Genomic DNA, 144,179 nt, shown 5'->3' with positions numbered 1-144,179 from the left:
CATGTGAGGTTAAAGTCACATCTACCTCTGCAACATCATCTGGAGAAGACAGGAGCTTCATGGTAACTGTATCTCAGCAGCTGCAGAGGACTGATGCAGTCTGTCTAGGCTGTGGTTTTGCCCATTTATATTTCATCACACACCATGACTTTGTACCTGTCCATCTTTTTCATTTTAGTCCACCTGAGCTCCCATCTTCTGAAGGAGATTCTTACAGTCATAGAATCATAGAATCATAGAATAGTTAAGGTTGGAAAGGACCTTAAGATCATTAAGTTCCAACCCCCCTGCCATGGGCAGGGACACCTTGCTCTAAACCAGTCCCTTACTCTCCGAAGGGAGATGAAAGATGTGAAGGACCAAGCAGAGAACAACCCCCTGGTGCCTGCAGAGACTCTTCCCTTCTTCTACTTGATGGCCAATTTTCAGAAAGTTGCTAAACCTCTTTCCTGAGAAGGAAAACAGAGTGAATTTGTATCTACAGCAGAGGTGGGACGGTGGACTAATGTGTGCTGGTGTAATGGTTCTCAAGGCAGTGATAGGAGCAGTAATAACGTGTCCTACTGTTTTGGAAAATTACTATAAACCACAAGCTGTTCTAAGAGATGTAAAGGCATGCAATGCTTTTATGAGGAAAGAAGGAACCTATTAGCTTCAGTAGTAAGAGACTATGATTTTGCAGGTGATGTCATACTTGGAGACTTGAAGCTGGTTTTTAACCCAGGATAACACTTTTGAAGACAACTGATTTATTTATAACGAGGAGATCAAAACTGAAATTTCAGATTCATCTCAGCATCCTGTTTTAAATTATTGATGTGAAAAATCACAAGTATTATATTTTCAAATTGCTACATTTATACAGTTAGTCCTCAATGTCCAAAGGGCACATAACAACACCCACAAGCCTGAAGTCATCTGAATTTTACAATTTAATTGTGGATTTGTTTTCCTATAGCTCAATAGAACAACAAATAATGCTCTCTTGTGGTGTAATGCCTGCTAATATCCCTGACAGCAGCCAGATATATGTCTGCGTCCAGGAGCAGAACCTGAAGGTGCTGGGGCATGCAAACCATGGAAAATTCCCTTCATCTGAAAACAGCAGTATTTTTGAGCAAGTTGGATAGAGAAACAGCCTCCACAACAGTCACCTCTGATTAAGAAGAGAAATCTTTTACCTGTTCAATCTGGCTGCTAATAAACCCCCCAACATGTGGTTTCCAACAGGTTAGAACCATGATGCTCAATGATAGTTTTGCATGATTGGGTGGTATTTCCAAGAGAGCCAACTGAGTGGTGACTGGAGCTTTACACCCTGCAGAAGGCAGACACTGAGGAACAAAACTGTGGCATACAATTGTTACAACCCTTGTGACTGAAAAACAGGCTGGAGACAACATCAAGCAAGCATGTACTCCTTATCTGATTTCATAGCAGGATAAATTCCGGTTATGTAGTTATAGATGATTGCCCAGCCTGTTCTTTACAATGGAAATTTCACAGCCTCCCTAGGTAATTTTTTCCTGAGGTTAATTAGAATTCTCAGAAGGAGAAACTTGAGACCACTCAATTTTATACTAACTCACATCATTATATCAGAGAGACTCATTTTCCCCCAAAATGCTTCATATCTAACATAGGTAGATGCTTTGGGGGACGAAAAACATTTAGGGTAAATGTCAGTGTTTTAGGAGTGTAATAACTGCAGATTCCATAATCTGCTGAGTTCACCCTTGATAAAATCTTGTTAACACAAAGTGGACTATGAGCAGGGTTGTGCACAAAGGACAATTCAAGTGCCTTTAACAGGTAACACATATATGGAGAAGTGCAATTGTATCTCGAGTACTGTCCCTGCTTTGGCAAGGCTTGGACATCAACAGTGCTTCTTAGGGACTCAAAAAATATGAAAGTTAACATGAAATTATACCACAAAATATAAAGGAAATGCAGAAGATCTAGGTGTAGAAAGGTGAGAGGAAAGCAATGAGAGAAAGTTAGCAGAACCTGAATTCAAACTTAAGCCTTATCTGGAGAATAAAGGGTGTTTAAGAAGCACTGAGAAACTCAACTTGGGAATAAAAATTAAAATGAAGAACCATGTAAATGTTTTCTAAACAGCAATACAGATTTCCTTCCGTTTGGATTTTAGTTCATAAAATCAACCTATCTGCAAATTCCTGTACACACCACCGCCGCAAGAACACGTTATGCAGCACCTTGCCCTTGAGCCAGTGTCTACAGCAGAGGACATTTCACATGCCCTTGACAAAGGGCATGGGTATGCAGCAGCCAAAACACATTCACAGCTTGCCCAAGAAGAAGAACACATATTAAAATATTCATTTCCAGTTCTGAGCCCTCAAAGATCATCAACCTCGAGAGCTAACATATTAGAAGGAAAAGATCTGTGTTCCCACCACTTCCCCCAGGAGCCCTCTGGTTTATCAGAATTTCCTCACATCCATGTTTGAGCTCACACTTGCCAGGCCACACCTGAAATACTGTGTTCAGTTTTGGTCCCGCTGCACAAAAAAGATGTGGACAGGCTTGAGAGAGTCCACAGAAGGGCCATGAGGATAATTCAAGTACTTGGCAGCCATGTGGGGAAAGGCTGAGAGAGCTGGGCTTGTTCAACTTTGAGAAAAGAAGGCTCAGGGGAGACCTTGTCACTATGTTCAAGTATTTATAGGGTGGCTACAAAGAAGATGAAGACTGCCATTTAACAAGGAGTCCCATGGAGAAGACAAGTGGTGATGGGAACAAGTTACTACTTTGGAAATTCTGGTTGAACACAAGAGGAAAATTTTTCATACGAGAACAATCAGCCATTGGAATAATCTCCCCAGAGAAGTGGTGGATTCCCCAGCGCTGGACAGGGTGATGGGACATCTAGTTTAGGTCATGCTTTGCCTAGAAATGTTGGACCAGATGATACTTCATGTCCCTTCAACCTGATATTCTGTGATCCTATGATACACACTACTTATGAATTCATACTACTTATGAATTGCAGGGCACACACCTCTGCTCTCCCCTCGGGCAGACAGGACTATATTTTCTTGCAATAGCTTTCGTGGAAATCCTGGTGGCAAGCAGGTCTTCAGCTGTGTGAACCTGCTGCGGCAAAGTAATGCTGAACTTAAGCCAAAGATCTGGCTCTATCCGTCTCCTAATCTTGCAGAAAGAATTTGGGTGTCTCTATAGATGTGAGCCAAAGCAAACCAAAATAAAACAGAGCAGGCATTTCACAGGATCTGAAAAGGCGGCAATGGTTTTATTGAGTATTTCTATAGTTCCTATAGCACAGCAGCAATAAAGCAGGTTTCACACTCCTACTTTCTTGCGATTGACTTGTGAAAACAGCATGTGCCACTCAAACATAGGAGCTACATAATCAGCAGAGACTGTCTAGAAGAAAAGCAAAAAGTAGTTACAGTCAAGGCAGGGTTTAGAGAAGATAAAAGTGGGGCTGGGTAACTCAGCAAGTACAATTTTAACCAAAAAAATTACCCCGTTAGCAGCACCTCAGGAGAACAAGCAACAAGGAAAAGCTACCAAAAGATTATGAGCCAAAGAAGAACAGAAAGGTAACGCCAGTTGACAAGAACGGGCAACTTTGGCTTAGGTGGGAGGTTTTCTATTGCAGAGCAAACTCTTTTCCTTTGCTTCTTCACCACTGTCCATTAAGTAAGTGTCCTGGAGATCTGTCCATTAAGTAAGTGTCCTGGAGACACGCAAACACCTGATCTTGTCCGAAGGAGAATCAAGTGTCTTATTAACAGACCAGCATGTGAAATCTCACCTGTTCCTTTCTCATGTCAAACAATAACTCCTGGAATAAATACATGCTTAATTATTTTTTAACTCATAAACTCTAATAGAGTGGCTTAGTGATTTACATGCAGGCCATTAGCAAGTCAGAGGCTGAGAATGTAACCTGGAAATTCTGACTCCTTTCCCTTTACTCTCTTTGCTGGATCCTGTTACACGCTGAGACTACTACTAGAATTGTCCTTTTGCTGCCTCTTTACTACCAAAACAGTAGTTTAGCTTCGCAGACTTCAGTGCAGCCAGATACATGGAGAGGGTGCCTGCACCCAGATCAGCGAAGAACACATCCAGCTGCACGCAAGCACTCCGATTTGCTGCTGCCAAACTTTCAGATGAGTACTTCGGAGCTAATTTGCAATTAAATGGAGTTTCAAGTTCTGCTAAATACAAAGAGCTGGTTTTCCTGTGGTGTAAAGTGCCATCACAACACCGTGCTAACAGTTTTACAACTCCAGGCAATTGCCTTTTCTCTACGAACAAGCAAGGTTGCGATATGAAGAGAGTTTCTACAAATGCTTTCTCTCTTGTTGTTAGGGAGTGTTTAAGGAAATTCACTTTAGTTTTTTACTTGCTATCATCAAATCAATCAGATAAACTATATAAAAAATCAATCACTATTTCAGTGATTGCCCAAAGACACAAATAATCAGTTCTCTTCTGAATTAATTCTGCAAGAAAGGCAATTCTAGATATGTACAGACCTCGAAAAAGACTAAAGAAAATACCAGTCCAAAAAGGACAATATTTATCAAAATGCCATTACACTGCCCAGCCGTGGTACATCGTGAAATGCAATGAAATTATTGCTGGTTATATCACACAGGCTTAGAGATCCTAATGCTATCAGAAGGGGTGGAGGAGAGAAAGAAAAAGGACACTGTGCAAACATTAAATATCAAAACTTCCAGGAAGTTAGGAATACATTTCAGAAGGCTACACCCTAAAATCTTTACTACTATATTGAAACATTTTATTCCATAGGAAGGAGTGAAAAAGTGGAATGGCAATCAAGAGAATTCTATGCGAAAATAAGCATTAGTGAAGCTAACATGAAGATGTACCTAATGAAGAATACAGTGAAAATACATACTGTAAACACCTAGATGTGCTTGGGATTCTTCACATGCAGCTTTTACATATACACACACCTATATTTTCAGTATGTTACAAAAACAGAAGGAGAAACAGGACGTACCTTAATCGTGAACTCTGCATAAAGCATCCCCCTTGGAGCTCTACAGCTGCTTTATTTCAGTGTCTGGACCAGAGCAATCTCTAGAAGCTTAAATCAACAGAGCTTTTGGTGTTTCAAGTTTTTGAATTTAAAAGGGAGAGGGGAAAAGCATGCTGTTCATCAGTAAAAGGCGATCTCTCTCCTTCCTGACTCAGGCTCCCAGCCCCTGGATGCTGTGCTGTTCCTCCCTCTCTCTCTCTTCCCAGTGGTGTTGCTGTCGATCATCCACTTTACCTCATGAAAATCACTCTCCGAAGCATCCTATCCCTATGTCTGTGCTCATTGGCTTTCCAAAGAAGCAGTGATACCTCAGAGAGAGACCCTGGGAGCATACCACTGGCAGAGGAAAAGGCTAAAGCTAGACCCAGCCAAATTCTGTCAAACCACGTCACATGCTGCTCAATCCCCCCTGCCAGCACAGCTGTAATTTTGTTTATCACCCGCACCACAAAACAGAGAATGCTTTTAAACTTTAACGTTTATGTGCTTTTTTTCTCATCAAGTGATTCTTATTTGCTAGTAAGACAGAAAAATATCTGCATCCTAAAAGGTGCTTTCACAGAATTAATGAAAGCATCTTTTAACATTGTGCTTCACTCTTCTTCACCAGCACCACCGGTCACTTATTAACCTGGTCTGGCTAGTAAGAAGACCTGCATGCTAACCATCGTCACTACCCTGAACTCAGTAAATTTTTACACTGCCTGCCCAGACCTGAATTTCAATCCACACTACATTAAAATAAAATTAAGAAAAATAAAATTTAAAGCCTGCAAAAGAAGTTTACAAAGATGAAATACAGGAATCAACCCATGATTTTTCTCATTTCTGAGTCTGTACAGCTCTGCCCGACAGAATCAGTTTTCTTTCATTAACTGCCTCGTCAAGAGGCACTTACCTGGGTAACACAGCAAAATTAACCCAATCCTGGACATGGAAAGAATATTGCAGGGGACATTTTTAGTTGCTCTGTAATGAGAAGCTAACTCTGCCACCTTTCTGCTAAGGGCTAGGAATTAAGAAGCTGCAGAATTCACTGAAAGATTGTTAGTAAATAACAACTTCACAGGCATTTTTATACCAAAGAGCAGTTCAGACTATGACACCTTGCTTCATTCGAAATAAAATCATCATGAATTTCATCAGTCTTTGTGTGCTTGCCAAGAGGTGAAAGGATTGTATTTTACAAATAAAAGAGAAAAATGTGTTCTATCCTATGGGGGCAAAAGAAGATTAGAGAAAGTACATGATTTCCAGAAATACAGAGATTCTTCTGAGCCAGGGCAGTCTTACAGTGAGGCTGGATATCACTTCTGATGGTTACATAAAGGAAGCAGCATGTTTTCTCCTTTCCTAATGAAGGGATTGGGAGTAGCCCAGGTTTTGGTTACAGACTGACCTCAGCCAGATCACTGAGATTCAGCCTTCTTTGGCACACACACACATCCTGATGAAGCCCGTAAGTACATCACATAAAGGGAGGACTCATGAAACTCCAGAGAGCAACTGTGTAACTGACCCAAAATCCAAGCTACAACACCAAAAACCTTGTGTGGCAAGCGACCTCAGAACAGTTTGCTACAGAATTAACAGAACACAGTTCTTTATGCTCAATTGATTTGAAGCAGCTTTGCAGAAAATGCTCATCGTTAATGCCATGTTTTATTTACAGGGTGAAGAACCACGGCAGAGAAAGGTGAAAAGTGCACAACTTTCCCAACAGAAAACTCACTCTAGGTAAGATTTTCAGCCTTCCAAACTGTTAGTGTGTGCCAAAATTCATGTGGACATCAGGAAAGCTCTTGGGATGTGAAGTGCCAAAGCCTCCAAAACCAGTCTTGTGCTGCTACCCTGCAAACATTGGGAGGAGACCAAGGTAATCGACTGCTTTGTAGATGGTAAGTCCCTAAGAGAGATGCTACATTGTGTCACATCAATATGGAGCAGGGTGGCAAACAGCAGCCCTTAGTGAGGGTTGAAGAGTGCGGTACAGCACCCATAACACCCTTTGGAAAGGACAAATAATGGGTGAAAAAGAGCAAAAGAGAAAAATAGGTGTCATTTATAGCACCAGTCAGAGCCTTTGGCACTAGGAGACAACAGGAGCATGGCTCTCCTCTAAAGCAGTAACCAAACTACCTGACTTTCAGGGTTCCCACTGATGCCTCTGACCTATAACATCATTTCTTTAAGGAAGATTTTTGTATTTGCTATGGACTCGGACACCAGTAGATGTAAAGTAGAAACTGAAGTCCTTCTAGAGCATGTAATTAGTTTCTAGGAAAGTGTTTGTTTTCCCTAGTTGCAGATATCATGGCGAAAAAACCTCATGAAAGGAGGCAGTGGAAGACAGTTGAGTTTATTCCTCAGTTTATTGCAGGTGGTGTTGGTGATATGATATTGTCACTGTTAGTAACAGACCATTGACTTCAAATCCTCATCTTAGACCCAATCTTAACTAGTCTTGCCTTGCTTTGCTTGCTTGAGCAGCAAAATAGTCAGGTGACTAAACTCTTAATAAACAAAAAGTGGTCAGATAGTGACTGTTTTTAACCACAGTCCTTGTTTGGTATTTTTAAACCTTGGACTTGTTCATATTTAGTAAGGTTTAGTCATAAAATATAGGGCAAAAGTCCAGCGAAGAACCACGCGTGAGTGAAAATCCTAGCATAGCATGGGATCACAGATCACTGGGAAAGAAGCTCACTAGCAACAACATAAAAACATCCCTAAGCAAACAGCAAAACTGAAGAGTATCCAAAGGAGAAACTATTGCCATCAACAGCCACGCCAGTAACCCAGAGCGGTGACATCCTGCCGTGATAGTGCTTGGCCAGCCCCCATAATCACAGGCAACCACACTGATTGGAAAGTAGCTTGGAGAAAGGGGAAAGCAAGAGGACAATATAGCCAGGATATTGCTGTTAATTACATTAGTAATATCACAGCCTTCATTTTGACTAAACTATTTCGATTATTGATGCATGGGTGTCATTTTAATTGGACTAGTAGCAGCTTTTACCTTATTTTAATTAGACTAGCAATCAATGCTGCAAACTGTTTTATGAACTATTTCAGGCTTAGTGAACATGTCAGACTTAAGGATTCAAGATGTGGAACATCATTTCAGGAACCTTAGGGGTTCTTTTGGTCTTCTTAAGCCTGGATGAATCCAGGTGGCATGAACCATCAGAAACAGAGAAATAAAAGTCAACAGTGAACATGCTTACAAGAACACAAAACTGGATATTTGATTGAGAGGAGCTTTTTAGAAACAAAAGTACAGAATAAATAAAAAGTATAAGGGGGGAAGAAAAAAATCCTTCAGTCTATCAGTTAATTCATATTTTTTTTTATATACTTTTACAGCATACTTTTAACAAATGATTTAATGAAAAACAAGATCGGAATGGCATTATTTTAATTACTGCCACACCACAGCACTGTAGCATGTCTTTCCAACAAACAACATGAAGCACAACAAAGCCCCATGTTAACTGCATACCACTATCAATAATGTTACTGCAACAGCTAGAGCGTTGGTCCAAAGTAAATGTGGTCTTGTGCCAGCTCAGGTTGTCTTAAACGTCCAGCATGTTCATTCACATAGTTATGAAAAAAAAAGTGTAACTGGATGTCTAATGGCACACTGATCAACTGAGATGACTTAACTAACTCTGTGCTCTGCTTATGCAACTCAGCTTGGCTATACACAGTCGCTTGAAAGAGGGGAATTTAAGTGCAAGACTTTAATCCATCAGGATGTGTCCACCCAAATTAATCCTATGACACTCGCACTCTCTCATTAAGACTGAGATGCCAGGACTCATTAGAGGGCAAGGCTGTGCAAACCTCCAAGTTATACATCTTGACATGTGACAGAGTGAATTAATAAAAAGACAGTGCAAAGCTTAAGGCACAAAAGAGCCCAGTGGTCGTAGATACCATCCTCTCCTGGGACCTTATCTTCTACCTGCCAAAACATGTTAACTGAGTCAATGATTATGCTAAAAAGCTCAGACTAGCACCATTTTGAATGACATTTTAAATATTAATGCTGGGATTTAACAACTGGAGAAATTACTCTTATGCCCAAGTCTGCCCTGTTGGCATAACACTGGATGAGGTCTAGTACTCTTGCCATTGAGATGTTCTCCACAGTTATCAGCCCAGTGAAAAATACCTTGCACAGCAAATGATGGGGATGCAAGTGCATCAGTCCACTGATATAAAAATGAAAGTTCCTGAGAAGTTAGAGCTTTACGGGTTGGAAGAGCTGTAGAATTTTAAAACAATGAACAGTAGTTTAGTGGGAGAAAGATTTCTGTATCTTGGGAAGACACAGAATTGTAGAACGGTTTGGGTTAGAAAGGACCTTAAGATCATCAAGTTCCAACCCCCCTGCCATGGACACGGACACCTCACACTAAACCATGTCACCCAAGGCTCTGTCCAACCTGGCCTTGAACACTGCCAGGGATGGAGCATTCACAACTTCCTTGGGCAATGCATTCCAGTGCCTCACCACCCTAACGGTAAAGAACTTCTTCCTTATATCTAAGCTGAACTTCCCCTGTTTAAGTTTGAACCCATCACCCTTTGTCCCACCACTACAGTCCCTAATGAATAGTCCCTCCCCAGCATCCTTTCAAACCCCCTACAGATACTGGAAGAAGCTGGCACCCGCATGGTTAGAAGCTCAGACCTGCATGCTGTTCTTTCATTGCACAGCATGGTGCATTGACCCTGGCTGGGTGCCAGGTGCACACTAAAGCTGCTCTTTTACTTCCTTCCTCAGAAGGACAGGGGAGAGAAAAATATAACGAAAAGCTCATGGGTTAAATAATGATGGTGAGGGATCGATCGATGGTGAGGGACCGATCACTCGCCAGTTACCATCATGGGCAGAACAGACTAGAGTTGTGGAAATTAATTTATTACCAATCAAATCAGAGCAGGCTAATGAAGACTAAAATCAGATCTTATAACACCTTCCCCTGATCCCTCCCTTCTTACTGGGTTTAACTTCACTCCTGAATTCTCTGCCTCCTCCCCTCAAGCAGCACAGGGGTATGGGGAATGGGGGTTGTGGTCAGTTTCTCACACGTTGTCTCTGCCACCACTTCATCCTCAGGGAAGGTCTCTTCACATTCTTCATGTGCACCAGTGTGAGTTCCCCACATGGTCACAAGTCCTGCAGCAAACCTGTTCCAGCGTGAGCTCCTCTTTCCATAGGACCACAGATTCTGCCAGGAGCCTGCTCCAGCACAGGCTGCCCACAGGGTCACAGCCTCCTTCAGTCATCTTCCTCCTCTGGCATGGGATCTTCCATGGGCTGCAGGTAGAGATCTGCTCCACCGTGGACCTCCATGGGCTGCAGGAGCACAGCCTGCAGAATGGTATTAGAAGAACCAATGTTTGGTTATGATGGTCAGAGACTTTCTAAGGAAAACAATATAGATTAACAGCTAATAAATATAAGGGTGCCCTGACTTATGCAGGGCTACTGATCAGTTAGGCATTTGAGGAAAAGGAATAGAATCTCTTCCATGGACAGCTAAGATTAGGACTAAAGAATAAAACCAATTTTCACCATAAAGAATTTTTATGTTTTGCTACCATTTTATTTTGGATGTATTGTCTGGATATATTGTGCATGGCATTTTTTATATGGTTTAGAATAGCTCAGCTGATCCAACACTGATCAGCTCACAGTCACATTAAGCATGAAAGAATTCTTCTACTGGCCTGTTTGTTTGCGCATGTGCACATACAGGCAAACACCTCCCATTTCTGAGGTCCTTCATGAATGTGTGACTTAGCATGATACATAATGGGGCACAGAGCTGCTAATTACTGCGCCTTAAAAGTTACACAGCTCAATTACTTCACTGCTGAATGATCACCAGCAACTGTTTGACCTCCTTTCCCAACATCAGTGCTCTGTTGCAAAGAAGGTGATAGGCATGTCTTGAACACAGTTTTTAGCATAAAGAATATCAATCTTAGTTCCTACAGTCATGGAATAAAACAGGATAAGAAAACAAGTTCCTTATTCTCAGCTCCCAAGCTTTATACCAGTTTCCATCACAAAAAATCCAGTCCCTGTCTTCTCTCCAATACACTCAGTGTCTCCCCAGCAAGGGGAACCTCCAAATTTCCAGTTCGGAGCAACTCCCACCTGTGACAGCAAATCACTTTCCTATGCATCTTTAGCTGGAGATATGTACTTGGGTTTGTACCTGCCATTATTTCAGATACAAATTTCCCTGTTATCTGTGTGCTTTTTTAAACTAATCTTAGGTCAGTGATTTTAGCAAGCGATTTTGATGAGATTCCACACAACACATTTCATTCATTTAAATTGCATCTTCTATGTCTTAATGATGTCCAACATCCCCTTTAATGCTTCAGGGTGGTGACATCCTTCCTTTTCATCTCCCTGTGCAATTCCCTCAATCAGCCTGCTGGGGAGCCTTGCTTATCCCTTGCCTTCTTTTTTTCCCTCTCTTCCCACTCCCTTCTCAAGCACAGCTGCTTCCCTGTGCATGTTACACCTTTTAATCCCTGGACCACAGTCTCCTCATCTCCCCAGCCCCACAAGTGTCAGGCTGAAGGCTATTTACTATGCTCTATTTACTTCCAGAGAAAGAAAAACAAGTAGCCATGAGGTGTTTTGGGGAACGGTACTCCTGTTCTGGATTATATCCATCAAACCTTGCCGATGTGGACTGTACCAGCTGCGTAAGAGCAAGCATGGTAGCAGGAAAGCCTCCGCACACAGCAGAGAGGTAAGCAGACTCTACTATCAAATCAACACCTTCATACTATGAGAAAACCACCCCTAAACAGCGTTACCTTCAATGCAACAAGAGGTGGCAGCAAAGAAAAATTATGTTTCTAAGTAATCCAGAAGGTGATGAAATAACAGAATTAGTGCTTGGAGATGTGAAATATCAGCCTGTTGAGCTATTGCCATTGCTTCATTTCTGGTGGGTTAATTAAAAAATGAAAGGTGCATTAAAAAAAAAAAAAAGAGAATCCCAGCAGAAGAGTTTGCTTGAATAAAATCATTTCTCTGTGTGTGTGTGTGGAATGTAGCACAAATGGAATGTTTTGTTTTGTCTGCTTGAATGGGCTTATGATAGATGCAGGTTCAACATCAAATCTTTCATGGTATCTTTGCAGACTTCAAATACAGATGGACAAGTCATACTTTATATTACAAGGAGAAATCCAAAACCTTAACCACTGTTGATTTTCATAGAATCATAGAATCATAGAATAGTTAGGGTTGGAAAGAACCTTAAGATCATCAAGTTCCAACCCCCCTGACATGGGCAGGGACACCTCACTCTAAACCATATTACTCAAGGCCTCATCCAACCTGGCCTTGAACACTGCCAGGGATGGAGCATTCACAACCTCCCTGGGCAACCCATTCCAGTGCCTCACCACCCTAACAGGAAAGAATTTCCTCCTTATATCCAATCTAATCTTCCCCTGTTTAAGTTTTAACCCATTACCCCTTGTCCTGTCACTACAGTCCCTAACGAAGAGTCCATCCCCAGCACCCCTATAGGCCCCCTTCAGATACTGGAAGGCTGCTATGAGGTCTCCACACAGCCTTCTCTTCTCCAGGCTGAACAGTCCCAACTTTCTCAGCCTATCTTCATATGGGAGGTGCTCCAGTCCCCTGATCATCCTTGTGGTCCTCCTCCGGACTTGTTCCAACAGATCCATGTTCTTTTTATGTTGAGGACACCAGAACTGCACACAATACTCCAAGTGAGGTCTCATAAGAGTAGTGTATTTCGTACCAATACACCAGTACTTAGCCATTTTTCATCACTTGAAACAAACTACAAACAGAAAAAGAGGGAAACCTTCCCACTGGGAGGAGAAACCAAGGAGATACCCTGAGGATCAGGCAGTTATACAGAGAACTGGACTTTATAATTACTAAACTGAAAACCACAGGAAAGGAGAAAAGGGCAAAGGACAAACCAATAACACCTGCAAACTGTTGAGTGTAAGAGGCAATAAAATTACAGTTTGACGTAACTAAATTTTTACAATCTTCAGTTTCTGAGACTTAAAGGCTGCTCTCTCTGCACCTATGTAACATGCATTTGGAAGACAAGCGCAAAGCTTCAGTTAATGAGGCTGTAATATCTACTTCTGTTTCCTTGTATGTTCACAACTTTTGTGACCTTCTTGGAGATTACTAAATGTAAATCCAAGGCACTGTGTGTTTATGAGTAAGGATTGACATTAGAGGTTTCTCTGTGTACATGGTACAGCACAACAGCAGGCTGGAAACACCTTCCTCAAAAATAAACCCGCTTTTGCTCTTACTGCTTTACACCTTTGCAAAATGTGTGACATGCAACAGCAATAGTTGGTCACTGAGGTGATCCCACTTCACTGACATCTCTGTCATGGTGACTGTCCCCAGGGTGCCAGGTCTTTCTGACCACTTCTACAAAAGTGGAGCCATGTGGTGATATTGAAACTCTGAAGTCACTCTGAGAGCTCCCTGTTACAGCATTTATTTCCCCTGTGTATTACAGGAACCAATATAATTTCAATCTTTATTTTGCCACCCAAATTAATGAAGTACCTTCAGTTTCTTCATGAAGAGGGATACTCAATTTCTCAGATCACAGTTACTCACTCTCAGAATTGTGTTGGTTTATCCACCTATTCAATGTGTGACACTACACCCTAGGTGAGTTTTTAGATATATACCCCATACCTAGAGGATTCAGTCTCCATGTGTTTTTGAAAGACTACTGTGATACAATTTAGGAGACAATTCAGCTTTCTGACTGCAGTGGAATGAGGGTCTATGCTGGCCCCATGAGGGAATAACCTCTGACATTATGATAAGCTGAGCTCTGGATATAATATATAAACAGCTCCTGTTGCTACTTCGTAAGGGCATACCTCGTACCTGGTGCATATCTGCTTCACCCTATTTCCACTTATTTCAGACTTCAGCATGACTTCTCATTGGCCAAGTTACCAGGAAATTGTTCCTTGCTGCTGAATGTTTGGCCCCATTTTTGCCCAAGACACACCAGCACCATACCAGCAAATCCCAACCACAGGCCAGGAACCATTTGCAAACGGTAACTTGAATGTGGCCACACCATTCTGGAGACCAGAGGACTTCATAGTATTGAAATACCAGCTGGTATCGGGGCCAAAGAGCTAGCTGTGAACCTTCCAATGTTCCTAGTGCCAATGCACCCAGCGCATGCTCTTTTAATGTACTCCTGATTAAGCACGATCACTGAGAATGGGCACAGACCTGGCTTATTGCTGATGGTTTAAATCAGAGAAAAGCAGTAGATTTGCCTTTGGACTAGAAAAAGATAAGTAGTGATTTTTATTTGTATTGAGAGGCTTCTTAAAAATGACTACTCATCATATCTAAGTTACAGACTATAGCAGTGAAATCATAGGACTGTCGCAGAATTCCAAAAACAAGACCTTTGAAAGAGCACAACTTGCACAATGGAAACCATATAGCATTAGCAAAAATGAGCATTTTGTCTCTTTAAATACAAAAACAAATAGGAGATCTATTTTCTTTTTTTCCCTTTTTTTCTAATTCTTTAAGAAAGCAATTAAAATAATAATGTTCACACATAATCATGAGTGGCATTTTTGTGTCGCCTCAAAGCAATATCACACAAGACACTATGGGTAGTAAAAGGAATTAGTTTCCACCAAAAAAAATCTCATTCTTTGACTAGTCATCATGCTATCGATGCATTTGTATTAGGAGTTACTCCACTTCTTGCTAAGGGAAGCAACCCCAAGAACTTTTGAAGTCTGAAAGAAAAGCTGTCTATGTGTTCTGAAGAAGCACAAAGTGGATAGTAAGGACTTTTTAATCATAAACTTAATAGGAAAAAAATGGCCATCTGCTCTTAAAGAAGTTATGTCCTAACAACAACAAAAAAACCTGTTGCCTAGTTCTTAAACCAGCCATTGTATTAATTATACCTTTTCTCCACAAAGAATTACCTTCTAGTGACTAATTCTTATTAATACTCCGTACATATTTCAAAGACAGTGCTGTTATTGTCCTCAGACTGTGAGCTATCATTAAATCCAAAATGCTTTTATATGAATCAAACTATGGCTTGTGGTGGGGATTTAATTTCTTCAGCATGCATAGAAGCAAAGAATTTACTTCCCGATTTTATATCTAAGATACTGAGCATATGTTAAGCATAAGAATGTTCAATGTGCTTTTAAATGATCTTACTATAATAAATACATTTTTAAGAAGATATTTGAAGTTCTGACTCCAAAGTAGATTAATTGGGAGATAATAAAATAAAGAGATTAAGAATTACATGGTAAATAAAATCAAATGAGCCATTAGAAATATTTAAGATACTCAGATTATATTCACTAAGAGACATAGGCCAAAAAAGAGGCAGAGCACTGAGTGACCACAGGGTGGAGAGGTGAAGATGTAACCAGAACTCGCAGCCATGGTATGCATCTAAGCCTGGCTTAAGTCTTGTAAAAGTCAATGAGAAAAAATCCAATGCTTTTTTTTTTCTAAACTATTTTTTTGTGATGTTTTAACTGGAGTTTAAACCATCCTAATATAGGGATGAAGAAAACTCTTGTGTGAATAGAAGAGCCCTCTTCACTCAGTGGACTATTTTTACAGTCTTCACACTATGAGATCCTAATGCCCCACATGGCAAGAGAATAAAGTTCCAGTAAAAATGTGTAAACTGAAGTGTTATCCTCTAAAATATTTTCTTCCTAAAGGAATAAAAGATTTGAAAAGCATGCAAACCCATAATGGTGGATAAGCCTTTACCTCAACCATTCCAAGGGTTCAGAAGAGCTCTATTTATTTATTTTAAATCCCTTGTTGTTCACAGTCTCTTTCTCTAAATAGCTCCCAGTTAGAGGGCTGGAACTTATAACATGATCTGGATCTTGAAAATAAAGTCTATCCAAAAGGAAGAAAATGCTTTAACAAACAGCTTCGTAATTCCAAACACATCATTTCAACATAATGTTTTCTGGAATGCATAGAAGGAAAAAAAGTTAATTACTGGAACTCTAGCTGGAATTTTGCCAACTTTGGGAGCAGTATCTTGAGGAATTCCTATTGAAGTAAAGAGATTTTTAGGAAAGACTGAAACATATGATGACAGGGAATAAGACGCTAACCAGCCACTGCTGAATTTGCTTAGACTGTTTCAAGGGCATCAACATAAATTATATATACCCTGCACATCTGCACATAAATATGCTGGTAGGAGTTGTTGCATTGCATATTTCCAAGGTCACCAAGCTCTTCTCTGGGAAAAAATGTATTGCCGTTCATGTTTGGAGTGAAAAAAAATATATGACTAGTAAATTCCCTCATTGTTTCAAAGTGGGATCCGTTTCCGTTTCATGTAATGCATCCAGTCCACAGTAGTCCCTAAATTTCACAGACAAGAATGACACATGGATACCTCCAGGCTGAAGTTCCATCTCAACTTGACATGGAATTACACAGAGATATCCCATGGAGAGGGCTTCTCCCAAGAACATTAAAGTTCATAAATAACGTACTATTACAGAGAAGATCTTTGGACAATCTTGCAAGGAATTCACCCATTCAAAATAAAGGAATTTGTTGGTTTTGTACAGAAGCGCATTTCTTGCTTCACAAACTCATTATCTAGGAGGCAGGCACTCATACAACAATGAATATGCATAGATATTTCACTGAAGTATTCTTATCCATGCTTTGATAAGGTCCCTAATCCTTCTGTGCCGTGAAAAGAAAATGGATTTACTTTTGCACTGTCACAAACACTGTTCAGCCATTAAACCATCCCTACCAGGGCAGTCCATTTAACTCATTACCTGCCGCTTACGTATACCAACACTGAAAGCTGTAGCCTGTAATGCATCACTGGAAACATGTCCATCTGCCTTCACATGCACAATGCAAAAGGTATTATAATTTTATTTTGATCCATTATTGCTCTATGGTCCTCTAAACTACCAGTAAAATGAATGAAGGTCTATTTAAGCTTGGAAAGGCTTTCTGGCTACAGTCTATGGCAACATGAGGTTGAGATGTGTAATATTACTTGTTTCTAAATCATTTATTATGAGATTATAAAGCTTATTTCTTACTTCAGATTGTAAATCTAAAGAAACTACTCTTAAACTCTTTGAAGCAGAAAGATAAAGGTAAGTTTCTCTTTCTTGTTCTCACACAACTGTAGTACTCAAAGGCTCCCAGATATTGTACAGAAATGTTTTCTCCTTACACCCTAAAATAATTTAAAAATTATTTAAGTAATAAATTACTATCTCTGTGTTACCACACATGGAATTAGAGATTCTTCCTTCCCATTCAATCTCCTTGAGACTTTTGGAGTCATGAAACAGAACTAAAATATTTCTAAGTTTCCAAGATTACTGTTCCCGAGTCATCACAGAGAAAACTAAAGAGACATTTGTCTATATCATTGTGATTGGCTTTTCAGTTTTGCTAAACATAATCAGGGTTTGTTTAATTAACAATTTACCAACAATATTAGTGCATGCAGAATTTATGCTGAAGTTCGAGACCATCAGTACATATGGGTGATTCTTCTGTGAAAAGTTCACAGTCAGAAATTGCCTCAAGATCGTTAATTTAATCGTCATACTGACATATTTCCCTAAAGAGAAACCAGATAATAATAGGAAAAGTCACATCACCTTATGTTTCCAACAAAAACAAATAAAGCATTTCTAACGTATCTCAGTGCAAGAGACATGGAAATACTGAAAGCATAAAATGTTTAGCTGATACAGGCATTTTCCACATGCAAAAAGGAAACGTGCATCAACTTACTATGAAAAAAAAAGATGTTTCCATTATTTTCCCTAAAGAATTTCTTTAACCACTTTTCCCTAATACACAATTACATCTTATGCCCCCAGAGACAGACCTGATTTCAGAGGATTTCATAAAATCCCAAACAGAACAGAAAATCTAGGAAAGTAACTGAGAGAAGATGGTATCCTGAGAGCATCCAGAGGCAAGTCTGCAAAGTCATATCTTGATAGTAAGAAAAACAAGAAGAATGTGTGAAGCATGGAGGGGAGGAAGATTGTATATTAATTAGAAAGTGTTAGTTGGGCACTTTTTTAGATCAGAACACACTTGGACTGAATTTGAGCTAAACCTTCATTCACACAGGTACCAAATTGGTATTGGTTATTCCATGTGAGAAGGGACTTGAACAAATACGGGTGGCAATGAAAAAAAACTGAGTAAGAGAGGAGTAACCAGCTTTCTAAAACACCTGCCTGTAACTGCTCATAATACAGGAAGCAGAACTGGAGATGACATTTGTTATTTTTGTTACATCTACAATCTGTGGTGAAACTGGGATGCTAACTTCACCAAATTGTCTCTGGGCATTTATCAAAAGCAGCCCAATTTACACCAGTGAGGAGTTCAGCAGAACATATGCAACTTAAGTTCTGGTAGCAAATAAATCAGAAAATGAGTGCTTTCACAGGGACACTGTAGGCTTTCATAAAGTGTTACAAATTGAAGAGAACCCCAACGTTTTCCACAAAAGGTTGGTGAAATTCAGAATAAAATTCCAGTTTTATTCAAACTCTCTGTTCTGCCATTTAAATTTTAATAATCAGCCAGAATATAGAAATAAGACTCATGGCTCACACTAGACAACATCCACACCAAAAAATAACATTATGCACTGACCGTGTAACTTCTTGTGCAGAAGATTCAGGACTTCCTCCTTCTTTCTTCTCCCTGTCCATCATCAGGCCCATACCTGTGGTACCAGCAGACATGCATAGTGCACACAACTGCCCATGGAAGAAAAATGTAGCTATGCCCTGGAGCATTACCAGACTCATCCTGCAGGAGGACAATATGGAGATGTATTTTTTCCAGGGCAATTACATTTTGATCCTATAATGCTCCACAGTCAGCCATATAGCTGAGGAAAGGCCAAAAGTCTGTAAACCCTGCAATCTCCCCAGCTCAGCTGGGCTTTGGTGCTTTTTTGTACAATGCAAGTTTTTTGCATAACATTGAGAAATAAATACACTGTTTTAAGGTAAGTGGCTTCATGTCATCAGGTTGCACCTTTTGTCTCAGAAAGAGAAGGTTTCTTTCTGTCCAATGTAAAGGCAAGAAGGGTTGCTGTAGGTGCCACTGCATCTCTACAAGGGGATGGTACTTGTTAGTGTTATTCCTACTATATTCAAGTAGTGTAGGAAATGGTTAGCAGTGAGCATGGATTGTTACCCTGCATACAGACAGATAAGATGATGACAATAAGTTATTGAAGATGGGCTGTATTTAATAATCTCATGCATGTTTTCCACTGCACCATCTCTGTGAAGAGTTAGGCTTAGCAAGATCGAGAATTGCTTTACTGGGGAGAATACACATTCCCTGTGTTTTTCTTGCAGACTTCCATGGTTATATGGCTGACATGAATAACCTGAACAAGATCTGAAACTAAGATGATCTCTAATATTTCTCCAGAACTGTTAGTATCTGGATAGAATATTTAAGGTTATAACATGGTCCCAGGGATGAAAAACCTGTTATTTTTGTTTAGGATCTGGTAAATAAAGAGGACAAGTTTGGATGTTTGTGTGCATTATATCCCATAAAATATGTATCTTCTTAATATTTAATATACAAATATGCATTTTCTTCAAAAAAACCCTTTCGGACTTCCTTTGTGCAGATGACTTTGGTTGATAAAGGAGGTGCTTTATGGGATGCAGAGCTCAGAGCTCACACTGCAAATTCCCCACAGGCCTGTGCTAACACCGATGAAAAAAGAAGAAAATCTATGACATTAAAATGACAGATTCCATTATATTTGCACCTTCAGTGGCTGTCTGGTCAGGAAAAAGGAAGTGTGAATGTGCTGAGCAAGATGACTTTGACTTTTAAAATAGCTTTTATCAAGGTCACACAAAAGCCCAAACATTTAATTGGGAGCTGCTCCCTTACCACAGGGATGCTCACCCTGCCCCTGGCTCATCTTGGGCTTTGCATGGGAGTAAGTGCACAGCTTCAGCAAGGTGCTTTCAATGCGATGGAGAGCCAGACCAGTCATTTCCAAAAGTGCTTAGATCACAACCCAGTAGGAAAAAGGGGTTTGGAGACATTTGTTAGTGCTGTATCGAGCACACACGTAAATAAGCTGAGAAATGTGAGAAAAACTATAAACACAAATCATCTGAAAGTGTATCAGGAAGTTCCTGCAGTGGCAAAAGCAGCAAGTAAAAAAGGGCAAGAAAAACCATTATTGGGTTCACACTACAGACAGGAAACATTGAATGAAGGTTCAAAGTCAGAAGTTCATCTCAAGTTCAACAGTGCCAAAGAACACACAGGAATTGTTTTCAAGTTTTCTCATAATGAAGTCCCTTTCAATTCTTTTGGTAGACCATTTCCAAGGGGGTAGAAGTTCCTTCTGATCCCCCCAGAAATATTGCCTTTTTTGTTCTTAATAACAAACCTCAAACATTCAGGTTTTTAATAAAACGTTATGATTTTTTCATAAGCAAAATTTTTGGGGTTTTCTTCATTATCTTTTACTTTCTCCATGTCGTTGCCATATTTTAATTCTTCTAAATGGTTTCCATTTTCAAAATCCTTCAGTCAACCTTTAGAGAAAAATTCTTCCTTTCCCTGTAGCCTCTCTGAGAAGCTACTGTCTGTATCTTTGATGATAAAACCTTAGAACAAGGAAATTAATTCATGTTTTCTCTCATCTTTGTGTTAGACTACTGCAGGCAACAAACAATACATTATTCTGCAGCCCCAGCCATGCATGCTCTAAGAGCTGTCACATCTTTGCTGCTGGCCACAGATTGGCAAATTTTAATCCTATCAGAGATATTTCACTTCATAAGTTTTTAATAGTTTAATAGAATTTTTAATAGTTCTACATATCCAAAGGCCTATAAATACTTTAACAAATGAAAGAATTTATTACATGACAGCTGTTATTGGTATTGCATAGACAGCTTTATTTTTTCCTGCATGTAGAAAGGCTATGTAATGAGTTTTGGTACACGCATATACATACACACACCTTTAAGTCTGGTGATAAAGCCATAGAAATATCTTTCATCCACAAATAAATCTATCACTTCCTATCTTTACAGCTTCTTAGTAAAAACATTGAAGTTGACAGACTGAAAGTGTGTTTTTTGAGAAAATAAAAAGATTAACTTAATTCAAAATATACTACAGAGGTATGAAACCTGAGACACCATTGACAGTTTTGCATTTAGGGTTACTTTCTGGGGGAAAAAGCCTCAAAGTAGGACTCGGCGAGGCTGTTGATAGCAAAGTTGCTCATCAATCTTCCTAACACATTGGCTCGGAGGTGAACATCCAGTGTGCATAAGGACTGACCCTGCCCAGGATACTTCATGGGCAAGGCCTTCCTCAAAACTAGAAGTTACCTTTCAACAGAGAAGCCACACAACCAGAGCAATGCAGAGTTATTACACTAATACACTGTGTGCGCTTGCAGCTCAGAAAGCCAACTGTATCCTGGGCTGCATCAAAAGGAGCGTGACCAGCAGGTCGAAGGAGGTGATCCTGCCCCTTTATTCTGCTCTCATGAGACCTCACTTGGAGTATTGTGTACAGTTCTGGTGTCCTCAACATAAAAAGGACATGGATCTGTTGGAACAAGTCCAGAGGAGGACCACAACGATGAACAGGGGACTGGAGCACCTCCCATATGAAGATCGGCTGAGAAAGTTGGGGCTGTTCAGCCTGGAGAAGAGAAGGCTATGTGGAGACCTCATAGCAGCCTTCCAGTACCTGAAGGGGGCATATAGGGATGCTGGGGATGAACTCTTCATTAGGGACTGTAGTGACAGGACAAGGGGTAATGGGTTAAAACTTAAACAGGGGAAGATTAGATTGGATATAAGGAGGAAATTCTTTCCTGTTAGGGTGGTGAGGCACTGGAATGGGTTGCCCAGGGAGGTTGTGAATGCTTCATCCCTGGCAGTGTTCAAGGCCAGGTTGGATGAGGCCTTGGGTAATATGGTTTAGAGCGAGGTGTCCCTGCCCATGGCAGGGGGATTGGAACTCGACGACCTTAAGGTCCTTTCCAACCCTAACTAGTCTATGATTCTATGATTCTAATAATAACTGCTCAAGAAAGACTTCAGGCTCACTGAACATTCCAGTAAAAGATCGGAAGAAAGCTCAATTTCAGTTGGTATTTGTCTCAAATGCTATTTTCCAAATAGGTATTTTCTTGTACTGGTGCTGTCTTCATTCCTAACTTGTCCAGAAACTAGGTTGAATGGATGTCAAGATGATGTCGATGTAAAAACAAGACAATTGAAGTTTCAGACTTCTTTACATTAGAGCAAAGGAAACGTTCAACAAGTGCCACAGCTGCTCCTTCAAACTTTCAGCTTTTATTTACTTAGGACAGTTGCACTATTGTATACAGAAACTCAGCAAAGCCCATTACATTTTTTTCTATTTTTGTTTGCATGGTTTATCTTTACTGCACCAATGAAATCACTTTGGTCTGAGAACAGCAGTGAAGCATTGTGGAAGTCACGGGTTTACCCTCAAGAAATAACCGATCATTTATTTCATACTACTTGGTTTTATTTGTGGTGTTACAAGACCCGTCTCTGAGTCACATGACTTGTTTGTGTTTCCTGGAAACAATCGATGATTATGTGAAATCATATCCAGCTAACAGGAGTTCAAGCCCAGAGTACGCCAGTTGAATACAATATACTTTTTAACATGGTTTCTTTCATAGACACACGACTCCATATGTAATGTCGGTAGGATACCCTTTCCCCCTTGTATCAGCAAAATTAACAATTAAGACTTTGGGGAATTAATTGTTAATCACCCACTTTTTTGCCCTCAGTAGAAGATTATCGTATGCTACTAAGAAGTGCTACAGCACTTCTACCTAGAACTGCACAGAGCAATGCCTGCTGTTCAGCAGGGGTATGTTTGCAAATATTTCTCTTACCTGTCAGCAACATATTTCAGAGTGTATTTTCAGAAACACAAATCATTCCCATAGCAAGGCATTGGTGCTTTCAAATGTGGATCTACATAAATGTTTTTTACATATGATTGTATTTTTCAACTCTACATGTATTTTTAAAGAGTTGAAAAATGCAATCACATATATTTTCATATGGAATGATTAGATTAAGTAAAGCATTAAGATTCTGTGTGTGTTTAGTACAAGGATTGTCCCAGCCCGGATTACACTCAGCCTGATGTGACCAGCACAGAATCAGTAAAACATTTGCTTTCTCTCTGAAAAACTGTATCTTGACCAGGGAATTGTACAGCAGGACTGGACCTGCAAACCAGTATTGGACCTTCCTTATGGCAAGCTTCTTTCCCCCCCCCCCTAAAAGAGCTGACAGTTTTCAGTTTTCAGCAGCTCTTTCTGTGACCATTTCTGCTTCAGGGCTGGTGCTCATATCCAATCCATCCAGTGCTGGATTATGCACTCGGACTCCCCACGCATCTCCTCCACAGAGGATACTATTCTTAGGTACAATTATCTATACTGATTTTAGAAAAGAATTCAGGCTTATGTCTCAATCACTTGTTGAGGTTCCCCAAGAGAATTTATACACTGGGAGAAATTAGGACTGACTGACAGCAGTTCAGCTGATCTCTGGAGAGAGTTGATTATTCCATCATCAGAACAATTATAGTTCAGGCACATTTCAGCTGAAAGTCATGCTCATTTGACTTACACAGCTTTCCTTCACATTTTTTTCACCTCTTCAGAAACTAGTATGCATCAAAAAGCTGGAAGCAATGACAGTGTTTCTCACTCAGCCCATCTCCTTTCTCCTCCTTGTCCCTAAATTCCATTTCCATAAAGCATTTCAATTTTAAGAATCTTACAGTAGCTCAAGTGATCAAGAACATATGCCAGCAATTGTACAGCCCTGTAATTCAAGTAACTTAGGATTGTGACCAGCAAAAATGGATGTTTCTTTGGAAAGAGAGAGTCATGCATTCATCAGGATCATCCCATTTTGCATGCTTATTCCTCATAAACCCTGTAAAGTGTCCTATATAGAGGCTGCCTACCCTTGCTGCTAAACAACTGCAGAGCTCCAAATTACTTGGGAAAATGATCTTAGTATGTCTCATCACCTTCTGCCTCACCCATCCTTTGATTTCAGTTTCAGGCATCTGCTATCTCCCACCACACACTGAACCCCCAGACATCCCAAATGCCCTAGGAGAAAGCTCCCCCACGCAAAGGTCTCCATGGCAGTACCAGCTAATGGACTTCCCACCTCTGCCCCACATCATGCTCGCTTTTCTTTGAAGCATTGCGTACGTTATGTGGGCCTCACCACGAAATGGATCTGGTGCAACCTAGAGCTGATGAACTCAGAAAGAGCCCCACAACGCAATGTAAGGCTGCACAACAGTATGCACTCTACTGAAGCAGCCAGGTGGACAAAACCGTGCATACAGCTACAGTCTGGTTATCACAGCAGGTCCCAGACGGGTTTTCAGAAGCTGGTTGCTGAAGCATAAAGCCTCCCATGAGCTAGTAAAAAACCTAAAGATTTTTAGCTCTTTTCTTTGACAATACTGTGATTGAGTTGTCTTACTGTTGCTGGTTTCAGATGTCAACCACTGATTTTTGTGAGTTTTATTCCTCTATTTGCAGCTTAAGTCTCAATAACCAAAAACTTTGTCTCGACTCTCCCTTTTTCTTGTAAGTTTTCACATACATTCATTACAGGAAGAAGACCCAAATTCCTCTTAGTTTAACACACTTGTAACCTGAAGGATGCATTTGTGTACTAAATTAATTCTTCTGTCTGCTAGCAAAAATGGAAATCAATACAAGTTCAACACTACAACTTGTCTTTTGAAAGGAAAAATGACAGGTCAATCTATCTAGCTTGCCCTAGAGAAAGCTGAATGGTGGTTTGATCACATCTGAGAGAAGGCAGCTCTGGTTAATCTCAGCAGTTTCTTCTGGTCTAAAAAATAAAAGCTTAAAAAATAATGTATCAGTGAGTCTTTTCCCAAAAGCAGACTTTCTCATGACAATTTATGGCTTGGCAGCTCCTTTTAAAGTCAGTGGGAATTTTACCACTAATCTGCACACTTGAAAGTCAGCCTTCAAGTCTTGTCTTCAATAGATCTTTTGGCAGGTCCTGACACACGTTATACTCTAGTAGCTTTACAGCTTACTGATATAAAGGTCAAAATCCTCTAGTCTACTAGCCTATTCTTGCTATGCCCAGCAGCATACACTTGCAGAGATAATGAGAAGATTTCTGCTGTACCCCTCCAGCTGGCCAGATGAATACCCTAGGCTCTGCAGCAAGCAAAGATTAAGATAACATTTTGTACTAATGCAGGAGCTAAGCAAGAAAACCAGACTCTCCCAGAGCACCCAAGCCAACCATCTCAGCAGCGTGGGAGATCTTCAGCTGCATCGTGGCAGAAACAAAGATTGCACTAATAATTCTCATTGCCCAGAAAAAGTGAATCCTTTACTGCAGAAATAGCAATCACTCAGATGCACACAGCACTGTGATGGATCTGATGCAATTTAAACATGTGAGAGTTCAATTCTGCTCTCTTGCACCATGAGAAGCCAAGATTAACTACTGATGTCAACGGAGCGTTTCTGGAGGAAAACCACTCTAAGAGCAAGGAGAGGGAAAAGATATCACTCACAACTAGCAGGGGTTATTACAAAGGTTGGCACCGATGTAAGTATACTGATGCCATTTCTCCATCTTCCTTTTCTTTACAGTTGCCACCAAAGAACCAGCCAAAGCAGGGAGCTGTGCCTGGGGATGACTCATAGTACTAGAAATTCACATTTGGCTACTGATAGCAAAATACTACAATAGAAAGAAAGACCTGGGATAGTTATTGACTGTTCAGGCCAGAAGGGACTGTTTCACAGGCAGGAGAACTGCTTTCACACCACTGTACAGATCCCACTAATTAGTGTTTCCTGAAAGCCTTGATTAACAACACCAGAGAAAGGAAAGCACACTGCTTCCCAAAACACCTGCTCTCCTACTAACTTATCCTACTTAAGGAAGGGTATTTAAAGCTGAGCAAATTCAAGCTAAATACAATTCAATCTTCCAAAAGCCCAATAATTGTAACAGTCTGCCTGTTCCGTGACCAGAGATGCTGCAGCATGAAGAAGTGGTAAATTACAAAACTCCCCAAGGGTTGGAATGATCATTATAATCAATCTGTTGTTTAACACTTAATCTTCAAACAGCCCAAACAAGTGATTTATTACTAGTCTCCATCTGAAACAAAAGCACCCAAGGGGTACAGGTACATCTTTCATGTGGACTGAAGAGCTATAATTAAACACTGATGCTTAAGCAAGCAAGAGAGCACTGCTGAGAAAATAGAAGTGAAATTCCATTTACTAGCTGCAGCTAAGTAAATAAATTGACCTAAGATGACTTTTCCTAGTTGTGAAAAAGAATGACTTTTTGACCTCACCACATGGCTGCAGTAATTAGGAGCAGATGAATTCTGTTTATAAAATCAGGAGAGGCATTCCCTTTTTCCCAAAGCATGAAGGAGCCTCAAGGCGTCACTAAATACAGGCTGGGTTTCAGATACAGTGTGAACCTGAGGGGCCTGAAGGCACACAGTGTCCAAATAAATTTGACCTGAAACGTAGATTGTATGTAAACAAGTTTCCAATTTTACACCATTAGAAAGGTTTCTCCATTACAGCCTGACAGAAGCTGTTCAAGAAAACTACCTCCAACTACAGTGTTCAGAGCAAAACCTTGGAAAGATCTGATTACATCAAAAGGTAACAGAAAGGTTCAAATGATATACAATTCAAATAGCATTTGATATCGATTAAGTCTCCCTTGGGAGAATTGAAGCAAAGAAAGAAATCTGATTTATAGTGCAGAATATGTTAGAAATCATAAACTAAGTTATCAGCATCGCAATGGCTACACAAATGGGATATTTGTCCTGAAGGTCAAGGGAGAAGAATACTGTTGGGTTTATAATTTTGACCTGATTACATTTACAGATATGCTAAAAATATATTCACATGGTACTATTAGCCTAGTCAAAAACTTTGAATCTGGAGTAAGAGAAGGAGGTAGAGCTCTCTAGGGGCTTTTCTCTTGGAAGCACATTCACCAGAGACATTAGGTACATCTTCACTGTGGGGTCAGAGGTGAAAGAGTGCTGCATGTCAGAAACTGATCAGATTTAACTTCTGGAGCAACATTATCTTACAAACCCTGCTTGTCTAGCATCATGTACCGTTAACACCTAAAACCAAACAGACTGACCACAGGGCATCAGACACTTCTCAACAGGGCAAAGCAGCAGCCAGACCCAGAGCCACTCAATGCCTTTATGAAGGACCACAGGTCAAGCACCCACTTGCTCTTGGAGCCACAGGCAGCAGGTTGGAAGCAGGCCCAGAGCAGGCAGTGCAGAGCCTTGTGGTATAGGCAAGCATCTACTGTAAGCACCTCTTATGGGGCAGAAAAAAGGGGATAAACTGAGTGGCTCTGGAAAGGCAACATAAAACTTGCAGGATTTGAGGTAAATTAAAGTTCTGCCAAGTAACTTGTTTCAGTGTCAACTTTGACACAAAAAAATTCAATTTTACCTGCCTGGCCAAGGAGCTGACACCTCTGTATGCTTGGCCACATAAGCAATGCTGTAAGCCTGCAGAAAAAACACAGGTCATCCCATTAACTGTGACACCTTGTGAAGAAGAGCACTATGGATTTTCATGTCTGACCACTTTGGCAGGGAGAGCGGAACAAGCTCCTGCACATAAAGAGGTCTGACACATTCAACACTGACATTAAGTTGTTGCTACACTGATAATTTGGGAAACTAGCAGAATTCTAACTCCAGTGATTTTCTTAGGGTTTTTTGCTAGCTGCAATAAGAACTGGGCCATCAGCCCACAGCATTTAAAGAAATACCAGTTCACAACAGCTTTCACCCCTCAAAAACATTTATCCATTAAATGCTCCAGGTCAGTTTAATTTGGGGGTATTAAAAACAATGCTTCAGTGCTCATCCACATCCCATATCATTAACTGGTTCTCTGTAAGCTCTCAGTTATTCTTAAATACCTAAATGATCGTAAAACACAGGGTGAAACATTGTGTTGTGTGCCAGCTTCTGAAAATAAGCACTATCCTTCAAACACTTGATAAATGGCTTGGATGTATTCTCAGCAAACTGCAGATGAAAGATTCCTGGGCAGGATTCCTACTGAATTTCCTGGTATTTTGGAGAGGGTGTGTATAATATCGAAAGCCTCATCCGAGACTGTGGATCTATAGATGCACAGTAAAGTACTGTAGTTCAACACACACGTGTGCACACAGGAGAGAAGATTGTTAGGCTGAGATGCTACAAAAAAAATATCCCAACATTTCATTGTTAAAGTTTCATTGGTAACAGTAAAACTAACAAAGAAGAAGTTAATAACAAGCAGACAAAATGTGGTCCTAAAAGAGGTGGAAAATTGGGTGGTTTTAAACATATATTGCAGCAAATTTAGGTGCAGAGCAGTCGTTTTCTCCATGCTACAAACTGCACAACATGATCCCCTTCCATTAGAAATTACAGAGGTACCTGGATAAAGTTCACAGCTGCAAAAGGCACACGTTAAACACCAACCAATATCTTCACCTCACACCACACATCCTGTGCCAGTCTTTGAACCATTCTTTAAAATGCAGTAGCCAATTCATAAATCGGGTTTGCAATCCTGCAGTGAAACAAACACCACCACCACCACCACCTCCCCAGCACAAGAGATACGTAGCTGTGGTACTACATCGAAAAAGGTCACGCAGGAAGTTGGAGGAGATGCTACTGATGCTAGAAAGGGTTTAACAACTCCAAGATAGATGTATCTTTTTAAAGGGAGGTGGAAAGAAAGGAAAGAAAAAAATGCTGTCAGCACTTCGAGAAGCTCTTCAATGTACAAATGAGCTGTATGAAAGGAGCAGGGATAGTCTCTTGCAACAAGACTACAGTCTATGAGGAAAGAAATGGGGGAGGAAGACGGGAGGAAGGGTGACATTCTTAAGGACAAGAACTGTCTCATGTCCCAGGGCAGAGCTCTGCCCTGCAGATCATCCCACCACAGACCCTGCTTCTCCCAGAACACCTGACTGTGGGTTTTTCCACAGTACATATACACGTGCCCCACATCCCTCAGTTCATTTGCCAGGGTATTTTTCTCCCTCTTTAGTGTGACACTAAACAGTATTATTTTAAGGTCCTTTCCAACCCTAACTATCCTATGATTCTATGATTCTATTTTGATTAAATCTATATTTCAAACTTATGTGAAGCCACAGAGGGGTAAGTGATTTCTGACTTGAGTAATAGCAGCTAATATTAAAGGGCATTTATCTACATTTTTGTTAGAGGAGTTTAAGGACCACTTACTAGAAACAGTGGCAAAATTTCAACTTTATTTCCATTGTAAGCACTGAATTGTCCCGACAAGAGGCAATAGCATTTCTATCACAGCTCTCATTAACAAAGGGTTTCTCAGACCATGGACTGATTTTCTAATGGAACTAGATATACCACCTCACATGGATGAACCATTTCCTTTGTTAGCACACTGCATGGTACAAGGGAGATCTTTAACCTCTTGATTCAACTCTGAAGCACACTCAAAGCTTAGCTTCCCTCTTTAGATGTGGGGAAGCAATTATTTGCAAAGTGCTCTTTCTTGTTTATCTCTGTCACTGTTTGCAGGACTGGAAAGGGAATGAAAATTCTGTCCTATCAAAAAAGGGGCTTTTTACAATTCCTCTGACAGACAAGTACTGAGACGGAGAGAACAAATCCTGAGGTGGAGAGAACAGCTGTAATGCAGAAATAGAATTATATTGTCCATCAGTCTGGGGGACAAATGGAAATTATGACAACAGTGCCACCTAATAGAATCACTTTATATCAAAGACAGCCAAAACCAGCTAGATAACATTTAACATCGGTACATCACATAAACAATTAAATCATTTTAGAACAGCTCCATATGCTGTACAGCTCCTTCCTGCACTGACATGGGAAAAATAGAAACGAAGCACTGAAATTGCAAATGAGAACAAACTCTCCTCATAGCAGTTTTCATGAAGGTAAGAAATATCCTTTATGTATCGGCATGTTTCCTCCAAGGGTTGCAGCAACACTGATGGTTTCCTGCTCCTGACAGCAGGGCCAGGGCCTTTTCTCTTCTGGTTTTCACGATGCTTCCTGTGGTTGTGCTCCAAGACAGTGCTGTCCATGCTCCAAGCTGATCAGCCACTTCGACTCATCGCAAACCAGGATCTTTGTGTAAGAAGTGCTCCTTTTTTTCTCCCACTGGTCAAATCCACTGAAGACAACTGTCCACTGCTAGGACTAGGGGAAAAGAAATCAGCAGGTCATATTAGAGATATCATCCATGAAGATGGAGGCTCCATTTCAAACAGGAGATGCCTCAAGGGCTTGCAAGAAATGCCACTAGAAGATAATCTTAAAATCTGATCCAGAAGAAAGGCTTTTATGTATCTGGAGAAACTAGGAAAACTGAAGCAAGAGTCCGCATAACCCTTCTATATGTTTTACATAATCACCATTAAGCCCTCAGATACACAGTCCCATTCTGAAGCTCTCCAAAATCAGACATTTTCATTTTGTATTTTTAACAGTCATTTCAGGTGTGACAAACTTCCCCAGCTGTCATGAGTCGAATTCCTTATTAACATCCAAGTTTGCAAAACTGGATGACTAACAGTTTCCTCCTCTCTGTTATGCAATGGTAAACACCTACATGTGGCCTCTTCCACCCAGGTGAGTGACAACATTGATTCAACTTCTTAGGCGCATACAGCCATGGTTTCCACATTGAGTTTTGCCCAGTGAGATCAGTACATACTCTAAGCAAATGTTGCTGAGTCATGGGATTAGTGAAATTTCCAACTGCTGTTTCCTGAATATTAGATTGGTGGTGACTTGAGAGAATCTTAACTTTCAAACTGTCAATCCTCACCTAAAGCCTAGTAAGATGTGACACATCTTCACTGCTATTTGGATCCTGGATCTGTAAAAGCAGGACTTGTAATCTCAGTTTATTAAATACGGAGCAGTTGCAAGCACTTCCCTTCTCTTTTTCCTCTGTTAGGAACAAAGCAGTTTATTTTAGCAGAAGTTTGGGGGCTGGTCTTTTTGTTTGTTACTGGGTTTTGGGGTTTGTTTTGTTACTTGGGGGTTTTTAGGTTGGTTGGGTTTTTTTTAAGAGAGGACCTTCTGCACTGCATTTAAACTTAGCTTGCAACAGCAGTGCTGGATGACATTGAAAACTAAATTCAAGAGGAAAATGCAGAGGAGAGGAGTCAGAAGTTGCACAAACAGGAAGCTTCTCTTGAGCCAGAGCCAAAAGCACACTAGTCAATGCTGACAGCAGAAGGGAGGTATAGTTTCCTTAACCCCCCATTTTTACCCTTATAACTCACAAGCAGGGTATACACTGAAACTGAAAGACACTCTGCAGCTTTCAGTACTAAAATCAGAACCAACAGTCTGAAGAAAAGCAAGGAAATAATTTTTCCAAAGTCCAAACTGAACTGACAGGTCTTTTTGGCAGACAGCAGGATCACTACAGGTGATTTTTTACAGCTAAAGGGGATTCCATTGTATAAACATGGCATGAAACTGTTAAAGCCAGTACCAACTGGTACCAAAAGAAATCTAACAGCAGATTAAAGTTTTCCAGCAGAGGCAGGACACATTGAGTGATATATTCAGTGACCGTATCCTGGGCTACATCAAAAGGAGCATGACCAGCAGGTTGAAGGAGGTGATTCTGCCCCTTTACTCTGCTCTTCTGAGACCTCACTTGGAGTATTGTGTGCAGTTCTGGTGTCCTCCACATAAAAAGGGCATAGAACTGTTGGAACAAGTCCAGAGGAGGGCCACGAGGATGGTCAGGGGACTGGAGCACCTCCTGTATGAAAATAGGCTGAGAAAGTTGGGGCTGTTCAGCCTAGAGAAGAGAAGGCTGCATGGAGACCTCATAGCAGCCTTCCAGTATCTGAAGGAGGGCTGTAGGGATGCTGGGGAGGGACTCTTCATTAGGGACTGTAGTGATAGGACAAGGGGTAGCAGGTTCAAACTTAAACAGGGGAAGTTTAGATTGGATATAAGGAGGAAATTCTTTCCTGTTAGGGTGGTGAGGCACTGGAATGGGTTGCCCAGGGAGGTTGTGAATGCTCCATCCCTGCCAGTGTTCAAGGCCAGGCTGGACGGAGTCTCAAGTGACATGGTTTAGTGTGAAGTGTCCCTGCCCATGGCAGGGGGATTGGAACTTGATCTTAAGGTCCTTTCCAACCCTAACTATTCTATGATTCTGTATCAACACATCAATTCTGCCTGTATTTTCCTAGGAGGCTACTGAAACACAGTTTATTTTCTTAAGGTTTAAACATTTGCTTTCAGTGCATTGCACTGATATTTATAAAAACCTCAAGCTCTTACAAGTACATGACGGTGACTAGCACTAAACATACTGGCTGGGTTCTGACTGCTTTCCATCCTAGGCTCATATTCAGCTAGTTAACCTCTATTTCCTTCATCAAGCGCTTGCCTTAGAAAAATGTGAAAGTAGGTAAGATCTAGTGGCTGGTTCCTTTCTTTCTGTGTACAAATCAGAAGGCAACTTGGTAAATTATGATATTAAGGAGAAAGAACAAAAAGAAGTCTTTACCTTCACTAGACTACACTTCCGCCTTGATGAAAGGCAGCTCATCCTCAAAGCTTCTCTCGTCTGTAGATTTTAAAACACACATTAAAGGCAACAGTTTGTCAGAGTGTAGAAAACAATCCAGAATAAGGGCTGAAGTACCCAAGTACCTTTCTGTCCAGAAGTGTCCCAAACAACAGGATGAAGAATCCCTACAAAAATTGCAAAACCGGTTAACAAAAACAGAATGACCATGTGATATTCCTTAAAAGTTTCTAGATCCTACTTTATATTTTATATAGATATTGATCTCACCACTGACTTAGATAACAACAATGTGCAAAATGAATTTATCCACCCAGGTCACACGGGCTCTCTGGGAATGTCAGGAATGGATATCTAACCCATGCTAATTCTCATTAGGAACTGGACTGATGGGTTACATACCAGGACTTCCTCAACCCACTCAGTAGCAGTGTTAGCTATGAAGAGCTAAGGCAGACTGGATATACAACAGCACATTAGGTAACAGTGAATGTTTATACTGATGAGTTAACCAAAACCATCTTCAATTCCAGTGAGAATTTTCTGCATACTTGTTAACTGAGAAGGATGAGACATATTTGCAGTTACTGGACATTAACCAGTGTATTTATGCTTAATGTGAATTCATAGTCTTAATTCCTCATCACATTTACACCAACTAGTTTGTTCCATTACAAATCTGAATTTACTGTCAATGCAGCATGCCTAGTGCATGCACCAAGTAAAATAGTTGAGCCAAAAGAAAAGCTTAGATCTCATTTTACATGCACAATGCATGCTGCCGGCCCCATTTTGATCTGCTATCTTTTCCCAGGCTCAGAGTCTAGGCACACACTTATGGTTTAAGCCCAGCTAGTAACTAAATCCCAACACTATTCCCAGTCTCAGAGAGTTTACCTGGAAGGCATTCAGTAGCGCAAACGTAACGTGGAAAGCCAGAGAGCGACTGTCGACAATCGTTGCTAATCCAAACCCCCAGGTAAGACCCAGAAGAGGTGTCAGAAGGGCAACATTTTTGCTAATTCGGATCATGCTGCTCAAATCTTGTGACTTGCAGCCTTCTCCAACACAGGATCGCCCAGTCTTCACCACAACCACTACCACCACCACCACATTCACAACAATGATACTCAGAGCAGGTACAACAAAGGCCAAAAGGGCTTTTGTCTCATACCAATTGAGCCAGCAGGCTCCACTCCTTAAATACCCATTTTTTGGTTCAGTAATAGCAACAGTGAGGATAGATATGACCAAGGGACATCCGTATCCAATAAAGAATGCTGTAGCTATGAATGCAGATCTTGTTATCTTAAAAAAAATGAGTAATAATCCATACAGAATCAAGAGGCCAAGGGTAAACATCCAAAAAAACAAGGCAAGATAAAAAAAGTGAAGGAAAAAAGTGGCTGCTACACACAACTTGTAGTTTAGAGATGTATTGTGCACAATAGCAGCCAAGATGAACAAAACATCAGCAACGAGAAGCGATGTAGCAATGTTGATCAAACAAAAATGGCGCATGTAAGTTATTTCAGTTTTTGTTACGTGATGCCAGACAACAGCCTCGATGATAAGGCAGAGAACCAAGCTGAAAATAGAAAGGCCTAACCCTACACGTGTAATGTAATCCAGCACTGCATTTCGCAGCATGGTGGGGGACATCAAAATGGAGAAGGATTTGAATGTCCGATGGTGATGCCTGCAGATGCAAACAACACTGCTGATGTTGTCAGACTTCATTTTGCATGCCCTGTTATCCCATCTCCTTTCAGTAGAGTGCCACCCTACACACTGAGCCTTGACATTCTCCAGTTTATTCACCTTTTCAAAGATGAGCAAAACATGCCTGAGCTCTTCTGGCAGAGACACCGATAACACCATTCCATTCACAGAAACAGGATCCAATCGGTTGGTTTCTATGATGGCTCCAAGTGTTGGGAATGCAATGCTGATGGCTTTGGAAGCCTTGGGTAACTTCAAAAGCTCTTCTTCCGGAATGACCACATGCCCAGTGATATTGGCTGTGGTATTAAACTCCATAGAAAAATCAAAGCTCTTTCCTGAAGTATTTTTATGTACACTGTAGCCTTTTGTAGAGATGAAGTGTTCCTGTATGCTTTCTGACCCATTCCTTAGAAGAAGTTTTCCAGCAAATAAATTCACCGAGTCCAGTAATATTGAACTTGCGTTTCTGTCCTTTACGAAAGCCCAGTTGGAAATGATGGAGCTGTTCAGAATATGGTTTGCTATCCTGCTGTAGCTCTGAAACAAACAAGAAAAAAAATAGTTATTTTTGTATTAAAATAAACAAATTACTATTCTACTGACAGAGTCTCCAGAAAGGCTCCTTTAAATCAAAGTTATACAGGGAATAATTTTCTTTGACAATGGTCCATCCTAGTCAAACTGAAACATCTTATTGGCTTAAACACTAGCAAAATTGTCCTATCCTGTTCATATCATAGTTCAAAAGATGGTTGGAGAAGCAAGTATAAAGCAGGTGATCTTCATGTGACTTGCAGCTACCACTTCTTTGGATATTGACTGTAAAGACAAAACACTGCATGAATGCTTTGGCAAGCTTAGAAACACCTCCTGAAAGACCATAAAAGTAAATACCTGCATTTTTCCTCTATCAACATTCACTGATAAGAGCAGGGAAATCTTCTTTAGCAATTCCACTATATCAGCAATATTTCCTGGAATGGCTGGAGAAGACAGGATAACTGGGATGATGCATGAAAAATCAGCTTGGCAGTTACTATTCCCAAGGTCATCAGAACCAAAATATTTTCCTGCATCTCCAGGCTTCCCATGCACTGGCTTTCCTTTCCCTACAAAAGGAAGGTGTCCTCCAGCCACACTAACATGTCCTCCAGAGCTTGGAAGGAGATCACGCACAGAAATCCTCTGGAGGGAGGAAAATAAATTTGAGGAAAATTAATGAACAGAGTGAAAATGAAGCTACATTTATTTTGTAGCTAAACATTAGGTGCATTCTTACTAGCACCTAAACATTTGTACATTTATTTTGCTCATTTCAACAACCAGGCAAGAGTTACAGTGCTGGGGCATGCAATGACTGTGCCAGGTGGCCTGAAACCCACCCAGAGACAAAGCTCACATGAGAAGAATGTACAATACACATGAAGGAAGGTGCAAGAACTAAATGCAGTGCCTCAGTCTTAAAGTGACTTGAATAAAGTTCTTTATTTTGTTGTTGAGGAGAATTTACCATGAATCGTCTGATTATTACAGGTGCTGGCATTGCTCTCTTCTCAGGTTCATCCTAGTGTATCATTCTCTTGGTTCAGATCCCCATGAGAACATTAGCCAAGTGAAGAAGGAAACTTCACTTCTGAATTTCATTTTCACAGAAGAGTTTCCTGAATTTATTTCCTATTTCTTGATTTAAGATGAAGTTAAGGCTTCTTATCAAAGTAATCTGTATTTTAGGATCCTCCCCTTCATCCCTTTGCTTGGGGCTGACAGTGTACAGAGGGAGGGGCTATCTTTGCAAGAAATTATGAGCATAGGCCAAAGTAGACGCGTAACAGTTACCTAACCTGAAAAAGGGACTGAATATCCAGGTTTGCGCAGGCATCTGTGAACATTTGCCACTTTCTGTCTTCACAGACAAAGCTTGTCTCCCCATGGAAGGAAGGAGAACAAGCCTGAACACAAATAGCTCCGTTATCTTTGCAGGGAATAAGATTTATACAGTCTTCTGAAAAACAAATCAAGCAGATGTCATTATAAGGTGTAAGACAGCATATCATGGTCTATGAGGTATCACTGGCATAAAGTATTGATAACTGATAATATCTTACAAAGAGCTAACAAAGACACATAGCTATTCACTGTACCTTGCTGATTATCAGTCTCTGATTCTTTATTGAGAACCTGAAAAATAAGAAGTAGAATGAAGATTGAATGCTAAAATAAATATGTAAAAGATGACTCATTGGCACAGAAAGGTGTTTCCAAGGGCAAAATAGTCCTTTTGGGGTTCAGAAATCTTTTCAAGGTTCAGAACGCAGAGCTCATGGCCCTTTGCTCATACAGACCAACTGACAACTCTCTACTAACAGTTTGTCTCTATATATTAAGCTTTCAGTTGCACTCGTCTACTGTGAAGTGACATACTTGGCTAGTGGACAGGATCACACATGCCTCCAGCAGTTATTCTTCCATCAGAAAGCCTGTATTAGGCTTAAGTTCTCCAGTTATTTCTCATGTTAATAAGAATGTGACTTGTTGGTGAGAATATGCAATCTATATGATTTCTGCCATAACATATACAGTTCTACAAATGCACATACAGGCAGGACCACTTACTGGGACTGTGTGCCATACAGCTAGGCACAATCCAAAACAGGTTCCATCACTGCTTGCTCAAATGGTCTATAGTCTACAACCAGCCAAACCTTGCCAGCCTAGAAACAAAGCTTGGCTATGCAATGCTTGGGAATCACACTGTTATTGCTGGGTAGAGCAGACTGAAAAGCAGGTTTCTAACATTACAAGAGTTGTGCTGGAAGTTGCTTGGCATATTGAATATATTGACTACCTCAAAATATTTTCTTCTGTAGTAACAGGACAAGGGGGAATGGCTTTAAACTGAAAGAGGGGAAATTTAGATTAGATATAAGGAAGGAATTCTTCCCTGTGAGGGTGCAGAGGCACTGGCTCAGGTTGCCTAGAGAAGCTGTGGCTGCCCCATTCCTGGCAGTGTTCAAGACCAGGTTGGATGGGGCTTTGACCAACCAGGTCTAATGAAGCTTACCCTGAGAGCAGTGCGTGATGCAATTGGGAAGAAGTGCACAGCCCAGAGGAGCAGGCAGTGGGCTACCCGCACATCCATCACCTCACATTTATTGCTTTGTCCCTGGAAGTAAGATATGTTAAAGAAGCTTAGATATCTGTTTTCGTTTCTGAACACAGTCTGATTGCTAGTAAGAAAGCACCAAACACCATCACAAAGACTTCCCTTACTCGGCTTGCAAGGCGATTTTCAGACATATATCATTTATTAGTTTTTTTACTGAGAATAATTTGTGAAACTTTTATTGAAAAAAAACCACACCTAACACTGGAAGTTACTGCACTAATAATTTACTTGCATTACTGCAAGATGGAGAGATTATTACAGCCATTCAACCTGCAGGGCCATTTTGAAGTCATTTAGGACAGCCTCGCTCTACTGGGTTCAAAACTGCTACTCTCCTCAGGCAGTTCCTGATGAGACCAGCCATATGAGTTAGGAAGCTGGAGCCCTCGGGGCTCAGATACCAAAATCTGAGAAAGAAGGACTAGGCTGAAATAAAGAGTTATTTGCTCTACAGGAGGATTCAGGCTTCCACTCCCACCATCAATTTTCCCATGGTCCTCATTAAAAGCTTAATATCCTGGGAAGCAACTTTTTGCGGCATATTTGCTTCAGGAAGACAATCCAGTAAACAGAATGAGGGAAAAATAACGTGTCACATCAAATCTGATTATTAGATGTTATACGTGTCCAAGGTAAGTGCAACAGCTTCTGGGATTCAGAAGTAGATTAAGCCATGTATTTAATAAAACAAGTAAAAATAAAAGTAAAAATAAAAAAGTGAGCTAAAACACTAAAGCAAGAAACAAATGCAAAGTGTCAAAGCAGGACAATGGATGGATTTCAGGAAATTCACACATGAAAAGGCTCATCACATCACCATGCCTTGATAAGAGCCACTGAATTTTTCCCCTTGATACATATTGATCAGCATAGATGATGCTGAAATACAGGTGGCCCTGCATTGACAGGGCAAAGATGTTTTTCCTAGCCAGGAAACTCCAAGCTCTCAGTATCTGACAGCATGAAAGGGTCAGGCGCATAGCTGGCTGCCCTTCATCTGTGACATTTGCTCTCCTTGCTGTATTTTTGCATCTGCAGATTTATTACTTACGAAAAGATCATAAAGGGAAGAGGTAGATCAATGCACTGAATTTCTCTGCTAGCTCTAAAGGAGAACCTTGTGCCAACCTCTTGAATTCAACTGGAATCAGTAAAAGCATTTTCTGGGTTTAAGCTAGCAAACATTGGTGCTTCTAAGGAAATGAAGTGGATAAGAAGTGAACTGAAAGACTCAGATCAATATTGCTTAAGAACAGGAGGTGGCTGGGAATCACCTACAGGTTTGAAGCAAAGGGTTGTATCAAATTATTTTCCAGTTTCTGCAGTCATTAAATGTTTACAGTGTGCTGGTAGCCCTAATCCCATTTCACAGATGGGAATCCTTGAGCTCATCATGTTTCATCATTAATACATATTCAATCTGTATTTAATCACTGATACAACTCCACCTAGGGCTGTTACCTTTCCATGAGGTAGAAATCTGGGACAACTCGAGGTATTTAAGGCTCACCGAGTTACTGGCCCATATTACCAGTAAAACACTGATCTAGCCCAGTTACGCTGCCTGACTCATTGTGCAAACCACTTGGCCTCACCACTACAAGAACGTGCCAAGGTAACTACGGCACAGCAACAGAAACTTAGAGCAAAACAAGTATTACAGCAGCAAGTCACTGTCACTTCAGGGAAAAAAAATAATGGATTTACTGACATAAGGCCACGTGGAAGCATATACAGCTATTTCTCTCCCTCAAAAACACCCAATTATAGTACTTTATACATATATATATCATCCTCCCTCTAATCATAAACTACTCCCATCGATGTCTCCCTTTTTAAAAAGCTGTAAACACATTAATCCTCTCTCCCAGAGATTTCTGTTCTATCAGGACACAGGCACATAAGCAGCTGAGTTGTCAAAACCCTCTCACATGGAAGGGACTTCCTAGCAAGATAACACTTCCATACCCTCAGATATCTTCCACTCAATTCAGGAGACTGTCACCAGCTACCCGTCCTCCTTCCGCAGCTCATTTGGTCACAGCCAGCCAGGGGGACAAAGCCCTTAACAAGAGTGAAAGAGTGAGGAGTGAGGCAGTGCAGCTAGGCAGTGTGAGGAGAGAAGAGCCTCATAAATCAGTAAGAAATAGTAAAAAGATCATGTATTTGAAAAGTACTCCTAATGTTGGTTAACATATCACAGCCTTAAATTCGGAGACCTTATTCCATGACTTCTGTCGGTTTAAAATCAAAGTGCTTTGTACCAACAACAAAACCATCCCTCATTTTCCTCTACCTTAAACACTTTAAGTTTTCGGTTTAATTCACAGTTCTGAGAGAAGAGTGACCTTTACAGTAACTTTGGCTATAAGAAATTTTCACATTTTTCTTAAAAGCGACAACACTGTGATTAGAGACCAATTACCAAATGACAAGCAAAAAGATCAGAGGATAATTAGGACAGCTAATTATTTCTCACAGACAAAAAAATATAGAACTGAAAAAATAAATGCAAAGTAAATACAACCTAAGTAATTAAGTTAATTTCACATTATGAATAAATCAGATTCACAGAGCACCGATATATTTCAAGCTGTTCTGGAATAATGTTGTTTTGAGATAGTACTCACTGTTTTGAGAAGTCTCGGTTCTACTGTAAGCAAAATTAACACAGGCAGAGATCCTCAAGATATCCCCTGCAAGCGTCTAACCATTCATCCATTGCCATCATGCTCCAGCCTCACTCTCACGGTCTTACCGAGCGTTGCTTGGGTGCTCTGATTCATTTAATTTTCCCATGAAGAAATAACCTTGGGCATCAGCCTACTTCTTTTCTTGCCTGACTGGATTAACACTGAGGAACCTTCATATGACAATATAGGTATTGCACTACAAAATGACAAAACAAGTTACAAACACACCCACAAAGCTGCCAAATCACTGTCTTTGCCAGGAGTCCACAGATGAATCATACCTGTGTGGTTTGTACCTTTCCTCCTGGTGGAGGCCACACCTTCTACTCTTCTGTATTTAACAAATCATAGAATCACACAATGGTTTGGGTTGAAAAAGGGACCTTAGAGATCATCTAGTTACAATCCTGCCACTGGACACCTTCCACTAGACCTGGTTGCTCCAAGCCCCATCCAACCTGGCCTCAAACACCTTGAAGAATGGATCAGGCACAGCTTCTCTGAGCAACCCTTTGCATTGTCTCACCACCCTCACAGTAATGAACATCCTAATATCTGATTTAAATCTCTTCTCTTTCAGTTTAAAGCCATTCCCCCTTGCCCTGTCACAACCTGTTCTCATAAAAAGTCCCTTTGCTTCTAAAGAACAAAAAAAAATTCATTATCAAAATCTGGTCAAGTTAACATATTACCCTTCAGAAACCAAAGATGACATTACTGATAATATCTTGCCCAGCTAAAAAGCTCAATGAGCAAGTAATTTTGTTCAGGGGCTGAATCCATCAAAACAAGCAAGAGCTGTTTGCTGAACCTTGTGCTATGTTTGCTGTCAGCTTACTTAATAGCAACTCACCTCTAATAGGCACATTTCCAATTATCAGGAATTTACAACAAATTGTTTATCCTAACAGAGGAGCAATTCTGAACATTCTTTCTACTCATAGGGCTGCTTTGAAAGAGCTTTGGTCACTAATCTTTCCACAGTCCTGCAATGCATTTGTCATGAGCTTACAGGATTTCCTGAGATAACTCCCACCAGTCCTCAGACACAAGGTAGGTCTCTGCTGTCAGCCCAAATGCATATATTTACTGTTCTGTTTTGATATAGCCAGAAACAAGATTTTTTTTCTGCATCGCACATTGGTATCAAGTAGGAATTAAGCCAAGCACAATTAGGCACAGCCAACACAACCTGGAAAGGATATATGATCTGCACTTGAAACAACACTTGAAAAAAAACACTGGGTAGAGATGAATTAAGGTGGCACCTTAGTAATTTTTTAAGAAGGGTGAAAGACCAGATCATGTCAAGGTTTGGATACCTGCTTAAATGGCTTCTTCCCTAAACACTTGGGTTTCTGCTTCTAAACAGTCCCTGAACCTTTGCTACAATGGCAAGACTGAATACCCCTCTGTTCTAAAACAACTCCTCAACCTAAGCAATAGTTCCCTGAAGGACATGAAGGCTGGCATGCTTCAACACTCAAAGCATCCCAGAAGAAGAGGTGTATATCTGTGCTCCCCAGGGGGCTTAGAAAGAGATTCAAACCATGACATCCAACAAGCAAGAAGCATACTCTAAACCCTGAACTCAACACCAGAAGTCTCCTACTTTACAAGCTGTAGAGGTGGTTTGCAATGGTTAAGGTGGGAGGTATCTGCCTGGGCACCAGAAAGAAGTGGTATGTCTTCTCAGCTCTTGCAAAATCCAGTTGCCTAAGATATATGACCAGCTGCTTTGTCACTGCTCTGAGAAAGCACTCAGCAAGCAGGAACATCCCAGATAATTTTAATAGCAGCTAAAAGTAAGGCAGCTGTGAATGATTTTATCACTTCCTTTGAAAAGCATTAACAGACTCCTGCTAATTTATGACTTTAATGAATACAAGGTATTTATTTACAAGTTCAACAGCTACTTTGATACAGAGCTTATAGTCAAATCTTGCTATATGTGCTACAGGTTTCCATCAGAAACTTCATTCCCCTGAAGCAACATTAATGAAAAATCTTATCTGCATGGTGACTGTTTAAACAAAAAAAAAAGGAAAAAAAAAAAAAGTAGACCTGTAGGATGGGGATTTTTATTTTCTCCCCAAAAGCAAAACAAAACAAAACAAAAGTATTTTATATGCAAAAAAAGCTTTTTAGAAGATTGAATAAAAACCTTGCAGTTTATAGATGCTCCACTGTTCTATTCTTCATTTTTCATTTCCTTCACCCATATCCCTTTTAAATATGCCCAAGAGTCTTCAGTTCTTCACCACATATTTAAGAAGTGAATCAAACGTGTATTTATCCATTTTAGTCAGTGGAAATGAGGATATTAAAAACAGGCTCTGAAGATGCAGAGTAAGGGTAGTTCAGTAAGACCAACAATGGAAAAGAAGTAAAAAATGAATAAAGAGATAGTTAACTGAGTTAACTAAGACATTAAGATTCCCAGTTGCACTTGTAAAGAAAACCAGTAAGCGTGCCAGGATCCTAAGCCATCATGACAGTAACGAGCATTCCAGTGAATAAATTCAAACTGAAAGCCTCAAAGAGGAACTATATAAATCATAATACACTTTGATTCTACCCCCCAAACTCCTGCGAAGAATTTAACAGCATAAGAAAGATTCCTGAACAGAACTGAGCAGACATTTCAACAGGTTTTTAAACTCATTTTATTTGCTGAGTTTGGATAGCATGCATTATTTTACAGCACCAGTAAACAAGTCAGTGAAGCATACTGCTTTTAGGAACTTATCCTGTGGAATGTCTTCAAAACCATTACCCTTTACCCCTCCACTCTAGTACATAACACTAGCTGAAGACAAGACAGACATATATCAGGGCAACTTCGTTATGGCTAAAAATACTTATAGCAGCGACTTTTAAAGGAGGGTTTTATTAAATCAAGTCATTGCACTTGGGTCATTTATTGCTATAGCGAACAAAGGCCATTAAATAATGAACATCTTTCATTTATGGTTTTAACTGATTGTCTTGCTCTGTTTATCTGCTAGAAGCTTACACACAGACACAATTTCTGTAGAGCAATCCATTCCAAGATTAGTTTCATGCTCTAATCAATCACAGTGAAGAGCTTGTATAACAGAAATGGCTATTCTATTAGGCCCAATTCTTGCTTTTCATCACTTGACTTAGAGGCATGAATTCTAAGAGTTTTGAGTCTGACAAGAAGCATTACTGCTCCACATCATTCCTCAATACAAAAGATCTGGCTCAAGTCTTCATTTATGATGCATTGCTGCAATTAAAAGTTAAAAGCATTAATATTGAATCAGTTTAGTAGCAATGTGACTAGCAAATATTACTTAATACCTGCATAGTATATGAAACAAATTTTACGAATAATTTAAATTAGTAACTGACAAACGTCATTCAATTGCCTTTTTGATGTTTGTATTTTAGGATGCATCAACTGTGGAAAAATATACTCTCAAGTAATAATACTTCCATGTCACAGCTCAAGTGACATGCTAAATAATTACTATATTTATGACTATTCCCATTAATAGAAACATAATTACTTCTTTTACTGGCAAATCTGTTAAACTATGTGGCATGGTTTTGTCCTTTAAATTCTAGTAGACCAAAAAGAGAGAAGGTGATTATTAACCAAAGTAATGCATTTGACTGGCTTTCTAAAGATGTATGGTTTTTTATTCTTTAATGAAATGAATGCAGCAATAAATATTACTGTCCTCAATCACCTTTTTATTTTTTCATATTGTTCTGGTGCACTGTGTTAAGCTCAGGGGTTAAAGATAATGACAATCCACAAGATTTCAACAGTTTTCTATGAAACATGAATGACACTGTCTTGGATGCTAGCACAATGCTGTCAAAGCAATTGTTCCAGTCACTCATTAAAATACAAAGACGTTATTAAATTTAGAGGTACACAATATACGGCGAAAGTTTATGGCATAAATATATAAATATTGAGACATTTTGAGAGTATCAAAGTTCCAAAGGGATTTATTTGGAGACATATTATAAACAAAACCTGACTATTGTAAAAACAGATCATGATACATATTTAACCACTAGAAAGACTGATGACTTCAGTTTAGACATACAGAAGCACAGACATAACTTAAGGTTAACTTTTATGCTGTATGCTGCAATATTTTAGGCACAACAGGTTGAGTTAAGACTGGATTCTAGCCTTGTTTCTGTATTTCTTGCATTTTTATGATTTTAAAAGTTAGTTTTGTCATAACTTCACGATTCAGTTCTAAATCCCTTTTCAATCCAATAGTGCAAGTGACAAAACATTCTGTTAAACTACTCGGATTATATCATTCGTTCTTACTACAATGCATAGGAGTTTCACCTGCTTAATTGCATTAATTCCTATTTCATTACTCAACATATAAACAGCATATTATTTATATTTCCACTGCAGACAGGCACAACAGCATAACCCTGGGTAAGACTGCCAAAATTATACAAACATCATTTATTCCCTTTTGCATGTAGGGGAAAAGTAGTGACTATAATTACAATACAGTTATTCAATCCCTTCCAATAGACTATTTTACAGATTAGTTGTAAAGATAGATCACCCTATTTATCGCATAGATCTCTTTAAAAATTAAGCTACAGGTATTCAATAAAAATCTATTAAGAATTCCCTCTCCTTTCTATACAGATTCAGTAGTATTTTCAAGCAAACCAAAAAATAAGGTCTGCAATTCCAGCACAGTAAGAAATAAGGCCTCTTTTATATTGGCAAAAAAATTACACCATTATTCTTCTTTGTTTTCTTAATCTCTCTGAATAAAAGACTATATTCCTTTTCTTACTATGTTTTTTATTTTCTTGAAGACTATAAAACACCAGCATTCATTATTATGAAATAAGAGTCAGTTCTCCTTCTGTTCCACTTTGAATTCCTGGTGAGTTAAAAACATTGAGTCCATAGCTGTCTCATGTAGACATCATTGCTTTCTTCAATTTTTCTATTTCAAGCTGGAAAATGGACATTTTGAAAAGAGAGAGACATATTAAAGTAATAATAAGTTAAAGTTTTTGGAGCTTTCAATAAAATTACAACCTTTATATTTCAAGGACACTTAACCAAATAAAATTGTAATGCAGATGCATTTGACAGGTTGATATTCACAGCTGATTTTATACTATTATGTTGTTAAATAGACAAGATTTAAAAACATTTAAAGTTTGCTTATAGTTCTGGTTCATCTTATCAGAAAAGTCACTTTGAATATACCAGTCAAAGCTGGGTTGTGGAATCACTTGACATAACCCCATGTATTGTGGCATCATCACCTCAGACTAATCTAAAGCAGCCTTCATGCAAAATACCGTGCCATGATGAATTTGTATTTCTTCAAACAGATTTAGAGGATACGTACAAGCTACCTCTTCTCCATTCCGAGTATGTAGTTAAGTCAACTTTATCAACTGCTTCAGAGATTCATTAAAAAGGAGACTCAGCAGAAGTTCTTTGGCAAGTTTAGAAAGTAACTTTGTAGTCAATAGGAAGTACTTTTTCACAAATAAAATGCCTTTTTTTACCAAACTGAACTAGTTTTCTACAATGAGCTCATCCTACTAACTACTTAATGGCATTATATTGCAATGCAGGTAGCCTTCTTCATCAATAAATTGAGAGGAGTGGTGCTCATTCACAAATTTTTCAGATGCATTCTGTTCTTTTGACAAATTATCCACTTAATAGCTAAATAGTTCATAAAAAAAAATCAGGAAAGTTTACTTTTGCCCTGTTTTTCTTTTATTACATAAACTAAATTTGCCCTTCAGTTCTACAAAGATATTGTATTAATCTTCTTTCTTGAAACATGTCCAGTTCAACATATATCTAACAAAGGGCAAAATCTAGCAACAGTAAACTGAACTCACATTGCAACACCCATACGCATATTGTCACAAATAATTTTCCAGATAAAGAAAGCTGAACTCAAATGAACTATGAATCTCCTGGATACATCCAGCTGGCTCATGAGGCATTCATTCAACCACACACTAACACAGTAATACAAACATTGAGCAGGCTGGTTAAGACTGTCCTGTGGACCAAATTCCAGAACACTGCCTACCTACTTCTAAATCTCTTTTCCCACCCCACTCCTCAAATTGCTAACATTACCTCCAGATTACTTCGCAACTGCTTCTCTTCTTCCAAATCCTTCTTTAGTTTTTCCAGTTCTCTCCTAACAGTAAAGGCAACAGGAATACAATTAGAGGGGGGAAAAGCTTTCATGTTACTGAGAACAGGAAGCACAGGCCTTGTATGAATTCCACTTATAAAAATCAAACAACTCTCTGATGCTTCATCTTATAAATAAAAGCTACATATAAGTACATGCCCACTAATAAACTAGTACTCTGATCTACTGGACCACAAGCTTCCACCAACTTTCAACACTTCTTGCCTATCACTATGCACCTACCCTTAATTTATAATCACAATTTTAAGTAGGGTAGTTAAAAATTTGTATTGTCATTTTACTTTAAGAATTGAATTTAAGCTAAAATAACCTGACGACTTCCACACAATGAACAGAACTTCTTTAGAAGATTCCTAAAAATTCCTAAAATGTTTTATTTCATATATTCAGTCAAGAAAGTGCTGACAATTATCATCAAGTCACTGAAGATAATCCAGAACACATAATTTACTAGTTTGCTTTAGAGACCAACTGATCCTGGCTTTTATAACCTCTAAAGAGGTATGTACCTCTAAAAGCTGGCTGGTTAGCACTAGTTATCATTTCAATAACAAAATGAATGTCTGTGCTGTAAAACTAAAACCAGAAAAGGGAAAATTTCCCCCAGATTGATCTTTGCTGTTTTCTCAAACACCAATTACATTTTTATTCTACAAACATAACCCAACACACATACAAAAATGTTAAGGCTGCCACAATCACAAGATAGAAAAGCTCAGTAATATCTTTCCCTACTATCAGTCATGTCAATACTGCCATGCACATGTACTTTTATTTTATACCACAAAACTTATCTACTTTTCTTTGCAGTGAAAGTACTACTGTTTAAGAAATATTTTCAAAAAGCTGTAATGAATGCAGGAGCACAAAGTAGGAAGGCAAAAATGCATGCAAATTCCAAAAACAATTTGATATCAAATTTGCACTTATTTAGGACATTTAGTTGGATCAACTTCTAAAGAAAGAAGTTCTGAATTAACATTAATATGGAATAGCTTTTTATTATGAAGAAGTTTGGCATTAAAGACATTTAGATTCCTATATATTCCTTTGCAGATTAAGAAAAAAATATTTACCCATGTTCTTTCTTCAGTGCATCTACTAAACCCATCAACTCATTAATCTGAGCCCTGAGCTCTTCCACAGAAATTTTTTCATCATCTGTTTCTCCTTTAAGTTGTATGTCTCCAGGAAAAAAGCTGAGTATAGCAGAACTTGGTCTCTGAGATGGAGTTGATGAACTGAATGCAGATGGCTGAAAATATAAATCGATAGAAGGCTAAGAACTGAAATCTTTATGAACGGAACACTTACAGTGTACAGACTGTACTGGTATGGGAGCTATGTGTGCACAAATTTCCCTCATTTTCCACCCAAAAGGTAAAAAAGAATGTTCAGTTCCAATGGGCTACTGTATTGTAGGAGAGTCATTTTATACAGCTCTCTATTAAGCATTTCCCTAAGGTTCCTGTAGCCACACTGCAGTTCTTTATGCTTTCAAACACTATGATTTAATGGAGCCCACTAGTTCATTATGAACATTATTTTGTGTAACTTTCTTACCTGCCCAGTTGTTCTGTCTGTCATGAGACTAAAGGCTGAGCTGACATAAAGCTTATTTGAGAAACACAGCCATAGTTTCATGGTATTCTATACAATCATTCTCATGAGAACTGATGTACTTTAATTATAAATGAGCTTTATACTAAAATTTCTATTACAAACTTTAGACTAAATGATATGGCTCACTTGTATTTAAAGACAATCATTTGTATTTAGATTGTTGCATCAATCTAAATTGGAAATACAAGCAAGACGAACAGAACACCCAGTTGCCTGGTACTTCTCTAGCTCCTTGGTATCATACCTTTTTTGTTTCAACTGGCTTTGGTTTGGCACTTTCTTCTTCTTTCTGCACCTTCAAATTTTTTTCTGGACTGACATTTTGACTTGCCTGGTAAACCATTCATAAAAAATGAAAAGGTTTTCAGACATTTAAAAAAATTAAATTAAAAAAAAACCCCAAACTCTCAGATGTTTCTAAAGATGCAATAGTTTAAAAGCAAACAAACTCCACAAACAAAATAAAACCACCCCAAAACAAAAAAGCCCCAAAAAGTCCCCCTCCAAAATAAAAACAAACTTAAGTTGCTAGACTATCAGTCTTCTTTCCCTGAAAGCCAGCACTTTCCTTCCCTGCAATACTCATTCAGCTGAATTTAAATCTAACATGGGAATCCTGGGCAGGATTTCAAGCATCTCTGCAGTATTTAAGTCCTTGATGCTTTTGTGAGTCTGTAGGTGCTTCCGTAAAAAATTAACAAGGTTAATTAAGTGGCATGACTGAACTATACAACATCCTATGACATAAACTAATTTCAAGAACTCTGCACTACGTGGTTCTCATGGTCTGACAATCTCACATCTTAGCATATGAAAACATAAGTCCCACATTACAGCAACATTAAATTACAATTTTTTGTGGCCAAAGACTATACATTGTTAGACTTGTAAGGCACTGAAGGTACTTTCAGAGCTGTGTACACAAAACACCTGTTTTATCATCTGTGATGCTAAAAGAACTGAGTACTTACTGCAGCAATACCCCACAGAACAGAAAAAACTCCTTCAGCTGCAACACAGCCACGTTATTTCTCTTTGTATGCCTCCCTCCTGAGAATGAACATAGTGCTGTAGACAGTCTAGAGGAACTGAGCCTCATTTTTCACTCAGGCAAATGGTTCATAAGACTTTCCCAGTGCAATCCTGTCTCCTGGGAAGTTAGTTTTTAGTTCACTACTAGGAAAACCCACCCATTATACTCACAGGACTACTGCAATTGAACCGTGAAGGTAGCCTCCTACCAGGCATCTTGGGTCGGTTTGCAGTAGGGTGTGATAGATTATCTGAGGTAGCTATTACATCATCAAAGCTTAGCAGATCTAAAAAAAAGATGAAAATACAGACCACCATCAAGACCAGACGGTTTTGTGGAATTCTTCTTTATCTCTTTGTTTCTTAATTAAAAAAAAAAAAAAAATCTGAATTCTAACACAATCAGAATTGTTTCAAATATTCTTACTGGTTCTAATTGATTCAGCATACTCAGCATGAGTCATATGAAACAACTACATGACTTTGACATATCTGGGAAACCATATCTTCCCCTTGAAAACAATTCTCTTGAAGAAAAAGGTTTAAATTCATGTTCTCACAGAAGAATGCTGCAGTAACATGGCAGCATAAAACAGACCTAACAAATACATGCAGAAAAATATGACTGTTTAAGAGATGCTGTAGTCAGCTATTTAAGAGAGCTTATGTTCTTGTTGCTAAACTTGCATGAGAAGCATGAAAATCAAAGTTTTGGCTAAGACAAAAATAAAAGCAACATGGTAAAATACATGTTCACACATTGGTGAAAGTAAGTTAACAAGACATGAAAAGCAAATATTCCTGCACAGGGTAGTTTTTCTACATTCAGTACTTAGTCTAAAGAAAATACATGCCTTCATAAAATTAATAAATATTTCCAAACTCCATCCTCATACTGTATTAAAACATAGAGACCTCTTTGCTCATAGCTCTAGGTAAAATCTCTCTTACATCAGTAGAAGGTTTTTATGTTATATGGGAAGAGGCAACATTAGGAAAAAAAACTATTAATTGGAAGAATAGAATGCACCTACTTAACAACAGAGGTACTTCATCGAGTTAACAACTGGACTTCTTAACCGTTTCTCCACAAAAATAATACTTACCTGCCAGCAGTTTTGTAATGGGATAGGTGTTTTTTTTAAGCATCAAGATTATGGTCATTATGTATCATTTTAAAACACAAATTCATTAGATTTGTTCTAGAGACTCTAAATGTTTAAGTACAAGGCCACGCAGCATTTACTATGGGCATCAAAAATGACATTGAAGGGTTTGGGTTTTGTCTTGGGGTTGGATTTTTTTGATGACCCTTTATTTTTCAGGACATTATGATTTATAAAATAGAAGCTAAGGCACTTCTTTCTCTATTTTCACATTTATTTTGAAGCTATAGCAAGAGGTAAGTAAAAGAAAAAAAAGCAGCAGCCCTAAGAACACTGTGCAAGATCATTCATATCACTTCAGTGTTTGGCTGATTTAAAATCATCCGGTTAATCCAAGTTTTAATCACACACTGCTAAAGCTGTATTTATACCTGTAGGAACTAAGTTTTCCACTGAATGTTTTAACTGATTTTATGTCTTCTACTCTGCCATACTATCCTTGAAGTCCTTAACATATTCACATCTTTCATATGTCTCTGAACATATCTACTTAGTCATCTGTTGCCTTATTGAAGTGCAAGCATTTATAACACTATCAGTTAATCAGTTTTGCTGCTTTTTAATCCTATTGCAGAGAATGTAAAGACAGTCTTTTGTAAACATGCAATCATATTTGCAATTAAAAAAAAAAAGCAGGGAAGGAAAACGAAGGAAGTAACAGAAGAGTGAATGAGTGGCAAGCAGCTGACGGAAAAAGAGGATGAGGGAGCAACAGCTATGAAGATATTTCTGTTGTAGCCTGTGCCAAAAATATTTAACTTATTAGAAGCCAAGCAATAGTGACCATGGGGTATATTTTCATGTTCTTTACTCAGTCATCAGTAATCCCACAGCACTAACCCATGCCAAAATATACAACAGGATTTACATTAGTGAGTTACTATTGAAAGGTTAAGAAGAAGGCAGGAAATGTGCCTTTCCCCCCACCTCAGTAATTCTGGCCTGTAAACAACCCTCCTTTTGTCATTCTGCAGAAATGGCAAATCATTTGGCATTACATTTAAATAAGAATTGTAAGTGTAGTTGCTATTATGATTGTAATGCCAGCCCTGCCTCCATGAGCAAAGTAAACATCAGGCATGTTAAGAATATTAAGAGCATATTAAGAGTAACATGTACTTCTGGAAAAAAAAAAAAACCAAACAAAAAAACCCCAACAAAACCACAGAATTTTGCAAGGCTTGAAGATGAAGACTTCTACAGTCTTGAACTGGATACGATTTAAATGTAGATAGTGGGATGACACTAAAGTCAGGGTTTGCATTTGTTATCTGTAAGAGCTTCTAAAGGAAATTGCTACTGGGCCTGAGACAATTGCTCAGCTTTAAAATATTACCACCCCATTACAGCCAGAGGGAATTCTAACTGAACTTGCATTTTCCTTCTACCTTTCCATTTTGTTGCTTTGGTATAAGGAAGAAATTAAAAACAGGCTGGTGGGGATTAGAGCTTGTGGGTTTGGTGGTGGTTTTGTTTGTGGGTTTAGGGGGCTTGTCTTTCTTTTTAAACAGCATTCTTTGTTATTTTAGAAGGAAGCTTGGCCCGACTGAAACCAAATAGAAATACTAACAAATCCCACTGAAAGCTTACAACTTACACCCATTTCAAATCAGTAAATGTGATTTATCAATTAACTTTCTTACAGACAGCCTGTGAGTAATTGTCAAAGGAAATCCCACCATGGTGCCAAAAGAGCAATACTATGCACCTGGGGATTGATTTCAGTCAAAAATATTTTGAGGCTGAGCAAAAGCACCTTTCTAGGAAGATGAGCTATGTTTAAGTGGTTACTTAGGACAGACTATTAGAAATGTCTCTTCTGCAAGCTTAACACTGATCCATAACAGAACTGTTAGGAGCTTTAACAGACACAATTAGGTGAGAGGTTTTGTTAAGATTTGTGAATGCTTCACATATATTCAAAGCAGTTTGGCTTAAAAAAGTCTTCACAAAAAGAAGCAAAGCTGAAGGGGCGTCTAAAGAAATTGTGTTCCAACAACTAATGTGGCTGGGGTTTAAAAAACCTATAACAGAAATGAAACATAGCCAATATTTTAGAAGACAAGACGTTCAATTACTCTGCAGAGTAAGAGAAGATGGCAGTTCTTTTTCCTATTACTCATCTTGCTGAGATTGCACCCCAAAAAATTAGGGGACAGATATAAGCTTTAGAATATTTAAATTTGCAGTCAAGCTATAGTAAGGTATTCGCTACAATTAAGCACATGTTTAACAATGAAATTTTCAAATGCAATTTTCAAGAATACTGTTTTTCAAGACTCATGATACTAAATAGTCAATGTTGGATACAGTGCCAAAAGGTTTCTTAAGAGCATAATTTTTGTGTACAGAAAGATAAAGCCATTCTATCTCCATACACCAGAAGTGCTATTGAACACATTTCCCTATAAACATTAGGTTTGGCTCATCAATAGCTGGACTGTAAAGTGTTTCTTTCTTATTTTATCCCCACAAGTTCCTAATTGAAAAGCATAATTAAAGTAGCTTCTTCTGTAACAGGTAAGGAAAACAGGCATTCATTCAAACAAACAAACAAACAACAAAAAAAGGCATTTAAAATTGAAAACCAAAAATTGTAGTATCAATCATTGCAACTGAAAACTATGCTTACAAAGTTAAGAAGAGGCTATGTGTATGGCATAAAGCGTTTGGATTTCCTTATAGATTGTTATCTTACCAAAATGGAGAAGGGTAGGGTAATTTCCTGACACGTAAGAAGGGAAACATGGCAAACAGGATAGGAAACAAAATCTGGAAAGAAAAGTCAAGGAGAGGAATGTCTAGAAAAAGATTCTGAACAAAAAAACTATTTTACAAAGCAGGAAAAAGAAACATTTGTAGAAGAAACAGAATCGTTTTACATGTTCAGCATGCCAGTAGTACAGTTTTAGTCTTTTACAGTACTTTCATTCTAATTGAACAGAGAAACATTTATGCCACTTTTCAAATAAAACTTCAAGAGGAGGTAATTCAACATTATCAATATTTCAGAATGGTTTTGAGTATTTGTCCTTATCTGATGGCTGAGTGCCTAGTTTTGGTGTGGGGTGGATGTTTTATTTTCCTATAGATACAGAATAGCTACATCAACCCCTTCGGCTAAATTGAAATTGGTTCAACCTACACCACACTTCATTGGCCAGAAGCTAAAAAGAAAAAAAAAAAAAAACCAACAAAAAAAAACCCACCCTGAAAAAAAAAGAAAAAAAAAAAGAAAAAGGAGATTTGTTTTTCAAACATTCAGTTCAGGATCTCAATCTAAAGGGGGGTGTGGAGGGATAAGACTGGTAATGCAGTTGCCATACATTTTCCCCCATGTTTTAATACCTATCCTAGTTCTTGTAAGATTAAGCCATCTTGAACTTTATATAAGGACTCTATATCTTTGGAAATTTACACAGTTGCTGCATGGAATATTACATCTTTAGTAGCAAAATGCATATAGAGACACAATCATTACATTTTACTAGCAGGAGTTTGGACTAATCTCTTTTCATAAGAGCAGTAAAACTACAGGTGACTCAGACAGATTGTTTTAAACAAGGGGAGCTTTGTGTAAAAGAATTTTTGAAGTTTTCTGTAAAAAGCAGCTCCTTGACACTGTCAGTGTTGTATCCCCACGTGGACTGCCTGAACCTCCTTTGCTGCTCTGCATCAAACAAGGACCCTTGAACAGACCTCACCCACTTTCTTATTATGCACCCCTGCCCCATCTAGGTATCAAAATACTGAATTTCTCCATAAGCCTGTAAAATCTTATGCTAGCAAATCAGAATTCATAGATATACTTCTTTTTCCTAGATCTGTAGAAAATTAGGGGGTTTATATATATATGTGGATACCAAATATCACAGCTACTATGTTTGTTACTCAGTTTGCCAAGATAATTGCATCTAAAAGAGGAAAAAAGTAGTTACATCTGTTTTTATGGGGAGTGTTTTCCTGTGGATAAATGATTCAGTGCTATACAGAAATATACCTAGCACAATCAGAGAGAAACATCTTGGTAGCAGGACAAGGTTGACATTTTTAAGGCTAGGTTGTGCATGGGCCTTTAATCTCTCAGCTTACTTTGGCCTGAAAGTGTTTCTTCAGCACCCTCATTCAAACTCATCTTTAAATAGAGGCCAAAGTTAAACTGCCAATTCAGAAAACCTTTTAAAAAGGCATTTCAAGCACATATATAGATTTTACTGGGGAATAAAAAGAAAAAAAGAAAAAAAAAACCCAAAGGTATAAACACTTTAGGAAAACACTGATGGTATTTGTAACATTTCCATATTTTAATACCTGCTGAAGTCCAGCTTTTTGTGGCTCAAAAAAATGTAATCCCATATTAAAGCCGTATATGAAGTAACCTTTCCTTAAAGTATTTAAGCTTAGAAGCACATTTAACAATGCTTTATGGAAGAATTAGGAGTATTCTTTTATATTCAGAAACTGCTTTAATTTTTTAATGCATTATTTTTATCTCCCAGATGATTTTATTACACTTTACAACCAACTATTCTACAAACTGGAAATCATAATTGGCCTAAAATACTAAATCAAGTTAGACTATCTCAAAATCTATTCTTATCAAAACCTTTTCTGAGATGAAAGGGTTGCATTTGAGATATGCAAGCCAAACACTGCACATGAAGTTCACTAAAGCTTTTTCTACAGTGGTTAATCATACAAGAAAAACAATTTAGAGTTTAATAAAAATATGCCCACAACAGATGATTTCTGCATAAAAGAGGCACACATGGGACTAAAACCAGTTGTGCTGTCAGTAAAGGACAACAGATAACTATGTAATAGCTCAGAGAGCCTGATAACCATTGCGGGTAGGTCAACCGGTATCAAGGTTTCTACTGGACAAATTTGGATTCAAAAAGATGCTAGATTTCGATCAAGATGCATTAAGCAAAGCCATAAACATGAAATTCCCATGTACAATGCTCCATGCTCAATTTTAAGGCATGATAAAGTCGCAACCTAGAATAACTATAAACTTAATCACAGAACTCTGAAGGTAACAGCATTATTAAAAATATGCAAGTTAGCTAGAAAAGCAAAAGTTATCTGAAATGCAAGAGCAGAACAGAACCAGTCAGTGAGGAAAACAATTTCATAAAAATGCAAGATAAAAGTGGCAGCAAAAAACATGCTTTCAAATCAGAACAAACCATTACCTACATTTCTCCCTTCCTGTCACCTGTTACAACACACAGCTCTGACTACCTCCCAACAGCCTATTTACATCTACTCATTGCTTGCTGATTCTTACCTTCAGCTACCTATGGAAGTTTTCAAACTCTACCTTTCACTGAACAGGCATAATTTCACTTTGTGTCATTTTAAGTAAATTACTTAAAAGGCTTATTCTAACCTTGTAAAACACTGCAACCCAAAACAGAAAGGCCAAAAAAAGTATCGAGTTTGTTTTTTTTTATTTTCTTACCTGGTTCTTTAGAATTCTTTACCACAAGTGAATCTACCTCTACTGATTTTGGTCTAAGTGGTAACGGTTCAGACTCTAACTTTGGTTTTCCTACTGGCTCAACTTCAGATTTCGGTCGAAGACAAACAACTTCTCCATTAGATCTGTAGTAAGAAAAAAACCCCAACATATACCTAGTCAATTGATCAAATAGGTACAACTGAAATATATCAAGAATTAGAAGTAGACTAAAAACTTTCAGTATATCTTATCATATTCTAAAGATTTGCTTAAAAATAAAGTCTCCTGGAGACCAACTCTAATTTTTTTAAGCCAATTCTTCTGTTCCAGCTCTTCTAGAGTTGTCCAACATGCACAATCCCCTTGTAAAACCAGTCCAAAGCTTTTACTACAGGGCATATTTTGGCACTTAAATCTAAAATAGCACACTACAGTGCAACAGAAATATAGTATCTTGTGAAACGTTCAGAAATATTACTCAGATTTTTTTTTACATCAAAATCTTCCTGTAAAGAAAAAAAGCTGCCAAGTTATTTCTTCCTAGGTATAGAAGAAAGTAGCTTGTACACTTGGCTTTTTTTCTACTGTTCATTCTCTGCATATTTGGTCACATCATCCAGGGACAAATAAACGCACCAAAACATACATATAAGAGTATCTTTTTCTTTACAATTCTTGGTGTAGTTTATGCTACAGCATTAAAAAAAAAAAAAAAAAAAAAAGACAAAATCTCTAAATCTTTACTTGGGAAACTCTCCAAAATACCAAGTGACAAAACACAGTTACATACTGAAAACCTAAACAGATGTAATGTGGAAATGGTCTGTTTCTTCAGTCAGGCATCCAGTGTTCCCAGGGCTATGTAGATAGGTTCAGAGGCAGCTAAGCCCTGTTGGAGTCAACCATCCAAAGTGTGTGCCTTACCCACGCTCCCTTTCCCTACCGCCCTCCTCCTCACTCTTATCTCTTTAAATATTCTTCCTTATGGTTCAGCTATACAGGACATGCTGTTAAAAAAAGATAAACCCTGGCAAATGCTTGGTGCCACCCTGTATCTTGGTTGGTATTTAAGGTGCAAGCTCTTTGATGTAGCAGGTATCTGCTCCTTTATTTGTACAAGGGCAAGTGCATCATGACACTGCTTTTTCATGGTTCTCTGAAGTTAACTAAGCATCCCAAAGGGACAGTTAACAATCAGCAGTTTATTAACAGTTTGGGGTAAGGATCTAGCAATTACTTTGATGGAGACAGAAAGTAAAACTCTGTGTGGGGGATTGTACTGACGCAAAATTAGTCTTCGTGAAACATCATAAGTAAATTGTTTCAAACTCATGAGAAAAAAAAAAAATTAGAAGTGGATCTAAAAGAAATGGTGAGCCATTACTTGCTATTACCTTCTCTATTTGCCCAGTAACTCAATTGACAATACTCAAGACAGTATGGAGACTGGATGTGGTTCTGTGTAAGTGCTTTCTTCCCAAGAAGAGCACAAAAGCAACATAGGGTGCCTCTAGCAAGGGTACTAACTGTGCTCATCTCTTCCTTTCCATCTATCTTACTCTATTTGAAGTGCTGAAACACTGAATATTGATGTAGCTCAAATCTTCATGCTTTCTTCCAACACAACAATAATTCTGAAGTGCCATGTCCACAAATTCCTTTACACCACACTACTGCTGTAGCTACAACTTCTTCATTATGGGGCAGGCTTAAAGCAAAACAGCCCACAGATAACTTCATTTGCCTCACAGTTAGTTAAACTGAAATATTCATCGAGATGGATCTAATGTCTCAAAGAATTAGAAAGTGATAAATGCACACTGATAAATATTTGGAGAACCAAGACACTGGTTGGTGTAGGGCAAAACTTATCCTTGCATCCTTTTCACCTTTAAAATATAGGTTTCTTCCCACCCTGTCCATGAGGAAAGTCTGAAGAAACCAAATAAAATATACTCAATGTATACAATATAAATGATACTGACTTGGATACAGATGATGGCAAAAGAGGCTTATCTGGACGTTTTGGGTGCAAAAGCCCTCCTCTCAGTAATCTGTTAGTCTTGCTTGGAGGAACAGGCTTCTTGGGTGGTACTTGAGGAGCTTGTGGCTTCAAAGGCTTCTGATCCAAAGCTCCTCTTTCATCTGATAAAATAAGTCACCACAACACTTTAAAACCTCTCGTTAACTAGAATTCTTGCAATGCTAATGAATGATAAAGCAACTGTTGTCAGAAATACCTTTTTTGAAGATCAGTGTGAAAAATAGATTTGCAAGTGTCTTAAGTGATGCCTTATCAAAACACACAAACTACTTACCTGAACTTAAAAAAAAAAAACCCAAAAACAAAACACATTAAAGCAAAATGTCTTTCTGCTGACATGAAATAGCAGTAAGAAATTATTGATTCACATTATTGCACTACAAAAGACAGCTAAGAACCAAGAATCTCTCTATACTGCTACTGCTTTCTCTTTTCTATGAAGCCAAGTTCTCCAGCTTAAAAAGACAGTTGTTGGGTTATTTTATTTTATTTTATTGTAACTAGAGCTCCTCCATATACACAAGCAGCATTATTTAGCTATGCAAAAAGGAGGCAGATAGGGGAGAATATTTATCTGAATAACTGAAATGTTTTAGATAAAGTCCACCTTCCTACAAATTCAGGATACAAATTAAGTACAGGTAATCAAACAAACAATCAAATTTATTAACGACTGCTTGACCTAATCAAATACTGTCCAGAACAGCTGGAGCTATATAACTAATGCAACATAGAAAAATTCAAGCTGCTTCACAAACATTAATTAAATAGTCTTCAATCTACTTTCCCTAATCACAGCCTTTGGGATATCCAGAGTAAACCTACCTTTCCTTGCAAAACTCTGCTATAGCCCTATTGGGCATACATAAAGCACTGAGGATTTAAAAGATTTTTGTTAGGTTGCTGCAAGGAGTTACAGTCTTTTACGGTTATTACAGTAAATCAGTTAACTGGGATGGAAAGACCGACCTTCAGCTTTGATTCTCCCCATGCTTCCCTCCTATGACTTTTAACGCAGTATTAGTCTGATGTAAAATATTTACACATGCTATGAATTTAAGGCTTGGATTGGAAATCTGCTTCAGCTCCATCCCAGCTAAGTGCCTGATCTGCCAGTTCTTTGCCTGACTTCCTTAGGGAAACTCCTCCAGCTGCTGAGTGTCAATCCTCTAACTCTAAAAGGGGAAAATACTGATTTTCTTTCACAGGAATACTCAGAAATAAACACACTGTAGAGATAATTCTACAGAAAAAAAAAAAAAAGGAAAAGTATGATCCAGGTCAGACCATCTTTCTGCTTTGGGACATCTGAACATTAGGAGGAGACATGAACAAAATAACTCTCAACTGTTTGACAATTCCTTCTACTTTTTCAGTATTGAGATTAAAAAAAAATAAAAAAAAAAATACTGAAGTAGTGGAAGAATTTTTCCACATGGTGGTGCTGACTGTCCGGTGTAGAACAACCTGTTAACTGTGCTACACACTTCTGCCTACGGATCCTATACACAAGATTTTAAATGCCCAGTAGGAGTTAACATTAACTGAAGTTCAATTAGCTTTATTTTAGCTATGCTGAACACAAGCGGAGAATTATGCCTTTTGTTTTTAAGAATAAGTGAGTTCATTAACAAGACAGAAAAACTGCTGTCATCAAATCTTATTCCTGAATTGTCATCTCTCAGTTTTCCCTTCAATTACTCCCACTCAGAATCTGAATATAAAAACCCTCCACAGCTATGTAGAAAAAGTTAATACCAAAGTTCAAGATTCACCATGAGCTCAGAACAATTTTGCTGGACAAAATACCATGTCTCTTTTTTTTGGCTTTTGCTCTGCAATGAGAGATGAGGTTTGGCTAAAAGTAAGCAGTTTAGTAACAGAGATAAAAAATACTGAAGACATTTACACTGAACAAAAAATTCTACATTATACCACTAGTGCCCTCCACTATAAACAAACACAGGAGTATTGCTTGCAATTTTTGATCACAATTCAAGGCAGATATCTTAGTTTCCCAAAAGGCATTTAAAAAATTACATAGTTCGGTATTTTGTGATTAGAGCTGCTCAATTATTTTTCTTTTTGAAAATTACAGTACAATTCCATAGTTAATAGATTTAATCACTAGTATGAACATAGTTATTTTTCCATAAGTAAAACTGCACTGATAAACGGGAAATTCTTCTAGTAAAACTCTACTGCTATCTATATATGCAATGTGCAAGACCTGACCTCCAACTGAATGCAAGACAAACTCTTCCACCATCATTTCCTCATCACAGTAAATGACAGTTCTCTGTCTCACTTATTCAGAAGCTTTCATGTTCCTAAGCATTTTTGGATGGTGTTCTCAGTAGGCCTTTTTTTTTCCCCCATATTCCTTCAAGAACGGTTGAACTAAACTATGCAAAGGTTAACACCACAATACAAACAGAATCAATCTAAAATTAAACTTACTTCAGGTTAAGTAAACTTAAACTTATAAAGAGACAAATGATCAAAATTTCTAGAACCATACAGCTGATCTCAAATCACATCTGAAGATACTGTTGCAACAGCTAAAAATAATTTGCCTGCTCCGATGCAGAGGAAACATAGCTGATTTCAGCAAGTATCCTTCAAATGAAACACCTGAGAATGTGCTTTGTTTAAAATGTGGTATGTAAAATCTGCCCAAGGAAGCCATGTAACCCACTGAACAGGCTTACTTGTCAAAAAGCCATGGTCAGCCACCCGTTACTATTCAGAGAACAGAGTATATTTTTGCAATACAGTTAAGCTACAGTAATACCTGAATTTCTTCTCTAAGACCCAGCAGGCATGTTTGTTTAAGCTTCTGACTTTTAAACACAATCAAAAGAGTTTGATGGAGATTACCTCCAAATTCCATGGGACAGGAAAACATGGAATATAGAAAGAATTAACAGGAAAGAAATCTCAGTTTCTGAGCATTGCCACCGTAACATCTGTCAAAGGAGTGCTGTGACTGTTCTGTGTATGTCTTTCAAAAATGTTTTCCATCAGAGGCTTTGGCCAAAACATTCAGATGCAGTAGCAAATATTTCCATTTCTAGTAACTTGCTATTGCTATTCAGAACTGCAATAACTATCACAGAAATATCTGTAAATCAATTCAATAGTAACTATGTCATTATGCAGTGCAATATAGATTTTTCAGAATGTAATGCAGGTACAAGAAATCTAGTTCTTGTTCTAATCACTCTAAAGACATTTCCAGAACAGCACAGACACAACAACTTCAGTGGATGGTATCAAGAGAATCTGTATGTCATCTCCTAAACAGGTACCTATTGAACAGAGAAGTCAAGCTAAAAATTAACTCATTCACAAGACGTTGGTCTGAAATTCTCAATGAAGAAAACTGGTCTCACCTTTTTCTTCAGGCCTCAAAGACGGTAATTTCTTCTCTCCAATTGGCAATTCAGGCTTTGGAGCTGAATGCAAAAAGAAACCATAGACATTTCTCAAAAGGTTTAATTATCTACGTCACTAACTAAAAATATGACATACACCAATTTGTGTTTATACTCTCTCCTTTGCAAGGAGTGAAATACTATGTATAAACACCCATTTGAGCCCACGAAAGAGTAGGCCTGTATTAAAGTGTTTCCAATGTAGGCTTCATCATGATTTTAAAATATATATAGCAACAGCATACTACATGAAGCATAAAAAATAACCTCAAGCTGCAACTATGGGTGGTTGGATCACTAGAAAATACAAAGTTATTTCTGAATTTTCTTTTGAAGTCATGCACTGCTTCCAATTTAATATTTCCTGAAATATGTACCACTATTCATACACTACATACCTGGACTTTTAACTGGAGGTGGAGGTTTCTTTGGTTTCTAAAAGAAAAAAAAAATAAATAAAAATAGTACTCAAACAGATATTATCTATTGAAGACAGACTCAGTGCTTTGTTTTGCATACTGTAATGTCTAGCTTGTTTGCTAGCTGATTTAAAAGTATTTCACAAAGGAGGCAATCAATTCACAGACAGGAAACAGAACTGGAGGAATTCCTCTGATATCTCCTAGCCAGTCAGTTGCAAAAACAAAATGCAGAATTACATCTTTTTTAGTCCAAAGAATTGTTCTGATGGCAACCATTTTAATCTCATTATGCAAACCTCAGTCTTAGTACAATTGCAAGCAAGTTGAAAAGACTAATCAGGTAAATTTTTGAACTAAAATTGGTCACTTTCACAGAAAAAAGTTCTAAAGTAAGTATCAGAAGAACTATTTCAATTAACTGTCTCCTAAATTACAAGTGCAAGGAAACAACTTAAAATAGCAGCCTTTGCAGTATAAACACTGCAGGTTTTAAATACTATTTTGAGCTTCCTTATCACTGTATAGTTAAGTGGGAAAGGTGGACAAACTACGTTAGCTGTATTTGTTCAAAAACTGTACAAACTATTACAGTGCTTGCTTTCCCAGTGTGGTCATCACTACACTGTACATTGAAACTAACTCTATTTTAAAATGCAATCACTCATCACTTTCCTTAAGGTGGTAAAATTTAATTTAAATCTCTCCTGTTGAAGGAGAACTGGTATCTCTCAGGACAGGCATCTCAAACCATCTCATCCTCAGAATGCAATTAATGAAAATGCTCTAGAAGAGCTATCTTTGTGACTGTACTAAGGACAAGACTCACTGATAAAGCAATCACAAAAGCCTACAAAAAAAAACCCACAACCAAACCTCATTTTTTATCCAACACTGCTGAAACCATATGGGCTAAGTCTAATATAGCCCCTCCAAAACACCTTGTAGTAAGTATTTTTGAAACAGTTGCTATGGGTGGATTTCACTTCTGTGCCCCTACCACTATTGAATAAGCTGCTCTTAATGCAGAAGGATTTTATTCTGATAGGTGAAATGTAACTAAGCAAGCATGAAAACCCATATTAAATTTCTTCCTCTAATTTCAGAGAACACAAGAACTGGTGAACTTAAGTAACAAGACCATATTTTCTTTCTTTCCCCCAAAAGTATACATTATCCAGCTGTGCAGCATTTCTGCCTATATCAAAACCAATTATGCTGAGAGCTCAGCATCACACTGCCATTACATGATTCTGATCTCTGTTTTTATTAAGTCAATATCAAATAGCCTATTATAATAATCAGACATCCAATGCTTTGAACTTCAAAGCTGCTCAGAACAAGGTGAGTCCCTGTACTGAGACACACTATACAAAGCAGAATAAAGGATCAAAGCAAGGTTTGTCTACAGGAGACACTGTTTATGGTAAATGAACAGTTTCTTTTCCCTTTCTCAAAGAGCAATTCTGTATTGCAAAACAGTAATACTTCCCACCCACCCCTCAAATCATGTCAGCTGTATATTACAGCATTTATGCCATTCTTGCAAAGCTGAGAATCAAGTTAAGAAGGAAATTCTGACTTGGAATAACTAGACTTCCTGTGTATGTTAAGTAACCGAGGCTAAATGCTAAGTTAATAACTATCTATCAGGTTGTACTTAGCAGTTCTCTGTGAATGTCTCCAATTCCAGACAAAATGGCACTAAATTACTATGAAACTCACTGTTCTGCTGAGATACATGCTTCAGCATACAGATTTTCTGACCTGGACCTGAATCCATTCCGTCTGGAGATGATGTACTTTTGTGAATTAACGCAGCCATCAACAAGAAAATTATAAAATAAGAACTAAAATTAAAAGATCAAGAAGTACAACATGAAACCATGTATTTCTACAATTTAGCACGAGATGGTGGGAAAAAGATATTTCTAAATCCCATCCAAAGACTCATGTATTGCCTCCTACAGGCAAGTCTGACCATGGAAAAAACCCAGTTGGTCTTACAGGGGCCATTCAGTATTTTCAATTATAGTTACTTACAGGACTACAGATGGAGAAGACCAACTGCTTATATATCTTTTCAAAACAGTAAGGATTGAACACAGTAATCAGTTACATATTAGAGAATGTTATCAGAAATATATCCTTTTCTATATGACCTAATCATCCTCACTAGTACAGTTAATATCAAAAAGCATGCCTCTTTTCAACAATTAAGAAGTTTAAAGACAAGCATTAGCTTTTAAATCTTTCTACTTTGATATACCTAATTCAAGATAAAGTTAAAACTGCTACAATTGCAATAATATTTTAAGCAGCTTAACACGCTATGAAAAATTTTATTGTTTGCATTTCCATCTATTTTTTTGATACTAAATGATACACGTAAGAACTTACAGGGAAGTCTTTATCAGACTCTTGTATTTGAACAGCAAAATTATCTGGGAAGACTCCTTCTTTACCATTGAGTTCTCCTTTCCACCAGCCTGGCTCTCCAGTGTCCTAAAATAAACAACAGGACATTTGAATCAGTATTTACTCCTTCCCCAGAAGAGATACGGTTACAGGAATATTTTTGCTTTTATCCACAATATAATTGTCTGAAATACCACATTTATAAGAGGAATGCTTTGGCCACCTTTCCAAGGGGAAACAGCTACAGATCAGGTTTGGTCACTTTTTGTTTGTTTTCTAACAAGCAGGAGATGTATATTACATCATATATAAGATAAGGGTATAAGGATAAGATCTGCAAAGGGAAAAAAGCACTGGTCTGAAAAGGGTGAAGAAGCAAGAGGATATACTCATTATAACCACATTAAGGTATAAGTTAAAGAGTGGCAGAGGGAGGGTGAATTAATTCAGTTGCATAAAAATCCATGCCATGATCTTACTGGATCAAGGCCTTAGTTTATCCATAACAGAAAGTATGATGTTATTTGAATATTTTGGCAGCATAAATAACAGCTTTCCTCTGTTCCTCAGGTCCAAAATACTGCAGATGTCACCCCTGCATACAGCTCCAACTGGACTACCGCTGCTATGTGCCACTGTTAGTAGCACCAAGTAGTTCCTTCCAAAGTTCAGTACACAACAGGAATAATTCGGTAATCTATTTGGCTGGGACATGGACTAGGTAGAGGACTGGGGAGAAAAAGGTTTTAAAAAAAATCTCACCCCACATTAAACTGAAGGAGGAATCAGCAAGAAACACATGAATAAGTGATAAGTGCTGAAAGTAAAAGTTTGGTACAGTTTTCTCCCATTCCTCCCCCTGTCACCCTTTCAGTTAAGTACTACAGAGTCCAGCTTCTGAACAGTGAGCAGTCATGAATCAGAAAAGGCATCTATTGCTAAACTTCATCTAGCCAGTGCTGAGAGTAGGCTAGGAAGTCAGAGACAACTTCATGGCAAACGATCATACATAACACAACAGAAAATAAATGGCCAATAGGGACGGGCTTTACAAATACATACATACTAAAAGAAAAATACCTTCACACATGACAGAACAAAACCCCAGATTGGGGCAGCCAACTTAAAGTTACATTAATATACTCAGACTTCAGAAGATGGTTTTAGAGTGAGAGCTCTGCTCTGGATAACTCCGCTTTGCTCCCATTTGGACCAGCATATACTTTGGATAAACTTGAGGTAAATTTAAGAGGGACAGAGAGGCAAGAGTTTCAGTGAAGATGAAGCAAGAGCTGTCATGTTTGTAAAAGTGTTTTCCATAAATACTCTTTTCTACTGTAATTACAGTCAAGTAATACTGATATCAATTTTCTTGTTAAGAAAAGCATTCAGCTTTTCCATAAACTTATAATCCTCTACAGAAAAAAAAAAAAAAAGATATTACTTTTCTTCTGCTGTGAAAGCTGAAAACAAACAAAAAAAAAGAATTTTCACTTTTTTCTTAGCCAAGCCATTATTCCTTAATATAGAATCATAGAATAGTTAGGGCTGGAAAGGACCTTAAGATCATCCAGTTCCACAACCCTGCCATGGGCAAGGATGCCTTCCACTAGACCAGGTTGCTCCAAGCCCTGTCCAGCCTGGCCTTGACCACTGCCAGGGATGGGGCATTCACAACTTTCTGGTGCTTCACCACCTTTACAGTAAAGAACTTCTTACTTATATCTAACCTGAACTTACCCTGTTTAAGTTTAAACCCATTACCCCTTGCCTTATCACTACAGTCCCTAATGAAGAGTCCCTCGCCAGCATCCCTACAGGCCCCCTTCAGATACTGGAAGGCTGCTATGAGGTCTCCAAGCAGCCTTCTCTTCTCCAGGCCGAACAGCCCCAACTTTCTCAGCCTGTCTTCATACAGGAGGTCTCCAGTCCCCTGATCATCCTCGTGGCCATCCTCTGGACTTGCTTCAACAGTTCCATGTCCTTTTTATGTTGAGGACATATAGCAGCATACAAACTAACAAAAGACTTCAGAGTACCGGAGGGATATTAAGTATGGATAGGTTCTTTTGTTGTTTAAAACCATCTCTGCAACAAGATGTCCTTTCAGAAAGGAGTTTTAAATATTCAACACAAATCACAGAATCATAGAATAGTTAGGGTTGGAAAGGACCTCAAGATCATCAAGCTCCAACCCCCTGCCATGGGCAGGGACACCTCGCCCTAAACCGTATCACCCAAGGCCTCGTCCATCCTGGCCTTGAACACTGCCAGGGATGGAGCATTCACAACCTCCCTGGGGAACCCATTCCAGTGCCTCACCACCCTAACAGGAAATAGTTTCCTCCTTATATCCAATCTAAACTTCCCCTGTTTAAGTTTTAACCCATTACCCCTTGTCCTATCACTACAGTCCCTAATGAAGAGTCCATCCCCAGCATCCCTATAGGCCCCCTTCAGGTACTGGAAGGTTGCTATGAGGTCTCCACACAGCCTTCTCTTCTCCAGGCTGAAATAAGGATATTCAGTTAAATAACCTGGACTTCATTCTCCTGCTGAAAATACTTTCACAGTTTTTTTCATAATACCTAGACCAAAATCTAAGTACTGATCCTAATTTCTCACCTTTTCACACATAATACTTTCCAACCAGCACCTGATGGATAGGTCAGCCTGGTCTACCACCAGAGAAAAAGTACAAGTTCTGAAGGTAAAAGGGCTCTTTGCAAAGCTTTTTCAACTTCCTCTCTAAAAAGGCATTTGGTACTGGGTGTACACTGATCTGACTGGCCTTTGAGGAATCTAAGATAACTTCCTACTCCAGAACCATCTTTAAGGACGTCTGTATCTCCACCGAGTACAGAAGAAAAGTTGACTCTCACACAAGACAAATCAGTCTACAGGATCATCTACTTCAACAGACTCTCCGGCTTTCATATTTTACATGTTATCTACCTGTGTAAAACCCACAAAAGCTACATAAATGGTTAAAGCAGACTGAACATCTTACCTTACTGATTATTTGAATGATCTCGCCTTCTTTAAAGCTTAGTTCATCATTTGAGCCTTCATAGGGAAATATTGTCCTGCAATATTCCTTGGCTGAAACAAAGCAGCACAATTAACCATATTTGCTTTCCATGGGTAGTAACACACATAACACTAGATCACTTTTGCTGTCTAAAAGAAGAGCTCAGAAATTAACACTGTAATCATACTTCCCTTCCAGATGAGTCATCTGGGACAGCTTTACATGTTCACTATGCACCCATATCACAAGAAAAGTAAGAGTCTATATTTACAGAACAATGGAGAGAAATCTTTGTCATATCAAGAGTTTAAGCTCTAAAACACTTTTTTCCACAACAGCAACTTAATTTAAGTACTGACTTCAGAGGGAGAAGAGGAGAGTCTACTGAGTTAAATTATAACAGCTTCTCCAATCCTCTCCATAGCATGATATACTCTGGTTTGAGCTACTTTAGACAAATATTGTTTGGAGCTTTTTATTGAGACTTTATATGATTTTTTTCTAACTTGATCTAAATTTCAAATTTGCAATCCCAATTAAATACATTCAAACATTTCAGGGTGACATCATCCTTTATTAACATGTACAATTACAGAAACGTCAAATACCCAGCAAATGTGAAATTCTGCTGTAAAACCAAATAACTGAACCAAAGGAATTTCTTGGCTAAGCACTTGAAACCAGAGCTCATTTGAGTGATCAGCTCACAGTAACAGCCTCTTCTGCAAAAGTAGACAGAATAATTCCTTTCTTTCAATTTGGTACAGTTCAATAACTAATCCATTTAAAATTGTGATAAGGTTTTCAGGTGAAAAAGCAGGAGGATTCATTTTCCTTTCCCACACTAGAACCAAAACAACATGAAAAAGGCCAAAATACATTAACATAGAAGGTTTGATTGCAACGCAATCCCTTTTGCACCCTTTTTAACTCCAGCACATTTAAAATAATTTAGCATATAAAAAGAATATATTTCTGTATCTGACAGATTAAGGAAGAGGAAGCAAACAAAAGACTACGGCGCTGCCATAACCTAAACACATATTTGGCACTGAAAACACCCACAGGTGAGCAGCTGCACCAGCCCCCAGTTAGAGCGCAGCACACCACCAAGACATCATGAGGATCATATGCAATTCTTAATGACTGCCTGTTGCTGGATGGTAAGAAAAGAAATGCATTGCAGTTGAACTTTGTTGTTGTTGCATTTGTTTAATCAAGACACAAATCTTTAGTTAAAAAACCACACAAATTCTGTTAATTAAAAATCTACCTTGGTGAGAAACAACCACTATGTTAAAATGTAAAAGTATGCCAAGATTAAGAGATAGATCTATCTATACAAATAGACATAGATATGTAACCACATGAGTAATCCCAAATACAAGAACTTGCATTATTTTACAGCCTTATCTAGTGATCAAAAATGCTCAACTGTAGATTGACTATATTGGGGCTTATGAAGAGTTACAGAACCATAGGAAGAACCATGTCAGAGACAAATGCTTAAATCTAGGTCCAAAAAAAAGAAAAAAAAAAATCCACCACACTGACTAAAATGAGATTCAACAGATAGACTACAACTATCTATCAAATTTGGGGATTTTATTCATTAGTAGTGAGCAAGTATAAACCAAGCGTAATACATTTCTATACCTTCTGCGCTTCCCCCCTCCTCACATACACCAAGCCCCACAACAGGCAGAAACAGCTCCAGAAAGGGGACATTTCGCTCTGCTCTAGCTGCCAGGAAGGCTGGGGATAGGGAGCTCTGACACCCTGCAGACCCCCAAGGTTCCCACACATGTCAGACTGTAAGCACCAGCAGTCAGCACCAGCTGAGGAACCCAGCCAGGTACACTAGGAGTATGTACAACTTGCCACTTCAGAACCTTGGTTTGTAAGCCTGATATTCTGCCAGTAGTTAAAAAGAAAATAATCCAGTTTAGACTTCCGAGCATTCAAATCTAAAATGGTATTTATAAAACAGTAAATCTGAACTTCAATGAATATTTTTAATAAAAGGTAGTTTGAAATTGAGTCTTTTCCAAGACTTAGTACAACCAATACAACAGCAACAATCACAGATCCTTGGGTGAGATGGTTTAGTGTGAGGTGTCCCTGCCCATGGCAGGGGGGTTGGAACTAGATGATCTTAAGGTCCTTTCCAACCCTATTCTATGATTTATGATAACAATCACAAATGTTGTGTTCTAACATAATAAGGGGAAAGAGGGGTCAAATGGTGACTCTTGTATTTTTTAAACAAAATATTTTTACGTATTTGCTCCAGAGGCCAAAACAAGTTTCACAGAAATAGCAGAGCCACACCACAAAATCAGCCACACTAGTCTAAACACTTTGGAGATCTGTTTGTTTGCTAACATGCTGAACACAGTTTATTTTAAACTCACTCTCTCAAAACTGAGGAGTATATATATAAACTATGCAATAGTAGATGTTTAAATAAAAGCACTACGTAAGAAAACCAAGCTTTCTTCAAAAGGTTGTAAGATGTTCTTAAATGGTGTCTATCTACTGATGTTCTCCTACAACATCTATTACTATCATATTTAAGCTCCTCTCTGATGTATTCTTTCTCTGGGGGGCAGACACCCAACCTAGCTGCTGGATTAGTCCAATTTCTATGTTTCTAGCATGAGATGCATCTGAAATTATGCAAAGAGCTAAATACTGAATGATCAGTGTTCAGTCCTGAATGTTCAGATTTTTTAGGAAGAGTTGTGCTCAGGATTGCACATTGTGTTGGTGCACTTACAGCAATAGCACTGGAACGGTTTAAAAGCAAGATCCAAAGATTATCCCAATTTTGATGTTTAGGAAAGATTTCAAAGTTGCAAGTTAGAAGAAACTGTCATCAAATCATTTGTATCATACACAAGCTTCTGATGTATGCTTTGTAATGGCAAAACATAAATATTAACTGCTCTCAACCCATTGCACCAAACACTTCTTGACAGTAATCATCTGTTTGGAAACATGGTCATACTATTTACAGCTATCCAAGTCAGCAAAGCCAGAATATGGCTAGATCAGCAAGGATACCTTACACACTGTTAAAGCTACAGGTAACCAGGGCTCTGACAAACATGCCGTTTCAAGTGCCCTTTGGTGCTACATTACACAACTCCTAGACACAACTGAAGTCAATTGTTTGTTGCAGTTTTCCTATTTCTGTAAATTATGCATTCCACCTAAACAACCCACTTGCACCAAAATAAGGTATTTCCACATAAAACAAAAATATACTTGAAATTATAATACAGAAGTGAAAACAAAAAAGTCTTCGCTGGAACCAGGCAAAATGAGCTGTCTACACATCGTATAATTGAAGTTAATTTTTTATATGGCTTTGGCACTCCCACAAGACGTTTTGGGTTGGCTTAAAAATATCCCTTTATTTAAAACTATGCAATTTGGGAGTTAAATGAAGTCATAAACTCTTAGAGATAATAAAAAAGACAAAGTTAGAATCACAATGGAACTGGATTATCTAGGGAACAGACTCCAACAAAACATCAACACCAACTTTCTGATGCAAGCAACTTCAGTTTGACAGTTATGAGAGCACACTAACAACTCCACGGTAAATCCTAAGCCTAGAAAGTGACTTCTGTAATCTAGTGACAGAAACCAAATTAAGGGACTGCTCCATAGCAATTGATTTTCAGCATTCCATCTGAACACTAAAAGCTAGGCACATAGTAAGTCTGCACAGATTAAGATAGCAAAATAAGGCAAAGAGACTGCTGTAATAAAACTTCATACCCCAGCTTGATTTTGTTCTGGGGGACAACCATACAAATATTTTGATTCATTTCCCACAGAAATGCAAGTAAAAACTTTTTTAGACTCGTTTGCATTTGCAGAACTCCTGAAAGGTACAGAACATTGGTTTTGAGTATACTCTATTTTTGTGTAAGACTTAACACAAAAAAATTTGACAACCAAATACTTCTCTAGAGAGCACTACCAAGTAACAGATGTAAATTTCCAGCCTTACCAAATTTACTTTCAGCTTCTGCTTTTGTTACTTCTGACAAGTTCTCAGTTTTTGTCGTACTGGGAAAATGAACTAGCTTTGTTCCAGGGGGATGGTTAGGTAATGGCTGTATAAACAAAAGAGAACTTTGTTAGCAAAAATTCTTCATGAGGGTTTGTTCCCCCCACCCCATTTTTTTATTAGGCTACAGAACATACTCAGGTTTTCACTAGCTGGCATGATGCAAATGACCGTCTGCAAGAGATTCAATAAGCTTTTTGCTTAAGTAGTCCACTTACTGTAGTTACCTCATTACAGCTACAGCGATTAGAATTTTGTCTACTGATTAAAGATAGAGCACAGATTTGAAACTGGAAGCCAATCTCAAAATATTGCCAGATATACTTTTTCAATTGTATTTCAGAAGTTCCAAGTGTTACTTTTCTATTAGCCTGAAAATTACATCCTCCAGCACAGAGCAGAAGCACTTCTTTACCAGCTCTACTGAAAGTAACTCACTGATCATGCTTACTGTGCTCTGGAATAAAGCAGTAATATTCAGTAGCTATAAACCACCTCAGCTGAAGAGGCAAACAGCTTTTAACTATTCAGCCAAAAGTAAAATCACATGAAAACCCATCCTAGCTTCCCTTCACTCTCAGCAATTCATACAGAACAGGTAAGTGCCACTAGGGATTTCTCCTGAACCAAAGTAACAGAAACACATTGCAACCAGTAATAAGTTTCAAAGTTAACCTCCAACCAAAATAATTGTTCTAATGTTGATTTTTCCCCCACCCAGGAGACATACTGAGCTGTCAGGAAGAGTCAGACAGCTTCAGCTGCATCCAGCTCTTCACAGACTTATGAGCTCCAAACACAGAATATGATCTTACAGTCAGTACTTACCTGAGCAGCCCTAATAATGTTACTGATGTGAAAACTCGCATTGCCTTTAGTTAGTCTGCTCATTTTCATTTATGCCTAAACTTTGCAGACTGTCTACCACCAAAGAAACTAGATTTACTCCTTAAAACCAGGTAGTGCCTGTGAACTGGTGTTTGGTACCTCTGACATACTATATCAGAAGCCACGGTCATTCACGATGTTCTTTAAGTACATATGCAATTTAACTTGCTCCGGAATGCTATATGAAGTAAGCACTAAAATAACCCACCAATGGGATTAAACAAGTCCAACATGGAAATAGTGCTCTACATTTCCCTCTTCCAAAATGGGATTCAAGTAAAGGTATGAAAGCAAGTTTACGCAGGCAGGGTATAAATAGCCTGAGCCCAGGCAGGATGCTGAAACTCCCTCTTGCAGGACCGTATATACTCTAGAGCAGTTCAGATATATCAGAGTTCAGCCTTCCTGTGCTGAACAGTCTTCGAATTCCCCAAGTCAAAAAAAAACCCTCCTTACAGTTTCCTGATGACAGCTTTTTTCCTTACTGGCTTAGAAACTGAGAACAGCCTTCCAGCATCCCTCCATCTAGCTCCAAAGTGAGTTAAGCACAAATCCAAAGAAGTCATTCATTTTTGCAAAACCTTCATGAGAATTACCTTCCTAAGGCTCTCTATGTCGTTTTGTAAGTCTGTCCACCTTTGAGATGACCTTGGCAACAAGAGTAAGTGGAATATTAAGTGTTAATCTCAACTGTTTATTTCATTTTATTTTCATTGTCAGCTTTGCAAAACTGGTTTTGCACTTCCCTTCCCTCTTGTTGAGAAACAGCCTATAACAACTTCCCAGGCAAGCCAACCAACAACAGAGCAACAATGTATTTCAGTGTTTGTGCACAGTCAAATAACACAATTCAAAATGACTGAGCAGACTTCATATTAATTGAAAACGGAAGTAGAACTAGAGAATCACTCATAGAATTAGAGAATGATTTACTTTAGTTAGGCTCTTTATACTCCCAAGTTACAAGGTAGAAAGTAGGGAAACATGCTTTCAAATGATCAATCTCACAAGAAGAAAGCAAACTGAAAGCTGGGTCCTGACAGCCTAGTCTAACAGCATTCATGAGGGGATGTAGTGATTCCACAGAATCCTGCTGCAAGGTACAAAGCCCGGAGAGAACTGAGGAAAATCACTAAGCCTTCATAGAATCACAGAATGGTTTGGGTTGGACCTTAAAGCTCATTCAGTTCCAAACCCCTGCCATGGGCAGTGACGCCTTTCACTAGACCAGGTTGCTCAAAGTCCCATCCAACCCAGCCTTGAACACTGCCAGGGATGGGACAGCCATAGCTTCTCTGGGCAACCTGTGCTAGTGCCTCACCACCCTTACAGTGCAGAATTTCTTCCTTATGTCCAACCTAAACTTACCCTCTTTCAATTTAAAACCACTGCTTCTTGTTCTGTCATTACAGACCCTGGTAAAAAGGCTCCCTCCCTCCATCTATTGAAAGGACTCTGAAGCTAAGCAACACCTTCCTTAGGAGATAACATTCCTTGAGCCTTAAATGGAAGGCAACACACTTGTAACTTTCATTTTCTAAATCACCTGATGTTTTGACAGGATCAGAAACAAAAAGAACATACACGTCTATAGTGGATGAGCACTGCTCTTCACACTGCTACCAGTGGAAACACATTGGAAAACACATTCAAGGGCATCTCTGCCTCTACCCTCTTCCTAGGGACTCATGCCACATTTTGCCCTCCACCATTACAATTATTTCCATGGCAGCAGAGGAAAGCAAATCAGTCAACAAACAGGATTAATGATCATAACCCACAGACAACGAAAAAAAAAAAAATTGTCCTAGGTTTTAAAAGCTTTCTTTCATTGACCACCTGAGTAAAAAGTGAAACAGTGGATTACCTCCACTGCCTTTAATTTATCAAGAGCTGCATATGCGTATAGAAGCTCATGGCATAAACAACTACAAGTTCAAGATAAAGGACTGTGTATTGCTATTGTGCTTCCAAGGGGTAATAGTGCTCTCAGATCCAGACCAGAACAGAACTCAAACTAAAGCAATTCCACTATTGTCACATTACCTCCTGTCTCTTAAGCTTTAAGTTCAATATAAAGAATAAAAGTGCCTTTTCCCTGTCCCACTCATAAAAAGGGAGGAAAAGAAAAGAGGATGCAAATTGTAGAACTGTTTTTTTCAGGGTTACACAATCACTGGTTTGTGTAGCTAATTAACTTAAGAACTTCACCAAAGCCAAAAGCTTTGCAGCATTTAATGAACGACATTTACACTGGTAACGATGGTTGACACCTAGAACACTGATCTCAACATCCACCAAAAATTAGCGGGGTGGGGGGGTGAGGAGGAAAAATACAACCACCAAAATAAACAAATCTGCAAAACAAACAAACCAGCACAAAAAAAACCAAACCAACAACAACAACAAAAACCACTAAAAAAACCCACCAAACATTGCTTGTTTTAAAGGACAAGTTTAACTTGTATGAAAGACTTAACTGTACTTCAGATGTAAAACACAATAACTGCTCAAACACATCATGCCTCTTTGAAATAATAATTTTTATATCAACTTTTTTTCCCCTCTCTGATGCTTCAAATACCAAAACATTTGAACAGACCTTTTGAAATCAATGCTAAATATAACTTATTATAAAATAAGTTTGAGGGGGTTTGGTTTGTTTTATAGGCAAGAGCCCCATAAGAAGAACATGGTCTGATTATGGAGCCATATATACAAATTTTTAAATGGCTACTGTATTCAGCAGCTGCAAGAAACATCGTCTTCAGAGCCAAGTCTTCTAAGTTATTTATATAGGAACCCCCTCCTCCCTCCCAAAACAAAACAAACAAACAAACAAAAAAAAAAAGAAAAAGCCAAAGCCAATACCTCCCAAAACAAAACAAACAAAAAAAACCAAGCCAAAGCCAATATGAATCAGTACGAACCTTATCTTGCTTTTTATCTTCCGATTCATTACTGGATAATCTTGTCTTAAGTTTCACTGAGCCTTCTTTAAAGATATCGCCAAACCCAACACCTCGGACTTTCTTTGGCTGTGCTGGTCCAGATGCAGGTTCAGCCCCATTTCCTGGAGAGGCCACAGGTGAGGTAGGACCACTGAAAACAGACTCTGAAAGAAAGAAAGAAAAAAAAAGTTGGTCTAAGATTGGAAATTATTTGCTCTTCTTGGAAAATAAAAAAAGTGGGAATAACACAACTGCACGCACTGCTCTTTCTAAATATTTCTAGGAGCATTATTGTTGCTATAATACCTCACATTTGTTCCTTTTGCACATTTAACTTCAGACCATTTGAAATGACACCAGTATTGCACTAAATACTCTGGGCTACTAAGTCATTAGATTGCTCATATTGCTTGCTATTTCAGCTATCACTCAGGCTCCACAGCCTGTTAACATCAATGTTTTCCATTAGTTTTCAGAAATGCTGCTTATATATTCTCTAAAGACATGGGCTTAGTCCAACATTTAAAACTTGTCATTTGCACAGCTATAGCTGCTGAAAGTGATAATCAATAAAGGTCCCTAATGAGTCCTACTATGTTTCAGCAGCAACAGGGAGGAAAAAAAAAAAAGAGAGAAAAAAAAACCAAAACAAAACAACAACTGTGTTTCAGCACATCGTTTGTTGTTTCAGCAATCAAATGATGCCTCTCAGGGCACCAAAGTGAAATTTTCCTTTTGCTCAAAATGCACTATCAAAAATACCTGACAAGTTTACTGTAAATCTATTTAAATAACTTTTTTACCTGATAACACCTAAACCCTGTTTTAAAGGAGTTCAGCATTCATACCAGATATAGTTGGCCAAGATCAATACTTGTGTTATCTACCAGTGATTAAGTATTCTTTAAATCTTTCAGTCTTGAGAGACAACATTTATTCACTCTGAAAAAATGTAGTTAAAAAGCTTTTAAGCTCTTCTAAGATATCTATATCCCCACCACTACCACCCACACACACCTTTTTTCCTTCCTTTTTGTTTTGGCTTGGTTGGTTGGTTGGGTTCTTATTTATTCTTTTTCCTTTCCTTCTCTTTTAACTTTTAAGTTGCAATCAGATCTGTTACAACCTACAAACTAGTATTAGTGGGCAAACTATTTCCACATGCAGAATGCCAGGAGATGGTAATGTGAAAATAGAGAGCTTTTAGAAACCAGATTCAAAATAGTCTCCACATCTTTTAGTTTTTCAGTTAAGTTATTTTCTGGAAATTGCAATGAAGATTAAAGCCTCTTCCCTCCACCATAAATTTATGGGGTTTTCATAATACTGTGAGGTTACATGGCTCTTGATTTCAGCATCTCACTTTTTCTCAACTGAGTTAGTACTCAGTTATATCCCTCTTATATACCTAAAAGGGTAGCTAGATATTTCATTGATAAAAAAAGGTTGCACGTTTGAAAGACCATAGCTCAGTGAACAGGACATTTACTGTTTCCCAGTGATAAGGAGAGAACTAGCAGATACCTGAAATCCTGATTGTGAGTATACTGAAAATTAAATATAACCTCTGGGGTGTGAGGGGCTGAAAGTCATAACTATGAAAACCGTAACTTTCTGCCACTACAATTACTTGAAATTACTGCTCTGTCCCACTAATCTCTGTATTCAGGAATTAAGACCAACACACGTCCGTTTGTAAATACATCTTTCCAGGCCCCACTAATTCAAGGAACTTGACCTCCAAGGAGACAGCCGTTGAGCTATTTGGGGCTGCTCAATTCAAACAGCTTTTGGTTTATGCTACTGCAATTATTTCCACAAATTAGCAATAAAAAGAAAAACAAAGCTGGACTTTTTTCCCCTCTCTCTGAACAAACTCTTGTTAGAAACAATCAATACTGAACATCTTGTAAATGAGAGTGTGCATTACTGAAAGAAAAAAAAAATATCACTTTCCCCCTTGAACATTACGCAGCTGTCTTCAAGCATTGATTTACTTGCATTAAGATGTTGCTCCTAAAGAACACTTCCATTCTAGCAGTATCGTGTCACAAGTCCCCAGCCTTCAAACAGGTCTTCATAGACAGAATTCCTCTAAGGTGCAGCTTCAAGGGAACAAGGAACAAGGAACTGCCTGTAAAGCACACACCTGCCTGGCACCATTCAGCACTCACAGACTGCTTCTGCCCAAGCTATACTTACCACAGAGTAATGGCTAAATGTGAACACTGCCTTAAAAACATTTTATTGTTTGATTAAGCCACTGAGGAACCAGGGACCCCTTCTCAGGATTCTTTTTAAGTTGAATCAGAACAGTATAGAGAGCCTCAATTCAGGTTTTAATTCTCAACTGACAGAGTTAAACACTCAAGTTCAGTGTTAAAGAACCCCATGTCTACAAAAATAAGATTGAGAAAAGCTATTAAATGAAAGAATAATTTCATATTTATTGTTATTATAAATGCAGAATATACACTTGCAAGACCAACACCTCAACTGCAATTTTATTAAAAGTGCATTGGGAGCAGGACAGGTATCGTCATAGCTAGCATCGGTATTTTTTAGAACTCAATTCAATACTTCCCACTCTTAGGAAGCTTGAATTCTTTACATCTTTTGCTGTAATACAACCATTATACTCCAAGTTATACCTGAGATCCAAAATGACTTTAAAGGTTTACAACAGAACACCACCTGTGTCATCCAGAGAGTCCTGTGTTTCTCCATCATCAGCCACTTCCAATTCTTTCACAAAGTTTGAAGGAAATAACCCTGTCCTGCCATTTAGTGTGCCACTCCACCAGCCTTCTTCTACCTGTGTAGAAATATTTGGCACATTACTAATAAAACAAAAGAAAGTTTTTATAAATTCCACCCATGCTTCATTTATAAAAATCTACAAACGACTTTGGGGAAGTTCAAATGACCATGATTTCTCTTTAAAGAAGCCTTGCAAAGATGTAGAAACGATAGCCAAAAAGAAGAGCAAGAAAACAGTTTACTGTCACTTCACCCTGAACATGAGACTAGAACCTGACAATTAATCCACAACAGCAGCAAAATGTCCATCAACTTTCTCAAGGTAAAACAGCATAACATGCATTACACATCTAACAGAAGAAGAAAATATCACTGTTTAAGAAATAAAGGTGCAACTTTTAACCTGGCTAAGGAAATTTTTATGGATTCTTGCTGTCCATCTGTCTTTTCCTGTGTCCGTAGTTTCTACCAGTGCTACGCCCACTGGCCTCATACCCGTTAAACAGTTTCAAATAATTTTGATCAAAAAAACCAAGTTTCAAGGATATAATTCATACAGGTAATATTGGATAGAACAGAGAAAAGTCCTTCAGGACATCAGAGTAACAGAAAACTAAGCTGTCCATTCTTTCTAGGAGGAGGCAACTGGCTGAATAGAACATGTTGACTCTAGCTGGATCAGACGGTACAGGCACTTTCACATCAGAGCTGGCCAGCTGTGAATGGTAACAAAGATGCAAGAGGATTCTGTGATGGCAAACAACAGTCCTAAGGATATAGGTCTACTGGATGCAAATTTTGTCTGCCTTCCTATTCACAAAACCACTCATTTTTGCACTAAAAATAAACTTACCCAGGAATTAGGGAACATGACTCCAGTGCTCAGTTATGTGCTTGGATTCCTGTAATTTACACTGTGTCATTTTACACTGCAATACTTCACATTTAATGGAACATTTATCAGGAATACCCCACGGTCCAAAGCAGAACATACATCTGGGCATACATAGGTGACAGTGTAAAAAGGGTCAGAAAACCAAGTAAGAATTGTGCTTTTCAAATTTATGAGCAGTTTTCAAAGTTTCTTAAATAAATCAAATGTATTTGCCAAATGAGCACTATTTAAAGACTATAATTAACATAAATTTTCAAAATATTTGATTTTTATTGCTATTTCAGGGCTGGAAAGCTGGTTTCAGACAAGTAATAAAAGCAACAAGAGAAAAAAAACAAACAAAAGGCAAATAGGAGTTGTTTACATTATCCCTTTTTAGCCTTGTTTAGTAGGTCACTACGCCTGACATACAGGCACAGTTTAGACACCAGCGTACCTCCAGGCAAGCAGAATGCATGCAAAACCTGGCAGTTACATAAACAGATAGGCGCTGAAAAGAGCATTGTTACTTTTAAAGGCGTTCTGGTGCTCAAATATGCCTTAGCTGTGGATGGTTCAAATTCAGAGTCTGGTCCTCTGAAACAAATTTTAGGCACAGATTACTTATACGTCCTGACCAGGCTCCAGCATCTCGGGCTTTACCTATATAGAAAATTAACATTCAAGCACCTTGACTCACCCATACTATACCCAAGAGCCATGAGAAAGGGACTTTTAATGCTTGCGATACAGAAAACAACTGGAGCATCCATTTATTTTTCTGCCAAGAAATAAGTTCAGCAAAGCACTTTACAGACTTGCAAGGCAAAGTGACGTCAATGCAGAGAGTATCAGCAATAAAACAGCAATTTTTTGAGCATATTTGCTTTTGCTTCCTCACCACTTTTAAAAAAACTTGACTATGGACAAGCTGTGTTACCAGAAAAGCTATCTTTAATCATCATTAAAATACAGGTTAAAAAAAGTTCTACATGATTTGGTGGAGAATATCTCTTCATCCTTCTCATCTGTATCGCCAAGGCCCAATTTCACAACTCGTATCTTCCACTTCAAAATATTACCACATGATACAATTTCCACAAGAGGGAGTTACAGCTTTGGTACACACACCAGTACTTTAGTGTGAATTCCACCAACTTATTTCTGTAAGATATGAAAACTCAGACTTATAAACAAAAAGGTCAGAAAAAAAAAAAAAAGCTAAACCAAGCAGTTCTGCAGAACTCCAGTAACGAAGTCATGTGAATTTTGAGTATGCTTGATAACACAGCATACAAATACTACAAAAATAAATCTGTTATTTAGCACTGCATCTGACACAAGTGGGAGGAAAACAAAGGAGAAATAAAGGTTTTACAGCAATGATACATTTATCATGTACACTTTGTGCACGTAATTTGCACTCAAACCCCACATGTTCTTATTTTACCCATTAAAAAGTGACCAAACGATCTTTGCTTGATGTGACAGTTATGCACTATCTGCATATATATAAATTGCACCTTTTACACATAAATGGAATTGAATCGTCTCATAGCAGTGAAGACAAGATATCGAGATGAGGTATCCCAGCATACCGCACAACCAATAGAATGTGTTTTTCTACCTTTTTTCTCCATTTTTGTTTTATCAGTATACAGTTTCGTGAAGCAGACCTAAGCTACACCTGTCAGGTCAATTCTACACCATCACAAAAACAGCATGCAAACAGCATAAAAACTACAAGTTAGCTACAGTATTTTTTCTACCTGGTAGGATTTTGGGGGGGGGGGGGGATAATAATACAAGAATAAAATAAAACTCATGTTTCCTTAAGAAACCAGATGAGGAAATGCTTTGATCTTTTTATTCTGTTTGACTATTTGGTCATCTGTACTGCTTCACACTGAACACCCCTCCAAAAATCATTCCAGATGTTGACACATGTGACCTGAAACAGCAGCTTCCACAACAGTTTACTGCACATGCTGCCTCTCATAAATGCTTCCGTTGGACCATCTGAAGTCATGACTGCTGTGTACAGGCAGTATTCACAAATCAAGCTGGTGAGATTATCCAGGAGCACTCAGTTACAAAACACCCACTCACACTGTTCCTTATGAATCTGTGATTTTAATGAGCAGGTTTTACAAGTCACTCACTCTGTTTATTCAGTTCTATTAGCACAAATACATCTAAAGGCATAACTTCTTCCTTGCTAGGAGAATGGAAGAGTCCTTCCTGGTAAATGTCAGGATCCTGAAGAATTAATACTCTTCAAAAGATGTCATGAATATGAAAAACAGTCTCATAAAGCTACTTTAAAAGGACCCTCAAACACATGGCCAGGAAGAAACCTCCTTCCACAGACCCTCAGGAAGGTAGTGAGAGGAGATGGTGCAGTGAAAGTCAAAGCGTGCCATAGTATCATAGAATAGTTAGGGTTGGAAAGGACCTTAATATCATCTAGTTCCAAGCCCCCTGCCATGGGCAGGGACACCTCACATTAAACCATGCCACCCAAGGCTTCGCCCAACCTGGTCTCGAACACTGCCAGGGATAGAGCATTCGCAGAAGCTTTCCACCTAGCTCTGGAAAGGTTCCTTCCACAATCGCTCTAGTCTCTTCCACAGGCTCCCTGACAGATTTCACTCTTGTAAGAGGCACTCTTCCCACATATTCAAAAGCTTCCCACAACACAAGTTGCTATTGAATAGAACAAGTTGCTATTGAATGGAAGAGATATCAAGGAAGCACGTAGGTTGGAAAAGAAACCTCCACCCTAAACCCCTACTCAAATACAGAGGGCCATTGCCATCACAGTCAAGATATATCTTTAACTGTATTTCTTACCCAGTGAAAAAGGAAGGCAATAGAAAAATAACATGTTGTTGAGTGGATTTGTATGCTCCATATTTTTGTGCAAGTGGCTGATGTATATGATATTACAGATACAGGCTTCTGTGCTGAATACTGTTACTACATCAGTTCAAAGCTTTAATGAGTTTGCAAGAAAGCATGAGACTGGAAAAGTCAGGTCAAATAACATTTTTCACCTAAACTGAGTTAAGAGTATGTCAACTTAAAGGAACAGTTTTAGCATAAGCATCCTAAAGAACAGGATCACAAACAAGGACAAAGAACTGTAAAAGTCTTTTGAAAAAGGAAACTGTAACGGATAATTTATTGCTGTGAAGATCAAATGCTCCTCCTAACATCTAGCATTCATTGATTTAGGATTAGATACCAAAAGAACTCCTACATTTAGCTTAAAAAACACTAATTCCAATGTTATTCTTCTAACATTCTTGTAATTCATTTAATCAAAGAAGCAATTTGACTTTTGGCCATATAAAGAGACTATGAGCTCTGTAAATCAGCTTACCTCTTCATTGATGTCAATCACATCCCCCAGCTTGAGTTCCAGCTCATCCTCATTCTGTGGGACATATTCGAAGAGCACTTTACACTGCCGCTTCTTTGACTCTGAATCAAAGGAAATTGCAAAAGTAAGAACTCTTGCAAAGGAAAACTAGATTTCTTTATCTCCTGAGCTTTATCTCCTGAGGATCACATCTGACCAGGAGACCCACAAACCAACCTGAACAGCTATGCAGATTTTGCTGCTGGTTTTCCAGCTTGCCTGTGTCACTTTAGGCTAGGAAGCTGTATCTTAGAACTTGAAAATCATGGAGCTTCACAGACTGTCAATTACAAACTAACAAAATGCTGCAGTTACAAACATGCTATAGAAAACATGTTCACACAAGCAAGTCACATAAACCCCCCACTACAATGATTTTTCAAGCATAGTCTGCAGGAATGACAACCACTGCCAGCTGCAGTGTTAGCACCTGCTTGGAAGAAAATGTGCAAATTTGAGCCTCCAGTCTTAAGCAATCCTTGAAAGAAGTAACACGTTTTGTTCTGCACAACAGGGAAATGCCAACAGCCTTTCTGTCCTCTAACAAAGACTTTGCTAACTACAGCTCTGATGTAATGCTAACATTTGCTTGGTTCATATTTCAAAATCCAAACTCATTTTTATCTGTCAATGCAAAACCCCTCCCTTTTCTCAGTACCAGGACAGAGTTGAGAATTTCAACCTAAGCTTCAATTAGCAGTGCTTAACAAAGGCAAAACTAAAATACAGTGCAGTCTTCAGATGTTTACCACATAACATTAAAGCTTCACAGGCAGCAAAAAGACAAAGTGACATCCCAAGAGAGGAGAGCATTGATATGGCTTCCAACACTCCCTCCAGCCAGAGTGGTGTGAATCTACAACTGCCCAATTACTCTGCACATACCCTAGAGCAATGCTAACACTGAACCCAGAGAGCTCTCCTTCGAGCGAGCAGCCATGCCTTCAGACCTTTTCCACAATAGAGCAGCCAGAATGATTTTGAAGGCAACTGTCATTCTGTGCTATGATCCACACAGGATCTCTAAACTCCTTAAAAATAAATCTGCCACACTTTAAGTGAATATATGAAATAAATGCTTGAAGTGGCAAAGCTTAAGCATGTAGAAGACGTATAGTTTCCATATTCTCTTATACTTTGCCCTCCTTCCATACTCAAGCTTCAGCAATTAAGATTAGCTGGGTAAAAACATTTCGGAACACAAATACTGCCTCCAAGATCAGTCCTTGTCTTATTATAGCAGCATTGAAAGTCCAAAGTCATTTAGAAGACCGCTTACCCAGCATCCTCAGTACAAAACACACCAGGCATCTGAATGATATTCAGCATCTAAAATTTCTGACAGAGGGCTCACCAAATCAAGAATTTTCTACATGCTGGTATATGGTCTGTGCTCTAAAGAACATAAAAGGGGCAGGAAGCAAATAAACCAGAAGAATGAAGCTCTATGGGTTATTGCTAGTAACACATAATTGCCCACCTAATATACCCTTCTTTTAACTCCATTGAAACTCGTACATTAGCCCAGAAGGACGGTTAGGTTAACAGTAATTGCAATAAATGGTTCACTGGCCTTTACTACCTCCTCCAGCGCTTTCAGGGCTCCTCCTTTGTATGAGATTAACTGATACCAGAGAAAAAGGCATATTAAAAAGCCATGGCCATTTGGTATAAATCTGATCTCAGCATTCCTTTTCATATTGTAATTCTATCTACATGGGGAAGAGGGGGAGAAACCAAACCCACATATGCATTTCACCTGCAGAACTTACTCTTACCCAAGGTCTGACTTCAGTGATACATAGTTCAGGAAGTACTGCCTTCCAGTTTTAAAAATCCCTAGACTAAAGCAGAAAGCTAACCAATCTGCTTGGAAAACACCACTTCAGCTTCACATGGTGCTGCAGGACTACTGGGCTGCAAGCCCTCAAGCAACTGTTTCCAAAACAACTTGTCTGGCTTCAGGTTTTATTTGTTTTGTATGTAGTAAAACAAATTCACCCCTTTCTTACTGTAATTTAACACACATTCTGTATTTTCCTTTTTGTGAATAAAGGCAGCCATCTAACTGACAGGAATAGAGCCTGAAGCTTACTACCCAGCTCATATAAAATACCCAAGACAACTGCACATGAGAAAAAAAACACAAGGGATGCCCCAGGCAGAGACAACCTACCTCACTGCACACTGGCAACTCACTACCAAAGAAGCTTAACTTTGTTTTTAATATTGTAAACCTCATTTCCCCAGGTTAGGAACCAGAAACAGGAAGACAACAAAGCACTGGGAACTTTTTGAAGGGAGTGAATGATTGCCCAGGTACAGAGCAAACAGGATCTGCAGGAGCTGTTTAAACAGTCTTCCAGGAAAGAGTGAACAGCAAGTAAAATGGAAATGCAGAAATTGTCATTGCACCAAGTAAACAGTTGTGTGCTTAAAGGAAGTAAACAGTTGTGTGCTTAAAGGAAGGTACTTTAACACCATTTTCTTTTAGGAGAACGAGACTAGCCAGAGAACTGCAGAGTCTGAGACCCAAGTTTTACCTATTACCCTGGCCACAGTCACCAGTACAAGGCATGCTGTATATGAGATCATTCCAGGGTTTCAAAGACAAGCAGAATGAGCAGGCAACCTCTGAACTAGTATCAGATCATCTTCATAGAATCATGGAATCCTAGTTGGAAGGACTGATAAGGATCATGTTGATTCCCCTTCAGAGCCTCGTTGCATTAGTCTAGGAACAGCATTAATCTTTCAGGATAGATTTTTAAAAGCCTGATGATGATGCAAACATCTAACAGGCACTTATGTGCTGTTGCAAATATGCATACAGAGATCAGAGGCACTAAAAGTGATTTTAGTCCTTAGTTGCCTAGAAGATGGTTTCAACAGATTTGTTAATCTGATGGTCCCATTTTAGGGCTTCAAAAGACGACTAGTGGGTCTTCTCCTTTATGGGCAAAACTTCAAAGTATAAACATACCAGAAACAGTAAATTCTGAATTCTTTCTTTTAAAGAAACCTTAAGTCGTAAATGCTTACAATCCCTTGTAAGAGAAAGGAAGCCAGAGTAATTTAAAGCAGTGTCTCTTTTAAGACTGAAATGTCCAAATATAAATAACAGGTCAATTTTCTGGATGCAGGTAACACTGTTTTCTGCTCAAGGTTTTAGTCACCTTGATTTAAATACAGGCATTAAAATGTATAAGACCACATGTAGAGAGGTACTAAGTCTGTACTCCTAACCATCCTGAGGGCTGCAGCTACAACCAAAGGCAGGCCACTACAATTTAACACCACCAACTCCATGTTATTTCACACTAAAAGCAAGCCTACCAAACAAGAGGAACCTGAACTGCAGCATGCTTCCTTGTCACAAAACCCTGAATTCCCAGCAAAACTTTTATGTTTAAAAGAAATGTCCACAGGAAGATTTTTGATTATCATGAAGAGATCTTCAGTTCTCACTCAGGTACCTGACACAATACAAGCACAGCCCACATGAAGTTACATATCAAGTCTCTGGAATGTGGAAAGGGCTAAATCCTGCTCCCAGGAAAATTCATCCTTATTGCTGCTGTTGAGAAGTACATGTAAGTTTTCTGCCCATGCATCCAGGAGCAGAATTTGTTTAGAATCAAAGCTTTTACTCCTACGTCTCTAGTTTTCTATAAAATCTTAAAGGGAAGTCAGACATTAAATAATTCATGTTTATTAAAAGAAAAAAAATGCACATGAGCAGTTTACACAATTGAAGGAATTGGAAAGACTACATACTCTTCTTGAAGCTTTTGGATGGGGGATGAGGCTGAAATCCTCCTGCTGGAAGCCCATAGCTGCTCATACGCTGCACAAGACTGGCTACATTGCCAGCTTTCTCTCTCCTGACCGGTACAGCATCACCCTTGGGTTCTACATCCTTCTTAACTTCCTGAAACAAGAAATTTAAAAGACTGAGAGGCCACTGAAATTACCCAAGAAGTCAATATTTTCAGACAGGTACCCCATAGGCTAACAGATTTCAGGTACTTACCATCTGGTGTGTACTGACGTCTTATACTCAAAAACCATGGTATCTGCAACTAAACATACTAAAGGCCTTAAAATAAACTTAACCCTTCCATACAATCATGTTAGTAAACAAATAAGCTAATGTGCTGAGAAAATTGAGAAACGGGCAGTATTTTAGCCATCCACTCCAACCCTAAGTAGCTTTGAGCCCAAAAGTCTCTTATTACAACTCTTAATTTACAACTCGTATTTGAAAACCTTTTGAAAAAACATAAAGATTACTTCAATGACAGACCCATAGGATAGGGCACTAAATAAAATACTGTAATATATAAAAATATATTAGGCGATCATCTCTGCTTCAGAAAGCTCAAAGGTTTTTGTTACAGAAAAGATGCAATCGTACTGCTGAAAGACACGTGTGGAAAAAAAGTGAGATACAAGAAGCAGAGTGGGAGGAACTGACAGGAAATGTATAAGAGGAAAGTGACAGACAATTTTTCTCATAATTGTCTCCCGCCTTCCTATCTTTCTAAATTTAGGTGTTAGGATTGGAACTGAATGTGCTAATCAAGACTAAGAAGCCTAAAAACAAGAAAGAATCAGTTCTTGACAGAAAAGGCACTGTACACAGCACTTACTCTGCTGCATCAGATCGGTAAATGAGATTCCACCAGAGAACTGATCCTCTGAAAGAAGGAAGTCATCACTTTGCACAAGAAGAAACCCATTAAGTCAGATCAATGGCCCATCTAGAGCACAGCAGCTCTCAGCAGCTGCAATCCCAGTTGCTCTTTAGAGAGCTAGCCTGCAACCCAGACCCTCCCATGTTCCCAGAGCATCCATAAGGGTTTCATTATGAAGATATATCCTCTCCATTCTCCCTTTCAGGTCTGCAGACAAAGCTGTCTAACCCCATTTTGTACCCACGGTCCAGTCTGCCTCTGCAGCTTTCCTTAGGGATAGGCATCAGATATTCACCCTCTGCTACTTAGAGAAGCTCCTCTCATCTGTGTTAAGCTGCCACTTTACTAGTCCCAGTGCATGCTCCCCATCACTGCATTTAGTTTATCGCTACCTTCATGGCTGTGTAAACCTTGATCATATTCCCCCTTGGCTTCACCCTCTCAACTGAAGAGTCCTAGTGTTGTCAGCCCCAATCTCTCCAGGCAGCTGCTCTATCCCCTTAACTTTCTAGCTGCTTGTCCCCATACTGGTTTGAGCAGATCTGACGACACCTGCATCCTGCTGGCGTTTTGGGCTGTCACCGCACATTGTTCTTTCAATTTTCCTCTCCATCCTTCCAGGAGCTCGGGAGGAAGCAGGCAGGGGAGTGAGCAAGCAGCTGCAAGGTTCTGAGTTACCAGCTGGGCTTAAACCACAACATTGCTGAACAAAGGTAGTACCACAACTGGCTCCTGCGGGAGCCCATTGCTGACTCCTCTCTACCCTGACAAATCAGTGGTAAGTCCTTTGCTTCTTATTCTTTAAGTATCTTCAAACCCATAAAAGAACTCTTTCTTCAGTTCCACAGCAACTTCATTCCTACAGTTACCTGGAGAGCTTCAAAGACTTTCTGAAAACCCAACTGTGTTACATCCACTGAATCTCATGCATCTGTGTGCTTAGCAAGACCCTCAAAGCCCATCAGCTTTTTCACTGCAGCAGTACAATGTCTTGATAAAAGCAAGCACCCATAAGGTGAAGTGCTGATCCACTTCAGAACAATTCTTGCATCCACCACCAGCAGCCACTGTTAACAGCTCCAGTGGTTACTGCAGCTGTAGCTGCAATAAAATAATATTTGAAAACAATATTGGCAATGCATATCTATCTATATATATATATGCTTACTAATGTGAGCTTTAAAACAACAGAATCCATGCATTGGTGAAATGCCAAAAACATGAGAAACATTTACCAGGACCTATATATTGCTCTCTGGAACATTAAACCCCAGGTTACTTAGAGCAGCTGTCCAGCTGAAAAACTCAGTGGTCTGGAAAGCTACTGATGCTTTCAAACTTACTGCAAACCTCTAGCGAAACAGCCCAAAGCACCTTCCTATTTCCCAAAAGAGTAGAGCAAGTAGAATAAGCAAGACTACAGGCATCACAATTTTTCCTCCCACTCACCTACATTACATAAAGAAGCTTTTCAGAAAATGTGAGTAGTTCCTGCTGTTACTCACCATCTCCAGGACTTCTGCCCTGGAGATCTTAGCTCTGCTGAGATCCATCTTCCAAGTCAAGCCCCCTTCCCCCCAAAACACCGGGAAAGCACAACATCTGGTTTAACTCCCATTTAAACAGACATTTTACATTTCAAAGACTTTGTCATTCTCAGTCTTACTGCTGTTTATTGGCCAGTTATTTGCAAGTCTGACAAACAGCTGATAAGTGCTCCACCTCCAAAACACCCTACAAGCTGCCTTACTGCAAGACCATTCTGCTCAACTGAAAAAACATACTGGTGCTTGAAAACTTGCCTAGAGTGGTTCTGTCCCTGAATTTTCTCAATTATAATCTTTTGCCATGCAACTTATACAGCCTCCAAAAGCTTCCAGCTGCTCCAGGAGCTAACGTCTCCCCAGTTAACCAGTTTCTTAGTCGTAACACTTGCTGGTGGAGTCAGCTCCTGGCTCCTTCCTCTGGTCTGCACTTCACACAAGACTTCAGAAGCAGCTGCTTCAATAAATCTGTGAAAACCAAAGAAATGCAAAAGGGAAATGGGTATGCCATACACTGGCAGTCTGGTGAAAAACACCACCTCCCTCTTTTCTTCATTTATTAAAAGAAAAAAAAACTAAACAACAAAACCACACCAACACCACACATCACTTCTAAGTGCTAGAACAAGCTGTAAGGTAAACATCACCTTCACCAGTAATTTGAAGTAAACAGGCAATGCACTTTTCAGTCCAGAGGTAGTATCAAAGGCATCAAAGTAACTGACAGGTTACAAACAACAGGGAACAATTTGAGACAAAAGCAATGACCACTACAAATGACTGAAGAGCAAGGTGACCTTGGTGACCTTAATGAAGTTTAACGACAAGTGCAAGGTCCTACACCTGGGGCAGAGCAATCCCAGGCACAGCTACAGGCTGGGCAGAGAACAAAATTCAGAGCAGCCCTGCAGAGAAGAACTTGGGGGTGTTGGTCAATGAGAAAATGAACATGAGCCAGCTTCAGTGTGTGCTTGCAGCCCAGAAAGCCAACCGTATCCTGGGCTGCATCAAAAGGAGCGTGACCAGCTGCCCCTCTAATCTGCCCTCGTGAGACCGCACCTAGAGTACTGTGTGCAGTTCTGACGTCCTCAGCGTAAAAAGGACATGGAACTGTTGGAACAAGTCCAGAGGAGGGCCAAGGGAATGATCAGGGGACTGGAGCACCTCCTGTATGAAGATAGGCTGAGAAAGTTGGGGCTGTTCAGCCTGGAGAAGAGAAGGCTGCGTGGAGAACTTGTTTAATGAGTGAGACCGACACCAAGTTAAATGCCATAAAGTACTTTGAGCAGATGACATACATATATATATGTACATTTTTTATATATATATATATATGTATGTATGTATATATGGGTTGCCCAGGGGAGTTGCAAATGCTCCATCTCTGGCGGTGTTCAAGGCCAGGCTGTACAGAGCCTTCGGTGACATGGTTTAGTGTGAGGTGTCCCTGCCCATGGCAGGGGGGTTGGAACTAGATGATCTTAAGGTCCTTTCCAACCCTAACTATTCTATGACTCTAAAAAGGGACAGAGGAATGCTTGAGCAAGCATCTTTTTTTGCCAGGCTTAAGTCAGTAATCAAAGTAGTGATGGGTAGGAAACTCTCAGAAGCTTAACACAAGACTAGCAATGGCAAATTTGGACAGAAAGTATAGATTAAAAAGTAAGATCTAAAATAATTATGTGAATAATCTTGCAGTCAGATTCAGAGTCTGAAGACTTACTGATGAAGAATTTTGTCAGTAGAAGACAGAATGATCAGACACAGAGACCAGTAGCAACAGACTTTATGAAAGCTGAACACTTGAATAAAACTTAGGAGAAACCATCCTAATCTGAGACATTCAAAAGAATAGAGGATGCAAGGAAAAGATGAAGGTGACTACAGCAGCAGAGCTGCAAACCAATCAGATTTACAATGAACAGACCTGAGTAATGGACAGATACCAGCCTTGCTTGAATCAGACGACAGTCATATTTTGCTTCCTCTATCAGAAAGTACTCTGACTGTAGCATCACATGAAGGTGCGTTGCAACAAGGAGGAAAAACAGCCACACAGGAGTCTACTGCTGCAGCAGGTAGCAACAAATCTAGTTTTGACAAAGAACTACAAAAGGGGTTAGAAAGCAGTGCATGGATAAGCCAGCAACTGCATTTTCCATATAGTCCTCCAACTGTAAGAAGCTACACTAAGACACATTTTAAAAAGCACTCATTACCACTGCCAGCAGCTTCACCCCAAGCATCACTGTTATAACTCTGAGCTTTTGGACACGTTACTATTTTACAAAAGACGTAATTCTGAAACAAGACACCAGTTTGGATCTCTGAAAACTGGCACTAATTGATGCAAACTTTAATAAATGACCCGTTAATTACAGAATCACAGAATGGTTTTGGTCGGAAGGGACCTTCAAGATCATTCAGTTCCAACCCCCTTCCATAGGCAGGGACACCTTCTGCTAGACCAGGTTGCTCAGACCCCATTCAACCTGGCGAACCTGTGCCAGTGTTTCACAGCTCTCACAGGAAGAATATTTTCCTAATATCTAATCTAAATCTACCACCTTTCAGCTTAAAACCATTCCCCCAGTAATAAGAGTCTACAATTAACACTAAATGTTAATAAAAGATTGCAACTCTTACATCTCTGTCCAAACAGCTGGCTTGATTTTCAGTGGCTGGCAAATGATGCTGCCCACAGGTCTCATCTCCCGGGTACCACTATAACCAACCTAAACATGCCTACGACTCATATTCATTGGCTTCACAAGTAAGGCATTCTTCTTTCTTTGTTTTTGTTTGGGTTTATGTCAGTCTCATATATCCAAACTATCAGAGAGAGACTGTGCTGTGACAATACCAACAAAAACCTCCTGAGCACTTCAGCTGGCTCTGAGATGAGGCCACAACAGCTGCCAGCCAGCAGAACCAAAGTGAAAATCTGACATTAACTGCAGCTGGAAATGTTAATATTTTTATGATGGGAGTCCACTGCAGTTCAAGCCTTGTCAGTGTTTCCATTAGCAACACAGATTTTATGCATTTATGACTTGGCAGTAGAAGGTCGCTACAGACTGCCTCTTGGCATAAGACACAACTCAGCTGCGAAGTAACCACCCACTCCTTCTGTTGCAAACTACAGCACAAGTTATAAAGTCTTGAAGTTTTCATAATCTCCACTAGACACATTTCACAACACTTTTGCTGAAATTGCCACAGGCTGATATACAAAAACGCATTAAAAAAAAAGAACCAACATTGTGCTGATCTTAAGGGCATTAAAACTGTTTTAATTGTACCTGTCACAGTTTAACAATTTCTCAGGGAAATTTATATATTTACATAGAAAATCTCAAAATCACTGAAACACAATGTGAAAGAAGATTTATTCTTCCTTACATGCAGAAAAAAAATCTAACATCTACACCCTTATGATGCCTTTTAGAATAAACAAAGAAGCAGGCACTCCTGACCTACTTTAAGTTAGCAAGCAAGCGAGCAGCCTTTCCACCATCAGCTGCTTGCCCACACAAGGCTCCAGCAGACATGGCAGGATCCTCCCTGCCTCCTTCACCAGAAGCGAAGAGCACTAAAATAAGCAGGGCAGCGGAGAAAAAGAAAGCAGGTCAGTTCACTCAGAAGGACATAAGGAATAGATGGTTGCAAATATGAAGTCTATTCCTGAATTACAAGGCAAAACAAAATCCATTATCCAGCAAACCTAAATCCTTACCTAGATTCTTCAAGCACAAATATTTAAGACTTTAGTTGGCATCTCCTCCTATATTATACCAAGAATAATCTGTAGACTTATTACATTAGTTCCACTGCAAACTAGGAAACATCAGCTTGTACAAAAGCAATGTGCATTTCTATTGCTGACCAAGTATACTTTAAAGCAAGATCAAGCAGCAGAAAATGGTCTCAATCTCTAAAAGATGTTGAAATGAAGAATACACAGAGGTAAATGACTGAGCCCCTCATATGAGTATCTCATCTCCTTTCGCATCAGAAAAGCAATGAAGAACCTATGGACTGGCAAATTAAGTTTATGTAAGTTTATGATTTATTGTTTTTTACTGGAAATAAGGAAATCAGAATTGAACTTGTTACTATTTTAGGGAAGAGGGGAATTGGAAGCTTCTGGTAGATCTACAGGCCATAGTTTTGTGCATATAAGTGTATCTCTTCCCCTCACAGCCTGCAAAACTAAAAAGCTTCTCACTGAAAAGTGACACGTGTGTGCAACTGTATATAAATACATATAGAAATCTGTACAGCTGCATACAGATAAGTGTCAGCCATAATCTGTTCAAGTGCAGTGAAACGCCATGGCTCCTAGAAGATAAAAATCTTCACATTGCTAATTATTTAAGCACCAGTTACTTCTCACATTTACCATCTCAGTTACAGCAAGACACAGAAAGGCACAGGGCGAGTTTAACAGCTCCAGTTTCTTAAACCTAAGATATCCCACATCCTTTCATTTCACCAGTGTCTCCTACTTGAATAGAAAATTTCTTTTCTCATCCTCAATGCAGGGGCCCACAGAGGCTAAATATTTAATAAAGGCAAAGAAAGAAATATTAATAATTTGCAGCTATTCCTGTCTGCATCATTCCTTTGCCACACTTGCCCTGAACTTAAGGGACACACCAAGAAAACTTATGAACCAAACTAGCTGTGAAGATCCCAAGCTCTTTCCCTGGAGCATTCAGGAGGCCACAGGAGATTCCACTTCTCAACAGGAAAGCTCAACTGGGAGAGGTCACAAGCTGACCCTGATTCCCCAGAGAATTAAAAACTGTCCTTGAAAATAGAAACAAGTCACTTTAAAGATGAAAGTAGTTACCATCTGAAGAACACTAACTTGTCTTGGTTTAGAAGACAAATTACCTCCTGGGCAGATTAACATGTATCATAGGTTGATTTTTTTTTGGCCTAATTTAGGGCCAAGTAGGGACTCTTTAACAGTAAATCACTGGGTTTATTTTTAAGCACTGACCCATGGTCCAGCTGAAGCAACAGCAAAGCAGCATCATGCCTCAGAGATTTGCCTCTTTGAAAAATGAAATTGCTTCATATTCTGACTTTTGTATGCCCCAGTCAAAGGCATGTCTGTTCAAGACTAAGGTTAGGAAAAAGACTTCCAGCTGACATCAATCCCCAGCAGTTTTCATAGCAGCTACAGAAACATGCTGCTATGGGAACAATTGTGCTATAGTTCCTCCATACAGCACACCGTTTACTCAAATCACAGAATCATAGAATAGTTAGGGTTGGAAAGAATGTTAAGATCATCAGGTTCCAACCCCCCTGCCATGGGCAGGGACACCTCACACTAAACCATATCACTTGAGACTCCGTCCAACCTGGCCTTGAACACTGCCAGGGATGGAGCATTCACAAGTTCCCTGGGCAACCCATTCCAGTGCCTCACCATCCTTACAGAAAACAGCATCTTCCTTATATCCAATTTAAACTTCCCCTGTTTAAGCTTGAACCCATTACCCCTTGTCTTATTACTATAGTCCACAATGAATAGTCCATTCCCAGCATCCCTATAGCTGCCATTCAGATACTGGAAGGCTGCTATGAGGTCTCCATGCAGCCTTCTCTTCTCCAGGCTGAACAGCCCCAACTTTCTAAGCCTATCTTCATACAGGAGGTGCTCCAGTCCCCTGATCATCCTTGTGGCCCTCCTCTGGACTTGTTCCAACAGATCCATGTCCTTTTTATACTGAGGACACCAGAACTGCACACAATACTCAAGTGAAGTCTCAAGAGAGCAGAGTAGGGGCAGGATCACCTCCTTCAACCTTCTGGTCACGCTCCTTTTGATGCAGCCCAGGATACGGTTGGCTTTCTGGGCTGCAAGCACACACTGAAGCTGGCTCATGCTCATTTTCTCATCGACCAACACCCCCAAGTTCTTATCCATAAGGATGCTCTGAATTTCACTGCCCAACCTGTAGCTGTGCCTGCGATTGCTCTGCCCCAGGTGTAGGACCTTGCACTTGGCATGGTTAAACTTCATAAGGGTGGCATCTGCCCACCTCATAGGTGTGTCAAGGTCCTTCTAGATGGCATTCCTTCCCTCCAGTCTATCAACTGAACCACACAGCTTGGTGTCATCGGCAAACTTGATGAGGGCACACTCAATCCCACTGTCCATGACACCAAAGATGTTGAACAAGACTGGTCCCAACCCCAATCCCTGAGGGACACCACTCATTACTGGTCTCCAGCTGGACATTGAGCCATTGACCACAACTCTTTGCGTGAGGCCATCCACCCAGTTCTTTATCCACTGAGTGGTCCACCTATCAAACTGATGTCTGTCCGATTTAGGGACAAGAATGTCATGTGGGACAGTGTCGAACACTTTGCACAAGTCCAGGTAGATGACATCAACTGCTCTATCCCTGTCCATCAGTTCTGTAGCCCCATCACAGAAGGCCACCAAATTGGTCAGGCAGGATTTCCCCTTAGTGAAGCCATGCTGGCTGTCACCAAGCACCTTGTTGTTTTTCATGTGCCTTAGCATGCCTTCCAGGAGAATCTGCTCCAAGATTTTGCCAGGCACAGAGGTGAGACTGACTGGTCTGTAATTCTCCGGGTCATTCACTTTCCCCTTCTTGAAAATGGAGGTTATATTTCCCTTTTTCCATTTGTTGGGAACTTCACCTGACTGCCATGATTTTTCAAATATGATGAACAGTGGCTTAGCAACTTCATTCGCCAGCTCCTTCAGGACCCATGAATAGATTTTATCAGTTGAGCATGGCTTTGGGAATTCCCCTAAATGTTTCTTATGAGAGTTTTACATAGAGCTATCCATTTATATTTAAATTTTTTCATGCTTCAAATATACGAGTACATAAAACAAGGATGCAGAGTCCTCATGGATAAACTTCACCACCATCATGCAATGCCAGAAGACACCTGTGAACTCTCTGCACAGCACAATTTCATAAATGTTTGGACAAATATTCTCAGAACATTGAATTATTAGTATTCATGCCTGCTGCAGATTCAAATCATAATTTCTAACTTTTCCCCAAAAAAAATAAAATGTAACTAGCTGCAGAAGAACTGACTCAAGCCAGGCTCACACTTGTCCACTTTGCAGACAGAACTCCAGCATTTCTTTCTATTAAATCACACCCACACCACGTCATTGGTTTCTTGTTAAACAAATTCAGCATAAGTTAAGAAGTTACCAATATTTTTATATGTATTATGATCTATGCTATATATAGAATCATTTAGGTTGGAGAAGACCTTTGAGATCATTGAGTCCAACCACAAACCTGATGCTGCAAAGTCCAGCAAAAGAAGTGATGTGGTGACCAATCATACTGCCTCCCTGTTAGGAAGAAAGGCATCATTAGTCAGGCAAGGTATCACTTCTTTCTCATAATGCATAAATAATGTGGAATAAGTAGGAGTGCTGGGAAACATAAAAATAAGAAAAAAGGAGTTAAGAGTCATTTCAGACTTGCAGACTAAACCCTGAGCCACTGAATCAATGTATTATTTGAAGATGAAGAACAGGCAAAAAAAATGGACTTTCCTAAATAAAGAACACAGGGGGAATGCAGAAGCAGGCTTGGAATTTCAGATCTTGTTACAGGTTATATATGTGTGCATGTGTACATATGTTATTATACATGTATATATTTTATTCTACATATACATGTAAACAAAAATAACTTTTTTTTATTGTGGAGAAATGGGTACCTCTAAAGCTTATGCCAAATAAGTGTCAAAGATTCCGATCTGCAGTCTGTTAACAGTGGCAAAATACAAGAGACCTAGAAATGTGTAGTGTTTTAGCATCCTAAGCAGCTTTTGCCAAGGTTAAAAAGACTCTTTCCACCTGCTTTTAACAAGGACCTAACCCCAGATGCATAAAAGCACAGCAGTTAGATCACCAGGCCTACCAACAGTGGAGCAAAGCATCCTAAATCAACAAGAGTAACTGAAGGAAGGATAGATGTTTACATCAGTGTTTCCCAACCATTTAATTAAGAAAAAAGTCTCCTAAAATAGTTCTAAAAATAATACCTAAGTATGTGATGGTGTTGCCACATTCATAGCCAGATAAAAATCATCTTGAAATGTTAATTGCATTTCCTTTCTATTCTAATTGCTTACACCTATGAAAATTTAATTAGATTTCTTGTAATTGTTTTATAGACTAGCTTAATGTCCTGCTGTCCTGCCAACCACTGGCCACTAAAATAGTGCTTTAGATCAATGAAACCAAAAATCTCACATGGCAGAGGGCAAGACATAGATCCAGCTTCCCCAGCACATGGTGTTTCAACAAGCTTCCCCTACAAGGGAAGGAAGGAAGACACATTTCTTCTTCTCCCAGTTAAGTGTCTACTGCTGGTCCAGAGAAATGTGTCATCCATTAACCAACATGGGTCCACTTTCATGTTTAATTCAAAACATTGCTTGCTCCTCACCATCATCTTGGCTTCCTGCAGAGAAGAAGAAAGCCAAGTACAGCATCCTGCATCTCTTTTCCAGGGCATCCATCTTTTTCTATTCACCGTAAAACCTCCAGCACTTGTGGCCACCTCTTCACAAAGCTTAAAGCAAGTAAAAACATTACCACATCTGTGTCCCACCATAACTCTTGCCCCAAATACAGAATTAAATGCTTGAGAGATTTGTTGAGTAAGGGCTAAAATATAAATCTTAACGTCTCACTGGAGATCAAAAGTGTTTTAAAGCTGAAGTTTCAAAGACTCACATGTTAATCAACATTTTAAACTGAAAATGCATTCTTGCTTCTTGTTCCTGTTTTGTAAGCAGACAGGTGACAGGGCAACTACCTATCATCATCAGTTTCTAACAGTCTGAAAGCTTATTACACCAAATACAAATGAACTCACAGACATTCACCAGAATAATATTTTTAGGAAGAGAAATATCCAAAAGGTTGTTTTAAGCCTTGAAAAACATTTACCACATCTAACTTCGAGATCAGCTCATAATATGAGATAGAGCCCAGGAAAACACACATTCAAAAATAAATTTAATACTGAAAACACAACAGTAGAGGGAAGCTAACTTTCCCCCTCCAAAACAATGACCCATCCAAACAAGAAGAAAACAGAATTCTCTAGTGGTGCAAGCATTCTGGGACTACAGGACAGTTGACCTAGCCTCACACAATAACTTTCATGTTCACAAGTAGATTACTTCATTCAGCCTCATTAAAAAAAAAAAGGCAAAAGAACAGATTTAATATTAACTGTGCTGGGTGTACACACATGTTGATTTATTAGACATATGCCTAAGTACTAAAAATACAGCACTGGGATGCATGCCCAGAGCCTCCAGGATGTAACAAACATTACATCTTACAGTACCTGGATAACCGCACTTTTTGGTATTATTCCTCAATTATTTGCTAATTCCAGAATACATATTTATGGCTGTATCTTAGACTTCTGTATACAATGAAGGTCCAAACTTAAAAGTAAGTTTTCTGCACTTGCCCAGTCAATTGTCACTGATCGAGACACTGGCAATGCTTTGTGTAGTTTACCCAACAATGGTTGCAAATGCCATCTGATGGAACACACCCTGTTTGCAAGCTTCCAGCTAGGGAATGTTTACCTTTCTCCCATGCTCAGAGAGGAAGTTATAAAACGAAACACAAATCAAATGTAAAAACTAAATAAGGAAGGGCAAAAGAGCAGATGTTTCATGTGGTTAAATGAATAACTGCTTGTACATACCTGCTGCTTCTTCCTGACTAGCTTGTGCAACAAACCCTTACACCCAAACCAAGAAGCACTACCGGTATCCAGAACTGTGCAGCTACAACAGAGTAACATCCCAAACTGATACATCATTTAGAAAAGCAAAAGACACATGTATAATCAAGGAACTTGAATAAGTAAAATCAGAGAGTTATTAGCATATTAAGCAGGATTCACATAAGTCATTAATTACATTTTATCCTCCATCCTTCAGAACACTACTTTAAGGTCCCTTCCATACCAGTACTGCCACTGAGGCAAAATGAAGGAGCTATTTCCATTTCTCACATGCTCTTAGAAGCGCAGTATTTATAGAAGCCCTATTTCCAAATATATTTTAAAATTCTAAATATTAAAAGCACCACCAGTGTTTTCTTCGTTCTGTGTTCACATTCAACCACGGAAAACTCCACAATGCTATAGACTTTTACAGTGAAACAGCAGTTTTCAAATGCAAACTGAAAGCTTCTTGACAGGTGATTTTTTAAAACATGCGCTCATGTGGAACAAGGCAAGGGCCACATTTTCTTCACTGAAATAGTTAACTTAAGGCAAGAATCTGTGACATTTCAGATCTAATACTCCATCAAGATAAAGAATTCACATAACCACATAACTTTCTCATGTCATATCTTCCTAATCACCATACCTACACTGCTTTGGAATATGCAATACTTCACACATCTGAAGCCAACACAATAAGGCAATAAAATCCCAGTGCTATACCACCCCATCATAGAGATGACACAAAAAGAAAACCTGGCACACAGGTGTCCATGAGCTGTGTCAGTAGTAGCACCTGTACAGAGCAAAGTCTCAGACCACCTGCAAACTCAAACCAACCTCAAAACTGTTTTTCCTCTCTTCATGCCAAACAGTCAGTTTATGGAACTCACAGGGTGAGGGCCCGACTGATCCAAGCAGTCAACTCAGCAATTCAATTGCAAAAGTCACAGGAAAAAGAATCATCTGTGAGGGGCCATTTATCCCACCAAAAACTCTTATAAGACTTTACACCTACACATCAGTGCCTTGAGTATATTTGACAATGTTTTCAGCTAGATTTCTGGGGTTATTTTATTATTAATTTTAGACAGAATGGTTGCCTCCATATAAGGAAGGCTCACACAAGCCATTTATCCTGATTTTCCGGTTGGAAGAAAGCTGTTTCCTTGTTTATTCAGGACAAAATAGCTGGCTAGTAGAGATCTGCTTCTTGCCCCACAAGCACAGGAATCATTATCACCATTCTCGCAAATCCCAGGCATGTACCAATGGATGGGATTAGCAGAAGCATCCGAGGCAAACCCACATGGCACCCCCTGATAACACACTCTGCAGTGGCACTATTTTCTCCAAAAGCCAGAAGGAACAATTATTTGCACCATCCTGTCAGCAACAGGTGTTAAAGCACCAGCCTGAACACTCAGCTTCATTCATTGCCAGGAAAAAGAGCCACCTTACACCCATCATTTCTCTCATATACTCAGCACTGAAACCAAAATTGCTTAATATGACTTTCAATCTCGCATGTTATCTTTGTTTCTGGAAAACAAGAACCGCCAGCTCTGAAGCAGGTGTTGCCTTCTTACCAGCAGGGCTGCCTACTCCTCCCTAGGAAGCCAACAATAACTTTCAAGCTCCTCAATCTCACCACTCTATGCAAGCCACTGTGATTAAACTTTCCTCAGAACAACAATAAAGCAATGAAAAAAGCTGTATAAACTATCATTTGACCAACAGTAATTGATAAATAAATGCATATCTAATTTTCTCCAAACTTCACCTGTATGCAAAAAAAAAAAAAAAAAAATCAGACAGGACACCTAGTAGAGGAACAAACCCCAAAGTTCTGGACACAGATGGGTGTTTTATTCCATGCTACAGGCATCCCAATTACTTCAAACTAGATGTGTATGGCTTATCTTACATACGTTATTTAAAAGCTTAGGCACAATTACATGCTATACTAACATTCCGAACAACCGAGAAGAAAGGGGGACTGTCCCACCCACAGTCCCTCCCAACACCATGAATCCTGTTTAAAGTTCTGGGTGAGGTCAATTTTCTATTTTTGAAACGGAATTACAGAAGGCAGTATTCTAGAAGCAGTTCTCAGCCAAAACTACTCTCTCCAGCTCACAGCATGCTCAGTGCTTAACAGCATCCCACCAGCAAGAATGTAGGAAGGAGGCAGCAAAGACACAGCCTTAAGAAGGTAGGTTGGCAGTGCTAATACCTAGTCCTGGTGTAGGGAGGCTTTTAAGGGAAGCAAAAGGGGATTGGGTTTTGTTTTGTTCACACAGACAAACACAGAGACCAGGAAGTTGAACAATAAGGTACCCCTTAAAATAAAATCACCCTTTTTAAAAGAACTTCATGCAAGCACCATAGTGTTCTGCAGTTCTTAAGGGTCTCTATACACTACAGAAGGGTAGATAAGCTAAACCGAACCCAAGTAATTTTATTACACAACCAACTTTAAGGCCAAGGATTCACATAGTATATTAAATAAAATCTAAAACTTGTACTGCAGCTACAACCTTCACATTTGCATTGCTGTTCATGTTCATTATCCTGAAACACAAAGTCTGCTTACGATATTTGCTGTTAAGAACGTACGGAAAAATAAAGCAAGCTTACCACTTCCAGGGACATATTTGCTCGTACACACCCAGTGTTGCAGAGCTTTTTTATTCTGGGGGAGGAAGAAAAATGTCACAGCGAGCAAAGTTCACATGCTAACCTGAGGAGGACCAAGGCTCAGTGCTGAGCTAAGTGGGAGCAGCTGCACGCACCTGCACAGGCAAAGTTTTCTCTGAACCAGCTCTGGAACAGACACATCCTTGTCTGAGCAGGCAGCTGAAGAGATGCATATAGCAAACATGCTTGTTGAAGCGTCCAGTTTGCTCACCAGAGTGCCCCCAAAGCCCACCAGCAAATTCTTCTACCTTAACTGATGAAAGCTACTAATTAATCTACCCCCTGCTCCTCCCTCCTTCAAGTTACTGCCTTGAGCTCATGATAGAACTGGTTTTACTACCGTGAAAAGCTGTATTACTCACAGTCTAGCTAGTTACAAAACTAATATAGCAATGAATAAAATTAAACAAGGAACGTTAGTGATAACATTCTCAGCTATGCATGGACACAAACTTCAGAAATGAACAGAAGGACAAACACCAAATCATCACTTCCAGCTGATTAACACAATAGCTGGCTGGAAGGTGAACAGAGCTACTCAAATACATAAATAATCTAGAAAATAGGGAAAAAAAAGAAAAACCACAACCCAAAATACCTTCCTTATACCACACACTTTCACATCTCCAAAAAGCCCACACATTCAACCTAACAGCATTATTGTGCTACTCTAGCATATAATGGAGATGAACATGTGCATGCACATTCCACGCTGTGATGAATTCTAGGAAGGAAAAACCACTCTCAAAGAAAACAATACAAGTTTGGTAGGTTTCCACCACTAATTCTTTTCAGGAATTTATCAAGTTGTTGACTTTAAATTGCCCATACAGGAAGAGGGAAAAAAATTGTGATAATAGTGTCAGGAACAAGAATGCTAATTCAAATATTTCAACCCCACTAAAAGCACATATGCACATAGTTCAAAGTGGAAATTTCCAATTAGGTTTGGTTAATAGAATTGGATATTTATGTACCCCAAATCCAACACTGCGTTACAGGCAGAAAATCTTTAAAAGGCCTACTGCTGAAAAGTGAATTCAAGGAAATTAGCTTCACAAGTAGGCAGTGTAATTGCCTGTACTTCCTTTTTTTTGTTACTTACTTGTTTTCAACTACACAGTCACTACAAGCTTTACCACCACCCCTGAGCTCTGGTTTCAGAATTGCTCTGGACATCCCAGGCCAACTTATCTCCCAACCTTTACAACATTCCTGTTCTCCATCCAAGGCATTGTCACTCTAGTATCTGAGGATATTTTGGGGGCTTTATGGTGTTTCCCTGAATTGAGTCCACCTGTTCTCTTTCTTCTAATGCAAAACAGTGCAATTGGAAGTCAGCACCAAGAACTGCACCTTTTGGGACAGACAATCTCAGGATGATGGTTAAGCCAACAAGTGATGATGAGCTTGCAGAAAATCCTGGGTCCCAGTTGGCACTAGGAACCGGGCACTGCCAAGCTCTGATCCTTCTTCAGGATCTTGCTGTCAATGGGCAAAAAAGTTTGGGTAGAAGCCAAAAAAAACCCTACCAAAAACTTACCAGCAGATGTTATAAGGTGCCAAGCATCACAGCACCATCCACAGGAAAATTCCATACATTCACCTCTGCATTTGAGTATTTCAAAGGCATAAGAATGCTAGCTGCCCTACTTGCCCATGCAACAAATTAACTCATTTGAAAACAGTGTCAGCTTCCTTTGTTGCACTTTTAACAGCAAAGACCCAATTGCTATTACTACACAAAACATAAACCCTCTACCACAACACGCAACTATTTTGCAATATTTGGAAGACCTGAGAAAGGGACAGAGGTAATCAAAAGGTATTTCCTGCATGACTAACAATTCCAAATGAAGTTGACAGCACTTGTTCAAACAGAAAAGACACATTTGTCAAAGCACGCAAAAGTCAAAGTATGAAAACTAGTGCAAAATGTCAGTAAACCCTATATATTAGCAGACCCAGAAAGAGGAAACAGAGGTAGAGTCTGAATCTGGGGCACTCAACACACCCAGGCAGCACGAAGTGATAATACTCTTGTTGACCTTCAAATCGGCAAGAAATAGCTGCCTTACAGCCAAGGACAGTCTGCATCTTACCACAAAGGCAACAAGCTGTATTCGTCCCCTCAGACAGGATGAAGTGAAGCTAACAAAATGAGTGAAAACCAAACTACCTGGACTTAGCACCTCTCCCCCCACTCACACCTCCCAATTCTCCTGCAGTTGTCTGATGAAAATCAAAGCCTTCTTTTAAAGAACTCATTTATCTTCCCTAAAAAATCTGTCGCTTGAAAAAGAAAACATGTCCATCTTCACCTTATTTAATCAGTCATCTATTTGTTATGCTTTTAAATATTTTGTACATGAAGAAGCCAGGCAGATCTAGTGCATAACACATGTGCTTTCAGCTTCAAATGTTAATCTCTTTCCAATCAGCATAGATTATAATTTCCCATCCAAATTCTGCAAGGAGAGGTTATACTCTGGCCTCAGTTCAATTCTTAACAAACCAGCATATATATACACCACAAAAACCCCAAATTTATCCATATTATGAATTCAGGCCAGATCTCCATTTAATGCACGAAATTACACTCAGCAAGAGAACAAGAAGATTCTTTTAGTAAGGAATAAATATTCAAGTGCATTCTCAGAGATCTGCATCCAGATATGCAAACCTTGGCGCAACTTTTGGTTCTGTCCAGAGCAATTTGCTCTTTCCAGCCACATTTCTACTGACTTGACCCAAGATATCTACCCCATGCACTCAAGTTTCCCCCAGTCCTCACAGCCTAGTGTTGTTCCGGATCTTTCCACCTCACTACACCTTTCAGATCATTAGTCTGCTTTCCCTGTCCTGTGTGTCATGAGAAGTTAGCAATATCTGTCCTTCTTCCACATCCTTCCTGTCATTACTCCTCCCAGTGAACTTGCTACACTTCTCTACTCTCAACCCTGCAAGCACTTACAGGAGCTGTTCCTTCTTTGACTGGCAAGAGACCCCTTCTCACAGAAAGCTCAGTGGTGGTGGTGGTGGTGGCCACCCCCCCCCCCCCACCCCGGTGATGCTGAGCTACTGAGTAAGGCAGCAAATGGGTAAATCCAGTTCTCAAGGAACTTTCCTCATTCACAAGGCCAAAGTACAACCTTGCTCAGCTTATTTTCATATTCTTCCTGAAGTTCACCCACAACCTGTAGGTGTTAACACTGCACCTGGCCAAGCTGAAGCATTTGAGTTCAGTTGTTGAGGCCTGGTATTAGCACCAGTCTGGTCATAGTGGTGTTTCATAGATCCCGACCATTCAATAACCTAGAGCACCACAAAGTGAGCTCATTTGAGGGGGGAGGCAGAAAAAAACCCACTTCCCCAGAAATGTTCTCTCAAACTATCACTAGCTGTAAATTAACTTTTAAGAAGAAACTATAATCAAATTGGCCATGAAGAAAACCACAACTTTAACTTCCATAACAATTAATGCTTTTCCATCCTATCATCACTGCATGACAGTCTTCCAGTCTATGCACACCATTCTAAAAGTTCCCAAAATCAGCCTCATAACTGCACTCAACTCTACAACAAAAAGGCAAGTTATCCCCTGCTGTCATGAAACTAAAGAAATCATTTTATTCTACACAATTTCCTTTCCACCTTTCCAAATCCCTATGCCACCTAGAAAACTAACAGCCCCCTGTAATTCAGGATATCTGAGCATGCCATACACATAATGAACAGCTGTGTAGTTAAAAATACCTGGAGCTGAGATGCATGAAGACTTTTCAGGATGGAAACAATTTAAAAGCCACAGCTGCAAGAGGGCAAGAAACCACCCAACAAGTTTAGCATTTGACATGGAAGCAAGCCACAAGCGACCCTTCTTAGTTGTTCAGTACCAAGCAGATGATCCTAATGACACAAGAACCAGGGAAGAGCTATGTCAGATGCTTTCTTCCCATATGGCACTTGAGTGCTAATTAAATAGATCATCGACACAGTAATCACTGAAACACCACTTAAGGTAAAATTACTACTTATACAGGACTCAAATCCAAAATGGATTTTGAACTAAACTATGAACAACATAAAAAATATTAGACAAGTGAAAGGCATTCATAAAAATTCTCCTTGGTAACAGACCCTGAGAACAACTAGATTATTCCAGTCAGTTTTAAAAGGTAAATACTTAAGCTTCTCTGCACTAAATAAAAAATGACTAATTTGCTTTTCCAGGCAGATGAACAGAAAACTCGTCGAATTTAATGCATACAGTGTAAAGAAGTGTTTACAGCAGTGGACAGACTTTCCCTTAGGTTTAACAATACAAAAAGATCACAGATCCATCAGATAATTCTATTTTGCAAAGAATTAGTTTCACTTTAAAAGAAACTGAAATATCTAAATTCTCTTTGATTTTATGGAAGCTACACTAAGGAATCCTTGGAAGCTCCTAAAAAGGTTAGAAAGCATAAAGAAGCAAAACCTAACATCTCCATAACACTTGCATAGTTTAGATGAGAAAATATCTGCAGTCAGCAGATTTCAGAGCAGAATAACACACCCAGCTGCTTTGCAGTCTTCATTGTAAGTAATTGATAAATAGGTGCATGTTCAATATTACATTTAGAAAATGTGCAGAGAAAACAGAAAAAAAGTTGAACAATACAAACAAGAATTTCAATTAAAATTAGGACACAAACAAAGAATAAATATAAAAGGTTAAATAAAAGGTTTGAGAAGCAGTATCTCGCTGCAGAAAATTGTCAGAGTTTGTCACATGGCACCTGGTGAGACAGAGCTCCCCCAGAAGAGGCTCACCTTCAGTAAGATGATGACTAACTCAAAGACACAACAGTGCTACAACCCAGCAGAGCACTTACTTCACCTGTTTCAGATACTTGCTGCTGACAAATGGGGAGGCCAGCCAAAAAACCAATCAAACTGAAAGCCAACCTGATTCCATAGTTACCTTTCAGTTGGGTACATTCCCTGCCCTGTCCCTTTTCATGGTCACAAATAGTCAGTGCCAGCAATGGGGAGTCCAGGGTAGGGCAGAATTTCTCCTTCAGACAAAGCAGGTTAATCCAGGCTGAAGAACCCACACAACTGTAGCCCAAGGATGTAATTTTTCATTATAGCCGAGATGACTGGGCTGTGACCCCACTTTCCCAACTCTCTCATTAATTCCCGTCTTCTGCAAGGGTAGGCTTGGAGGATTTTGTGGTTTTGGTTTCTTAATCAGTTCGTCTCACTAAAGCAGGTAACTATGGCTACAGAGAACTGCTAGTGCACTGCAGCAAGAGGGAGGTAGAACATACAGCACAAGGGTACAGACCAAAAGAAATGCTTAAGTGAATGAGAACAGAAAACTCAAACAAAAACAGCTGCATGTTTTTGGTTTCTTTAGTATGAAAAAGCATACTAAAAAAAAAACGTAATAATTTAAAAGGTCATCCAGTTTAAAAAAAAAAAATCTTGTTACAAATACAACTGATGTGTGTGCTAGCCATTTTAACACAGTTTCAGTAGTAACTAGCCTGCTGTACAATCACAGTAAAAATAAGTCAATACAGAAAACTCACCTTCACAAAATTGTCAGGGAACATGCCCCTTTTGCCATTTAGCTCCCCTTCTAACCATCCTTCTTCTTCCAGCTTTTTCACATTCCTGATGATTTCCCCGACTCGGATTGTTAACTCATCATCATGCACTGCATCATAGTCATATTCCACAATATAGTCCACTAAAAAAAAAAAAAAGTCCACAATGAATGCAACTCAGACATGGAAATGCAACCTGAAAGTCATGCATGTACAGAACGGCAGACCTAGCAACAAATGCTAAGAACAAGTGCTTCCATTGCAGCACCACTTGTTTGGGAATTGTAGTGTTCCAAACAATTTTGGAGAGGAAGAAAACTGGACAGCCACCTGTTCAAATAAAGTAAATTTAGGAATATGACAGAGGGTTGTATGTTGATGGTGGTGGGTAGGATTTTGGACATGTGTGGTTGAAGGGATTGCTGGCACTGCTTTTTTTCCCTGCTGCCCAAGTCCCAGTCTAAGATTTACCAATTATGAATCACTGCCCACAGGGCAATTATTTGTTACTCAATGCATATCTGGGGCCAAGGAAGGAGAAAGGGTCAAACTGTGCACATATGGTACATACATACAATGTTTTTTTAATTCTCATACTTGCAACTGCTACTATATCTGCAAGAAACTAGTTGCTGAGCACAGAATAGTTTTGTCTGATTGAGCCAAGAAATGTAACATAGCCCGAAGGCATCCAATTGACAGTATCATACAACTTAAATTGCATAGACATATAAAAGGCACTCTCCTTCAGATTTATCTGGTTTTGAATGAAAAAAGAATAAGCAAGAAAACTTGGATTTTGATATAAGAAAGTTTACCCAGAGGAACATAGCAATATATTTACATACTTGTCCATCTGTTGCACAAAATCCATGAGAGTTGCATACTGACAGCTCAAGTCTTGTTTGGCAATAAAGGCCTGTTTGTTCATCAAGAAATTCTGTTTATGCCAGAAATTTCTACTGACCTGCAGCAATGAAATTATCTTCCCTCACTAAAATCCAGTTAGGACAGAGAGACACTACCAAGCATAACACTGTGCTCACTGAAACCCCCCTCTGCTCTGCACATCACAACAAGCATGCAAAGATGAGAGCACAACATGGTTAAAAGACAGAAATCCTGAATGGTAATAAAAATTTTCCCAGGTTACTATTTATTCTATCAGTGCATAATAATATCCAATAATTAATTCACAAATTAAGGAATCAAATGGGAGAAAGTATTATTTCCTGGTACTGAACTTACAGCTCCATTAAATCCATGTAGTTTCAATTAAAAGTGTTGCTGCATGCATGTTGTGATATATTCTTTATCCCCCTGTTGCCTACAGATGAAGTCAGAAAACCCTCAGTAAAAAAAAAAGAAAAGGAACTATGTCATGGTGCCATGAATACAAGAGAAGCCAGAATGATTTATTTGGCAAATTATTTTCTGAATACATCCATTGACAAAGGAGCCAGTTGAATATAAACATGAAGACTTAGTTTTGATTTTTTCCTTAAAGAAAGAAAATTTTTCTTCATCATGAACAGAAATCATCACCAGATATCTGCTCAGGATGCACACTCCGGAACTCCCTATCATGCTTTTTGTACTGTATATATTTGCTTTTTGTAGTGCATACATTTATTCTTGCCAAATGTATTCTCCAAGCTTACTTCAAAGCATGATTTTGCCATTATTGCCTGCAGCAAGCATAGTAGTTTTGTCTTGCTTCTGCACTGTCTTTGGAGTTGCTGACATGAAATATCACCTAGATAGAAAATTCTGGCAGCCACAGATCATAAAGACAACAGCCATTCATCACTTACAGTCTGGAAATAAAAATGTCATCTTCTAACCAACTCAGCCCAAGCATTTTAGAAACTTACAGATGCATTAAAATGCAATAAATCGCCATGTTACGTATTTCTCTTATGATAAACTCTTGTTTTAAGCATATCACACTACAGGACAGTTTTACAAATTTAAACATGGAAAATGGCTCAGAACACATTGTCAGTCATGATAAATGCTTACAGCATTGCAGACTATGACTCAAACTGCCAAACACCTGGCTCTTTTTCCACAGAAGCAGTAGGTAACCATACCCACGCTATGTCAACATGAACTAATTATTTTGAAAGCTCTTATTTTCTCGGGGAAGCATTTCTATATTTGTACTTGGAATGCACAACATGTTCATTTTGGTCATGTCACCTCTGCCTACTGTAAAACATTCACTTGGTCATGCCAACAGCAAAAGGAGGATCTCAAGATCCTCCCAGTCATCATGTATGTGTCTTTGCACTCCAAAGACAAGTAGTAGTAAATTAATATCAGCTTTTTATGTTTGAAATTTAGGTTCTGGATTTCCTCTTATCAGTGCTACTCAATACCGCCCTCACTCTCATGGACATACATACAAAACAGATCTAAACTTTGTAGTCTCACCTGTAAATTGGAGGGGTCACGGGGAATGTTAAGATTTTTTTCATCCCATACTTTTTTACAAATTAGTAATAGAAACAGCAAGAAACCACACATCTCACTACTATGTGGTCCTCAAGAGGAACACTTACAACCTTTAGCAAGTAGCACTGAATTAACTGTCCAGCTAATTTGGACTGCAGTGTGATGGGCAAAAAACCATTCTAGTACCAAAACAGCCCAGATTAAATAAGCCTCTGAAAGGTTACCAAGTATAATATTGCGAAAACAGTGTCCAGTGGTGAAAAAACAGCAAGTGTTTCTAAGGAATCACAGTCCTTATAATAATTAGGAATCATGGCAGTCCCCGGTTTATACTTCTGAATGCTTGAAGTAGTTTGGAATGCTCCTGAATTATACCTCTGAACGCTTCAAGTTCTTGCTTAAGTTTTACTCAAGAACAGATGTGACACTAAAATCATTCAGCAGTAAGTTGCACTGCAATAATATAAGCTGGTCAAAACATTCAAAAATCAGAGTCTTAACTGGTTAACAGAACCTCAGCAACACAAATTACCAAACACACCTATCTTACCTCCCCTCTGCTTTTTACATGGCTTTCTCAATTTCAAACTGAATTCAGATCCATTATCTGTAGCTTAAAAGTCTATAATGACCAAGTACTGGATAGAAAATAATCTTCTCAAGCTTGAGTATGAACACTGAGAGGTTAACCATGCTTTGCTTGCACAGCCAGCAGGATCAAAACTCACCCGAGGAAGACAACATTCTCCCAATTTTTCCACAGGCAGCATGGGACATTCCAAACCACTTCCTTTGTCTTTTTTGTCTTTATCCTAGATCTCTAGCAAGTGATAGCCTTGTTTTGGAAAGAATTCAAATATAAATATAAGACAGCACCTGGCACATGCTTCCAATCAAAGGAAGAGGGAAAGAAACAAACCCAAGCAACCAAACACACACACAAACCAAACGAGAGTCAGGTCAATTAGGATATTGTAGAAAATAGATTGTAACAGATGAAGACCTGACAGAGCGTATTTAGAAACACAGGACCACTACATTTAGCACCCTGGTAGCAGTCATTTAGTGCCCTTGTAGCAGACAAGGGGCTGGAAGCTCTGTTCAATGAAACAGAAACCGTTGGGCCAGTGCCACCCAAGAATACCAGGGTGGTGATGGTGAGAACCAGCAAAAACATATGAGGAGAAAATCTTGCCTGACCAACCTGACAAGACTTCCACAATGAAATTACTACTTCACTGGATGATGAGAAAGCAAGGGATGCTGTCTCCCATAACATTCTCATATACAAACTGATGAAGTACAGGCCAGATAAGTGTAAAGTGAAATGGACTGAAAACTGTCCAAAATGTCAGTCTCAACGAGTTGTGATCAATGACACACAGTCCAGAGTTACCACAGCTGTGCCTGAGGAGTCAGTGCTGAGTTGTTCAATATCTTTATCAATGACCTGGATGATGGGACTGGATGCACCCTCAGCAAGTCTACAGATGATTAAAAAAAATACTTATAGAGTGGCTAACAGAGCAGATGGGTGTGCTGCTATTCAGAAGGACCTCAAAAGGCTGAGCAAATGGGACAACAGGAACCTCATGAAGTTCAAAGCAAAATGCCAAGTTCTGCCCCTGGGGAGGAACAACCCCATACACCAGTACTGGCTGTGGAAAGCTTGGCTGGAAAGCACCTTGGCAGAGAAGCACCTGATGGACATGAGCCAGCAATGCACCCTTGCAGGAAAAGGCAGCCAACAGCATCTTGGGCAACATTAGGAGTATAACCACCACTAGCAGGTCAAGGGAAAGGATCCTCCCCCTATGCTCAGCTGTGGCGAGCCCCACCTGGAGTGCTGGTTCCTGTTCTGGGCTCCCCAGGAAAAAATAGACAAACATACTGAAGTGAGCCCAACAAAGGGTCACAAAGATGACTAACAGACTAGCGTTATCTCCATGAAAGGAAAGGCTAAAAGGACTGGGAGAAGGATCAAAGTGATCTTATTGATAAAGGAGTGGAGAAGACTGAGCACTGCACAGCAAAAGCATGAGAAGCAGAAGGCTTTAGCTAAACACAACAAACTTCACTTAAGTATATGTATGTATATATACATACATACACACACACATACATAAATACACACACACTGGGAGTGTGATCAAACAATAGAACAGTCTGTCCTGAGGGGCTGCATAGTCTTAGAGATGCTCAAAACCCAACTGGACATGGTCCTGAGCAACCTGCTGTACCTGGCTGCTCCTAGAGAAGAGTTGGACAAGATAATCTCAAAGATGCCTTCCAGCCTTAGTGATTATGTTACTGATTTGAGCCAAAGATACACCTTGGGTGGCAACTTTCTGCCATCCAGCCAGAGCTTTCCAACATAGCCAGAAAACGTCCCAGACAGTGATTTTTGAAGGTTTTGACCCATTTTCAGGGGCAGGGGATTGATATTAAATCAACAGTGTTAAGTAAAAAAGTACTGATGGGACATCTTTCAGAGAAATGTGGTTATAGCAGGCTTTATGGGAACGGCCTGTTCAGCTCAAGGTTTTGAATAAGATGACAACTTGACTAATGAAACAGTAAAGCAGAGCAAATGCATCAATGCCCTGTCAACAACTACAAACTACGTTGTTGCCCATGGCAAAGACAAAAAGCATCCTAACAGAACAGAACTGCCTCCTTGGCAGAACAGCTCCCACTATTAGCCAACGCAGCAACACTGCCTTCACAAGGCATTCAGTCACTGCTGGCACAGGTGGACTCTGCTTCTCCAAAACTGACATAACCGGCTTTTCTGCCAACCACATCCCCATGCCAAAGCAGAGGGCAAGCCTCCTGATAGGCACGGCTGCATAACACCCACCTTCACTGATTTTAAACAAAGGAAGTCTTCAGCTACTCAGACTGCTTTTGAAGGTGGCTGTTATAGGTAACTAAGGCTCTCTGGAGGCCTCAAAAAAGGTATCTATAAATAAATGAAGGAAAAGTAGAAACATACTGAAATTCTAGCACGCCTGTGCCTTCAATAAGAATAACTAATTGTCAGAGACTCATCCAGGGAAGAGCATAATTTCACATTCTTGGTACTCTGTATAGGATATTATAATACTATCAGAATGCAGTGACCTTTCTGTGGTTGCCAGAAAAAGACACAAACCAGATACAAAATAAATCTCATGAAAACCCACATTTTAAAGCTTATAAAATGAAAAAAAAAAAAAAAAAAGAAAGAAATTGTGGTATATCTGAAATCCTTGCATATAAAACTCTCAAGCTATTCAAGAAGCCTTGCTGAAACTTGCTGCAGACCTAGAAGGACAGAGTCTAACATTAAGCAGCAAGAGGAGCTTGAGATGCATGCATGTTCTATAAAGGTCTCTTCAGGGATGTTTTAGGTCAGTTCATATTCTAAATCATTTATTGGAACATGAATTCTGGAAAGTTGTGTGGCCTCCAAAAGCATCTTGCCAGCAGAACTGCAGTTACACTAGAAACTGAGATTTTGCTTTTCCAATTTATCATAACAGACAGTTGTTAAATGCCCAAACCAAACTTTATTAGTACTGTTATTTCCACTTATCTGTCACAAAAACCCCCAACAGTTTAGACACCTATAAAACCAATTTAACATTTGTTATTATGTATGAATACATAGAGTTATTAAGGTATTGAATTTTTTACTAAGGTGTTTAGGTTTATAGCAGATAGCAAGCTTACAGTGGACACAAAAGACAACAGAAGATACAATCTTGTCCTTGTAACTACCATACTTTTCTTCACAGCTATCTCAAAATCAGATGTTGGCCTGAAGGAGAAAGCTCCTTCCAATTATTTTTCCCCAGAAACATTACTACAGTTTGTGACATCTAGGTGTTCCAGCTGTTTTAATAGAAATACCACAGTATACATTTGGCCACTGAAAACAGACCTTAACACTGAAAAAGTAGTTCAGGTGTTTAAATGCTGAACAATGGAAACACCTCCAGAAGCCTTAAACATAAGTAGTGGTTATGTGTTCTCCCAATTCAACATCACACAATTAACCCTCTGTTACCTGACCTGAGTCACTGGTGACAACCCATATGCTCAAATAAGGAAACCTGGTGGACTCCCACTGCCCTTAGAATTCTAGACCCTGCTTCCAAACCTGTCTGAGTTTTGCCCTTGCAAGGCTCTCCTGGTAGCACGTGCACAAGATGAGCACCAGGGTTTGGCAATCAAAGACAAATTCCTCCTGGCCAAGAGCTTCCACTGCTCTGAAGCCAAGCTCTTTTGCTCTGCATCTGCTCCTGTGATTCACTCTCTTGTTTACACAACAACCCACAATGGCCACAATAATCAGTTCTCCAAAAATCAAAATATGCTTTTGGGGTACAGATGTGGGTTTGGTCTTCCTCACACTGAGTAGAGAAGTACCTCATATCTACCACTATTAGTGAAACCACAGTGACCTCTAGTCTTGTTCAAGATGTTTCTTTCCTTCCTTTCATGCCCCAATAGCCATCAGCATAAGCAGCAGCTTACAGACTGAACCCTGAACAGATGGAAACATACAGTATTTCCTGCTTACCCTCTCCTGGTGCCCAATACAGCTATATGACCTACTCAAAGTGGGAAACATGTAAAGTTTTACTTCTAAGACAACTTAACCCGAAAATGCTGTGATCCCACCTCCTCTTCTGTGTGAATTCCCATGCTCCCTTCCCCCTGCTCTGCATTTAAATTAGTATTTATTTATACTCCTGCTGAATCAGTTTAAGAAAAATATTTAGTGCCAACTTTCTGCAAGTTTACCTCCCTAGGATGGCTCACTGCAGGGTCAGAGATGCAGGACTGCATCAAACCCAACTTAGATCAACATCTACATCGTTGCTACAGTCCAGACCAGGGTCACGCTTCTTAATGAAACTTCAAACCATTCTCATCTATTGTGCTTCAGTTCATGGTGTGGAGCAGTCTCACATCAAGAAATCTGGATTTACTTTCACTGAAACTAAACCAAAGATATGCAGCCCAGAAACACTCAATGCACACTGATCTTTAACTGGTGTTGAGTCCATGGGATGAGACTAGAATTACAATGATATAAAAACGCCCAAAACATGCATCACGAATGAAGAGGTCCCTAACACCAGGAGTTTCTTCCTACAGATCCACTCATCTCACCACCCAGCACTTGTTGCTTTGCACCTAGCTGGAATCTACCATGAAACCACATGCTAACATAACACATAACATGAGGTCACTGGATTCCTGTCAAATACGATGGCAGGGCTACAGTTCCAAGATATTAAGAAATTAAACAAGGAAAGAGTATATTTAATTAGCAGATACCATACAACCTACAGATATTTTACAGTACAGCTCACCACAGCCTTCATTAAGTCAATAGTTTTAAGTCACACTACACAGAACTGCAGACACTTAACCAAGCTGAGCCATGTGGAATCATCACATTCATATTCCACGTGGAGGAACTGCAAAACAGCTGTGTCCACAAAGACTACTGAAAGCATTAAACATCACAGGTAAGATGTTCCACCCTTACAAGTAGCTCAGAAGGAGGTCAGGTGCCTCCTACTTGGGATCATAAATAGCAGTGACACATATGACAGCCATTTCTACCTGTCCCTACTCCCACATGAGCCATACCAGTTTTGCCAGCTCCAGCCCTGATAAACAGCTCTGTACCAAGGCAGGTGCATTACTTCCTGCTCATAAAGCTTTGATCCCCTACATGCTAGGCAAACAAACTTCTGCTGCCACAAGGAAGGGATGTGGCAGAGGAGGGACTCTGCAGTTTAAGATAATGCCAACCTCATATACCAAATATTGACTTAAGGTCTTGTTTTAAGCCGAGTGCCCTGAGCCAACAGAGTCCTTGCATTAGTTCATAATATAACAACAATACTGCCAGTGGAACTGAGAGATTTCCATGCTATTCTATGCACATTTTCTTTTATGTATATACAAATAGTTCCCAATCTGCTGTAAATTGATTATTCCTGTAGTGTATTATTTCATCTAGTAGTGGATTATTTCAGAGTCAGAGAACCTAAATCTGTAGAATTTATTGGCTCAGGTGCTGGGCAAATGAAACTTGCTTTCAAGCACTAAAGACACCTGCAATATGAACAAACACTCGCTGTTGGACCCAAGCTGATTCTACATAAAAACAGATCAGCTGTGTTCACCCAAACTCAGGGAGCACCACAAACACCCTGCTGCCACCCAGTAGGGACTCAGTTTGGATCCCAACAGGATTTGCTCCATTTGAAGCAACAGCCTTCATAGACTTAACAAGACATCCCGTGTCTCAGGTTTTTTAGGTTCAGTGCAGCATTAGATGAGCAATGGCAATCCATCTCTACCCTACAGAGTCAGGCCAGATTCCCAGCAAGCCCCCCTTTCCACTACTTCCTCAGCATAACAGCTGATCAGACAGAGACCTGTCCTGACCTGAGCCTGTAGTCATGCAGTGCTGTGCTGGGACAGCTCAGCCTTCCAGTTCCTGCCCTCCTTTCTCTCTCAGATTAAAAACCCAGTCTTTTTAGAAGGGAGTTTAAGAAACAGCTCTTTCCAATCAACCAGTTTTTCTTGGTTATCAAGAGAATATATCGTTCTTCTGGAATACAGTGTATCTTTTCTATCACAATTCACCAATTAAAAGTTGCTGGATATATGTGATAGCTTACAGTATTAGAAATTTAATGAGCACTTTCCAGTGTTTACAGTAAACGTATTCTAAACTGTTACAAAGATAGCTTTTAGGAAACAAGAATTAAAAAAAAAAAAAAAATCAACATAAACACATATGGGGAAACCCCCCCTTCCAAAAAAAAAAACAAAACAAAAAAAAAAAAAAAAACCAGCAACATAACCACTTTCAATCCCTGTTTAAAATTCACAGCATTCAGTATTTCATTTGGGACTTGCCCAGACTTCAGCAACAGCAGCTCAGTTACCATCACCTTTCCGTTTTGATTAAATACTGCAAGCTTAAAGGGAAAAGAAATAACTACCATTGCAAGAGGGAAAGAAATAAATTGGAATAAAAAGTAGTTCTGTTATTTTCTCTGAAGTATGGGGTCCCAGCATATTTTATACTTTCTAATGACAATGGAACCGTTATTGCACCATTTTGGTATATAAAGGGGGCTTATAAGAGAGAGAGAGAGATACTTTTTACAAGGGTATGTGACAGGAGAAGGGGGAATGGCTTTAAACTGACAGAGGGAAGATTTAGTTGAAAAGAACTGTCCCAGTTTAAGCCCAGCCAGCAACCCAGACTGTCTTTCCCAGCAAATTCTTTGTGCGCACCACAGGATCTTTATTCCCTTCTACAGTATGTAAAAGTTCTGACTGGGCTGGGCCAGCCCTGTTGGCAGATCCTGTGGTGTTGACTAGCCAGGTGGCCTTTGGTAAATGTGTATCTCAATGTTTAGAAGTCCCACCACCCATTGCTCTCAGTGTAGTTTTTAACAGCCCATTGTACCGTTTAGCTTGCTTAATTGCAGCACACGTTTCACAGTCCTGAATAACCTGGGCTATAGTGTCCATTGTTAAGTCCACCCCTTGATCACAAGCCCATCTGTATGTTACATCTCTACCCTGATGGCCTGAAGTGTCATGGACCCACCAGACCAAAAATAATTCACCCTTATGTTGCCAATGTAAGTCCATCTGAGCCACTTCAATCTTAGCAGCTTTATCCACTTGTTGGCTGCGATACTGCTGCTGCCATAGTTCTCTACTGCGAGGGTGGTAAGGCACTGGCACAGGTTGCCCAGAAAAGCTGCCCCATTCCTGGCAGTGTTCAAGGCCAGGCTGGATGGGGCTTGGAGCAATCTGATACAGTGGAAGGTGTCCCTGCCCATATTCTCTTTCAGGATGTTTCACAACAGACATTCTGTGACTTTCACAGATTTCTTGTGATCCACAAGATCTGTTAGATCCCTCATTAAAGTTTCTCATATTTACAATTTTACATCTGCAGCTGACAGGCATGTCTGCAGAATTTGGCCAAACTAAAATTAATTTCAGCCACTGAACACTCCTCTCAGAAGATACATTTTTGCTGCTATGCCGCTGACATCCCAATCACAAGCCAGTTTCAGCTACTGTCAAAGTCAGTGGTAAGGTAATCTGAGTAAATTTTGCTTTTTTCTTCTTCATTTTCCTTTCTATCCTGCAGTGTCTGCTATTTTTCATTACTCTTTTTGTAACTTACTTTATTCTCCATCACCCCTTTCTAGCACAAACATTCTCTGCTTAGAACAATAATCCCTCTACATCAATAGCTTGCCTTAAAAAAAAGGAAAATAAAACCAAAAATAGTAATCTACCCATTAGACTGTCTAAAGGCAGGAGCCTTGCTTCTGTCAACACAGAACTGGTCCATCTGAAAGCTGCCCTGGATCCACCTGTCATTTTTATATTGGACAAGTCAATGGTACATTCTCCAAGAAATGACTCACCACAAATTCTTAATATTATGTCTAATTTTAAGGCCCAGTAAGACTGGCTGAAATAATTAGGAAAATGAACAATTGAAAACCATGAAGAATGTACACTTTTTCTCCCAAACTCTTTCAAGTATTGAGAAACTATTGCATTCTAACAGTAACCACCTCGAACACCAGCTTCTCAAACTGGCTCCAGCACAATTAGTAAGATACTTTGTGAAGGAAATTAAACAGTGTAGCAGAAATGGCAGTCTGCCCTGAAGCAGTAGAAATGTCAGACAAGCATGCCTCATTTTCCTGCTTCAGGCTCCCATAATTGTTTAGACTGCATTCAAGTGGCTACCACTGTGTATAATAGAACACACTTAAAAAATTAAACATGTCAATTTTCACTTCCCTAAAGCAAATCATCTCCTCTTAATTTTACAACATACCCTCATAATTTTACAACTGTACCCTGTAGATAAATCATTACTAGCCAGCAGGGAAACAAAACATTCTAGTGATACATTCCACACTGCAGGTATATTAAACCAATTCTAGAAGCAGCATTTGATCAAGCTTTCACCAACATTACCAGAAATACTTGTCTCAAACTTAGTTGCAAACTTACAAAATGTTAGAATTGTGGATTTCATTTATCCCTTGCTTTTAGGAGCAGGAATTGCCTGCAAAAGACAACATGAAATAGGAAGAATTAGAGTAACATCTCTACCACCCACAGGTATTTAGTACTACCTTGTAAGGACAGAAGAGGACAAAATGGTTTTTACCTGGGAAGTTATGCTAGCAGCACAAAATACCACTTTCTGATTATCTCCTTCAGTCTGATTAGAGCTCACTGCAAGAAACCAGACTGGAAATGAGAGGCGAGACCTGCAGGAAATGTTGCAGAAGTCTTCACAAAGGTGAAACACTGCTATCAATTTAATATGCAGAGAAAACCAGGAATCCTAGAGGGCACAGGGGGACATATTTTAAAAAAAAAAAGCACACTACATTTTCTTAAGTCATGAGTCAGACACTGCTCCCTATATAGATTTACACCTCTTCCTCTCTTCCTTCCTTTAAGTCAATTTTATAACATCTGTTTGGCAAAACATTCAAGGTGAGTCATGAGACACCAAATTACAAAAGCTGCTAAACCAAAGCCATACCAAAAAGCTCTGAAAAACAAAAAGACCATAGCTCATTCAGATTTAGTTCAAATCCAAAGCACCAAATAAGCAATAAAAGTACCACAGGGCCAACACCTATTCAAAAGTTTTTCCCTTAAAATCTGTAATAGACATTTAGCTTGAAGATGTTTGAAGCGGAAGACTCTGTGCCTTACCTTAGTTAAAATTCTTTTTACAAAGTCACAACCCAAAAGAACCCAACCAAACAGACAACCAACCAGCTGTATTTAAATTGTATAAAAGTTTGCCTCCTTGGATATCAGGACCTCATGATACTACAAAAGCTTCAACTCCATCTGCAGATTGTTTTCAGGACTCTTTTTCTAGCCAAAAATGACAGCATAGTCATAGCTCCAGGTTACGAATTCAAAAGTAACAAAAACAAGAAAGTCTCTGAAAGCTTTGGGTTTAAACCAAAAGAAAACTCCTCTCACTCTCATTAAAAAAGGAAAAAAAAAAAGGGGGGGGGGGGGGGTGGGAGGGTGAGGAGGAGGAATCAGGTTTGATAGCTGGCTTACTATTTGGCACATACCTAATTCATAATGACAATTAGTATTTCTGCAAACATGGCAAGAATCTGGCTTTGAAATACATTTAGGGAAACTTAAAAGCATCATTGGGAGCATGCACAAAGTGTTCCCTTCATCTTTAAAAACAGACATGATGCAATAGTCTAAATGGTCCCAGATTGGGATCTTGCAAAAACCACAGAATACGCTTAGCATTAAAAAAAGGGACAAGTGATTCTCTCCGACTTCACGCTGTCCGCACAGTCCATACAAATTATGGCATTAGTAAATTTAATTTACTTTTTAGTGTGGACATTTTTGTCAATACAAAAAAAAATTAATTGATGATTGAAAGGCATAGAGAGAAATCCTTATGCAGTGGATTTTTCAATTACCATTGTAATGGCAAATATTCAAGGGCATCCTACAATCTCATTCAGAGTTTTAAAGGAGATAAAATAGGTTCATTAGCTCAATTATGTCCTAAAAGTTCAGAGATCAAGTCCTTTAAACATCCATTTGTGACTTGAATTTAGAAGGATTTAAGCACATTTTGAGATGATGATTTAAACCAACATGGCTCACAATACTTCAAATCACAATAAAACATGGTCTGAAAGTGAAGACACTTTCTCTAGGTTACTTACTCCAAACTGGTCAGCGCAAGGCTAACCTTGGCTCACTCGAGGCACTGCCTACCTTAAGTTTTGAAAGTCTTCTAAGGATGGAGATAAAACAGCCACCCTGGGCAACTTTCTGCTATTCAACTCTCATAGTAATCTTTCCCCATTATATCCGATAGGAATTACCATTGTCCTGATTTGCAGTCACTGATTTGTATTTTTTCACTATGCCTCCAAGGAAAGTGTGTCTTTCTCTTCTCCAAACTAAACTAAATCCTTGCTCACTATAACCACCAGCCTCCTAACCACACTCAACTCACTGCTTTGTTTGCATCCCCTTTGCATTTGATGGGAGGGAGAAGCAAAACTAGACACTGTGTTTTAGAGACAGCCTTGTGAGTGCCAGGTACTGGGGAATACTCACTTCCCATGACCTGCTAGATACTATCCTGCTTGTGCCACCTGGTAGACAGTAAGGTTGCTCTTCCCTAGATGCTGAATTATGCATTTGTCTTGGGATTGCAGGAGGTTCCTGTTGGCCCATTTCCCCTGTACTACTGCAGCACATCAACCATTCCCTCCTGATTTACTGTGAGTTTTGTTTTTAGGTACTTGAACATCATACTAAGTACTTGAAGAAAACAGGCTCGCCTGAGCATCCATATCAGCCTATCCTCCTGCTTTGCACCCAATAATTCTTCCTCTGTACTCCCATTTGGTTGAGACATGCCAGAAGAGTAGCATCTCCAAAATAAAAGCTGTACTACTTTTTCTTCACAGTCAGCACTGAAACACCAAAAATCGCAGTCCTCCCTGAGCAAAAGATGGAAGGACTGCCCCAACACTCTCACTCATTTAACATGATGGTTAGCTAATCACCAAATATGCAGCTTGGAAACAGCTATAGAATGTGCTATGTCTTGCAGAGCTAATTGATAGTAACACAGAACAATTGGTATTGAAGAATTCAGGAAGGAAGCAGAGGCCTTATGAGGGGTTATGAAAAGCTGTCTGGGGTAAGGGATACCAATGGCAGAAGACTAAGCACCTGAACCTAAGTTCATAGAAAGCTAACCATCACCTCCACCATTCTTAACACATTCACTTGAATTAGTAGTTTGGGTTTCAGAAATATGAAGGAAATCCATTTGACTGTCCCCAAATATTTCACAACTGCCAGGCATAACGCTGGCGACCCAACTATCCACATAAAACATAAAATCAAGAGGAGAGGAAAATCACCAATATAACCTCAGCTTTTTTTAAAACACAGGTCAGGATTTACCCCTTCAATCACTGCTCAGAACTGCAAAAGCATGATACAGCAGCAAACAGCAAGACCCAGCAGCTCTGTCTTGATAGTATATCAGCACAGTCATCTTGCTGCATGGAGATGGCAGGCTGTGTCTTATTCTACTGAGACCACAGCTCACATTTCATAAAGAGCTTTATTTCATCTGCTTTGCATCCAGCCTGAGGCTTCCTGTTACTAGTTATCTATCAGGGCAGGTTTTCTTCTACTACCCTCACATTAGAAGCCATTTACATTACAATCCATATATATATTTTATGATTCTCTCTCAAGAAGGGTGCAGCATTAAGACTGAAAGAGCAAACCCTCTTCCCACAAAATGAGCATCTAGTAAGATGATGAATACATCGAAACTAAAGGAAGCTATTTTATGCACTCTCAATTGTGCTTTTACTTGCAAAGAACCATACTGTTAATTCACATACAGCCCTATAGCTCTTGCAGCTACAAGAAATGCCTTCAAGCTCTCTTCAGTTTGCAAAGGGTTGCATCCAAGACTGTTTCCAATGTTCCTACTTCCAGGCACCACACCTTCATGTCTACAGAAGACTTACTCCCCACAGCACTTCCACTGCCTCCATTTCACAATGGCATCTCACTTTACTGGGCTTCAGAACAGCACCAGCTCTGACAAACACAAAGGTGTTGCTTGGGACACTGAGATTTTAAACAAACAGCCCATGGCCCGTTCCTCAGATAGTCATCTGAAACTCTGCCAGTGCTCCCAGGAAGTTTACAAATCTAGCTAAATTTGTATGAAGTCTTGTACTAGAATATTCTTCACTTAACCACTTCAGAAACCAAACAGAGGGGCTCTGCTTTTCAGGAATGGTTGCTTCAGTCATTTACAGAAAATAGAGTTTCTTATAGCAATTCCAGCAGTCTGAGGATGAAGGAATGACCCTGCATGCTCTCTCCCTCCTCATTCCCATACCAGTGCCTCTTCCCTTTTGCTCACAGCTATGCTGCTCCAGGGTGTGCCTGTTTAGTTTGCTGCCAAATTAGCCAGCTGGTTCCCTTCCAGTTGGATTCATCTCTGGCCAGTGTCTTGAACTAGATCATCCCATGGACACATGACGACTAAATCTGCCAAAAGGGAAGATTAAAGAACGTAATGAAATGGGCATTAACCAGGGGACTGACCATAGCAAGAGATGATGGATCTAGCACTTCCCTTGGCAGTTTGTCTTAGTAGTTAATAACTTCCCCAACAGAAATATTTAGATATTAAGATGGTGCAAATAGCAATATAACTTACCTTATGTTTTAGGCAAGTTTATTCTAGTTAATCTCTCATTTATTGATTCATGATAGTACTAAGTAAGACAAACTCCATAAAAGCCTTCAAGTGATGGGAACATTAAAGTCTAGCCCAACTGCAGAAAAATCAGGAAAGACAGAGGCTTCAATTGTCTTCTCAAAGAATACATATGCCTGAGGATAGCCAAAGCCCACAGAAATACAAAAAGCACCTCAGTAACAAGTTCTAGCTGTATAGAGACTATTTTCTTTTTAAAGGTATCATTATACCAATTAAAAAAAAAGTAATTTAGAGGCACAGTTTAAAAAAGACACTTGGCTGGCTTAAAATGGATGGGGGAGGATGACAATGAGGTTTAAAAAAGCATTTTAAATAACAGGAACAAGAAAGATGTGAAATAATCAGTTTGCTGGATCCTGAACACTTAGGGAAAGCAGTTAACAGACACTCAGAAGAAACTTACAAAATCTTAGTTTGGATCTAAAGCAAGGTAACTGCAGGCTAAAATGGAAAAGAAGCAGCACCCTCCATTCCCTGGCTCATGAAATAAAAGTCCACTCTCTTGCACAGGAGCTAATGGCTGTACAGATTAAGGTCATTCAGACTACTGACATGATGGCAAACCTGGTACAAGAGTTTCTTCCACACCAAGCAGCTTGTCAGCTCTTACCATGGATTCACGACCCCTAGAGCCATGGCAAACCAGGAAAAGGCACCACAAAGCTCTGGCACTTTCTGGCAGCAGCCAAAAGTTATCTCTGCTGAAGCACAGTGTGAAACTGCACCACAGGATGACTTCAGGAGAAGCGAGATTACATGCAAAGCAGCCTCAAAAATTCTATTATAACTAAATATAGTTATATATATATCAGAGTTGAGTGATGCGACTCTCCTTTACTAGAGAGTGAAAATGTCATGAAACTAGCAGTTTCATCTCTTCAAGCAGCAAAGATGGAGACTTTTCTCCCCTTAGCCCCAAGGATACATTAAATAGAAATTACTTGAATATTCTGAGAAGTTCGCTTATTGTTCTGGTGTTGTACTTTCCTGAAATGAAGAAACAATTAAGCTTGGGGGAGGGTAGTGGGGGAGGATAACTAGAATTAAAGTAAACTGGTTTGTTTGTTACAAAACCACAATTGAACTAAAGAGCTAAAATTGGAAGACAATTTCTATAAGGCAGAATTTTAAGACTGCTGCTAATGTGCTGTGGCTGACACCACAGTAAGTGGCATCCTCATGCTCTTACTGCTTCCATTCACTCCTCTTGAACCACGAGCTTAGCCTTAGTTTCTGGAGAGCCAGCCAGGCTAAAAATCAACCCAGGAAGATGAGAGAGTTTTGAAAGATTTTGTAGAAGCAAGGGAAGAGGACATTACTCACTAGCCAAAGGTAAAGGATGAGACTTTATTTCCTCATCAGCTTAAATAGATCAAGCTACATATACAGTCAAAAACATCTAAGACGGACCACTTAGTAATTTTACCCAAGAGGTAGAAACTGATGACTAAAGAGTCTTCTTTAAATGGTAAATCAGGAAAGTTTCCAGGAACTTAAACAAAACTGACTTCCTTAAAACTAAAATAAAAATTAATAAGTCCAGTCCACAAAACCTCTCACAGCAGGCGAGACTCAGCTGCTAAAGAAGAAAATACAAAAAAAAACCCAAATTAGATTACTTAGTACTGCTTAACTCAAAACCACTCACGTATTCATCCATTGTCAAAAAGTATCATGTTCATGGTTGTTTAGGTGCTATGAAGAAAAGAGCTTAAGTCATTTAAATAATTTAAAATAATACTTTATCTGGTTGAAGCAATAAAGATGATAAAATTAATTTTGAGTTTCTTTCACAATAATGTCAAATTTAAAAATCAAAACTTAAAATCACAGAGCTCTTTAGCACTAAGGCACACAAGCAGACAAAGCTCTGCTTCCTTCTCCAGCAATCAGCAGAGAGCTCCAACTGCAACCTGTCACAAGTCAAAACTGTCCACATTGTTGAAACAGTTCATTATTTTTTTTTATAACTCAAAATATTAGATTCTAATGTTTTCCACTGACAGAAATCTGCCTAATACCTTGAGCATGTTATAGGCAATATATATTCCTTTAAGAAAAGTTAACTTTATATGCTAAATGACCTCATATTATATTCTCTCCAGTATAAATCACCCCAAAAGGAGAAAGATTTAACTCATCTGGCAGACAGACACATACTATGACTTCTCCTACAGCCCAATTTAGGACTCTGGTAGCAGCAGCTCTTCAATTTTTCAGGAAATGCAGATACACTGTTCAAAACTATCTACAGTATTTTGTTTTCTTCATTCAAGATTTCTGGAAAAGCAACATTTCATACTGATTTTATATGAAGAAAGTCAATTCTGCATACAGCTAAAGCAATAAAAACATAAAACCACCTAAAAAGACTTGCTGTCATTAGCAAAATAAAGTAAACAGCTGTGCTAACGCCACAGCATTATTCAAACAAATTGAAGTTTATGCTAAGAAACATAAAATAACTTGTGTAGAGAGGAACATACAGAGGACATCTAGGTGAACATCCTTCTCAAAGCAAAGCTACCATCAGAATTAAATCTTTGGTATGCTTTTATTTAACATAGCAAGGGAACACTCAAAAAGATGTGACTGAACAGGTAGTTTTAGGTTCAGTCCTGCTAACAACCACTGCAACAGGACAGCCAAAGGCGATGCACAAGCAGGGTTACACTCACACCATCATGGCAACAAAGTTATGTAAAATTATTTCTCACCACTGCATGCTCAAGACAATGACAGACAGCAAGATATAGGTGTCCCCTTCACAGCGAGCAGGCCACATCCTAGATACTTAGTAAGTTCACAATTCAGAATAGAATTTAAGAACCTAAGGGACTTCAAGAACCTTCATTGATGCTCTTTCTTAACAAATAATTATTAAGAAACTGGGTTAGGAAAACACCAGACAAGCAGTCATATGCAATGGCATTGCCAAGGAAGCAACATGGATGGGAAGAATAGAGCAATGACAACCAGACCAGGACAGATCAAGAAGACGTCTCACTTAACCCCACAGTTCAGTGCTCTGGACCACACATTTCCTGTGTTTATGCAACAAAAGCCCACTAAGGGACAAAAAAAAAAAAACAACTAACTCAGGCAGAGTGCAGAATGCCAGTGAAGGTGAAAAGATTTCAAAGACCCTACCTAGCTGAAACAGAAACTCTAAGAACTGCTAGGACAACAAAAGAAGTCAAGACAGCAAATTAAATTATACCCCTGCATAGTGTTGAGTCTTGAATAACGTGCAGTGTTCTGAACAATTCTCCACAACAAGAGGAAAGTGCTGAAAAAATTAAGATAACCATCCAGTAAAAGTGACCAGCACTCAGAATGTCTGGCACAGAAGGAACGTAGATGTAGAGAGCCTTTCAGTATGAAGTTACCAATCATCCACCATTTCTCAATAAGCAAAGGAGTCGGGCAGAACAAGCAGTAGCTTTTGAGAAAAAACCTCATGCTGAAAAGACATATATCCCACACACCCCCATTCATGCTAAACAGATTCTCACTACCACAGGTAGTTGTGGAGGGTGAGAGCCACTTTTTCTTTGTCCCCCTTTGTACAGCTCCCTAATGGTCCATACCCATGCATAAACAGGTCTGGTGAAGCTATAAACACCTTTGAGCAAGTCCATTAATTATTAATTGCCAGACCATGCTTTTTAATTTTACATATAAAAGAAGAACTTTCCATATCATTTTCCTCCCTACCTGCCACACACACAGGATTCTCAGCTCAGCAGCTCTTACATTCTTGAGCTGAGATGACAGAATCACTCCACTTTTTCCACGGGATTTCTATTCTACCTTGACCCAAACCCAGTATCCATCAATTCCTCCCAGTTATTGTAATTTGGTTTCCCAGCGGCTTAGGCGAGAGGTCTCCAGAGGACAGCTTTCCATCACCTCTTCCCTCAGCGTTTTGTCTAGAACTGAAAAAAAAATGGTAAGAAAGCACTTTGCTCAGTGTTGCCTGTACAAGAGCAGCTGGCATGTCACCATTAGGCTCATCAAGTACCCTAGTGAAGAAGGGTTGCAGTAGCTTGTACTTCTGATAAGTAATATATTTTTTTTTTTTTTTTGGTAATTTACTGTGAATAAAAATCAACATACATCGTATCTTACCTATTTCTTGGTAAAAACAGTAGTGGAAGGACCCTTCATCTATCCTATCCTATTTGTTTGGGAATGTTTGGAGTGGATTTATTGGTTTTGGGCATTATGGGTTTGTTTCGGTTTTGTTTTGGGGTTTGTTTTTTTTAAATCAACAAACCTCGAAATAACATTTTAACTGGATTTGTAACACTGCTTGTGGAAACTGAAACAATATGTCACTATCTCTGTAACACGCTAAAAGTATCCAGTCTGCTTCTGAAAACACTGTAGACTTCTATTGTCAAAATGAAAGTGAAGAAAGAAAAAAACTTTACACAAATTTTACAATGAACTTACTAAGTACTTTCTATAGACCTAATGTATTTACATATATTTACACTCATTCTGTTAGCAATGAAGAAATGTGTGGCTTCTTAAAAGTATTCCAAAGTTATTTTCTAAAGATAAAATGAAGCAAATTCAAACATACTAACTCATGGGAACCACAAATCAAAGCTTGCACAAATTTCTGGAAATTAAGAAAAGGGGGGGGGGGGGCAGGAAATGCATCTAGCTAAGAAGATATTATCAGAAGCCTGGAAGATATCAGTGTATTAATGTGGAAATCTATCGACTGTTGCTGGGATATTTCATTCTTAGTTGTGAAGCCATACAAAACACTAATTGAATACTGCAAATTTAGCTCAACCTTCGTGTTAACATACAAGTTGTTTAGTCAAACTGTTTCTCAAGTATAATTAGGAAAATCACCTGCTATTGAGCCATAAAAGTAAACCAGACACTACAAAGCACCAAAACAGGGAACTCTACCTCCTGTAACTGGATATCAACCCCCAAGGCAGCAAAAAGATATTTCAGTCAAATACTTTTTCCAGAACAACAGAATATTTTTCCTTCAATTAATCCATTATTCAATAGGATTATGATTTTTCAATGTAGAGCCATTTATTGAATCCACGTTATTAATATAGTACAGAATGAAAGAATTAAAATGACTGAGCTTAAGCATGTAACTGAGCATTACTAGTACCTCTATACTGTCTAGTGTTTGCCACCTCCAATATCCTCACCACCATTTAAGCACCTGAATGACAAGTGCACTAGCAACATTAATTTCCAGCTACTACAAGAACATAAAAGAACCCACTCCAAAGCATTTTGTACTTCTGCCTTTCCCCTTTTGGTTTCTCCAAAGTCATATTGCTCTGTTCTTCTCAGATCTCAGAAACTCTTGAGCTTGCCAGATACCTTGACAGTCCCCCCGAGCTACCTCTTACATGTAGAATCTATTCCATGAGCTGACATTAAATAAATAAAAAAAAAAAGTCGCTTATCAAGAGCTGGCTCTACCACAATGTCAATAATAAAAGAATCAAATAACAACTTCTCAAGGTAAACACGAGGCCATCACTAAATATAGTGAGCGCAGTGTGAGCTGACCTTTGCTCTTTTTCCACTTTTTATTTTCAGAGCTGTTTTACTGTACATTCCTCCTTGCTTTCAATCACAAGACAGTAACACTTAAAGATCTGAATAAAAGATGAAATCTTCAGAGAAAATCTATTTCAAAGGCTCTGGGATCATTTTGCAATTGTTTATAGAGGTCTGCCAGTGCTCTGGCAGAAGCAGTTCTGTAACTGCACACGCACACTAATTGTCATGGTATTAACCACCCATGCAATAACAATATTTGATACAGAGTGCATGCACCCACTTAATTCACTTACCTCTGGAGCAGTATTAACATGCTCGCTACTGTGATCAGAAGAGAAAGAGAAAGAAGCCACTCTTAAGAACAGGAAACATAAGGAAAAACAGACATAAAATAATATATAGCAATCATTAGTCATAAACAGGATTTTGCCCTTTATTGACAGTCTTATATTGTACTCTTAGCTGTTTACTAATAATTTGAATAACTCAGGCATACCATTTGTAAATCCTCAGGTATTTCACATTTCAGCATTACAGGGTCTGAGTTTAAAATGTTTAATTAGCACATTAAACTCTGAACTTTAGGAACTACCATCACAGGGCACCACAGTGATCTGGATATACACTTCTTCCTCACAAGTGAGAGAATGCAGCCCCCAGACAAAGAAACTGTAATTCTTACCTATTCAGGACAGTCACAAGCACCATCAAAAAAGTAAGGGGTTTAGTTTAGTTTGTATCAGAACCTAAAACACCAATTTCTCTTTATATTTTCAGATTTCATTTTAACTGTGCTTTGTCCATGTAAGACATCAGTGAAATGAAGACGTGTATTTATAATCAGGAAGAGTGTTTAGCACTTAAGTGATACCTTGATCTGCACACCACACACTCCTTCCCTTCTTAGGCCAAGAGGGAGGAAGCAAAGCCACCTGAAACCCAGGTATCCTTCCACTTAAAAAGCTTAAATCGCACCCAAATGTGGCACTTTTGCACACAGCAGCATCAGCACACACACACCTCAGCACAATATGCAAAAGCCACCGTCACACGTTCTTGCACACACACCCCCAGAAGTACAGGACAGCAGAGCAAAGGATGCAATTCAAGTGAGATAAGAGGCAGACAAAATGGTCAGTGGACCTTTTTGGACTACAGTGGGGGAAGTCTGTGTAAGGAAAGAGTGGTGCTTGAGTCACTGTTTCATGCTTCCCTATGCACTCTCTTATATTAAAAATCAGACCAAGCACAACTGACTGTTTCAAGTGTAAACCCAAACTGGCACATTATCATAGAATCACAGAATGGTTTGAGTCGGAAGGGACATTAAAGCTCATCTGGTTCCAAACCCCCTGCACGTGCAGGGACACCTTTCACTAGACCAGGTTGCTCGAAGCCCTGTTCACAGGAATATCCTGAGTCGCTGTAAGCTTGTTTTTAAGCCAACAACTTGGTGAAGAAACGCAGAAAGATGCGGCCCAAACTGAAGCTGGGTAATAAAAAAGGCGAAAAGGCTGACTTTCATCAGAAAAACTTTTACTCCTCATCAAGCCGCTGCAATCAAGCTCCCTCCAACCAGCACAGCATCAGTGTTCACTACACGTCTGGAAGCCACGCTCTCCCCACTGAAAACCACGTAACTCCCCGCGCTGCACCCCGCTGCTTCCCGCCCCATGTCCCCTCCACAACCCCCTGGTCAGGCCCGGCAGGAGACAGCGGCCCTGGCCTCTCCCAGCCCCGCCGCCACTCCTCGTCCCGCCGAGGAGCCGGCGTTCACCCAGGCACCTGCGGGCACCTGTCACCGCTCGCCGCCACTCCTCCAGCCCCACCACCGGCTGCCGTCTCCTGCCACAGCACCGGGTACCAGCCACGCTCCTGCCCCAGCGTCTGCTCGAAGCGGCGCTCCCCGGCACCGCAGGTCCGCGCTCTCCCCTCAGACAAAGGGCAGCAGAGGTGGCCCCAGGGGAGCGGGAAACGGGGACCCATCTCGGCGCTGCTGCAGCCCTTCTCCACTGCACTCACCCATGCTGCGCCCGCCCGGGCTCGGCGGAGCGGCCCCAGGTCCCGTCGACGATCTCAAGCCGGGCACAACAGCTCCATCTGTGCTGCTTCGGACTCGAAGGGGATTGCTCCGAGCTGCTGGCGGCCCGGACAGAGGCTACCACAGACCCGTCCGTCACTCCGCACTGCCACCGCGCCTCGCCTCAAGCGAGCTCCGCCACCGGCAGCCCCGCCCGCCGCGGGGGTCGCCAATTCCCGCGAGAGCAGAGCACCACCGCCCCCACGCCGTTGCCAGGCGGGATGACGTCACCGTCAGCTCGCCGACCCGCCGGCGGAGTGGCGCTGCGAGCAGCGGAGTGGTGGCCGTGGTTGTTCCTGTTCAGGCCCTGCTGAGGAAACACCTTGCCTTAGAGCGGCGATCCCCTTCCCTCATAGGGTGTTTACAGCCCGCAAACCCCTAGCTCCCCTTCGGCAGAGCCCCGGCCTGCCCCGTGCAGCAGGCAGCTTCTCCAGTAGCCTCCCGGCTGTATCCCGTACCCGAAAACACCCGCCCTGGGGTCGTTCCGGGAGGCTCCCTTTGAACAGTGAAGACTTGAGGACGGGGCCGGTTATGGCGGAAGGATCAGGCAGTGGTTCCTGGCCCCGGGAAAGTGGCAGGGTGCGTGGAGGGAGGCTCGGGGAGGGAAGCGGGTACGTCCTGTTGGCCGTTGATGGTGATAACCTCCTGTGGGCTTGTGCATTGCTCTTGGAGAGTTTGTAAGACAAAAGTATTTGGTTGGTTGGTTGCTTGTTTTTACTTCAGAGGAAAGTGTAAAGAGCTGTATCAGGCTGCCACTGGTTAGGGTTTTGTGGGAAACGGGAATGAGTGGAAACAACTACTTAGAAGTAAAGTGATTTAAGGACAAAACAGTGACCCCGAGGCCAAAAGGACAAGTAAACATGGTCTGGGTTTGATGAAAATCAGGGAGTATAACACAGCAGGCCTTTCTGAAATGAAAATACTCTGCCTTCCCTGCTGCAGACATCCTTTTATGAATGGTTCAAAATGAGCCATTGCAGCCAAGCTCAGGACAAAATTAGCCTAAAAAGAATGTCAAGTATTTCCAGGAGTCAGCTTTTAGTTAGCATCTTTCTCATGGCATATAAACAGAAAATGAGTCAGACAATGAGTACTGAAGACAAAATGTGAAGTCTGAGGGAGTAAACAAGCATATAAGGTGTTGTATATTTTACAGGATATTTTATCTCCACTGTACTTTCAGGCAGACTCTGCTTCCGTATTTTCATACAGCAGAACTGTACAAGTAGTACTCAGAATTTCCTTGGCACAGGTATAGTGTTTACCACTGATAAATGGCATCATGATACTGCCCTTAAAAGGAGAATTTCTTTTTAATAAAAATACAACTTCCCTGCAGCCCCAGATTTACAACAGTTAATAGCAAGGGGAGATTTGGGACAGAAAGGGAACATCCTTGGGGTCTGAAGTCACTCCCAACAAATGAATTATTCTCATCTGTCTTTCCTATATTTTTTTCCACTTCCTCTGAAGTGCTACATGCTGGGAAAAAAAAAGGATGAGAGGGATTATTAATTTGACTTTATACAGCAAATTATATCCTTTTAAGCCCTGCCACAAGGCTAAGTATGCATGAAAAAGAGGTGAGAAATAAAATATTCATAGTGTACACCTTTACAGAGAGTTGAAGGAGCATCAAGTAGCCTTCTTTCAGGAAACTGGTCTGAACTAGGGCAAAAGATCATTTCAGAGCATATTAACTTTACAAGATGTTCATTTTTTGAGCATCATTGCTACCACTGGATGACTTCTGATGCTGACAGAAAGCTGCCTCTGTTCTCTTCTTCAATCTGGAACATGCTGGAGAGCAAAGCACTGGTTTTCAGTTCCTATGCCGAGGACTAATAAGACACACTCTCAAAGTCTCTTTTTTATTTTTACATATCTTGCTGACTGTGGCCAGGGCTGACTCAAAGCTTCTCAGCAGTCTGAGTACAAAACCTGAATTGTATTTAGAGCCCATCCGCTGTGATGATAGTGTACCAGCATATAGCCAGTCCTCTGCTTTAGCCTTCCTCTTTGAGTACCAGCGAGGCAGAAATGGGTTGGTTCCTGAGGGAGCCCAAAAGTGCTTTTCTCTCTGGATGACTGGCTGCAATGCTGCTGTCTGCAGCCCTGTACAATTTTCTGTTTTGCCTCTGTCTTCTTTCGGGCTTTGGTCCAAGAGTTATGTAGCTCTGAATGGCTATATATCTCAAAGCAGCACAGGGACCTGTTCTAGCATTCTTAGTTGACCATTATAATACATATAAAGAAAACATGTCTGGGCTAGGCTATTAAATATTAACTTATGGCTCACCTGTTTAGCCATGCGACTACTTTGTTTCTTTTCCATATGCTCTATGTCTGATGTCATGTGCTAAATGCTTATTTACCAGTCATTACCTTCTGAATCACCTACAATGAGTTCCTTCTTCGCTTTCCACTTTAGTAAAAGCTGAAAACGTTTATTTAGCCATTTTCACTTGGCTGTTATGCAATAATTGGTGTTCATGTGGCCCTTTGAAAACATAACCTAGCTGTTATAGGGATACAGGAAACTCCAGATTTTGCTTTTTATTCAGTCATATCTTTATTCAGTCATACAAGCAGAGTGTAGAGCATCAATACTCTGACTCTCTAGAATTATAAGGAAGAGATTCTTTCCTGTGAGGGTGGTGAGGCACTGGCAGCTGTGGCTGCCCCATCCCTGGCAGGCTGGATGGATGGGACTTTGAGCAACCTGGTCTAGTGGAAGGTGTCCCTGCCCATGGCAGGGGGATTGGAACTGAATAATCTATAAAGTCCTTTCCAACTCCAACATTCCATAATTCTATAGAAGTGCATGTTTGTTTCAGGGTGTCTTCAAATCCAGTTCGGTTTTGCAGAATAACTGATAATTTTCCTTTGTGGTGGAATTTTTCAACAAAACTTTTAAAACTGAAAGATTATAATTTTAAATTCATTATGATTGAGCTTAATGGAGTATCTGAACTTCTGTATTGATTTTGAGAGAAGAGTTGTGACATGTTCACAGAAAATATTCACTGTTAACATCAGTAACTGTTATCATTTTATTTAGAAGGGAGAGCATTGTAGAGAGCCTTCTATATAGGTTTATAGCATATGATAAATTTGTCACTTCTGGATATGCTTTTCATTTTTTCTCCCCCCCCCACACACACACACACAAAAAGGAATAATTATGAGCCCTCTTCCTAGGAGTGCTGCAGTGAGCATTTCACTTGAACTTTTTTGCAACTGTGGTAGTCTTAAAACTACTCTGTTACTTCCAAATGAAGAAACCTAAACCCAGAACTTTCAAAACTTCTCCATAGAGCACAAATAATAAAGGAACTGATTCCTTTTTTTTTTACAAAGTTGTGGTTTCATGCACACTTGAGTGGCACATGTAGTGCAATAATTGTACATTCCCCTTTAGCCAAATAGTTTGCTCCTGAGCACTCCAGATGAGTCAACTTTTCATGCTTTTAATACTCTATTGCATTTTTCACAATAACTTCTTGCACAATAGTACCTGTAAAAGTTGTCTGGAAACATACAGCCTCCAGCACTAAGGAGTTAAACAGTCTTGGCTGTAAAATTACCTTTTGTTTTCAGTAGCAGTTCCTACCAGGTAACATAACATTGCTAAAAAAAAGAAAAGACGGGTTTGTGCTTCGGAAGTTAAAATATTAAGTTTCTGAAGTTAAAAGATGAGAAAACTCCCTCTGCTGGTTTGAGGAAGCAGCAGATACATTTCCTTTTAAAAGAAACTCAAAGTGTGGGAAAATACTCGTTCAGCACACACAGTGTTTTTCCCTCACTTGCGTAGTGGAGAGTAAATCTGCTTATTCCTCAGAATGAGTTAGAGACAAAATATAGGAAGAGCAGTTGTGTAAGTAAAAACTGTATCAAAATATAGATTTTCAAGGAGGGGGCAAGTTGAGCTTTGCACACTAACATTTAATCCTGTTATTTCTTTTAACTGTTTGGGAGGGTGGAGGTTGAAGTATTTTAAGAAGCAAATCCAACTTTGGCTTTGTTTTCTTCCTGTCCCCATACAGACACTATGTTATGCAGCACCTTAACAGCTATGCAGGGCCAGAACTTTCGCAAATACAGCACAGCTCCCTCCATCCAGGTCAAGAGCAGCACTCATAGTCTTTCTTGCAGCTTATTGTTAGAGGAGAATGAGATATCGTGTCACTACAGATAGCTGATGATACTTGGGGTGCCACTTTTCAGGCTACTGAAAGGATCATACACTAGTGCCCTGTTTTTCAAACTGGGGAGTGTGGGTCAGTGATGATTTATGAGAACTTAGGAGCTAGTCTGCAAAATAATTGAAAATGGCTTTATAAACTAACTACACTTGCATTCTTACCCATCAAGAAAGCAAGCAGCTGAAATGAGGGAAATAATACAAACACTGGAAGTTTATCCTGATTTTATTTGCCTTTACCTGGAAATTGTTGTGGCAACACTACAAAAATTGTTTGTTGTTTATTGGTTAAGTTCTTGGTTGAAAAGGTTGAGGAAAATGAGCTAGTGGAAACAAATTCCTCTGTCCTTTGTTTCAAGTTTAACCCCTCTCGATCTATTTATTTCCTCAATTAGTATCAACCTCTAATCAATCTCATTCTTTTCTCATAATTCTAGCCTTGACTAGCACATACTGTTTTTTTCCCTTGCTTTATTCCTTTGCCTAATGCCGGAAACTCTTATGCCTTACTCCTTTTTGCTGGGCTGAGCACAAGACAGGGAGCCAGGACAAATTTCAGTTCTGTGGCCCCATTTTGTTGTATAAAAGTGTGGGACCCAGTGGTGATTAAAACATTATTGTAGGCGACACCTTGTCCAATACTAAATACTTTTAAAGTCCTGATTGAAGAAAAACAGAAATGTCACTTCTGTTGCACATGGATAAAATAAGGGACTTGTAACTGTTGAATCGTTAAAGAAAAGAACTGGAGAAGAGGGAGAGGTATCTGAAATTTGGGCTAAGTATAGGCAACAATTAATCATGTTTCTGCCATAAGGCCATTATAACTGTAGCCTGAAAGCATAGTTACCTACCGTGATGCAGCTATTATGTTTATTCTTTGACATCTCTTCTGATGATTCAATTTGTTTATACTGAGCTCTTACAACTAATTAATTCAAAGCTTCAAACAGCAGGGAGTTTGTGGAGAAACTCCATCCGCATTGTGCTGGTAAAAAACATTTCATGTCGTCATTAATGGTATAACCATCTGTGTAACCATACATGTAGTTTTAAAGATACTCTATTTGATTTAAATACAGGGGACTTTTCGTCTCCACAGCTTGCTTGTAGTACATCACACTACTTAAGAAGAAGCAGAAGAAAAAGCAAATTGTACTTTTCACTAACATAATTGTTTGGGTTTCTTTTTTTTTTTTATTGTAATAAGCAGTCATCTTCCTGCTTCCCTTTTAGGTACATTTGGTATTTTGCATTTGTATTAAGTCCCTTTGGCAGCCACTCTTTGGGATTTCCTTATATTAACATCTAGCACAAAGAAATCTCATCTTCAGGGTCCAATGGGCTAATGGTTTCCTTCGGCATCTGAATAAATCAACAGCTGTGGCCTTCAGCCATTTTGTCTTACCAAAATAAGAGTAACGGAAAAATGGCTTGTTGTTGTAACAGTTCTCACACATGCTCCGGGAGGGGGATAAGAAGCCTTTTCTTTGCACAGATGACTTCACAGAAAATGTACAGTATTAGCAATGTCATTTTCCCCTCACTCCATCAGTAACAGCAATGTAGTCCAAAATGCAATCATCTAAAGACACAAAGTTTGCTCAAAAGGTAGTAAGTTTTATTAAAACATTTGATACATCATCATGAATACTTCAATCATTGTAATGCACGTGCATTATATATTAGGGTGCATTTCTGTGCCACAGGTAAGTCCATGGTGTCAACTGTAATTGCTCTTATATGCAGTGGAAGTCACTGATACCTGTACAGCCCATTTGTGCTGCAAGTGTGCTGCCAAAAGCAGCTGAGTCACTGTCATGGCAATCGGGAAGTGTCACGCTTTGCTACTGAACTTCTTTTTCTGGCTCTCGCTAGTTCTAGTGCTCATCCGATGGTTTTGCTCAGTCAGTTCACCTTCCAGATCCAGCAGGAAACTTTTAAATCAGGGAATTGTCAGGTCTTCAGAGCAGTTTGGACTTGTAGTTAAACTGTGTTCAACTGTAACTTTAAGAATTTCAAATAAAAACAGTCTGTCACCAAAAAGACTGCCCAGGTGCAGAAACTATGCACGTGTTACTTGCATTCAGGGAGCTATTTTGAGTATGATTGCCTTGGGGGCTTTTTGTGGGTTTGTTGTGATGTTGGGGTTTTTTTAATGAAAGTACAGCAAGCCCCATGACATGAAGACACAATATTCTCTGTAGTGATCTGTGACAGGGGACTCCTAAAGCCTTTTGGAGAAAGGATATGGAGTTATCTGTATGTTTACGTTTTCCTGTAGTAATTTTTCTAAGCTGACACACAGTGAGTAGTGCATTTTCATCAATATCACAACCTTAGACAGGTCAAGACAAAGGACTGCAAACATACTTGTCTGTTGCTTCATGCTTTAAGCTTAACACAATGCCTCTTGTCTCTTCATTCCCAAACAATGTGAGATTGTCATTAATTTTCTTGAAACTGGTGGCCTTTTTGTGAGTGCTGCTCAGCCGCTTTTGAGTTTATAAATAGCATTCCCAAGGGGCAGTCTGTACATCTGTGGAATCGCCACAGTTGTCCAAATACCCACTGTTTAGAAAATTCTATAATAAAATATTATTTCTCCTGACAATTACACACCCTAACCTTCAGTTATACTAACTGAACAATAGGATGTGTTGCCATACTCTGTAGATTCTCCTGTAAGGTGTATAAGTATTTCCAGCAAGCTACTAAGCCTTACAAGAAAGTTGGTTTCCTGCATTTTCAATTCTAAAAGTTATCAAGTAAATTACAGCTGACAAAACCATTAGGCATTACTGCAGAGAAAATATTGCCCAGATCAAGGTAGGACACACATTTCTCCCTCCCCACCTGCAGACAAACCAAACTTGGTCAATTTTGGTTGTTACAAAAGTCAGAATTTTGATTGGATTTAATAAATATGAAATATTTTCAGTTAGAAGCGTTAGTTCTTGTCTTACTAAGGTACTCGTGACTGTGAAGAAGGGCCCCTTGGCAGAGCTTTGAGGCTTTCACTGATTATTTTTTTGTTGTCATGCAGAGTAAGAACTTAGATATTTATCTACATTCCTGCAGGCTTGTATATCCTCTCCCTTGGGGCATTGATGCCTGCTGCCAGCAATGCACATTAGGTTTTCTAGACAGACAGCAAGTTCAGCCTAACAACAGGCTGAGCACTTCAGAAGCACCTGATAACTTTATATTTTCCCTCCTTTAAAGAAGTCAAAGTTTATTCATTTTACCAGAGCATATTCCCACAAAAACAGCATGAGTTTCCTGTTTCATTCACTGACTACAAGTGGAAATTTTTACTCTTATTTCCCTTTTTACAGTTATCAACATTTCAGCCTGAAGGAGGAAAAGCAGTTTTTATTCTGCTTGCAGAGATAATGAAGTTAGAAACACAAACAGAAGGTTGGATTTATGTCTTGACAAGTAAAATGTTTTTCAGTTCCCATTCTAGTTGGGGCAGTGAGATGAGTTTATTTCTACTTTTCCGGATTAAGTTGCAAAGAATTGTAGGCTTTTAGTGTGCAGTCAGAGGAAAGTATTACAGATTAATTACCTAGAATAGTTTGTTGCATAGTTTGGACTTGCATTTGCCCACCTGGAAGTGCACAGGGGGGATGTGTGACAGAAAAGGGAAGTGTGCTCCAGCAATGGTATCTGTGTTGCCAAATGTATATCACCAAATGCACTCACAAACCTGAGTGTTTTTCTAAGGAAGCAACATTTAGCTATCTAATCAGCTGCTGTGTGAGTTAATTAACCATAGACATGAGCATGGATAATTCATACTTTTCCTACCAAAAGTAGGCACCCTCCCCAAAACACCCACTCAGACAACAGTGCAAACACGATGTTTTATATTCTTTTTCACTTCTCCATCTGTGTTATTTCTATCCCAGTTTACTTGAAATGTCAGTATCCCTTCTTGAATATAATTAATTCTTATGACTTGGCCTTTCACATTAAATTCTTTCCTTTTTAGAAATTCCAGTTTATAATTGTTCCAGAGTTCCTGCTGTACTCAGGAACTCCCAGTCTCTCTTCATGACCTTTTGTCACAAACAAGAGCAAAACCAATAGTTTTGTTTAAACTCACCGGTCTGTTAAAAGACCATATTTTTTTTCTGAGAAAGCACTTGGAAAACAGGATCTGTCTGATATAATGACAGGTGGTAACATCAGATTGGTCAGAGGCAGTTTCCCATCTCAGCCATTTTCTACACCAATTAATCACAAATCTCTCATGGGAAATCAAAATTCCAAAGCTTATTCCAATTTGAAAATACAGTATTTCTTGCAATTAATGTTCCAGAAAACACTTGCTTCTGGAAACAAAAAGTGGTTTAAATATCCTACGTTTTTCTTTCAGTGTTTATATTTATCTCAAGGCATGTCAGTAATGACCAGATTCAGTGAGTTTAGTCCTCTTAAACAGTTCTCTGACACCCCAGGTGACTGATCCATTTTCTTCTCAGTGCGTGAAAAATCCAAGTGCCAAAACCTCAGTGGTTTTAATTCTTGCCAATTACCATTACAGTGGTGTTATACTGGAACATTTTGTTACTCTAGAGCTAGTGGCCAAAAGGAATGCAGGAATACCCATGCATGAAATTCACCCTTGTTATAATATTGAGAAAAGAGCTAATGTAATTCTAGAAAAGTGCAGCATGATACAGTTGATGTACCCAGACATTTCAGTCACTGACTGGAATATTCTTTTGAATTTTAAGATAAAGAGTGAAGCTCGTTTCACCCTATTTTAGCTGGATGTTTCAGTTACTCTGCTGATGCAGATTCATTTGATAATCTTTGGAAAGAAAGAAGCAGGCACTGATTGGAAACAGTTCATCAGATCCTAAAATAAGTGCCTAAGATATGAGTGATAAAAACCCTGGAGAGGTGCCAGCATCTTTCTGGTGGCTGTAGAGAGAATCCATACAACTAGCATAGACTTTGATGACTAAATTTTGATAAAGTGATGGATGGATTACATGGATACATACTCCTCTTACAGTATGTCTGTATTATTTTCCCCTTTACATTCTACTAGTAAAATGTTTCCCTTGCAAACAAAATCAACAGTGCATTTTGGACAATCTAGAATTAGATTTAGTTCGTGTTTCTGGAGATTGCTTCATATACCCAAAAAAGTGAGACAAGGCCTAGACACAGCTGCTTAAAGGGGAAGTCTTGAAGTGGAAAGTAATAAAATACTGGTCTAATCCAATTATGCTCTTACTATTTTTGAGCCTCTTGGGGTGAAAGATAACCATTCAAACTGCAAGGTCCTGCACTGGTCCTGCATTTAAGCCAATGGTGAGGGGTTGTTCTAAAGGAAAGGTGTTGAAGAGAAAAATCAGAGTATACTCACTAACATGATGCAGCCATAAAAATGACAAATGTGGTTCTTCAGTTTATCAGGAGAGGTGTTTCCTTTATGCTGATGCCATTATTTAACTAGTAAGACCTACTCATGAAAAAAAGAATGCAAAGCCATTCAAGAAAAGTAAATTCAACTTGAAATAGGTATGGAAAAGGTCCATTTGAACCACACTGGAGTGTGAGCAGTCTAAAAGAGCTTGTTTAGACTCACAAAAAAAAAAAAAAAGACTGAGAAGGGGGATATTTGTTCCCTGTAAATGCAGATCTGAGGGAGAGGAAATTACTACAGTTTACAAGCAGCACTGCTCAGAATTGGTGGATGCAATATGGTGGTAGTTGTGCTTACACTGGGATTCGGAAAGGAAATATTACTGCAGAGCATAGCCATGATATTCTGAAACAACATTCACACAGAGGTTGGAGAGAAGTTACATTAAAGGTTCCCAGGATGAATCTTGCTCATTTTATGTAATGGATTATTATTATGCTGTTTGCTTTACTAGCAGGAAAAAGGATTTTGCCACATTACTTCCTAAGGTCATGTATATACACGCACATGTATATATAATGTATTTTTGTGTGTATGCGTACATGTGCTGTATGTACATATACATCTATCACAGAATCATAGAGTGGTTTGCGTTGGAAGGGACCTTAAAGCTCATCCAGTTCCAACCCCCTGCCACACGCAGGGACACCTTCCACTAGACCAGGCTGCCCAAAGCCATGTCCAACCTGGCCTTGAACACTGCCAGGGATGGGGCAGCCACAGATTTTCTAAGCAACCTGTGCCAGGGCCTCACCGAAAAGAATTTGTTCCTAATGTCTAATCTAAATCTGTCTCTTTCATCTTGAACGCATTCCCCCTTGTCCTGTCACTATATTCCTTTGTTAAAAGTCCCTCTCCAGCTTTCTTGGCAGCCCCTTTACGTACCAGAATGCTGCTATAAAGTCTCCTCTTCAGGCTGAAAACCCCCAACTCTCTCAGCCTATATATTTATTTTCAAAAATTCTATACACGAGACAAGTTCTTACCATTCCATGGGAAGCAGAGTGCAAAGGCACCTATATATGTTTATAGGCTGGTACAGTGCTTTGCAGAGCATGGACTTCACAATTACCATTTTGCCTTTGACATCCAGATATTCAGGAGTGACTGCAAAATAGCACACAGATGCCAGAGCAGTCTTAGCATCACCAAGTCTGTGTACTGGTGACAGCAGCCAATATTAAGATCACAATGAGCTAGGTAGCTCTACTGTCTCCAGTGGGTCATCATGGTCACATTTGCACTCCATGTCTCTCTTTTTCAGGATGAACAGTCTTCAGACTGGAGAAGGGCATCCCTAAAGGGGCAGGCAGAGGTGCAGACATACAGTAATAAAGAATGAAACTATCTCTCCTTCCCTGAAAAAAAAAGAAGACTGAAATAAAGAACTGAAATCTTGTATAAGCTTTGGCTGTGCTCCCATACATGAATCAGGTGAGTTACCATGCCAGCCCAGAAGTGCTTAAACAGTTCTATCTCACAGCTGCTGATTAACCTGCATAGTCTAGCAGCAAAGTGAGAGGTACCATACAGAAGCCAGACCCTTGAACTGTCACCACTTGTGCAAGCTGGTGGCCTGGAGTATCTGTTTCTGTGAGGCTGTCAATCCAGCATCTGTCACAAGCATCTAGTTCTAGTGAGGAAACAAAGGGAAGCCTGAGTGATACATCTTCCAGCTGCAATCCCAAAGAAGTGTCATAGGAGGGCAATAGAATGCCTCTTCTGCAATGAATGAGTGGGTATTATTACAAGGCACATAAAATATGCACAAGGTTGAATTTCACCTCTACCAAAGACAGCAGACACCAAATGTGTTTAACTGAAGGAAGCTCTGCAGTTTTGCTCTTGAAGGTCCTTGAAGAAAGCCGTAGTAGGATGTCATGGCTACATGTGATAACAGTGTTGTAACTTCCATTAGACATGATAATGAATGCGACGTAGTAATCTCAATTCTTCTATACTCCCATGCTGTATTTTCAGAGAGTGAGACAGAAAAAAAACAAGAGGCATGACATCATTTTTGCGTGGTAACCTCATGCCTTAGAACAGAAGATCCTTTTTCTTTCCATTTACTTATTTTTCTAAGTACAACAGCACTGCCCTATGCAGTTCACCATCTCCTATTCCTCTACTTTGTCTCCTTTCATGTGTATTTGTTGGGGTATTTTTAATAGAGCTTATTCTCCCTTGGCCTGCACCACTTTTTCTCCTAATCCTCACCTCCACAGACTATTTATTCTTGTTTAAATTATTTATTAATTTTATTTAATTCTGTAAGGCCATTTGCAAAAGAGATGGTATTTAATCCACAGGTTTGTTCTGTATATCTCACTTGTTTGTAGAGGATGTTGATAATCTTCTTTGTAATAGGCTTTAAGATGAGGATTGTAACTGCATGATCTTTGAAGTCCCTTCCAACCCAAACCATTCTATGATTCCATAGTACTTGTTTCTGGAGAACTAGCTATATACCTGTTGCCTTAAAAACTGAAATCATGTCCCTAAAGCAGTTATAAAAGTCACAAATATATTTTAGTTGCCTCTGGTTTTGCCTGCCTAATTTGTTATTTTATAAATCACCTAGGTTTCATATAGTAACTTCCACAGCTGACTTAAGACAGTTTGGACATCAGAGCCCAGTCTGATCAAAGCAGCAGAAGGTCAATACCAGAGCAGGAGAGTAAGAAGTCCATGGCCTGGGAAGGCAGATTACCTCCAGGCACAGAGGTAAACCTGAGAGAAGATTAAAAGATAGGAGCCTGAAGTTAGAGGGAGAAGGCTGATAAGGAGTTGTAGGCAATACAGCACACACAGGCCAGGCAAACAAATGTCTTTTCCAGGAAATGAGCACAAGCATTCAGGAGGAAACTTGCCTCATACATAGTCTTTGTATCAGATACATCTGACCTAAACCTCTGAGCTGTAAGCCTAATGATTGAGTTCTAAGGGAGAAGGGGAACCCCATGCAGAAATCATTAAGAGGATGGCTGCTCAGAAGAAGGGAGCAAACAGCTGGAATCTGGTAGCAGGAAAGGGACATGGGGAATAGATTAGCAGGAAACAGACCTAGGGGGATAGATAAAGTCATGTTTGAGGCAGGCATCTGAAAGATACTGGATTTTAATTTAAATTTTTCATATATGGAGCATATATAGTAAAAAAGCCCACAAAACACAATCCCAGTCCTGTGAAAGAGAGAAATTACACAGTTACTATAACATAAGAAAAACCTGAGCGAATCAATCAAGCCAAAACAGGCCTGAAGTGACTGGTCTGTCTGATCTCTCACATAGCTTGTAGCTTTAGTCCATGAAAGTACATACTAAAAACAGAGAACAAAGGAACCATAGTTAAGAGAATCCTTTGGGAAAATTTGGTCTTGGGGAGGAGATCACCGATGAAGGGGAATAATGGTCAAAAAAGGGACAGCTTGCTAGAGAAGCCAGAAGAGAGAAGGTGCTCAGGGTGGCAGAAGGACAGTTCAGACTTGAGGCATCAGCTTTTTTATACTGGGAGGAGAGGCAAGGCTCACAGGCTGCCAGTGTGGGGTGTTAGTCCTGGAGGCACAAACCAGCCTCCAGTTTGTTTGCCATGAAATTATAGAGGAAAACTTCAAGTTGGTTTACTTTGTTTATTGCTTGACATTGTAGGTGTACCCAGTCATTACATGCTATTGTGTTTATCTTTTCTTCACTTTTAATAAGCTACTACCATTCTAAACACTTGACTCATTATTGTGATAGGAAAGGAAATTTTCCCAGGTGTCTGGGCTGGGACTTAAACCAATCTTCACAACAGACCTTCAGAGATCATCAAAGCCGGCACTTATGGCTGCCAGCCCTTATGGCTGCCAACCAGGGTCTTCCAATAGTATTGCAGAAAAGCTCACAGTACTTACTGATTTGGCTGTTGTCAAAAGGCTGTAGCTGTGCTAAGCGCTGTGGGAGCAACACCTGTCCCCAAAAAACTTTGAGTCCAAATTTTGGGAAATTACCTGGGGCCACAATTCTGCCCAGGACCAAAAATATTCCAAGAAGTACAAGGAAACAGTGCTAATTCAGCCCAATCAGAGAACCAAAAGGACTTAATGAATAAGAGGGATCCAGCCACAGGCAGATTTTAGAAAAGCAAAGTTTAGCCCAGTAGGATCTGGAGGCTGTAGGCTTCTCCTTCAACACATAAACCAACAGCCTCAGAGTGCAGTTCTTGCAAAGCCTAGGAACGTTATTTCCCTATGACAGTGTATCGTTTTTTCTGACAAAGCTTCTTTTGTGTCCCTGTGGTTTTTCTACAACAGATATTTATAGAAACTGTAGTCACAAAGCTGCCAAAAGCA

The 144,179-nt window shown here is 39.4% G+C and overlaps 2 protein-coding genes and 1 long non-coding RNA gene across 4 annotated transcripts; all 3 read right to left on the bottom strand.

Annotated features, from left to right (window-relative positions):
- Positions 1–29,655: 29,655 nt before the first annotated feature.
- Positions 29,656–38,492, bottom strand: ADGRF4 (adhesion G protein-coupled receptor F4). Its single transcript, XM_061372312.1, has 8 exons — positions 37,724–38,492; positions 36,804–36,840; positions 36,504–36,664; positions 35,557–35,847; positions 33,835–35,199; positions 33,063–33,104; positions 32,917–32,976; positions 29,656–30,572 (listed from the first exon to the last, which is right to left on the bottom strand). The coding sequence occupies exons 1-8, from the start codon at positions 37,799–37,801 to the stop codon at positions 30,567–30,569; spliced, it is 2,040 nt and encodes a 679-aa protein (XP_061228296.1). The 5' UTR covers positions 37,802–38,492; the 3' UTR covers positions 29,656–30,566.
- Positions 38,493–43,169: 4,677 nt separating this feature from the next.
- CD2AP (CD2 associated protein) lies at positions 43,170–130,258 on the bottom strand. 2 transcript variants are annotated; one of them, XM_061372310.1, is made up of 18 exons: positions 130,136–130,258; positions 106,678–106,838; positions 86,141–86,294; positions 82,325–82,425; positions 78,000–78,120; positions 75,285–75,469; positions 71,407–71,512; positions 67,362–67,453; positions 64,334–64,438; positions 61,913–61,949; positions 61,473–61,535; positions 58,019–58,178; positions 56,034–56,176; positions 49,572–49,687; positions 48,613–48,699; positions 47,822–48,000; positions 46,664–46,727; positions 43,170–45,504 (listed from the first exon to the last, which is right to left on the bottom strand). In XM_061372310.1, the coding sequence occupies exons 1-18, from the start codon at positions 130,137–130,139 to the stop codon at positions 45,463–45,465; spliced, it is 1,920 nt and encodes a 639-aa protein (XP_061228294.1). In that variant the 5' UTR covers positions 130,140–130,258; the 3' UTR covers positions 43,170–45,462. The 2 variants fall into 2 exon arrangements, with proteins under 2 accessions (XP_061228294.1, XP_061228295.1); XM_061372311.1 differs by lacking the exons at positions 43,170–45,504; positions 46,664–46,727 and having other exon boundaries at positions 47,868–48,000; positions 48,613–48,677; positions 49,555–49,687.
- A 6,314-nt stretch (positions 130,259–136,572) lies between these two features.
- LOC133222532 (uncharacterized) lies at positions 136,573–142,871 on the bottom strand. Its single transcript, XR_009728306.1, has 3 exons — positions 141,628–142,871; positions 139,788–139,879; positions 136,573–136,968 (listed from the first exon to the last, which is right to left on the bottom strand). It is a non-coding gene; the product is annotated as an uncharacterized LOC133222532 (long non-coding RNA).
- Between the last annotated feature and the right edge of the window lie 1,308 nt (positions 142,872–144,179).

Source organism: Neopsephotus bourkii, unplaced genomic scaffold, assembly GCF_033783945.1.
Source record: "Neopsephotus bourkii isolate Nb327-2 ecotype Australia unplaced genomic scaffold, CSIRO-AGI_Nbou_v1 NB_1600, whole genome shotgun sequence".
In the NCBI taxonomy this organism is placed as follows: Eukaryota; Metazoa; Chordata; class Aves; order Psittaciformes; family Psittacidae; genus Neopsephotus; species Neopsephotus bourkii.
The sequence above is the reverse complement of the archived record's forward strand: the minus strand, read 5'-3'. Positions and strand labels throughout refer to the sequence as shown.

Excerpts from the sequence above, each read along its gene's own strand:
- ADGRF4 (XM_061372312.1), bottom strand. The coding sequence starts at position 37,801 with ATGGATGTGCGGGTAGCCCACTGCCTGCTCCTCTGGGCTGTGCACTTC. Across the intron at positions 35,200-35,556 it reads TTGATAGAGGAAAAATGCAG|AGCTACAGCAGGATAGCAAA; the intron begins GTATTTACTTTT and ends TGTTTGTTTCAG. Across the intron at positions 33,105-33,834 it reads CGCTACTGAATGCCTTCCAG|GGATTCTTCATCCTGTTGTT; the intron begins GTAAACTCTCTG and ends CAATTTTTGTAG.
- CD2AP (XM_061372310.1), bottom strand. Across the intron at positions 75,470-77,999 it reads GGACTCTCTGGATGACACAG|AGTCTGTTTTCAGTGGTCCT; the intron begins GTGGTGTTCTGT and ends TCTTTCTTTCAG. Across the intron at positions 61,950-64,333 it reads AGTCTGATAAAGACTTCCCT|AAACCAAAGAAACCTCCACC; the intron begins GTAAGTTCTTAC and ends TTTTTCTTTTAG.